We start from the raw sequence: 144,179 nt of genomic DNA, 5'->3' as shown, positions 1-144,179 counted from the left end.
TAGCTAGCAGTCTCTGATCAATATGTGCTTAATCTGTAAGTTCTTCACCATACCTTACTCCACACAATACTGTACTAGCATAATAAGGGGTATAGATTACTTCTGCCTATAATGAGTTTTTTTCTGCCACACTTTCAGTTTTTCCCCAGTTCCAAAATAGGACAAGACTCCAATGTTCTACCCTACCCTCTTTGTGGAAATTGAGTGTGATTGTCAGCATGAATCGACAAAACAAAGATAGCAACCACATAAGAGGGTCTCTGATATGAACTGTACATCTGTTTTTGCATCAGTGACACAGGTAATAAGTCTAACCCAAATCTGGCCACCATTTTTTGTTTGTTTGTTTTTTTGGAAATTGACAATACTAGATGATTGCTGGCTAAGACATAAAGGGAAGTGAATAAGCAGATAAATGCTATAAATTTGAACTGATATATTCCTTTCCTCCATTGTTAGGAAGACAAGGGAATTAGTTGAGGGAAACAAATATTTTGTACTTCATTTCCTTATTTTTGTTTCCCTAAAAAGTAGTTGCTTTTTATTCATGTGCATCTGCTTTGATTTGGCATTCATAGGTTTGGGGTTCAGAATTATGGATCTGAATTTATGAGGGACCCAGAGAGGCACCAAGAACTTAAGTTATCTCTGAAGAGGCTACTAGACTGCCAGTTTCCAAAGAATTGGGATAAAATAAACTAATAAAGCACAAACTAGTAAAAATGCATTTTGTGCTTCAGATAAATTATCGCATTTGACCCTCACAACAGCCCTGTGAAATGAAGAAGGCAGATAAGATTATCACTATTTTACAGATGAAAAAACAAAAGATTAAACAGGTTGGGGATTTTCCCATAGTCCCTCAGCTAATAAAGACCAGAAAAGTGATGCCATTGAATGCAGTGCTTCCTCTTCTACACAAACTTGATTCTGCAAAGGTCTTGCAAGTGAGATGAACTTTCATCAAGCACAGTTTAATCTCATTTCAAGAATTCAAAAGGTACTTTAGGATCTTCTTGCTTAGACCCCAGGGTTTAAGCTCATTTTAAATGTCAGTGTAATAGCAAAACCCAGACCAGGCTTAACAGAAATATCCCGAGAGTCCTTTACTGGAGCCCAGAGCTATAACTAGGAATTCCTGGATATGAGGCAAGAAGTCAGTCAATCATTCAACAAGCTTTATTAAAATTTATTGTATATCAAGCACAATGCTAAGAGCTAAAAATACAAAGAAATAAACACAATTCCTTCTGTCAAAGAGCTCTCATTTTAATAGAAAGAAGAACATGTAATTAATAAATATATAAGATTCTAACATGGAGAACAAATGGGAAGTAATTTTAGAAGAAAGGAATTTATAACAAGGAGGACTTGGGAAGACTCCCTGTAGAGGGTAGGAATTGATGGTTAGAGTTAAACTATGAATTTAAATACTGGGATATGGAAGGGAAAAAGTAAAAGTTTGGGGGGAAACAGAAGTTTGAGGTTGCTATTAGGAAAATCTGGCCACATTAGGATAGGAGGGAACATGTATCTGTTACTTTCTAGCTGGCACAATAAACAGAGTAGTGACTTGAAGTCAAGAAATCCAATGTTCAAATCCTGCATTAGATTCTTACTAGCTCTGTGATTCTTGGTGAGTCACAAAATAACTGGCTCAATTCCCCCAACTGTAAAATGGGGATAATATAGCATTTCTCAGAGTTGTTGTGAGGATCCCATGAGATAACATGTACAGCCTTTTACAAACCCTCAATCATTATATACATGTGAATTATCATCATCATCATTTTTGTTTTGCTTCATTTGACCTTTAACTAGAGATTTACTTAGCCACGGAAAATGAAGGATATTCAACAAGGATAGATAATAAGAGCAAGTAGGAGGTACTGATAGCATTTTCCTAACCCCTACCTCTTCATGGAGAACAGTGGTATCTCACAGCTGAGCCATCCCTACGTGGTTATGATTGTGTATGGGAGGAAATGATGTTTCAGGTCCTATGTACTCCTCATTAATGGACAAATAACTCCTCCCCAGGCCAAAACACTGGGCTGACTTTTGAACTGAGCCCTTCTAAAGTCTATATCCTCTAAATTGAGAAGCTTCTATCTTGAGCAGCACCTGGAGGAAAATCCTGTTTACCCCACCTTAGTTCCTGTTCAGTTGAAGAACTATCAGCTTAGGGAATAATGAATGGGTCACTGTGATTCATGCATTCCCATAAGAGCTCCTAATGAGAATAACAAGGCTATCAGGACAGCATGTAGTTTTTGGCTAAGAAATAACACCCATTCCCTATACCAATAGAAAGGGGGTGTCTTTTGTGAGTATCCAGTCACTGGCAGGTCAAGTTGAGTTATTTTGATTGAGCGATAATGGGATCTGTCATATTTACATTTTATATTCCCTTAGTTTTCCTTTAATGGAAGGCAATGAAATAAGACTTAGTTAAGAAACTAAAAAAGACTATGGAAAGTCAACACCAGTATTCCCATGTCAATAAGAGGCTTCTTGATTGACAGAGAAACCTTGGAATTGGAATACTGGGTCAATGAATTTAGTCAAGAGGTTCAAGGTAGATAAATGCCAAATTCTGCTTGCCTAAATCATAAGGGAAGTAGACTCACCAGAAGACCTGACCCACACTTTAATGAGAAAATAAAAGTCATTCACCTAGAGTTTCTCTCTCCTACATTTCATCTCAAAGTGACTCATGGGTTATTTCTCATATTGTTGTTGTTGTTCAGTCATATCTGACTCTTTGTAATCCTATTTGGCATTTTCTTGGCAAAGATAATGGAATGTTTACCATTTCCTTTTCCAATCTATTTCCAATCTACAGATGAGAAAACAGAGGCAAATAGGATTAAGTGACTATCACATAGTTTGGTAAATGTCTGAGGCTAGATTTAAACTCACAGTCCCCTTGGCTACAGAGTCAGCACTCTATCCACTGCAACACCTAGCAGATCAGGAAGACCAGAGTTCAAATCTGGTCTTAGACCCAGCAGTGGCACTGCTGGCTCAAAAGGTATGCACAGTTTCACAGTTTTATAGACATTTGGGCATAGTTCCAGATTGCTCTCCAGAATGGTTGGATCATTTCACAAGTCCACCAATAATGCATTAGTGTCCCAGTTTTCCCACCTCCCTTCAAACATTTATCATTATCTTTCCTGTCATCTTGGCCAAACTAAGAGGTATGAAGTGGTACCTCAGTGTTGTTTTAATTTTCATTTCTCTAATCAATAGTGATTTGGAGCATTTTTATATATCTATAAATGACTTTAATTTCATCATCTGGAAATTGTTCATATCCTTTGACCATTTATCAACTAGAGAATAATTTGTATTCTATAATTTAAAAATTATTATTTTATTTATTATAAGTTATAAATTCATTATTATTATAATTTTTTTAATTCTATAAATTTGGTACAGTTCTTTATGCATTTTAGAAATGAGACCCTTATCAGAAACACTGGCTGTAAAATTTTTTCTCCAGCTTTGTGCTTCCTTTTTAATCTTGTTGTGTTGGTTTTGTTTGTGCAAAAAAATCTTAATTTAATGTAATCAAAGTTGTCCATTTTCTATTTCATAATGTTCTCTAGTTCTTCTTTGGTCATAAATTTCTCTCCAAAGATCTGATAGGTAAACTAATTTGCTTATGATATCACCCTTTATCCCTAAATCATGTACCCATCTTGATCTTATTTTGGTATGGAGTGTGAGATATAGGTCTGACATATTATTTTCCATTTTTCCCAATAATTTTTGTGACATAGTAATTTCTTATGCTAGAAACTGGAGTTTAGGGGTTTATCAAATACTAGATTACTATAATCACTGATTATTGTGTCATGTGTATCTAACCTATTCCACTGATCTTCCACTCCATTTCTTAGCCAGTACCAAATTATTTTGATGTCTGCTGCTTTATAATAGTTTTAGGTATGATACTGCTAAGCCACTGTCCTTCGGGTTTTTTTTTTTTTTCATTAATTCCCTTGATATTTTTGACCTTTTGTTCTTCCAGATGAATTTTGTCATTATTTTTTCTAGCTAAATAAAATAATTTTTGGCAATTTCATTAGTAGTATGGCACTGAACTATTGAAAGTAGACCCATTTAAATAGAATTGTCATTTTTATTATATTAGCTCAGCCTGTCCATGAGCAATTGATATTTTTCCAGTTGTTTAGATTTGACTTTATTTGTGGGAGGAGTCTTTTGTAATTATGTTTACATAGTTCCTAGGTTTGTCTCAGCAGATAGACAACCAAATATTTTATTTTTGTCTACAGTTATTTTAAAAGAAATTTCTCTTTCTCTCTCTTGCTGCTGGGCTTTGTTAATAGTATATAGAAATGCTGATGATTTGTGTGGATTTATTTTATATCCTGCAACTTTGCTAAAGCAGTTAATTGTTTCAAGTAGGTTTTTGAATGATTTTGTAGAATTAAGTATATCATCATATCATCTGCAAAGAGTTATAGTTTTGTCTCCTTATTGCCTATTCTAATTCCTTTAGTTTATAAATTAATAAAGCTGTTCTTGTCATCTTATTGAATAAGCCTGAATCCCAATATATTTATTCAATTGTATAAAAAAAAACCCAATACTTTATTTACTTGATTGATAGTTCTTTGAACACTAATAAGAAAAAGAATTTTAGCAGGAGAGTGACTTATTACAGAATTATTTCTATATGAGCTACATAAAAAATGAGAAGACATAGGTGGAACAATAATAATAGCTACTGACATTCATGTAGTGGTTTAATGTTTGCAAAGTTGTTTATGCTGACATCTCATTTGAGGTTTATAAGAACCTTGTAAGTTTGACTCCTTTATTATCTCTCTGAACTCAAGTTCTTCTGCTACTTCAAGAAGGAGATCACTATAAAGTACCTGTCTCCTAATAATTCCAGTATTGTCTCTTCATTCCAGACAACCTCTGCTCCCTTCCTCTTGGGATTTATTGGTAACTCTTCTACAGTAATGACTGAGTTTTTTATCACTCAGTCAGCTCTCCCCTGTCATGGACAAATTAGAAGCTCAGTGTCATGCCAGAAAAATCACCAGGATGAGCCCGTGCAGTGCAGAGTCTTGAGAGCATCAGAGCAAGTAAGCTCTCTTCTCCCATCCCTAAAGATCTACAGGACACTAATACTCCTAATTAGTCCTTGGTATGCTGTCCAAAGTCCCAGGTACAGAACAGGAATGGTTTTCTCCAAAGAGTGATGTAATATATGTACAATGGCCCGTGGGAGAATCTATTACTACTTACACATACCCAGTAGAAAGGGATTAACAGTGGACTGAGCCCTAAATGCTCTCTCTCCCTTGTGGTTAATAATCTTGGAATTTTGTAAGGCTGCTAACCCTGACTCAGCAAATTAAGGGTTTTAACTGAAACAATCATAATGAGGGCTCCTTGAGTTCAAGGAATTTTAAAATTAAGATGATACTAGATGAGTTTCTCCTACTTTTTTCAATCCCTTCATTTAGGTCATCTCCAGCCTTCAAATCTTTTCCCTTCTATTGTCTTTCCCCTTGTACAATCAAGTATAGGGTTGGTCTTGAATTCAAGTGGAATTGTTGGTTGTGAATGTAAGTGCCATTATATAAGCTCCTTGATGGCAGGGCTGACTAACTTTCTTTTTATTTATGTCTACAAGGGTTAGCCCAGTGCCTGGCACATGTCTTTGATGAATATTTCATTCACCCATTTTTCTAAAATGTCTCATTCCCAGATTTTTTTCTCTCTGGTTATGAGTTGTGATGGTTTTTATTGTTCAATCATTTTCAGTCTTGTCCAATTCTTCATGACCTCATTTGCGGTTTCCTTGGTAGAAATATTAGAACAGATTACCATTTCCTTCTCTAGACCATTTTATAGATGAAGAAACTGATAGTTTCTGAAAAGTAAATTTTCCCAGATTATAGAGAGAATAAGTGTTTATGGATTCAAACTCAGATCTTCTTGAATCTCAGGGATCTCTCCACTACCCAATCTAATTATTCTATTCTTGGGACATTTTGTCCAGGATCAGATACTTCTCCTGCATTTGTTGGGGACTAGAAATATGAGAGGGGCTAATGAGGGGAAATTGCCTGTGGATCCAGAGCTGAAATATAAGGAAAAATAAAGAAAATGACTTGCCAGTTTAGTATCTAATCAATGATGAATCTAACCTCCTGGCCAGCCTTTATCTTCTTGCTGAAATCATCATCCTATACTTCCTCTGTCTCTGTCTCCCTGTCTCTCTCTTCCTCTCCCTGTCTCTGTCTCTCTGTTTCTCTCTCTGTCCCTCTGTCTCTCTCTATGTCACTGTATCTTTCTATACATATACATACATATATGTGTGTATGTGCATGTCTTGCGTGATAGCTGGAGCTTGACCCCAGAAGTCCCACTTTCTCTTTATATCAATAGCAATGTTCCCACAAAAGCCCAATGTGGCTACTATATCCTAATCCCAGAAGTTGTTGGAAGCGAGTGATAAGTACATGTCTTATTATCACCATTAATAAAGACTATTCATAAATCTTTGTTTAAAATACATGAGTCATGGATGTCTTCCAGGACATGGAACTTACCTTACATGTAGGTCTTTCCTCCAAAGAGAGCAGTGTGATAGAAAAAAATCAAGGGGTTTGGAATCCTTGACCTTTCTTCAGTTCTGCTTCTCTTTCTCCCTGGCTACGTGACTTTGGGTAAGTCTCATCATCTCTCAAGACCTCATTTTCTTTGCCCATAAAATAAGAGCATTGAACAAGAGGACTTTTAAGGGCCCTTCCAGCTGGATGACTGATAAAAATCACTTATTCTTAAGCTGGAATCCATGACGTTATTTATTTACTATTTCAATAACTGTACTTCAACATAATGGATTTCCTTTGAAATCTTACTTTCTTTTATTCACTTAAAATATTGTTTTGAGAAGGAGTTCATAGGCTTCATCAGACAACTAAAAGGATCCATGACACAAAAGAGTTACAGACCTCCATCTAGTTCAGTTTTCTTTTATAGATAAGGAAAGTTAGATTTAGAGAAATGACGGGCCCAAGGTTGTGTAAGAAATTCATTTTTGTTTAGACCTTGAGCCAGTGGGAATTTGACAGCTTTCTCATCAAATCATTGAGATCTGGAGTTAAAAGGGTCATGTTCCATTCTTGTCTCTGACTCTTTACTAGCCATGTCAGTTTAGGAAAATCCCTTCATCTCTCTGCCTCAGTTTCTACCTCTGTAAAACGAAGAAATTGCATTAGATGGCCCCTAAGAATCCTTCCTGTCTTAGATCTATGATCTTCTGACTTGGATTAAATAATTTTTAAACCAAGGATCTTTCCAACTCTAAATCTACTTCATCCCCAGGCCTCTAGGGGGTCCATACTGATTGTATCACAAGTAGACAGTTAATTTACATTTAAATAATTCACCTAAGAAACAAATGCTATAATTTCTCTTTCAATCAAAAGTATTTATTAAGTGCTTACTGTGTGCCAGACACTTTACTACCCTCCATTTCCTTTGGTCACCCTCCAAATACCATTCTCCACTGGGTTGTATCTAATGTTCAGTCACAAAATCCCAAAGGGACATTAGAAGTCATCTGATCCAACCCATACTTGAAGAAGAGGATCTTCTAGACACGCCCAATAACTCCCCATCCAACCTTCATTTCTCTCCCCATTATCGCCCATTTTTGTTCTCGTTGTTGAATAATTTCAATTGTATTCTACTCTTCATAACCCCTTTTGGGGTTTTCTTGGCACTGAAGTGGTGGGCCATTTCCTTCTGCAGCTCATTTTATAGAAGAGGAAACTGAAGCAAGCAGGATTAAATGATTTGCTCAAGGTCTCATAGCTAGTAAGTGTTTGAAACTGGATTTGAACTCAGAAAAAGTCTTCCTGACTTCAGTCCTGGCACTCTATCAACCGAAACACCTAGCTGTCCCAAATTCTACTTTTAGATAGCTCTAATTGCTAGGAAGTCATTCCTTATGTCAAACTGAAATTCACCTCTCTACAACATTCCCCTTGTTTATACTAGTTCTGCCTTGTGTGGCCAAACATACCTAATCTAATTAATCCATCTTCCTAAATCCCTCATTTCTCATTTTTTTAGAAGCTAATAGGACATCAAGGCCCCTAAAGCTTTCCGTGGCTGACCACGTTGCCAGAAATATTGAGAACACTTGTGCCAGGCACAGAGCATTGTGTTTGTGTTACTGGTGGGGCTATGAGATTGGGGGCATCCAGGTCAAGCAAACCTTTCTTCCCCAACTGGCCATGTTATCCTGAACTCCACCCAGGCTTCTGGTGTGTCTAAAGTTAGCCAGTATCAACCAAGGTCAATAAGTTCAAGTTCAACCCCAGCCTGAATTTCCTAAGAATCTCCTCCTTCCCCACCTCAGGCCCTATTTTCCTTTCTCTAGAGAATGCATGGATCAAACCCTTGGCATCCCTACATATCTTCAAAGGCAAGGAGCTGAAAGAAAACTGGAATCCAAAAATCTGAATCCCATCTTGGGCTCTGCATATGTACAAGGAGTTTTCTTACTAATAGTGACCTATGCTGATGAAATTACAAGTTTGATGAAAAAAAATGTGGGAGAGAGAAAATTCATGTCAAAGTCTGCTAACTTTAAATCCATCATTCTTTCTGCTATATTCCACTGACTTCCCATCTCTGGAATTCTAGGAAATCCCAAGCTCTCTTACTTTCTATGCTCTGAGCTGATTTTGTAAAAAGGAAATGTATTTACACATTTAGAAGCAACCTTAGTTGTATTAGGGGTGGGGTATGTTATCCTAAAGCACCTAACTAGATAACACCTAGTAGGATAAGTAATACAGTGGATATGTTATTACCAAGTTGGTAGAAGCTAGATAAGATATATATGATACAGAAATTCAGACTACAAATTATGGCACTTCTGCTGACTGTAAGAAGGCACACACAATGTCAATCCTTATATACCCTTTTCCCATAAATTCATCACATATAGGCAAACATGCACATAGTGACTACCATGTGCTAGGAGCTCTGGGAAATATAAATATGAAAGCCAATTATTTTAACCAAATAGTTCATGATCAAATTAAGTCAAGCCAATAAACATTTATTAAACACTTACTATATGCCTGGTATTAAGTTAAGGACTGGGAATATGATTACAAGCAAAAAGAAAGATAGTCCCTCCCTTGAGGAGTTTACATTTTAATTGGAAAGACAATTCACAGAAGGGAACTGATAATGTGTGTGGTGGTGAAGGAAGAAAATGATTGATCTGGACCTCTTCTTCAAGGTAGAGGCTCCAAAAAGAACTCACCAATATGAGAAGGGAGCTTGTAGAGGTAGCCAGAGAAGTTAATCTAAGTAAGGAGGCCAGGTCAACATATGAAACAATTAGAGAGCACCAGAATTTTAAAGACAGGGAGACTTAGTGGTTAGAATCTATTCCCTGTGACATTGAATTTGGGGCCAGAGATAAATGGCTTAACTTCTCTGAATTTCAAACAACTATCTAATAATTAACTATCTTCAGAAGAATTGTCATCTGCATTGATAGAGGTAGTTCCCATATGGGATCATATATGATTGTATATAGATAGTCAAGTCCTATCTTGCATGCCAAAGGTTCACATGATATTGCAAAAAAAAAAAAAAAAAGCAGCAAGTGAAAACTGAGGAACTACTCATGGAGGGGGGAGGGAGGGGGAGATCTGAAATTTCCAAAGATTCTAGGAGGAATAAAATTCAGTTAGAGACCTTGAGCATAAGCAGATAATACAACAGGGAAGATGCTAATAATAGAAGAGTATATGGCCTCCAGATTAGGTAAAAGAGTCCAGACAGGTTATAAATAAAGTTGCAAGACAAAAGAAAATTAATTAACCTCTAATGAGGCAAAGGAACTTGTGGCTTTCAGGAATTCAATGTAACCATAGCAGTATATTTCTGACTGTTTTTTTAAAAAATAATAATAATAACAAAAATTGTGAAAGCAGAATTTATGGCCTCTAAAGCAAAAATAATAAAGCAGAATAGAAGAAAGTGAAATCTGCAATAACAACCTCACCAAAGAAACAAATGAGAGAATAGTAGATTGGGAATGCAAATCCGCAGAAGGGAAAGGCTATCTAAAAAAGCAAAAAGTAATAACATTAAAAAAAAAAACAAAACCACACACACACACAGAATATGGAGAAATAAAGGAAGCAATCAACTGACTGCTCCCAATAGTCTCCTCCAAAAAACTTTAAAATAATGTCTCAAATACAAATCTGGAGTAGCAGAACCAACAAAAGATCATAGTGAGACATTATTCCAGCCCATTCTTCCATCAATAAAAAAAAGAAAGGATAAGTCAATGAATTGGGAATGAAACTTTTTTTTAAATTATAAAATAAACTAGAATACTAATTAAATTAAATACTAAAATCAAAATACTGACAAATCAAAGGAGAGATTAATAAAAATTTAAATTGCTAGATATAAAATAAACCCAAATAAATCATCAGCATTTATCCAGCAGGAAAAGATAGAAAGGGAAAATCCATTTAAAATAATCACAGACAATGTAAAATACTTGAAAATCTGTCAAGACAAATCCAGGGACTATATGAACACAATTATAAAATTATTTTCATAGAAATAAAGATAGATCTAAACAACTGGAGAAATAGTAATTTCTCTTGGGTAGGTTGAGCCAATGTAATAAAAAGGACAATCAAAACTTCCAGAGAATTATTTTATAGAGCTAGAAAAAATAATAACAAGATCCATCTGGAAGACCAAAAGATCAAGCGTATCAGGGGAATCAATGAAAAATAAAACTGTGAAGGAAGATAGCCTAATAATTATCATCAAAAAAAAAAATCTGGTATTGGTTAAAAAATAGAACAGTGTATCAGTAGACTAACTTAGGGAAGTAGTGGTACTGTACAATATTAAATGACCACAATAAATTAATGCTTGATAAACCCCAAAATTCAAATTTTTGGCATAAAAACTCATTATTTGGCAAAAATTGTTGGAAAAGCAGTTTGGAAGAAAGTAGGCATAGATCAATATGTCACATCATATACTAAGATACCAAAGTATATGATTTTGACAAAAAATGTTATTAAAAACAAATTAGGGAAGCATGGGAAAATGTACCTGTCAGACCAAAAGGGAAGAGTTTATGGCAAACAAGAGAGAATCATATGAAGCAAAAGAGATAATTTTGGTTACGTAAAATTAAATATATTTTGCACATTTACCTAATATAGCCAAAATTATAAGGAAAACAAGAAATTGGGGGAAGGGATGTTTACAGAAAGTCTCTCTGATAAAGACTTCATTTCTCAAATATATAGAGAACTAAGATATAAATTACATAAGTTAGAGAACAAATTTATAAAAATAAGACTCATTCCCTGATTAATAAATTTAGTCAAAAGACATGAATAGTCAATTTTCAAAAGAAATCAAAGCTTTCAATAGTCATATGAAAAAGTGTCTTAAAAGAAGAAATGAACTTTGAAAAAGTTTTTAGACTCAAAGGTTCTGATAAAGGCCTCATTTCTAAAACATATAGAGAATTAGAGAATTGACTCAAATTTATAAGAATTCAAGCCATTCTCCAATTGATAAATGGTCAAAAGATATAAACAGATAATTTTCAGATGAAGAAATCGAAACCATTTCTAGCCACATGAAAAGGTGCTCTAAATCATTATTGATCAGAGAAATACAAATTAAGACAACTCTGAGATACTACTACACACCTCTCAGTTTGGCCAAGATGACAGGAAAAGATAATGACGAATGTTGGAGGGGATGTGGGAAAATTGGCACATTAATACATTGTTGGCAGAGTTGTGAACTGATCCAACCATTCTGGAGAATAATTTAGAACTATACCCAAAAGGCTATCAAACTGTGCATACCCTTTGATCTAGCATGTCTCTACTGGGCTTATGTCATAAAGATCATAAAGATCATAAAGGAGGGAAAGAGATCTACATGTGCAAAAATGTCTGTGGCAGCCCTTTTTGCAAGAAACTGGAAACTGAGTGGATCCCCATCAGTTGGAGAATGGCTAAGTAAGTCATGATACATGAAAGTTATGGAATATCATTATTCTATAAAAAATGACCAACAGGATTATTTCAGAGAGGCCTGAAGAGACTTACATGAACTGCTGCTAAGTGAAATGAGCAGAACCAGGAGATCATTATACACTTCAACAATGAGATTATATGATGAGCAATTCTGATGGACATGGCTCTCTTCAACAATGAGATGATTCAGGCCAGTTCTAATGATCTTGTGATGAAGAGAGCATCTGCACCCAGAGAGAGGACTGTGGGGATTGAGAGTGATCACAACATAGCATTTTCACTTTTCTTGTTGTAGTTTGCTTTGATTTTACTTTCTTTCTCATAATTGTATAAATCTGTATTACTATATTGGACTTAAAATACATTTTACCATGTTTAACATATATTGTATTACATGCCATCTAGGGGAAGGGTGGGAGGAAGGGGAGGAAATTGGAACACAAGGTTTTTCAAAGGTCAATGTTGAAAAATTATCTTTGCATATATTTTGAAAATAAAAAAAACTTCAATAAAAAGAAAAAAAGAAAAAATTATCCATGCACATATTTTGAAAATAAAAATTTTTAATAAAAATTATGAAGTAAAAATACAAATTTGTATTTGTATTTTGGTGAGGCATTAAATTACTTGCCCAGATACATATAACTAGTACATGTTTAGTTTCTGAGGCCACATTTGAACTTAGGTGCTGACTTTGAGGCTAGTGTTCTATGCAATATATCATCTAACTGCCCCTTTCACTTGTTTACTTATTTGTTTGTTTGGAAAAATACAAGTTAAAACAATTCTGAAGTACCACCTAGATGGATCTAAGATGACAAAAAAAAAAAAAAAAAGGAAAATGACAAATGCTGGAAGGGATATGGAAAAATTGAGACACTAATGCACTATTGGTGGATTTGTGAACTAGTACAACCACTCTGGAAAGCAATTTAGAGGTATGTCCCAAGGATTGTAAAACTGCAAATATCCTTTGACCAAGCAATATTCTAGATCTGCATACTAAAAAAGATCAAAGAAAAAGGAAAAGGACTAATATGTACAAACATAGCAACTCTTTTTTTTTTTTTTTTGTGGTGGCAAAGAATTAGAAATCAAGGGGATAAGTTGTGGTATATAATTGTGATAGAATACGATCAAATATGCTATATGAAATGATGAGCAGTATGCTATCAGAAAAGACTTAAATGAATTAATGCAAAGTGAATTTAGCAGAACCAAAAGAACAATCTCTATAACAGCAACATTGTAAATACAAATAACTTGGAAATTTTAAAGAACACTCATCAATGAAACAATTCCAATAGATTTGTAATTTTGATACAGTAGTGATGGATTCAGGATACAAATTTATATGTATATATATATCATGTGTGTATTTATGTATTATACGTTTTTGCTATAGTCAATGTAGGAATTTGTTTTGCATGATTATATGTATTTGTTACTTTGTTTTTCTTTCTTCTATGGTTGTGGAGAGAGAGGAACTCTGAAGGAAAGAAAGTAGATTTTTGTTTGTTTAAAAAAATCTTTTTAAAAAATGAGCATCAGAAGCAGCTAGGTAGCCCAGTGGATAGAGCACCACCCCTGAATTCAGGAGGACCTGAGTTCAAATCTGGCCTCAGACACTTAACACTTCCTAGCTGTGAATCTGGGCAAGTCACTTAACCCCAATTGTCTCAGAGAAAAAAAAAATCATCAGATTTAGTTGGAAGTCCTGGATTTGAATCCTGATCCTACTACTACATGACATTAGTTAGGCATGTTATTGACTTAGTTTTTGACTCAGTTTTTCTTATCTGTCAAATTAAGGGACTGGTTTAGGTGATGTCTCAGTTTCCTTCTATTTCTAGCCCTATGAACTGTTAAGGGGTCCAATCATCACACAACCCAGCCCTGTGGGCTCTGGCATCCTGCCTTTCCTCTGAAGATGTTTGCAGTAGGAATCCTAGCCAATGCATCAAAAGGGAGAGATTAAATTTAAAAAAACTAAGCAGTTTCTGGGGAACAAAGCACCTTCTGTGCCCAGCCCAGGCTGGAACCGGCCCTCAAAGATCTGACAGGAACAATCCTCATTGAATTGTCCCTTAAGATTCCAGAGAACTTCTGAGTACTGTTCCCTGGCCCTGCTCCCTCCTTTCTGTGTCAGGTGAAAGTGAACCTCACACACATGCTCCTACTACCAATTATCTCAGGTTGTTAGGCTTTTTAAAAATTGTTTTCTGAAGCCCAGAACCTCAGAGAGGCTCTGCCTGCATCAATACAAAATCAATCAGCTTTGTGAATAGAGTATTAGAACTAAAGTCAGGAAGATCTGAGTTCAAATTCAGCCTCACACTTAAAAGACCCTAAACACATCATTTTATTTCTGTCTGCCTCAGTTTCTTTAATTGTAAATAATAGTACTTGCCTTTCAGGATTGTTGTGAGAATCTAATGAAGTAATAGTTATAAACCCCTTAGCACAATTCCTGGCACCTGGGAGGAGTCTAATAAACATTATTCTTTTTATGTCCCAATGGAGAGATCCACAGACCAACTTTGAGAAGTCCTGAGGAATTATTTTGACTAAGGTATCCATCGGGCTGGACCCCCCCCGGCTTTCCCATTCTACAATCTTCATATGTTGCTATCTTGTTAATACCCTTTTCCTCAACATTTTCTGTTGTGAAAAGCAGCAGGACAGGACAGGAAAAAAATAACCAAACTAGCCTGGATTTGGAATCAGAGTCCTCACTCTGCCTTTTACTAGCTTAGTAACCTTAAGCAAGCTGATGCTCTAGATTTTAGTTTCCTCACTGAAAAAACAAAAGGGTAGGAATAGATGATCTTTAAGGCTTCATTCAAGTTATAAATCCTGTCATCCAATCATCATCATCTCCAACATTAGTATTAACATTTACATCATCATCTCAATAATAAAAGTTGGCCTTTATATAGCGTCTTAAGATTTGCAAAGCATTTTACATGAATTATCTTATTTGATCCTCAACATAATCTTGTGAGGCAGAAGTACTATTATTAGTCCCATTTTTTGCAGGTGAGGAAATCAAAGCTTTTGTTAGGAAAGTATTTTTCCCATAATTACACAACTGGTAATCTAAGGCAAGATTCAAACTAGTCTCTGACTCCAGAACTCTAGACATTGTACCACTTATTCAAGAAGTTGGATTAGGCTTGAGACTGAGGCTGGAATCATCTAAGGGAGCCTGAATTTAAGAGAGTTTTCATCAATGAAAGCCTGGAACTCTGAGGCCTAGGGGAAAAACATCCCTCTTTCCTTTTTTGCCTTGAGCCCAGCATCTGCCCCAGTACAGTCCCTGCGCAGGATTCTCTCCCCTTAGGAAGTCACAGACTCACAATCATGTTTCTGGCCCTGAAGTGAAAAGTTTAGTTCCTCTAGTAAGAGATCCACAAATTTCGGTAGAGGGAGAACACATCCCAAATGTAGAGACAATCTATCCACAGACCAAACACAGGAGTAGATGAATCATAGGATCCCTTCTTTTTTTTTTTTTTTTTTTTTTTTTTTGTGGTGGCAAAGAATTAGAAATCAAGGGGACAGAATACTATTGTGCTTATTTTCATAAGCACAATAGTATTCTGTCCTGATGCTTCAGGATGCTTCAGAAAAATCTGGGAAGACTTATATGAATTGATGCTTGGGAGAAGGGAAGGAGGAAATAAAGCATCACTTATATGCTCCAGGTATCTACTTTTTTTTTTTTTTTTTGCCGAGGCAATTGAGGTTAAGTGCCTTGCCCAGGGTCACACAGCTAGGAAGTATTAAGTGTCTGAGATCAGATTTGAACTCAGGTCCTCCTGACTTCAGGGCTGGTGCTCTACCCACTACACCAACTAGCTGCCCCCCCCCCCCAGGCTCTCTACTTTTTTCAAGGGAAATAAAACTCTCATTCTTTCCATTCTCATCCTATCCTCTTCCGAAAAATACCCATATTGTCCATTCTGATCCTTCCAGGGATACATCTGCTGCTCCACTTCTGAACTCCTTCCAGAGCAGACTGGCTTGGAGTCCACATCAAGTAAGAGAATTGTTAACATCCAGAGGGGGCCTTGGCTTGGGGGAGGATCAAGTTTAGATAATGTTAGTAAGTTTTCTCACTGCTGAATAAGCTTGGGAGAAGAGGCTTTACAAAGCACTTTTCTGGCCCCTGGGCAGAGTGCCAACTAGGAGAGCCGGAGGAGCAGTCAATAATAGAGATTCGGTTCAGCACGTTTCCAAAGACTTCCCTTGCTCCACATTTAGCGAACCAAGAGTCAGAAGGATCATAAGAACTAGAAGGACTCTCAACGATCATCTAGTCCAACCCCCTCATTTCACAAGTAAGGAAAGTGAGGACCGTAGAAAGTAAATGACTCACCTAAGCTCACATAGGAAGCCTCTGAGCCAGAGTTTGAATCCAATATTCTTTCCATTACACTAACTGTATCTTCTAGCCCTGAAAATTGTCTGGCATGTGACTAGAGGCTCCTCAACTTTGTGTCAGCAACAAAAGAAGTCAGAAAAATTAATTAGGGGGACAAATGAAGACCCCAAAACATGCTTTTTAAAAAGCATCTATTACTTGACCAGTTCTATGCTAGCCATTATGAGCTACATATAGATATATGTAACATGGCCCTTGGAGACAAGTAACTATCTTTAAGTACTAAAATGGGCAATTCAGACTCTTAGATCTTTTAGAAGTCAAGAAAAGGAAGTGGAAAGTTTAGTAGGAGCTAAAGTGGTTAGTATGGTTTATACATGCAGTATAGGTCATAGGTATAGAGCACATACACACACACACATACACACACACACACACACACACACACACACACACACACACACACCTCCTTCAAACTGCCAGACCAAGCAATCAAGAGAACAAGTAGACTCTGATTTTGTGTACCATGTCTGGCAACTCTATAGCCATGAAGAAGATGATTAGGCAAAAGCAACTTGAGGCCAGATTTAACTCTTAGGAAAGTTTCTTAAGATGCTGAAGATACGATTCTGTTTCACCTGTCTAAAGTTCAATATGACCCCTGCTAGCTGGAAAATATTTAAGTACAATTCCTTTTAGATCCCCAAAATCAATTTGTTCCTATAGTAAGATGTTGCTGAAACGATTCCAAAAGCTCTCATAATCTAGTTTTCATATGGAGATTTTTGGTGAAATGTGATGTGATAAGAGTTATGACTACTCAAAGGAAAGAAAATTCTGAAGTCAGTATAAAATCTTAACTATATGAAAATATGCCAAGTTAATCATCCAAATTTCTATTTTTGTCAGACCCTTTCATCTAGTTTTCTAAATGTTCATTGATTCCTGTAGTGTACACTTGTAAGAATACAGCAATAAAAAGTATTCCTTTTATTTAAAAAAAAAAAAATAACTAATAAAAAGGTCAGGGAAAACTCTGGAGAAAAGATGGGACTTGACCCAGCCCCTGAAAGATGGATAGGATTTATAATGGAAGAGTGAAGAGGCAGGGAGAAGAAAAAAGTCTTAGATGCTTTTGAGGATGATGAAATGTGGTATAAGGATATAAACAAGCAGCATCATGGCTATTTCCAGAAGGTCCAGAGAAGAAGGTGTCTGACTTAAGATCACACAATAAGTCAAAAGCTGAAGAAAAATTAGATTTATCCATCTTTTATGGTCTAGATCAGTGGATCTCAAAGTGTAGTCCAGGGAATCCTGGATATCTTTGAAATTCTTTCAGAGGATCTACAAATTCAAAATTCATTTTTGATTCTAATATGATAAATATCTATAAATATAACTTCTATAAGCAAAAACTCCTTGGACAAGTCCTCAGTAATTTTTAATAGTATAAAGGGATACTGAGAACAAAAGTTTAAGAATAGCTGTTCTAGACCATGTAGGTATTGTGTAGACCAAAGAAGAATGATGTTTCAGGATGCCCCAGGGCACTCCTTGGGCCCTCCCATCCCCTTCCCCCCTTAGAAATGGGAGACTCAGATCCCCTTTTTTCCACATAGAAGAAAGTCCCCTATAAGACTCAAGCAAAATTAGAATCTGAGCAAGGAGAAAAGTCATTAATAACCTGTACCTAACCCCCCTCCCTGACCCATATCCCCATTCTTGACATTTTCTAGGCAAGGTACACTGCCACATAGCATCCACACCCATTCCACCAAATTCTGGTTCTGAGCAGAATAGTATTTCCTCTTTCTAGAGATTTCATGTACCCATATACCTCGTGTCTTCCTAGACTCCACGCCTCCCCTGCCTGCACCCCCTTCGTGCCATGTGGTCCCAGAACTGGGCAAAAACAAGAAACCTCATGATCCATGTCACGTCTCTACCTCTAAGAAGCAATGTTTGACCCAGGAAAAAATTAACAATAAACCTTTTTCAAATACCTACTATGTGAAAGGCATTGATGGGGCATGAGAAAATGATGAGAATGGCTCTAAAAGTACACTCTAATAGGGAGATGAGACACACACAATTAGATGAAAAAAAGTTAGGTAAAATATATTGAATGCAAAAGGAATACTTAGATAACATGCTATAAGAAAATCTAAGCCAAGTGATATTAAGATTAAGGAATGATGAATAACTTGCCTTCTTGCCCCCAGGCAGGAACCAGCTGTCATAGTGCTAAAGGAAATGTCAATATTGTTCTGATTAGGATACTTTCCTAGAGACTAAAAACATGCATATGTTCTACATGTTCCTGGGATCCTGGGGCTCTACTCTCCTGGAACCTTTTGCCTCACACATACCCAGAATAGTGACACGGTCCCAGCAGATCCAAATGATTCACTCTGATGTCCAACAACTGCGTTTGATTTCCCACTAAGCCATATCTCCAGACATGAGGATTCTCATCCATAAAATGATGGGTTAGACAAGATCAAAGCTTCTTAAACTGGGGGTCGCTTGTGTTACTGAATATGAGGGTCGTGAAATTGTGATTTAATTTCAGTAAATGTTTGATTTGTATTCCTATTTTATATACCTTTATACAGAGGATTGTGTAAAATTTCTTGAGCAAAAAGGGGCTGCAAGTGGGAAAAGTTTTAAGAAGCCCTGGACTAGATGATTTCTAGAGTCTCTCCCAGCTCTTGACAATTTAGGGGTTGTACAAGATAATCTTGTACTAAACTCTGGGATTCAGACTTTCAGTTCTTTAGAATGTCAGGAAAATGTGTGTGAGGCTGCTTGGGTGGGTGGGGTTTCAATGAAAGCTAAAATGATCAGGAAAAACTCCATGAGGAGCAGACTTGCTCTTGCACATGAAGGATAGGTTGGTTTTGGAAAGGAACAGCATATGCTAAGAAAGTTGAGGATAAGGAGGGCTGATAAGTCTTGAATGCTTCAAGACCAGTGGAACAATAGGAAAGTCACTAAATTTCTCTCAGTCTCAGTTTCTTAATCTGTAAAATGGGGAACATTATGATTATGAAATTGGAGGGAAAGTGTTTTTTTAATCTCAATGCAATTATATCAATATTCATTGTGATTATTTCCCACCCTGACTGCTCTCCTGGACTTTATAATCTCCAAAAATTCATTGTTCTATAGGATGTTATTATTGTTGTTGTTTGTCCTTTGTTCTCAAAGAGGATCAAGACATCTAGGGGGTGATGCTTCAACATGAAAGTGACTTGAATTTAAGTGAGGGAGACTGGGAAAGGTCACCTGCCTCACTTTCCCCTCCAGAGCCATCTGGGACCAACAGATGGTCAGATACAGATCTGGACAACTGGAGATGGCCCTGGATGAAATGGGAGACACTGGCCTTTTTAAGCTAAGGTCTTCAACAGGTCTAGTTTTTCTGAGGCTGCATCCATTCAGTGATTAAGATTATGAAACCTGGGAGATTTCAGCTGTAGAATAAACTGAGACCTGTGGTCACTGGCCAGAAGTTGATCATCTCCATCTCCATAAGATGAAATTACCTTGAAACTCTCATGTCCTCTGAACATTTCCCTCTCTGGCCACAGGACTTCTTCATGAACCCAAGCTGGGTACCCTCCCCCCTTTCAGTTTCTTTTTTATTCATTGACTTCCTCCATTAGACTGTGAGCCCATTGAGGGCTTTCTTTGCCTTTCTTTGTAATTTAGCTAACCCAGAACTTAGCTTAGTGCCTGTTATATAGTAGGTACTTAATATATGGTTTTTTGGTTGTTGTTGTTCTGACTCTGATTATTAACTGAGAAAAAACAAATAACCCCCTGGCAACCAAATCTACTTCTAGGAAACAGTGTTTTTTCTGATTAAATTCTAATTCTTTTTTTTTTTTTTTTTTTTTTTTTTTTTTTTTTTTTAGAATTAAGAATTTCTTTTTTTTTATTTTATTTATAAATTTTTTGACATTATATATGCATGAGTAATTTTTTAATAACATTATCCCTTGTATTCATTTTTCCAAATTACCTCCTCCCTTCCTCTACTTCCTCCCCTTGATGACAGGCAATCCCATATATTTTACATGTGTTACAATATAACCTAGATACAATATATGTGTGTAGATACCATTTTCTTGTTGCACATTAAGTATTAGATTCCGAAGGTATAAGTAACCTGGGTAGATAGACAGTAGTGCTAACAATTTACATTCACTTCCCAATGTTCCTTCTCTGGGTGTAGTTGTTTCTGTCCATCATTGATCAACTGGAAGTAAGTTGGATCTTCTTTATGTTGAAGATTTCCACTTCCATCAGAATACATCTTCATACAGCATTGAAGTGTACAGCGATCTTCTGGTTCTGCTCATTTCACTCAGCATCAGTTGATGTAAGTCTCTCCAAGCCTCTCTGTATTCCTCCTGTTGGTCATTTCTTACAGAGCAATAATATTCCATAACCTTCATATACCATAATTTACCCAACCATTCTCCAACTGATGGACATCTATTCATCTTCCAGTTTCTGGCCATTACGAAAAGAGCTGCTACAAACATTTTGGCCCACACAGGTCCCTTTCCCCTCCTCAGTATTTCTTTGGGTTATAAGCCCAATAACAGCAATGCTGGGTCAAAGGATATGCACAGTTTGACAACTTTTTGGGCATAGTTCCAAATTGCTCTCCAGAATGGTCGGATTCTTTCACAATTCCACCAACAATGCATCAGTGTCCCAGTTTTCCCACATCCCCTCCAACATTCATCATTATTTGTTCCTGTCATCTTAGCCAATGTGACAGGTGTGTAGTGGTATCTCAGAGTTGTCTAAATTTGCATTTCTCTGATCAGTAGTGATTTGGAACACTCTTTCATATGAGTGGATATAATTTCAATATCATCATCTGAGAATTGTCTGTTCATATCCTTTGACCATTTGCTTAAATTCTAATTCAACAGCAAGTGTTCATTAAGTACTCACTCAGAATTTATTTCTATTGCACTGTATTATGTGCATAGTTGTTTGCATGTTGTCTCCTCTATTACAGTACAAATTCTTTGAAGACAAGAACCATGTTTTTGCCTTTTTTATTTTTGATGCTTATATTTCTGTCACACAGTAAGGGCTTAATAAATGCTGTTGTCTATTGACTTACTATGTGCATTAGAGATCATTATGATTGTGACAAGCATTAATTTGTTTTAGTATTTAGTTTTGATGCAAAATATGTTGCAATATCTCCCTTTGGGCAACTGTCTTTTCTAGTACCCCAACTGCATAGAATCACAGTGCCAGGGTATAGAAAGATAAGAAAAAAGTTGGAATCCTACCAGATTCCATCCTATGCCCCTTAGTAGGGCAGAGCTTCCTTGTTGTGCCTTCAGGCACAGTGAAGGCTGAAGGAGCCAACTCTCACAGTTGGCACAGCCTTATAACCACTCTGATCTTCCCCTCCCCAAACGAGGAAGGCAGGAAGCCCACAGCTGGGGCCCCAAGAGACTGAATCTCATGGTAGATAGGGAGTTAGATATCTCGGTTGGCTGTCAACAACAGGTCATTCAGCCAGACTCCTATGCCTTCCTGAAACCCACACCCCCAGGGCCAGTTTGTGTTCTGTTGCCACAAGGCAGAGTGGCAGAGGCCACAATGTCTTCAGCCTGAAGGTGTTTGCCCAAGTCACCAGGCTGCTTAACCTGAGACATGATATCTGCCCAGGCCCACACCCTTGGCATGGGCCCCAGACAAAGGCACATGCAGGAAGCAAACAAGTAATGGTCAAGCCAGAAGGCAGAAGGGGAGCTAGGTAAGTGGCAAGATTAGTCATTTTCTTAGCCATATGTCCCTTCATTTTCCCAGCTTTCTACTTTAAACTTTAATCTCCCCATCAGAAATGGGTCTTTGAGCAGAAATGTGTCATCAGGTTACCTGGAAATGACATGATTTCATCTCTGTGACCTACACAATCCCAAAACCCATTGTCAGGATGGTTTCAGGAGGAATATTATAGGTAGAAAGGGCTTTAGCAATCAACTAGGTGATTTTACATATAGAGAAACTGAGGCTCAGAGAAGATACATAACCTATATAGTTATACAAACCAATTAAAAGCAGGGCTGGGATTCAAATCTCAGCCCTCTGACTCTAAATCCAGTCATCAGTTTTCTGTTATACCAAGCTGGCATTCGAATCATATTGAATTCCTAAGTCATCCTTTCTCTTCTCTGTATAGTCACTTTCAAATCTTTTGGTGGTTGTCATATTCTATGCAATTTGTATGATGAAATGAAAAAACTACTGGCTTTGGAGCCAGAGGAACAATGGTGAAATCCCAGCTCTGTGATTTACTTAAAATCTGTGTGATTCTTGGACAAGTTGCTTACTTCACCTCCCTGATTCAGTTTTCCTCATCTGTAAAATGAGGAGTTTGGATTAAATGATCTTCAATATTCCTTCCAGTCTTCAATGTATGAACTTGTGCTCCCATGACCTCAAAGGTCTTTTCAGACTCTATGGCCAACTTGGTTACTCCCCATCCTACCTTCTTTAAAGGTGCTGTGAGGAATTAACTTTATTACTTTTCCAAGTAATATACTTTCCCAACATTTTGGCTCTAATAATCACTGTGATAAGCAGGCTCCATCTCCTTTGTGGACAGCCACTTTGTCTTGTGTCTACAAGGATCTCAGTTCAAATCCAAATCATAGCAAGTTAAACTCTTTGTTTTGGGGGGCAGTGAGGCATGAGGAAAAGCTGGATTTGAGATCTGAAGATCCAATCTCTTGCCAGCTCTTTCATTTACTAACTTTGGGGGAAGTCAATTAATCTATCTGTTAATTTCTCCATCTATAAAATGAAAGCTTGGGATTAGATCAAAGGTGTCAAACTCTGGACCAATAGGCCCTCCAACGTGAATATAATTGGGAAATATTTAACAAGATAAATAAAAAGTACAATGAAATATAGATAAAATTAATGTGTGTTTTTCTAAATCAATGTACAGCCCACAGGGACCTTTATCTACAATATAGTGGCCCCACCCCTTTCTATTTGAGTTTGAAGTAGTAGGATTAGATGTCACCTAGAGTTCATTTTACCTCTTAAATCTGTGATCTTATGGATCTCTGTGGAGAATCTGGAATCACTGTTTTAAAATAGTTGGGGAATCAAAAAGTTATCAAAATGTGCATACCCTTTGACCCAGCCATACTACTACTGGGCTTATAGCCCAAGGAAATCCTAAAGAAGGGAAAGGGACCTGTATGTGCCAAAATGTTTGTGGCAGCCCTTTTCATAGTGGCTAGAAGCTGGAAGATGAATGGATGTCCATCAAGTGGAGAATGGTTGGGTAAATTATGGTATATGAATGTTATGGAATATTATTGTTCTGTAAGAAATGACCAACAGGAGAAATACAGAGAGGCTTGGAGAGACTTGCATGAACTGATGCTGAGTGAAATGAGCAGAACCAGAAGATCATTATACACTTCAACAATGATACTGTACGAGGATGTATTCTGATGGAAGTGGATTTCTTCAACATAGAGAAGAGATAATCCAATTCCAACTGATCAGTGATGGACAGAATCAGCTACATCCAGAAAAGGAACACTGGGAAATGAGTGTAAACTGTTATTTTTACCTTCTGAGTCCAATTCTTCCTGTGCAACAAGAAATTCGGTTCTACACACATATATTGTATCTAGAATATATTGTAATATATTTAACATGTATAAGACTGCCTGCCATCTGGGGGAGGGGGTTGGGGGAGGAAGGGAAAAAATCTGAACAGAAGTAAGTGCAAGGGATAATGTTATAAAAAAATTACCCATGCATATGTACTGTCAAAAAAAGTTATAATTATAAAATAAAATAAAAATTAAATTAAAAAAATAGTTGGGGAATGGCTAAATAAGTGAATGTAATGGAATGTTACTGTTCAATAAGCAACAATCAGCAGGATGATTTCAGAGATGCCTGGAAAGACTTAAGTGAACTGATGCTAAGTGAAGTGAGTAGAATCAAAAGAATATTGTACATAGTAATAACAAGATTATGTGATGATCAGCTGTGATGGGCATGGTTCTTTTCAACAATGAAGTGATTCAAGCCAATCCAATAGACTTTTGATGGAGAGAGGCATCTTCACTCAGAGAGAGGACTGTGGGAACTGAGCGTGGATCACAACATAGTATTTTCACTTTTTTTTATTGTTTGCTTGCTTGCTTTTTTCTTTCTCATTTGTTTTCCTTTTGATCTGATTTTTCTTGTGCAGCTTGAAAAATGTGGAAATATATTCAGAATTGCATATGTTTAATCTATATTGGATTACTTGCTGTCTAGAGGGGTGCAGGAGGGAGAAAGGAGAAAAATTTGGAACAAAGTTTTGCAAGGGTGAATGTTGAAAACTATTTTTGCATGTCTTTTGAAAAATAAAAAACCTATTACTATAAAATAAAATAAAATATTTCTACATAGCTGAAAGTCAGAGGACAGGTGTGTAGCTTATCCCTTTCCTCCCCTACCCTTCAAAGGGTATGGCTGGATAGGTGACAGAGGAATAAAAGATAAGAAAAAATCCAGGATATAAAGGGAGAGAAAGAAAGCCTAGGAAGAGACTAGACAGAGAAAAGTACCTGGAATAATTCTGAAGGATTAAGTAGAAGTGTCTGGGATTTGTGAATCAAGGTTACTTAGGGAACATAAGGCCTGGAGAGACTTACATGAACTGATGCTGAGTGGAATGAGCAGGACCAGGAGATAATTGTATACTTCAACAGCAATACTATATGATGATCAATTCTGATGGATGTAGCCATTTTCAACAACATAAGCACCCATAGCTTCCCAAATGCTTTTCTGACCTTGGGAAAAAGGAGATTAATCAAATACAGCTTTATTCCCTCCCTCATGAGGCAGGGAAAGAGAGCTCACTCCCATTCACACACTCTCTCTCTCTTTCTCTTTCTTTCTCTTCCCCTTCTCCCCATCCCTCCCCTCTCCCCCCCCCCCCACTGTGTATGTGTGTATCATTCTGTCTCTGGATAGATAATAAAGATGATGATGATGATAGCTGGCAATTAAATAACACTTTTCTTTTAAGACCAGATTTTTTTTTGAAGGCTTCTGTGGGCCCCTAAAATTTAAATTTAAAGCTCACACAGTCAGTATATTTTTAATACCAAATGTTATTCTACTTCTACCTGACTCCTGGGACACTTTTTAAGCCACTAAGCAATGCTACCTTTCACTTTAGAACTTGCAAAAGCTTTACACACATTATCTCATTTGATCAGCCCAACAAAATTATAAAGGTCAGAACTACTGATGTCATTATATTCACTTTACAGATGATGAAACTGAGACTTAAGTCAACTCATGGTCACCCAGGAAATAAATGTCAGGATCAGGATTGGACCCTTTAGACGTCCAAGTTCAGAACTTTCTGGGTTTTGTTTTCTGGATCAATATTGAAAAATGGAAGACAAATCAATTCCTTCATCCTATCTCTACTGGGCACCCACCATGCATAAGGAAACATGCTAATTTGAAAGGAATACAAAGAAAAGTTAGAAAGTCCTTATCCTCAAAAACGAGTGGCACAGTGAATAGAGCATTAGACTTGAAGCAGGAAGATTCATCTTTCCAAAGTCAAATCTGTCCTCAGATACTCACCAGCTGTATGATTCTAGGAAGATCCTTTCACCAGGTTTGCCTCAGTTTTCTCATGTGGAAAATGAGCTGGAGAAGTAAAATGGCCAATTACTCCAGTATCTCTGGGAAAAAAAAAAAAAAAACCCAAACCAAAGGAACTCACAAAGATATGGACATGGCTGAAACAAATGAATATGGAATATGGGTAGTAACTGAAGCCATGAGACATGAAGTAGATCATCAAGGGACGGATTTTGGAAGGAAAAGAAAAGATGGTCAGGGATAGTGATAATTCACATTTAGGGTAGAAGGAGGAAGAGAATGAAAAAAAGTAAAAGGGGGAGAGAGCTATGTTATGGAAACTATGGGTTAAGCTCCCTGGTTATGATGAATTCCATACCTCATATTAGGATCAAAGGGTCATAGATTTGAACCTGGTAGGGAGCTCAGAACCATCAGAGGGCCAGATGCAGCCTGCTGAGGACATATATGCTGCCCGCCAGGTTATGGCAAATGGGCTGAGGGGCGGAGACAGAGTGTGAGTTTTTGTTTTTACTATAGTCCGGCCCTCCCTCAGTCTGAGGGACAGTGAACTGGCCCCCTGTTTAAAAAGTTTGAGGACCACTGATTCTAATCCCTTGTCTTGTAGATGAAAAGGAGGTTAATTGATTTGTCTGGTCAAAGTTGTACAGATAGTAAGTAAGCATCAGAGGTGAGATTTGCACATTAGTCCTCTGACTCCAAACTACTACATTCACTTCTAGTACTTTGCATCTTTCTTTTTTATTATTATTGTTATTTTTATTTTTGTAGCTCTTTATTTTCAAAATATATGCATAGTTTCCAACATTCACTCTTGCAAAAACCTTATTTTCCAAAAATTTCCCCTCCATCCCACTCCCTTCCTTAGACAGCAAATAATCCAATATGTTGTTAAACATGTTTGAATCTTTCTTATAACTTATCATCCTTTAATTTTTAATCAATCTTTTTTATTCTATGGTTACATCTTATCCCCTTTACTGAACTGTTCTTTGAGGATGGTGGTGGTGTTCATTCATTTTAATCATGTTTGAGTCTTCATGATCCCATGTGAGGTTTCCTTGGCAGAGATACTGTTACTTGTTTTTAGCTCTGTAAATAATTTGAGAATTTGATTGGCATGGCACGGAATAAGTAGATTAATTTAGGTAGTATGGTCATTCTTATTATATTAGCTCGGCCTACCATGAGCACTTGCTATTTTTCCATTTGATTAGATCTGACTTTATTTGTATGGAAAGTGTTTTGTAACTGTGTTCATGTAGTACCTGACTTTGCCTTGGCAGGTAGACTCCCAAATATTTTATATTATCTACAGTTATTTTAAATGGAATTTCTCTTTGCACTTGCTACTGGATTTTGTTAGTAACATAAAATGCTGATGGTTTTTGGCAAAGATACTGAAGTGGTTTGCTATTTTCTTCTTTGCTCATTTTCTACATGATAAAACTGAGGCAAAGCTGGTAAAGAGATCTACTCAGAATCATAAGCTAGTAAGTGTCTGAGGCCAGATTTGAACTTGGAAAGATGAATCTTCCTGCTTCAAATCTAATGCTCTATTCACTGTGCTACTCATTTTTGAGGTTAAGGACTTTCTAACTTTTCTTTGTATCCCTTTCAAATTAACATATTTCCTCATGGATGGTGGATGCTCAGTAGGACAGGATGAAGGAATTGATTTATCCTCCATTTTTCAATATCAATCAAGAGAAAAAGCCCAGAAAGTCCTGAACTTGGAAGTCTAAAGACTAAGGGTCTAATCCTGATTCTGATATTTACTTGCTGGTAACCATTAGTTGACTTAAGTCAACCTCAGTTTCATCATCTGTAAAATGGAGAAAATGACATCAGTGGTGACATTAGTAGTTCTGACCTTTACAGATTTGTTGGGCAGATAGATAATGTATATAAAACTTTTGCAAGTTTTAAAGTGAGAGATAGCATTGCGTAGTGGCTTAAAAAGTGACCTAGGAGTCAGGGAGAAGTAAGATAACATTTGGTATTAAAAATATACTGACTGTGTGAGCTTGGGTTGGTCATTTAAATTCTAGGGGCCTGCAAATCTTTAAGTGTATCGGTTACAGGACAGGAGCTACTCTACATTAGAGGAGGAACTTCTCTCACTAGACATTCTTTCCATCAATGAAATCACAGGTCTGGTCTAAAAAAAGTGTTATTTAATTGCCAGCTATCATTATCATCATTATTATCACTACCACTACTTGCCCAAAATTACATAGCTAGTAAGTGTCTGAATCCAATTTTGAACACAGGAAGATGAGTCTTTCTGACTCCAGGCCTGGAGCTTTTTCCATTGTACCACCTAGTTGCCCCAGTGTCAAAGACAGCTTAATGTACATTGAAATTATTGAATTGAATAGGACCAAGGACAGAGCCCTTCACACTCACACCAAGTACCTCTTTCCATATCCCCGCTTTTAAGGTTGTAGCATTTATCAATTTAATACCCCTTTGGTCTCTGTTTTATTTACAAAGATAGCTTCAATCAAAAAGCAAATTTTATTTAGCATTTAATATGGTCCAAGAACTCAGCTTGTCTCTGGGAACAAGAATAACAAAGTGATTTACCTTCAGGGAGTTTATATTCTACTGGAAGGGCACAACAGGCTTACAGAGAAGTAAAAGACAGAGTGATTTTAGGGGGCACAGTACAAATAGCTGTAATATAAGATAAGAAAAAATGGCACTTAAACTGGGTTTTGAAGGTATTCTAAAAGGCAGAAGGAAGAAAAAGACAGGTTCCAGGCATGGGAGACAGTCTATGCAAAGGCACTGAGGTGGCTCATGAAAAATTATATACCAGAGGCAGCAAGGTGATCTATTTGGCTGGAAAGGAGAGTACAAAAAGAAGTAATGTATTATGAACCTGGAAAAAGTAGGCTTTGAAGTGTTTTAAAGGCCAAATAAAAGATTTTTACTTGATCCTAGATGCACTGGAGTTTATTTAGCTGGTAGTGCCATGGTACCCATGCTTTAAGAATTTCACTTTGACAGGTGTGTGGAGGATGTGCTAAAGAAGAAATAAGTTAGATCAGAGAATCTGTCAAATAACTTGCTGAAAACAGATATTCGACATCTTTTGGCATCTCCTTGATGGATCAGTCTTATATTCCTGTCAAGAAGAAAAAGATAATGCCTTTATTCCACATCTATTGCTAGTGAATTTTTTCTCCCTCTTTGGTTCTTCTCTTCTCCCACTCCCATTACCTGAATTTAGACTCCTACCATAGCTTTATCAAAAGCAAACTCTGTGCTCAAATCTGCCCAGTATCTGTTCTCCATCTACCTCTCTCTTCAAACTTCACCCTGACCCCCTCGCTAATAATCAGGCAGTGGGATGAGGTCTACAAGATCCTCCAGTGTTTCAGGACATCCATCAAGAACTTACCTCTTCCATCAATAGCCAGTCTACTTGTAAGAACAAGGTGGAACAAGAGCAGTACCTCACCTGTTGACTAGGAACATCACTTGGGTCTGAGTATCCAATTGTGCATCCCCCACCCAAGAAGCAGGGACAGTATCACCTATTCTCTCTCCTCTTCCCCTCACTGCCTTCCCCTAATCTTCTAAAGCTCCAGAATAGGAACTAATACTAATAAATGATAACTCAAGGCTTGGGGTGTAATGGATAAAATGCTGACTGGAAAATCAGAAAGATCTGAATTCAAATCTTACCTTAATCTCTTACAAAATATGTCACTCTGGGCAAACCAATTAATCTCTCTAAGCCTTTTGTATCTATAAAATGAGGCATTGGACTAAAAAAAACCCTATTGTTCTATATAGCATATTAAAGTTACACAAAGCTTTCCTCACAACTCTCTAAGGTAAGAAAGAATAAGCAACTAACTCTAGCTATATAGTAAGGAAAATATTTCAAGGGAAGAATATGTTCCTCTAATATTGGGACTCGGGAGGGCATTAACTCCTAGCCCCTTTACAGGGACAGCAGAATCCAGAGACATCGCGTTAGAAGATCAGCTTTCCTCAAGAATAATCATTTGTGTTTCTTTAAATCTTTACATCCCAATCCCTTTCTCACTACAATTTCATCTTTCATTTGAAATCTGGGAAAATCAAGTACAAACATCCATTGTACCAAAGGAAAAATTAAGGACCAGATAGTTTAAGAGACTAGAGGTTAAGGTCAGAAACAAAATGGACCCAGAACCCAGGTCTTACCCCTTTTGCAGCCCAGTGTTCTTACCTTACCTCCAAAGCCTCCCCAGGGCTCTCTTGGGGCCTCCTAGAGATTTTTTTTCCCCTTTTCTTCTTGATACTGGGAAACCCAGAGCAAACTTTCTTCCTCTTGGCTTCCTCATCTTCAAAGCAGAATAGCAGAGGGATCCCCTCCCTTACACACGTACAGCCACAGGCCTCAATGGGCTCCATTGTCCAAGAGGCCCTTCTGGCCTGGTGACCCCAGCCCCAGGGCAGGAGGGGGGCTCTCCAAGAAACCTGCCTCAGTCACCCTCCCTCTCTTAGGCCTGCCGCCTTGGGGGAGCCTCCGGGGCGGGCCCCCCAGTTGAATGTGACCTATTGTCTGGGGTAGATTTAGGAAGTGCCAGGCTCTCATCAAACAGGCCTTCTCCCAGGTGAAACAACAACAGGGTTGTTCACTTGGGACCTTCTCTGCTTATCTCATTTTCCTATCTCCTGGAGCTGAGCTGTGGTGTACAGTTCATAATCACTTCCCCTAAGAGCCAATCAGGTACTGAGGTTGGCCCTCCAGACCGGGGGCGAGGTTATTTATAAATCGCCTCTCTGGAATATTTGAGCAGAGCCCTTTCACACACCTCCTGGAACACCTCTCTGCTGCCTGGAGCCCTGCCCCATTCTGCTCTCTCCCTGGTAAGCAGTCCCCATCCCAGCCCACCCCTCTTTAATGGAGGTGGGGAGAATCTCCAAGGGCCGGCACCAGGGATGGGAGGGGGACAGGATACACTGGGAGGGCAGGGGGACTGAGAAAGGCTGGGCACGGACTGGCAAACCGTGCCAACTTGAGCTCAGGTGGGAAGGATAGCAGTGGTTTGTAGTCATTGTCCCAGAGCCAGCTTCCCTCTCCCCTCCCGCCATTCCCAGGGGGTGCTGTGCCCTTCTCTGGCAGTGCTCTCCAGTATAATCAGCACTGTGGTCACTCAGCACAGGTCAGCAATCTATTTCATTGCTGTGGGTTTTGGCCCCTCTTTCTGCACCTCTGCTGGTGTTATTCCTATTTATGCTGGGTTATTAGAGTCGTTTGGGTAAAGGGGATAGGAATGAACCTTCTATGAATGAAGATAGTGTCTGGTAGATAGCAGGTGGTTAATAAATGCTTGTTGACTACTAGATTGATTGATAGAAAGGATGATGGAAAGAAAACCTGAGGTGCAGCCAGGGTTTAGCTCTACCACTACTTATTAAGTGATATTGAATAAGGCATTTTCCTTCTGAAGGGAGAAGTTTCCTTTCCCAGTTTATTTCTCTGTAAAACCATAGGATTATCAATATAGAGAGCTGGAAAGGATTTTAGAAGTCATTCAGTCCAACTCTTCCATTTTTCAGAAAAAGGAACTGAGGATCAGCCATAACAAGGTCACACAGATAGCGAAGGACAGAGCCAGGAAACAATCTCAGATCTTATGACTCTCCTGTTCAATGTTCCAAGTTCCAGTGATCTTTCCACCATACATACTTCAGTAGAATAGACTATATGACTTCTATGATCTCTTTCCAGTCCTGACATTGTAAGAATCTGTGGTTCTGAGTGGGAAAGAAGGTAATGCTTAAGGTAGAAGTGTATCAGGAACTTTATCCCCCAGAGAGAAAGGAGAGCTACCTACTTACTTTCTAAAAGCTTCTTGGAGAGAAGGGAAAAGGAAGAGGAAAAACTATTGGATAGTTTTCTCAGAGATCTCAGCCTCTGTAGCCCAGACTCCATCTCTCCTTTTTTTCTTGGGAGTATTAGACTAGGAATGAGAGAGGTCCAAGTTCAAATCTAGCCACAGGTACTCACTCACTAGCTAAGTCACCTAAACTGTCTGCTTCAGTTTCCTTCTATGTAAAATTGGAGTGATAATAGCTAGCTCTCAGGGCTATTATGAGGAATAAAATGAGATGTTTGTCATATGATTTGTTACCCTTAAAGTGCTATATAAATGCTAGCTATCATTATTATTATTATGAACCTCTAACCAGACCAAATTATCCCAGCATGTTTCCTCTCCAACCACCTCCCCATCCCTAAAACTTTTCTCATACAAGTAGATGGATCTAACATATGCAGATGATTTCTGAGAAGTTAGAACAGGCAAGGAAGCACCACTCTCCCATGAAAAAGAAACACCCTTATGGAGAGGGGCAAAACATCAACTTGTAGCCCACGTCTCAGGAGAAGTCAAGGATTTTGAATTCCAACTGGGAGCCTCAGCAAGGCAGGATCTTCATAAAGGACAATGACTTGAGGCTTCCAAGGACCAGTAAAAATGTGTAATAGAGAGCAGATGGAGAGAAAAAAGGACAGAACTAAAAGACATGAAGAAACTTGGGTTCATATCCCAATTCTTCAGATGTTGATCGAGTCATTTTCTATCTCCTGAATTTTTTCATAGATTGCTAAATGAGATAGTTGTACCACAGATACTGTCCCTTATAGATTTCTGAACAGAGAGTGGCAGAGTAACTATTGTTCCGGGTTACTTTTGGCTGCCCTCAGTGACCTATTGATTAGAAGCTAGAGAGGTAAGACCTTTGAGGTCAGAGGTTAACAGCCAGGAGTTAGCTAGAGCCAAACCTTTGAAGAATGGCTTATCCAAATAAGCAAGGTTTCCTCCCTCCTTAGACACTTCCTTTGCTAAAGCACTGGGGTCCTGTTCACCAAACCTATCCTCAAACTATACTAAAACCCCAATGAGATGGCCAGGAGGAGGACTTCAGTGTTTTTCCAAATCAGGACTACAATTCCTATCCCCTCTTTTTGAGAGAAAGATCTCCAATATCACGTCCATGACCCAGGAAAAGGATGATCTCTGTCCTCTGGCCCTCTGCTTTAGTTTTCTTGAGCTGGAGACTAATTTTCAGGTAGACTAATTACTGGAGACTAATTACTCCAGGTAGATCAGCTTTAAACCATCAAAGGCAGTTGATAGCCTTGCTCACAAAATTCTTCAGGGAACAAGTTGCAGAAATATTTTTGGATGAGTTCAGTGCAGAAATGGGCTCTCCTTGACTATTTAAATGTATTGCAAGGGGGTTTTTCTGTCCTTTCATTCCAGTGGGGAGGGAAATAGAAAGAAGGGGGGGGAAACAGATGTCTGATCATGGAAATAATTTTAATTTAATTTTAAGAGGAAGTCTTCAGGAAAAGAAAATTCTAACAGCATTTTCTTTAATCTCAGGTTGGAGAAGTTGGGGTGGGATTGGGATGAGAGAAAGAATAACTCTTGGAATTCTATAGGTGTAAAGGAGCAAATTCTTAACATTCAAAAATGACAAAGTCAGAAAGCTATGAGGAGTCAAAGGAGGCAGGAGAAATCATTAGTAAAATTCCATGGATAACTAGTTATCTTCAACATCTCACTCATCCTGAAAACTTTATCTCAAATCAACCTCTCTCCTTCTGTCTCCCCTGTCCCAGTCTACCCCTGATAAACTGGATCTCCTAGATCCCTCAGACTATAGAGGAGTTCTCCAGCAGCCAGGACCAAGGGGAAACTTTTAAGTGACTTTTACTCTTAGGATAGTGATTGTCAGAAGAAAAGACTAGTAATAAGAGTTAAAGACTGATAAAGAGAAACCCACCTGCCCGGGTTATGGATGGGGAGGTTATAAGGGCCCAGATTCCATAGTGAGTTTGAGACCTATCCTCCATAACTAATTCTACACACTCCACAAGAGTGCCTCGCTTATCCCTCATTCTGCCTGATTGCTTTGTTACCTATCTCCCCAGTAAATCACATTCTTTCTTCACTAGTCTTGGAAAACTGGGGGGAGAGACTTGGATAAAATAAGGGGAAGTGGACAGCTCTTTCCAAGTTACACATAACGTGGAAGGAGGAGAGGGGAGAGAGATTGGGTAGTTTATCCAAGGTCACACAGCAGTCAGAGACAGAGCCAGGAAGAGAACCTGGGAGTCATATTGTCCCCCAGGGCAAACCAGATAAACCCATGGCTGTGCAAAGCTCCTAATGAGATTCACAGACCACTAAAATCTCCAAAACATGAACAAAAAGTCAAGGCTTTCTTCTCCACTAAAAACAACTTTTTTTTTTTTTTTTTTAGACCAGATGTGATTTCATGCGTTTAAAGAACTTTCACTGTTAAATGTCCTTCCACTGATACAGATGAGCCACTTATCTATAATTTTAGAGAGTTGCCCATGATCAAACTATAGTCTTGCCTCATTCCTGGTCCCTTTCCCCTACCAAATTGTGGCTTATAGAGGTTAAGTGACTTGATTGTTGTCAAAAACTTATTAATGTCAGACTTCTTGATTCTAAAGCTGGCTTCCTATCAATGGTTACTTCTCCATAATGATGTTGGTTTCACAATCACTCTGGGTCTCTGTTTCCTTATCTGCAAAAATTGTTCTAAATTGATGGTCTTATGAATGCTCTGGTTTGATCATGAGGAAGTCAAAAGTCTGAGCGAGAAATCTGGAACTTGAAAAAGGTAGAGGAGGGGGGTGGGGAGGAATGGGAGTGAGTGAAGAGATATTTAGTGAGAAGAGTAGATTCCACAGCCTCTGTCCACTCAATAATAGCCATTTCCCCCATTTCCTCTTTGCTCTATACCAATCCTCTATCTGGTATCTTAAGGAACCTGGAATAGCTTTGTCCCAATCTCAGGCTCCTTCTTTTACCAAGTTTTGCATTCTGATGTCTTCTTCCTATGAATGAAGGGGATGAGGGCATGGGGGACTCCTGTCCCCAGAAGCCCCAATTCCCTAGCCATTGCCACAAGTCCTTGAGTCCTTCTCCCCCCCCCAGTCTCCCAGCTGAAATTCTCCCCCACATCTTTTGTTCCTTAACTCCCACAGTACTGGGGGAGACTCAGTTTCATTCTCCAGGCCATGGGTGGGTGAGGGGATCTCCCCTTTGTTCCTAGTGGTGTCACATGGCACCTGCTATTCATTCCTAGGTGCTGAGGGACCTCAAAGGGACCTGAGACTGTTTGATCTGAGGCAGGTCTCACTGATACACACCAATTGTAATAGAGCACTTGACTTTTTTTCTTTTTTTCAGAGATCCTGACATCAGCTTCCCAGGCTGCATGTTTGTTTAACTAAGGATTGAGTCCTCACGTTCCCTACAGCTCTCTACCTCTCATTTTCTCCCTCCCAAGATTAGCCACCCACAGCTTGACTTTTCAGGGACCTTATCCCAGAGGCCCACGCAGGAACCCTGTACCCACCCCAAGAAGACCCTTTCTAACATCTACATTTCCCAAGAGGCAATGCTTTCCCTCCTATCATGGTCTGAAATAGCCTTCCTTCCTAAGTTCCACCCCATTTCAAACATTATTCTTGTAATTAGGAAGTATGACAGGCTCCTTCTCTACTCAACTCTCAGAGTTGGGGGTTTGGAACTTTTGCAGTCATGAGTCCAGAGAGCCATGATTGGAGGAATGAGGACAGAATTCATGCCCAAGCTCACCCAGGACTCCAGGACCCAGAAGCCAAATCCAGGAAGTCTAATTCTTCCAAGGGATAGAGGTATCACATAGTTCCTATGAACCATAGAAATGCCCTCAGTCAATCAAAAATATTCATTAAGTGTTTATAATGTGCCTTCCTACAAAGGTAGTACTGAACCTCTGTTTTACCAGCAGGCAGGATCATAGCATTATAGAGCTAAAGTGGGAAAGAACCTTACAAACTATAGAATATAACCTCTTTACTTTGCAAACAAGAACGTGAGAGCCAAAGAGGGAGCAAGAAAGAAAGGAAGGAAATGAGTATCTTTGAAGTACCCCCTTGTGCTAGGTACTGTGCTAACTGTTTTAGAATATTATCTCACTTGATCACAACAGTTCTGAGAGGCAAGGGCTCAATTTTACATTTGAGGAAACTGAGGCAGAAATTAAATGACTTGTCCAGCGTCTGAGTTGAACTCAGGTCTTCCGATTCCAGATCCAGTAATCTATACACTACATCACCAGCTGCTGCTAGATAGTAAGTGTTTCACCCAAGTTCACATGGCTTAGACCAAAGCTAAGATTTGAACCCAAATCAAGCATGCTTTCCATCTTACCACATGATCTCTGCATCATCTTCCTTCACTTTGTATTGCAAATTGGATTGTGTAAAAAGGCTGAAATCTTCCTCCCTACACCAACCCGATGGAAGGAGCAGAATTTGGGCAAATTACATGTGGCAAAGGATGGTAGCACATTTTCCAGTCCCCACAAGGCTATAAAAATCTATCCGCTATTGTTCTTTGGGTATATTCTTTCCCTGTGTCCGTCCATCTGTCCTCAAGGAGGCCCCACAGAAGGAGAATTCAACAATGAATTATTCTTTTTTTATAAAAAATAAACTTACTTATATTTAACATTTTTTAAATTTGAGTTCTTAATTATCTCTTTCCCTCCTGCCCCACCCTCACCCATTGAGAAGGCAAGCAATATGATATAATTTATGCAAAACATTTCTATATTAGCCATGCTATCAAAAAAAGTGAAAAAAACTGTATTTTAATCTGTATTCAGAGCTCATCAGTTCACCTCTCTGAGTAAATAACATTTTTCATCATGGATCCTTTGGAATTATCTTAGATTATTATATTGTAGAGTAACATGATTCACAGCTGATCATATCGCTGTTGTCTACAATCTTCTCCCAGTTCTGCTCACTTCTCTTTGTGGATCAGTTTATATAAGTCTTCCCAGATTTTCTGAAATCATCCTGCTCATCATTTCTTATAGCACAGTAGGATTCCATTGAAATAGTACACCACAACTAGAGTGAGTCATTCTACTGCTGCTCTCAGGAAGGTTTTTTCATTAAGAATTTCCCCACCCTTCACTATCCTCCTTTTCACATGCCTAAAACCCACCCAGGAGTCAGAGTGGTAATCAGAAAAGGCTAAAGCCAAAAAGCAGCAACAGCCAAGATTAGAATATGATGCTGAAAAGCCTAATAGCTAGGGAATGGAGCAAAGCTTCATCTGAATCAGTGAACTGAGCTAATAGCGATAATATCAACAGTTAAAATTTATATGACAAGATAATTTCCTCAGGTCAACTCCAGTGAGCTAAGAAATACAACTATTATTGTCCCCATTTTATAGGACTGAAGTCATAGACTTTGGGACTTTGGAACTTTAAAGACCATCTAGTCCAGCTCCACTATTTTACATGAGGAAACTGAGACTTAGAAGTGACTTTCCTAAGCACACACAAGTGGAAAGTCTAGTGCTCATTCCTCTATTACCATCTTGCCTCAGGACTGAAACTAAGCTGTTTACCCGTAGGGAAAATAGCCAAAAAAAACCCCATCTAATTGCTCAATCAACAAGTACATATTAAGCATCTTCTTAGGAAGGCAGAATGGTATTGGGGAAAGAGTCCTAGATTTAAAACCAGAAGACCTAAATTAGAATCCTAGCTCTGCTATTCTTTACCTTGCTTTCCACTTTACCATACTATCTCCACATTATCTTCCTTCACTTCCCATTGAAAATTGGATTGTGTGATAAATGCCTTCCTCTCCACTAACCTGATTCAAGGAACAGAATTTACAGATGGAGAAACTGAGGTTCAGAGATGGCAAAAGACCATCCATCTGTAAAATGAAGGGTTTGGATATAGCTTCTAGGTTTCATTTCAATATCTTATGGTTCTATGTGCAGGCAAGGTAGAAGCCACTGAGGAATCAAATGATAATGAGTTTAAAATGGGAAAGGACCATGAGGGTCATCTAGTCCAATCTCCTATTTTACAGATGAGGAAAATTACTCTCCCAGGGTCATACAGCAAATAAAAACTTAAACTCAGATCTTTGTGGTGAAAAGTCTTTATCTTTATCTACTATATCTTGTTCCCTCTCAAGATAAAATATAATATGACCTCTCCCTTTAAAGAACTTAAAGTTTAGTTAGGGAGATGAGATATACACAGATAAAAAGATAACAATACAACATAACAGAAGGTAAGAACCAAGTGAATGATACAGGGAGAAAGGACTCTTTATGTCTTTCCAGAAGAAACATTACTATGGTCTGGGGAGGTCAGAGGAGGGTTTAAAGAAGGCAAATCTGAGTTGGGTTTTAAAGGTAAGTTTTTGAAGGGCAAGTTCCAAATAGGCAGAGAGGAAAAAGAAAATGACAATTCCATGAGTTCAGAAGAAGGAATATGTTCACAAGCTATTTGGGGACAGTATTAAGTGTGATTAGAATGTAAAGCTCCAGATAGGGAACAGCTTGAGCAGGTAAGTTGGGACTAGACGATGGAGGATTTTGCAAAATTAAAGAGTCCAGATGATTTGATCCTATAGGCAAAAAAAAAAAAAAGGGTATGAAAATATTTTGAGGGGGTGAGTTATGTGTACAAAGCGATGTTTTATGATCAATCTGCCAACAATGAATTGAACCCAGAGAGACTGGAAGCAGAGAGGTCAGTTAGGAGACGATGATAGTAATCTAGGTGAGAGGTGACCAAGACTTGAAGGAAGGTGCTAGTAGGAATGGAAAGAAAGGGACAGATGCATGAAAGGTATTACAAAGGAATTATTGACAGGTCTTGTTGGCTGTTTGGATGTGGGGGTGAGGACAGGGTGGGGACAATGATGACTCTGAGGTTTCGAGGCTGAGTGACAGAGAAGATGATGGTGGTGTCATTAAAATAAATAGGAAGTCTGGAGGAGGAGTTTGATTGGGGAAGAAGATGAGTTTAATTTTCACAATGACTAGAACATCTAGTTTTTAAATAAAGGTTAGTTTTTATTGCAAGCAAAACAAAAAACAAATAAACAACAACAACAACAAAAACCCACAGCAACAGTTTTCTGGCCTTTCAATAAAGACTAGGAAAGTTTCTCCCAAAACACTGCAACCTATTGCACGTCACTAAAGCAAGGTCACCCAGCTTAGCAGGTAACCCCAAATTCCTCTTAATGTTTATATAGCACTTTAAAGTTAGCAAAGATATCCTATCTTATATGAACTTCATAGCAGCCCTGGGAGATAGGGACTTCAGGGACAACTGCCACTGCCTCCATCTCATAGGAAACACACACAGCAAGGTCAAGGGATTTTTCCAATCACAAAGCTGGTGTCAGAGTCAGAATTTAAGTCAAAGCCTTCCTCACTCCAAGTCCAATTCCTAACATTATGTCTCTCAGCTAAGCCATTTTCAGTTCAATGTCAGTGAGTCCTTTTGGAGCTATCACCTTGAGAGGAATTGGTTAGACTTCCCATAGAAATGAGTTTAAAGACCAGTTAGTTACTGTGGGGTCTCTGAGAAACCAGCCTTATTTCTTGTAAACCATACCATTACTCTGGGATCCTAAACAAATCAGTACGTGCTAAGACCTGAGAGGATAGAAAGAAGAAGCTGGGTGGGGAAGCTACCCCCATGTTTTCTCAGAAGGGTTTCAAACAACTCCTAATAGCTTGTCAAGTCACCACTATCCATCACTCAACCAGCCCTTGAAAGACTAAGCCTGTGAAGTCACCCAACCACTCCCCTCCTTTCTTTCAAGTGAATGGACACATATGACATGTGTCCACTTCCATTTTCCCCCTCTCACTTTAATTTCCCCTTACCCTTATTTAGAAGGAAGGCTGCAGCCAAGGAGAGTAGCCAGCTTTATGTGGCTGTAGGCCAAAAAAAAGTCCCTTTTCTGGGCCTCAGTTTCCTCCTCCATAAAGAGGGGGAGTTGGACTATAATGTCCTCTGAGGTCTCTGATCCTAAATCTATGATCCTGAGTGGTTTAGTGGACAGAGTATTAGACTTTGGGTCAGGAAAATCTGAGCCATAATCTCACCTCCCATTCTTACTGTTAGACCCTGGGCCTGTCACTTAAACTCTGCTAGCCTTAGTTTCTTCATCTGTAAAATGGGAATAATAACAGAACCTACCTCCCAAGGATTTGGTGAGGATAAAATGAAATATTTGTAATGTACTTTGCAAACCTTAAAAGAACTCTATGAAAATGTCATTGATGTTTCAATTATGTCCAAATCTTTCTAACCCCCATTAAGGATTTTTCTTGGCAAGTATACTGAAGTAGATGGCTATTTCCTCTCCAGTTTATTTTACAGATGAGGAAACTGAGGCAAACAGGGTTAAATGACTTGCCCAGGATCACACAGCGCACATGAGACTCAAGTCCTTATAACTTCAAGTCCAGTGCTCTATCCATTGTGTTACCTCACTGCTTCTATGAACGTGAACAGGGGACAACTAGATGCACAATGGATTAGAGCATTGACCTAAAATCAGGAGGGCCTGAGTTCAAATGTGGCCTCAGACATTAGTAGCGTGTGACTCTGACAAGTCACTTATCCCAATTCTCTTTCTCTCTCTCTCTCTCTCTCTCTCTCTCTCTCTCTCTCTCTCTCTCTCTCTCTCTCTCTCTCTCTCTCTCACACACACACACACACACACACACATACACACAACACACACCCTATGAAAGTTAGCTATTATTATTGGTATGATCTGGGTTGTCATCCTCCTGTTTCTCCTTTCCTCCAGAAACTTTGGTAGTAAATAACCACTTTGATTAGCTAGCCTGTGGTCAAAAATAAAATAAAACCTTTGGGTTTCACAACCCAAACTGTATCATGGCCTAGCAAAATACTTAATTCTCCATCATCATCTAATATTTTCATTTTTGAAGCTTCAATCAGGATTTGACAAAAAGAAGGGAGGCGGAGGCAAGAAGAGAGGGATGGGTTTTACTTTCTCACCCCACTCCCAAGCCTATGAGATATTTTAAAGTAGGGCAGTTAATAAATTTGAAGACTGGTTTAAAAATATGACCTAGATTGGCAACTAGGAAACATTAATCTAATCAACCTCTTTAGCATAAATACAAGGAAACTGAATCCCAGAAAAGTAAAATGTCTTGGCTGGAGTCATATTGTGAATTAGCACTACAGCTAGAGCTCAGATTTTTTGGACTTCCAGTCTTGTGCTAACCATGTGCCTTCAACTAACTTATTCAAATTTGACAACCATCACCACCGCCTATCTGAAAACTGGTCGTGAACAACAACAACAAAAAAAAAAAACCAGTCTCACCTGGCATTACTTCAGTTTTCACCATGGGTAAATGGACAAGTGGCTCTTAGCCAAAGAAGGAGAGGCAAGCCGCCTTCTATGTAGCTACTCAGTTTCAGACCCAAATCAAATGATTTTCCAAACCAGCCACACCTACTTCCAACTCTTTACTCCCCCTCCCCAACACCCAACTTGTCCCCTCATGGCTTCCTCATAGCATTAACCCACACCTTGCCCTTCCCTTCCCCCATTTGTTCTAGTGTCAAACACCCCCATTACCACCCCCATAGCCATCTGGTCTCTCCCTACCCGAGAGAGGGGAAGCTCACTGTTCCCTATTCTCCCCCCCCCCCCCCAAAGGCACTTCCTCTAGCATGTAGCCACGGAGTGTCAAAAGGCCAAGGTGATAAAAAGATGGTATAGAAGGGAGGGGAAAGGGTTAGGCTCAGGAAACTGTAGGAGTGAGAACTGATGGCATGCCCCATCCAGATTTCCCCAAACAAGCTATTGTCCCAGGAAAACCTGTTAGTGGAGTCCTAGACGCCTAATTCTGACACCTCGCTCTGACACCTTAGGCTGGTAGGGTCCTCCTGAGGTCATGTTGGAAGCTATATTAGAAACTGCCTCCAGGCAGTTTATTTGCACAATTTCTCTCCACTTATCGACTTCTCTCATGAGAGTATGAGAAGGGAAACAATATACAAAGAGGCAGTGACTTGGGAGTTAGTAAGGAGGGAGGAACAGCTGGAAATCAGAGATTGAGGAGGAACTTGAACTCAGAGCTGTCCTGGCTCCCACCCTTCTTCTCTCGTCCTATGCTATGATTTCATAAGTGTGGGGTGCCAGCTATCTCCCAGGGCCCGTGTTTCCTTCATCAGTCACTGGGAGGGAAGGTCGAGCCAAAGAAGTGAGTCCTATGGAAGGGCTTGAAAGAGAAGAGGGAGGCACCTTCCTGGATGGGAGGTAGTCCCAAGTTCAAGGGGTGGGGGAAAGCTAAGGGATAGATCTGCAGCTAAAAAGCAAGAGGCGGGAGAAGGCCTCAGCTGGTACTGAGGAGAGATGCCCGCTCACCATCACCTCCTCTGTCTCCACCAGGGCTCATAGAAGTCCCAGACATGAACCAGCCCAGACCTCGATACGTGATAGACCGAGCTGCATATTCCCTCACCCTTTTTGATGAGGAATTTGAGAAGAAGGACCGGACTTACCCAGTGGGCAAAAAGCTTCGTGATACCTTCAGGTAAGATGCCAAGCTCTGGCCATGTGGAGGGTTGTCCCTTCACTAGTTATTGGGTGAAAATCTCAGAGAGCTGCCTGGAGGAAGAAGAGGAAGACTTGGGATTCTCTGCCACTTGGGGAGTCCAACATCTCCAAACTCTCTTTATGGGGTTCTCATTTCACCTTAGCTCTCTAAGCTCTCCTCTATTACTCCTTTGGGGGATGTTATCAGAAATGCCTTGACTTAGGGTTTGCAGAAGCAATAAGAGGGGACCCTACTTCAATCCCACAACTTCCTCTAGTCCAGGGAAACCTTCACCCACTGAGATCCCATACTCATACTCCCCTCCTCTTACCTGTTAAGGCAAGGAAGGCTGGACAAATAGGACAAAAGCAGGGATCTTACTGCTCCCCATCTGCTTTGTTCTCCTGGTTGCCCCACCCCCATCCTTTCTTTCTCTAACTTGTGGCTGTCAATAAGCAAAGGAGATTCCCGGAGGCAACAAACTGGATGAAACAACCTCATCTAAGCAGCCCCAGGAGTCTCACCTTGGAAGTATTCTAAGGACCCAAGTCCCTGTCCTCTCCTCACCCAGATGGTGGGCAGTCCTCAAAAACCTGTCATGGGTTGGCTGGCTCTACTCTCCCCTCCCCCTAGAGCTAGAGAACAGCTGATTCATTTTCTTGGATTGAGGTCACTGGCAATGACTGGGGCTGTGATGCAGGTGGAACTGGTTCAGGCTGGGAGGATCATCCGCTTGAATCTCTGCCTAAAATCCCTGGCCCAAACCCGCTCTTCAAGGGAGGCTCAGCCACTGTGGTTCTAGGTTCTGATGCCAGTGCCATTCGTGGCCCCAGTTCAGAGTTTCTTTGGTCTGATGAGCGCGGCCAGCTAATGGATCCAAAGAATATAGGAAATATATGCCCTATGCAGTTCTGGACTTGTGCAGAAGGGATAAAAAGAAGGCTATTGTTCTGAAAGGGGAAGAAGTGTGGAGGGTTAAAGTAAAGTGGGCTGATGAACTCAATCCCACTTCTCACACTTTTCCACATGGATGCAGTGAATGGACTTTGGAGAGCACTCCCTGGGCCTCTCCTATGACTACTACCTTCTTTTATCACTTTGTCATTACCCAGTAGGATCTAGATATTTTCTATCTTCAATATTTAACATCCGTTTCTAGCTCTTTTTGAGATTTGTCTATATTAAAACAGACTTGCAAATAAGGTTAGCCATTTACCAGCCCTGGAGTATAGCTTTAGCCAGCAATATGATCTCCAGATTGTCAAATTTTCACTGTGAATATTTACAGGTCAGAAATCAGCAAACATTATAAATGAAAGCTTGATTTATTGTTTTGTAAATCATCTAGGCTTTAAAAGTGCTAGAAAAATATCAGTAATGCAGATTCAACTTTAAAATATGTCCATTTGGGGGGAGAACCAGTTTTTAAAAATCTTCCAGCATACTGGTGGCTTTAGTTCTTCCCAGGAGAAGTCAATGTCTTCTGATACTTGACACTAGACTATTGACACCGTATCTGGGGGCTGAGTTTCCAGAGAAGCTTCAAGGGTTGTTCTGCATTATTTGACCTGTTTCTTTGTCTTAGTACAGAAGGTAGAAGTCAGTGGGCCTATCTGCTTCAGCAGAAGCAGGAGATCCAGGCAGACTTTTTTATTGATCAATGATACCGAGTATCATTGGGGTCCAAGTAGCAATTCCTAGTTCAAAATACAAGGCACAGGGCATATGTGATGAATTCACAAATTTACCAAAAAGTGCCTTTATTTAAGAGAAGTTACAGACAAAATGAAGAAGTAAAATAGTCACCAGATGTGGTAAATAAAAATAGATTTGGGAGAGCAAGGAAATAGAGTTAGCAAGGGGAGGGGTTTGGAAGAAGCCATTAAAGGAATATGCTATGAGCTGGGAGTACACCATTGACTGGCATCCTAAATACATAGAGGAATTTAGTAGATTAATCAGAGTTAGTTATAGGAAAGAGGAAAATGTCATTAAAGGGAAGATGCTCCGAGGAGAGAAAGAGTACTTCATAGTGGGTTTAGTACTGAAAAGGACTTAGCAGAGATCTTCAATATGAGGACATCATATATTGGGGAAATATAACCTCAGGAGTTTCTCAGGGGAGGAGAGGAAGTACCAAGGAAGATTTGGGGAGATAAAAGATGTGTGTTGATATTGAGACTGCCTTAAAGATATTCTGGGAAAGCCTGGTTCCCATCAAGGCTTAACAAAACGGTCTGGGAAGTTCCCATTATAAGTATCCTAAAAGTATCTTAAAGGTTATAATTGGGGCAGCTAGTTGTCCCAGTTGGAGTAGGAGGACCTGAATTCAAATATGGCCTCAGACACTTAACGCTTCCTAGCTGTGTGACCCTGGGCAAGTCACTTAACTCCAATTGCCATAGCAAAAAAATAAATAAATAAATAAGAAAGATTATAATCACAGCAGTCTGGTAATATCATGATAGCCTTAACTATGATAATAAGACAATCTAGGAAACTAAGCTCCCAGGAGGAGCATTTTTAGCAGTTCCTGACAAGGGGAGAGTTTCAGAATTCACATCAATACCATTGGTCTTCCCTACTTCCCTACTTCTGTCAAGGGTATCACCATCCTCCCAATCTCCAAGGCTTATAAATTTGGCATTATCTTTAAGTTTTTACTCTCCCTCATAAATCAAATCCATTTTCAAATCTCACCCTCCATACACCTTGTAATCATCTTCTCCTCTCTAATCATATAGCCACCATCATAATTCAGTCTTTCATTACTGCTTGTCTGGATTACTGTTCTCCCTTCTTCAAGTCTCTTCCCCTAATCCATTTTCCACATTGCTATCAAAATAAATCTGACTATGCCATTCCTCTATTCAACACACTTCAATGACTACTTAAAATTTAAACTCATATATTTGACTTTTAAAACTCTTTGAAACCTGGCCCCAACCTACCTTTCTATTATTTATTAATCTCCTTACCATGATCTATGGTCCAACCAAATTGAGCTTTTGTCCCTCATACACAATTCTCCCATCTCCCTGCAAACTCAGAATGCAGTTTTTCTTCCACTCTATCTCAGAGAATCCTTCCTTCCTTCAGAAGTACACTTTGGTAAAAAGTTTTTCCCAATCTCTCTTCCCTTCTCTCCCTAAACTACCTTATGTTTATTCTGTATACATTAAAAAAAATGTACATACTTTCTGTCTCCAAAGGAGGAAGGGTTTCATTGTGTCCCTTTGTATCCTTAACACCTCGCACAATGCTTGGCACATAGTACATAGTAACCACTTAATAGAGATATATTATTGTGTGCTGAAAAGGGTTTCAGTCTTGGAGTCAGGAAAACTTGGAACCAAATCCTTCTTCTAATATGTGCTTGTTAATTGTGTAGATTTAAATTCTCTGACTTTGATTTCTTCAACTGTAAATTTGAATTAAATTTACAAAATTCTAAGCTCCTATGAATCAATGCTTGTTAATTGCCTGATTGATTACTAGATGGGAAAACTAAATTATAAAAGCCAAAATTCCTGCCAGTTTCTGGGGCTTTAAGAAATTTCCCAGATTTAGTAAGAAATTTCCCATACTTAGTAAGATACAAAGCATTTGCTGTGTTGGTTTAGGTTTTGGGTGACATCCAAGAGACCTAATATCGGGAAAACTGTTGTTAAGCAACACCAAAGAATCAGAGTCGGTGACGGTAAAGAAAGAAGGGCTACTCAAAGAAGGTGGATGAGTCACCAGAATGAGCCTTGATTCCATCCCCAGATACTTGATTGCATTGAACTGGACCATGGAAAGCAAATTATTACCCCTCCAGATGCATACACCTCCACCCCCACCCATCAATCCACCTTCTGACAGCCTCCATTCTCAAGTCCTTGTTCCCTGGCCAAGGGAGTTTCTATGAAAAGGCTTCAAGGCCTTGGACAAACAGGGAAAAGATCAACTCTCCCCACCCTGTGTTGACCAATGAAATGTTCCTCCACCCACCCCCTACCAAATGTAAGTTAGTGTATTAACTAGGGAAAGGACCCAGGTGTCTGTGTGGGTATGTGTGTCCAAGTTTTTACATCTGTTTGATGACTGTTTGAGTCAGCAAGGACATAACACTGAGAAGGCAGTGGAATCTCCTCCAGTGTTGATATCTAAAGAATGAGCCAATGACTAGCTTCAGGATGGTTCAAATATAAATCCTGCCTAGAAATATAAGTCAGAAGTTCCAATTTTTCAGTGATGAAGAGAGCTATCTCCACCCAGAGAAAGGACTGTGAGAGCTGAGCGTGGACCACAACATAGCGTTCTCACTCTTTCTGTTGATGTTTGCTTGCATTTTGTTTCCTTTCTCAGTTTTTTTCTTTCTTCTTGATCTGATTTTTGTGTGTGTGTGCAGCAAGATAACTGTATGGATATGTACATATAGATTGGATTTAATTTATATTTTAACATATTTAACATGTATTGGACTACCTGCCATCTAGGGAGAGGGTAGGGGGAAGGAGGGGATTATTTGGAACAGAAGGCTTTGCAGAGGTCAATGTTGAAAAATTACCCATGCATATGTTTTGTAAATAAAAAGATTTAATAAATTTAAAAAAAAAAAGAAATATAGGCCAGATTACAACAAAACTCAGTTTTAAACCCAATATAGGAATGTTGGCCTAGGTTAAAGAAGTCACTTTCTTTCTACCATGAATCAATTATTTACATAATCAGTGCCTATAGATGAGCATGGATTGTAGGATGCTAGACCTCCTAGCCCAGGGTGTCTAATCCTTGATGCTGTTCTTGATGGATGATCCCCAGTGATCCCTCCTGTGACATGCTCCTCACTTTCCTTCCAGATGTTCCTCTGCCAAAATCAAAACTGTGATATTTGGGCTTCTCCCTGTCCTCTCATGGCTCCCCAAATACAAGATCAAGGACTACATCGTGCCCGATCTGCTTGGGGGATTGAGTGGGGGGTCCATCCAGGTCCCACAAGGTGAGAGATTCCCCTTAGGCTAAATATGATATTTCATATCCCATCTAAAACAAAACAAAATTTGAAAAACCTAAAATCTTGAATCTTAAGATGTGCCTTCCTTAGACTCCAGGGGCCCAAACTGGGGAGCATTGGCTAGGATTCCCCTCAGGGTTGAGGTTGCTTCCTTCATGGTATATTCCCTTGGGTGACCTATTTTCTAAAGATTAGACTATAAGACTTATTCATTGTCAAAAATTATGGTGCAGCCTGTCAAAGTCTAGCCTTAGAGCCAGGCTTCAAATCCTAGATCTTCCACTGACTCCTTGTGGGGGTCTTGCTCCCTTCTCTGGATCTCAGCATCCTCAACTGTAAAGTAAGGAAATGGAATGAGGTAACTCCTGAGGTCTTTTCCAGCTCTAAACTAATGATCTCATAATTTCTTCAGGCATGGCTTTTGCACTGTTGGCCAACCTTCCTGCGGTCAATGGCCTCTACTCATCCTTCTTCCCTCTCCTGACCTACTTCTTCTTGGGTGGCGTGCATCAGATGGTACCAGGTAAAAAGCCTCCTGACCTTCAATTCCCCTTCCCCATCCTCCTTGTTGGTGAGTCCAAGGATCTAAAAGGGGATGCTTTATCCTGAGTCATCCAGAAGAGGGAAACTCACTGAGATGTTAAAGAGATACAACCTTTGTCATTTGAGCACTGATCCAAAAAATTGGGAATCTGAGCCCCAAAAAGATATTCTTAGGATCTTGATTAAGTGTAATGGCTATCATGGGAAATGAGAAGGCCTCTGAAGTTCCTTCTGGCCCTAATTATCTATGTTCTATGATTCCCTGAGGGGAGTTTATGCTTTGTGCTTGATCCTAGTGAACAGAACTGGGGAACAATGGGTGGAAGTTATAGGAAGAGAGATGTAGGGGAAATTCCTGGCAATTAAGAGCAATCTGAAAGTGAAATTGGCTAATTTGCCTTACTCGTGAATAATGAATTAATGAGAAATGAATTCTCTGCTGGGGTAGGGATGAAGCCGGGGAATATTCAAGTAGAAGACAATGCTTTGGGTAGAGACGAGACTAAATGATCTCTGAAGTCTCTTCCAGCTAGATCTTAATTCATTGCATGACCCCAAAGGCTTCTCACTTAGCCTTTCTCCCTGATTCTCATTTCTATAAAATGAAGATTACAATGGTTGTTCCAAGGCTAATGTGTTACAGTATATCTGGAAGTATCTTGTACAAATAGGAATAAATTTTGTTTCATCATAATAAAGAATAAACTGACTCATGGTGAGGTAGAGGGGGAGAATAATATGGAATTATTGGGAGCAGAAGCTCTACCCAAGACTGCTTTTCCCAGTAGAATTACTATTCTCTTGGCCCCCTGAGGGTTGGGGAGACATCCTGGGACCACTGGTGATTGTAGTGAATATTGATCCAAACTTTTTTGCTGGGGTCGGTGGGGCACCACAGGTACCTTTGCTGTTATCAGTATCCTGGTGGGTAACATCTGTCTGCAGCTGGCTCCAGAGTCAAAATTCCAAGTCTTTAATAATGTCACCAACACAAGTCACGTGGATATAGCAGCCATGGAGGCGGAGAGACTCCATATATCAGCAACACTGGCTTGCTTAACAGCTATCATTCAGGTGAGTGGCAAGGGCAGAAGAGCACCATCAAGACCCTGCTCCTTCAGGGAGACAAATCTCAAGGGTTTACAGCCCTTATGGGTGGTAGAATAAATTGCCTTTTCAGTCCAAGAATTGTTAAGCTTTCTAGAAACTATTTCTTCCCTCCTGCACAAAACCAATTCCTATAGATGGAGGGCAGAAGCGGGGGGGGGGGGGGTGTCTAGCCTATTAAAGCAGATATGGCAATTTGCCTTCTCCCACAGAACTGGAATAAGGCTTGAGAAGTCAGCTCGCTCATACCCTATTAGATGAGTGTAAACTTCTGAGATTAGAGCTTAGAATTCTATTTCAAAGAACATTATAAAGTTTGCTTAATCCAACATGTCTCTATATCATTTTCCTCTATAACATTCTCTTTAAGGGGTTGTCCAGAGACCTCTGGAAAAGATCCCCAAATTTCAACCTGTCACTGGAATTCCAGTGTCTGACAACCTTTTCTCCCAAGATATTAATAGTCTCTCTGAAATCCTTCCTAATTCTTTATATACTTAAAGGTTGCTAAGAAATGTTCCTCTTCTCCCATTACTCTCTAAGCTCCTATCATCTACAGCATCAGTAGACCTGAGCCAGGAATAATCTAGAAAGCTCGAAGAACACTTTTTATATGACTTTTTTTTCCCTAAATGCATATTTTTATTGTAGAAAGTCCCACTTCTCACAAATATGTGTTTCTGTGATAAGTGACAATTTAGGACCATAGGATTTTAGAACTAGAAGAACCTAAGAGTTTAGGGATTTTAGAGCTGAAAGTAATTTTGAACATTATCTAGACTGCCTCCTTGATTTATCAGAGAGGGAAAATGAAGCTGAGTAGAAATAATGACCTGCCCAAAGATGATGGGCAAAACCACATTCAAACCCAAGTATTCTAGGTCCAAATCAAACATGCTCTCAGCTGTACTCTACTGACTCCTAGAACAGGAATACAGGGATGCAGCTGGATGGTGTGGTGGATAGGGCACCAGTCCTGAAGTCAGAGGGACTTAATTGGAATCCGGCCTTGGATACTTAACACTTACTAATTGTGTGACCCTGGGCAAGTCACTGAATCCCAATTGCCTCAGCAAAAAGAAAATACAGGAAAAAGGCCCAAAGCTTCTTATAAACAATGATTTATATGAGCATGAGGATAGGGATGGGGAGCAGGTGAAATCTCTTTTTTTATTATAGCTTTTGACAATTACCAAACCTTTTGTTCCATCTTTTCCCCTTCTTCCCCCCACCCCTTCCCCCAGATGGCAGGTTGACCAATACATGTTAAATATGTGAAAGTATAAGTTAAATACAATATATGTATACATGTCCAAACAGTTATTTGAGCAGGTGAAATCTCAAGCCTTACTTAGGATGTATAAAATGCCTCATCCCAGTCCAGGCCTACCCCAGTGCAAAGCACTGTGTTAGAAATCATAATAAATACAAGGTAGTCCTTGTCCTCAAGGAACTTACAGTTTAATTGGGGAGATTGGTTCCGTACAATAAAAGATCACTAATCTCTCAAGGATGCAACATTGTGCTGTTGTCCTTGGCAGTAGGGCTGTGGCAACAGCTCTGGACATGGTCCCAGGTAGGCAACTCCATTTCTCTCTCCTTCACCTTTGCCCCATCCCAGATGGGCCTAGGGTTTGTACAGTTTGGCTTTGTAGCCATCTACCTGTCTGAGTCCTTCATCAGAGGTTTCATGACTGCTGCTGGGCTGCAGATCCTGATCTCTGTGCTCAAGTACATCTTCGGGCTGACCATCCCCTCCTACACCGGCCCAGGAGCCATTGTCTTGGTGAGTCTGGAACCCAACCCTTCCCTGCACTGGGAGAAGATACTTGAGAATATTTCCTGCTCTTTCAAATTTGCTATTTTAAAAAAGTGATGAGTTCCTTTCATGAATTCATTCCTTAAGCATTCATTAAATCCTACACTATATAAGGCACTTTGCTAAAAACTAGGATTATGGAATGCAACAGCCCCTATCCCTGAAAGCACCTGAACTGGTTGATCGCCTATCAGGAAGTCTTGTGCTAGCCGAGTCTTGTACTCAGTGGGAAGTTTGGATGGGATGGCCTCTAAGGTCCCTCCCGTACCTATAATTTTAATTCCTGTTTCCTTCCTTAGTTTCTCATTTGAGTACCAGTCAGAGGAGTTCTTCCTCTGACCTAATCTTCCTAATCTTGTTCCCTTTAGCTGTACCTTAAAATCTGTTTACTCTTGCTCCACTCAGGGACAGAGAAAAAAGAAGTGATCTCCTCTTCTGACGATCTCTCAAATCTGGGTTGAGGAGGGAGGTGGGTATGAGAGACTGAATTTTGTTTCGCTTGGGCCTTTTTCAAGCATTGTTGTGACCTCAGCACCCTGGCACAGATGCCCAGAAGCGGACATATAGAAGGGAAAGGAAGGTAGCCTGTGAAGGCAATGAGCTCTTCTTCCTGATTATTCAACTCTGATGTCCCTGCTCTCCCTCTAGACCTTCATCGACATCTGCAAAAACCTGCCCCATACAAATATTGCCTCGCTTGTCTTTGCCCTGATCAGTGCTGTCTTTCTGGTGCTGGTGAAAGAGCTCAATGTCCGCTACATGCACAAGATCCGAGTCCCCATCCCCACAGAGTTGATTGTGGTGAGGACCTCCATCGGAAATTGGGGTTGGGGTTGGGAACCTGGACTAATGGCCAAGGGGCAAAAGGACGAAGTGAAACTAGTTTCAGAGGAAGCAGATTTGTATGCAAAGGCCTGGCCCTGCTGTTTCCTACTTATGTGAACTGGGAAAAATCATTCTACCTCTCTGGGACTCAGTTTCCTTATTTGTAAAATAAAAGAATTAGGCTAAATTAGCATAAGATCTTTTGTAGCTTTAAACTTTTATGATCCCTGTGAAGTGAAAGTATTAGAGTTAGACTTAAAGAATCTGAATTTAAACCCTGGCTTTGTCATTTATAATATGAATTATCCTGGGAAAATCTCCTCCCTTCTCAAGACCTCAACTATAAAATAAAGGGGGGGGGGTTGTACTAAATCAGAAGTATAAGAAACATGACCCAAAAGCAACTCATGTCCCACCACACTCCTGTATTTGGAAAATCCTTTATAAAATAAATTAAAAACAATATACCAATAATATTGCATATTAAAATCAAATCAATAAATGGCCTACAGAGATCCTCATGTACCCCCCTTTTTTATTTAAATGGCTTTTAAGATTCTTTCTGAGTATATAAGATCTAGTTATAAAAACATTAAAGTCTCCACCCTGCAGTCAGTGAAACAGGAAATCAGGCAGTGAGAATCAATCTTGGTCCATGTCTAGCCCTCCCAGGAGAGTTTCTGTCAAGCAGTTGGAAACAGAAGGGCCTGGGTTCCTTTCATGAAAAAGGAAACCTGGTAGAGACTCAATGCCCTGGCCTTGGCTCAGGTTCCATCTTTCCCTTCCTCAATAGGTGGTGGTGGCAACGGCTATCTCTGGGGGTTGTAAGATGCCCAAGAAGTACCATATGCAGATTGTGGGAGAGATCCAACAGGGGTGAGTGGAAGCTGGCTGGGAGCGTGGCTGTCCCACCCAGGCCCAGGCCCAATCTGAAACCTTGGTTCTACAGCATGAGACAGAACTGGATTCGTGACTCAATTTTAGGGATTCTCATTAGGACATTCCCATCCCCAAGCCTAGCCTTCAGTCTATGTCCCTAGAGAACAATTTTATTGGAATGCAGGCCTAATTTATACACATTTTTGTTAGACAGAAAATCAGATGAAGGCTAGTCTATTCAGAGGAAACATTTCTGCTTTGCCTCCATCCCAAGATTATGCCCTTTAAGCCACTTGGAATATAATTGTTCAGTCAACATATATGCTGAGTGACTACTACAGGCAAGGTATTATATAAAGTTGCGGAAAATTAGAAGTTCATAAGTTACATTCCCATAGTCCTGGAAGATAGAGTGTGAAAGGACAAAAAATGGCTTAGAATCAAAGGATCCGGCTTGTAATCCCACTTCTGCTACTTAATGATGCTACTAGTGAGCAACTCTCTGATCCCCCAGCTTTCTCCTTGTAAATGAGAATAATAATACTACATATATCTCTAATGGATGATAGATATAAAAAAGTTATCATTCTCTTCCCCAAAATGGTGGATTTGGCCCGAATAATCTCTCAAATCCCTATAATTTCTCAAGTTGTATGATTCTGTGATTCTTATTTGACCATACCCTGCCCCACTCCCGATTCCCATACTCCTGCTCCCTTCTCCTTACACATGGACACACAGAGTCCTGATCCTTTTTCCTCTTTGATTCTATGACAGATTCCCCACCCCAGTATCCCCCATGGTCTCCCAGTGGAAGGACATGATCGGCACAGCCTTCTCCCTGGCCATTGTGGGTTATGTCATCAACCTGGCCGTTGGCAGGACCCTGGGAACCAAACATGGCTATGATGTGGATCCTAACCAGGTAATGCAAGGAGAGGTATGGAAATGTGTTGGGAGCAGGGAGGGAAGAAGAGGGGATGGACAATATTACTGGAGAAGCCATGCAAAGACAGCTGTTGGTAAGGGAGTCCCCTGGCGGTAACTGTGTAGATAATGGGGACTAGAACATTGAAATATGGGCTTGTTTAACACCATCATTGCTTGTGGAAACACTGAGATTCCTAAGACTTGATAAAAGGGACCCTAGAGATCTAGACAGAACCTCTCATTTTACAAATCATGGGATCATGGACTTAAAGCTGGAAGGTCAAGTCCAACCCTCTCCACTTTACAGATGAAGAAACTGAAGCTCACAGTTGGTAAATATCTGAGGCAGGATTGGAGTTTCTACTTTTCTGACTCCAAGTCTGACATTCTACCCATTATACCATGCTGCCTCTGAGGAAATTGATGCTCAAATAAGGAACATGTCTTACCCAAGACGTCACTGGTATGCCCGAGTATGCCATAGAACCTAGGGGACAGGAAGATATAGTGGAAAAGACCACATGGCTAAGAATCAGGAGATTTGGGTTCTGGCACATTGTTCTAGGTAAGCCCAAATTTCTATACTTGTCTAGACTTCAGTTTCTTCATCTGTAAAATGAAAATCTTGCACTAGATCAGGGGCTCTTGGCCTTTTTTGTGCCGTAAACCCCTACTGGCCCTTTCTCACATTAATTTTAATTCACAATTTAAATTAAATTTAAATTAATTTTATTTAATTAGAATTAAAATTAAATTAAATTCACAACTGAAGGAAATTTTAAATTTCAGAGGTTAGGGAAATACTAAAGTAATTTTTCCTCATCCAAGTTTACAGACCCCTAAGACCAATCCTTGGGGGTTAATAACTCCTAAACTGCAAGATACCTAGATGAAGCAGTGGATAAAGCATTGATCCTGAAATCAGGAGGATCTGAGTTCAAATTCAGCTTCAGACATTTACTTACTAGCTGTGACACTGGGGAAGTAATTTAACCCTAATTGCTTTTCAAAAAGAAAAAACAAAACAAAACAAAACAAAACTCCTAAACTAGATGATTAGAGTCCCTTCCAGCTTTGAATTCTCTGTAATTTTGTTACTCATAGGGCTTCTCTAGAACTCCACCTCAGTTTATATTCTGGCTCTTTGCAATAGGCAAAGCTCACCTTGGAGCCCTGAAATATCTTCCTCCTAAGGGCCAATCACTTCTATTGATCTTATGCCTAATGATGTTTGTGGCATGTAGGTGGCATAGCAGATAGAGTGCTGAAATAGGAGTAGGAAGTCCTGGGTCCATATCAAGTCACTTATTAGCTTTGTGATCCTTGACAAGTCATTTAACCTGTCTGCCTCAGTTTCCTTACCTGTAAAATGGAGATAATAATTGCAGCTACTCAGTAGAGTTGATGTGAGACTAAAATCAGATAACAAAAATAAAGTGTTTTGCAAATCTCAAAGCAATATCTCAAATCTCAAAAGCTAACTATAATTAGCTACATTATTGATGTCACTGAAATATGACTTGCCATCCCATTTTGTCTGGCTTATCTTCCTGGTGCTGGGATTATGAGATCATTATGCTAGTGTTAGAAGGGACCTCGGGGGTCATCTAGTCCAAACTCATAATTTTACAGATGAGGAGAATGAGTCACAAGGAGATTAAATGATTTTCCCAAAGTCACAGAAATTTTAAGTATCTGAGTGAAGATTTGGACCCATAGACTTTTGAGTCCATTATCTACGCTCTTTCCAATGTCAGGATCTGTTGTGCCATGCTAGATCTCAGAGTTCACAGTTGGGTCTCTCCTACTCCAGGTTTTCACCCCCCACACACAATCATGCTCCCACTCTACCCAGACTGATGTCCATCTGCAGGGGAGATGGGCTCACGATTTCTAAGCATTACTTCTCTCTCTGCAGGAAATGATTGCTCTTGGCTGTAGCAACTTTTTTGGCTCTTTCTTTAAAATCCATGTCATTTGCTGTGCTCTCTCAGTTACTCTCGCTGTGGATGGAGCAGGGGGCAAATCCCAGGTGAGCTGGATTAGGGGGTAGGAGATGTTGGGCAGTACATCTCCCTAAAGTCAGTTGGGAAAACCCCTCCAGAAGGACCAGGCGTCAAGTTGGACTCTTAAGAAGCTCATCACACAACCTCCACACAGATCCCTTACACTACCCTAGCCTAGAAAAATGGAAACAATTAAGGTCCCTAGACACTTTTTTAAATTGTCCTCTATTGGAATTACCCATAACCACCCTTCCTTCCACCATTTCTGGCTGAGGCATTGAGGGACAGGGACAAATTCAGTTTATGCCCTTTCCTCCTCACTCTCACCTTGTCCTCATCTCATATGCCCTGCTCCCTTCCCTTACACTCCCCTCAAGATTTTTTTTTTTACTCTTCATAGATGTCAAGTCTGTGTGTGTCACTGGTGGTGATGATCACCATGTTGGTGTTGGGGGTCTATCTGTACCCCTTACCCAAGGTAAGAGCAAAAGTGGGGCAAGCTGAGTTAAAGAAGGGAAAAATTACATAGAAAATTATAAAGTATTAGAGATTTATAAAGTATTAGAGATAGAAGGGACTATAGCAACAATCCAGATCAAAACTCTGTCTGAAGCGGGAATCAAAGAGATTAATTTCTTGGAGAAGGAGAAAGTTAAAGGACAGGGAAAGAGTCCTACTGATTTGAATCTTTGTTTATTCTGTTTATTCTCCTTACAGTCTGTCCTGGGGGCTCTAATTGCTGTCAACCTCAAGAACTCTCTTAAGCAGCTCACTGACCCCTATTATTTGTGGAAGAAAAGCAAATTGGATTGTGTGAGTATGCATCTTTCTACCTCATCCTTGACCTTCTCAGGCCTCTAAGGCCCATTTCTTCCTGTTCATTCTACCTCTAATACCATTTCTGGTCAAAGTTGAAATCTGCTCCCTACAGAACTTTTCATCTTCCAGACACCCATGGGAGACTCCATTGTTCAGAAAGGGAGTTCTTAGGCAAAATTAGGTGAAGACAGGAAAAATCAGGGGTCCTCCCAAAACTCCCTACTTCCTCCTGGAATAGTTATAGTCTACTTTTATATTTTCCATTCCCTATCTCATTTGATCCTTGAAACAGCTCTAAAAAAACCAAATTCTATGAGTATTATTGTCCTCAATTGTGCATTAAGGTTCAGTGATTTGCTGAAGGTAACACAACTACTAAATAAATGGCAAAGAAACAGGCTTTGTGTCTCCAAATCCAATGCCCTTTCCACCATGTTGTTTTTCATTATTATTTTCAGGTTCATTTCAACTCCTTAAATTTGTCTACCATATTATGCTTTTCAAAATCACAGTTTCATTTATTTTTTGCCCAAAATCCCCCCAAAAGAAATGGGCAAATAGAGACACAATGAGTTTCAAGAATTCTAAAAGTTCTTCAGAGAGGAATCATAGGAATTCATATTCCCAAATCTTTCCCAAATGATCAGTCCTTGGATTTGACAAGAACTGATGAGGCCCCATCAAGGACATATGTGGCCTAGGCTATATACTTAAAATACATAGTCCCTGGAGAGCTTCTTGTCTAATAGAGGAAAAAATTAGTGATAGTTGTGACTACAAAATTGCATCAATTCATTGAAGAAAGGGAATGGATTTGGCTCCAGGAAGCTTCCTGAAAGAAGGGGCTTCTCCCTGGGCAGGTATCAGAGTTCTAGTATTATTCAACTTCCTTCTCTCTCCTCAGTGTGTCTGGGTGATGAGTTTCCTCTCATCATTTTTCCTCGGACTACCCTATGGTGTAGCAGTGGGTGTCTCCTTCTCCATCCTAGTGGTTGTCTTCCAGACCCAATTGTGAGTACTCTACTACCAGACTGGGGCTATTCCTCAAATTCCCCTTTTCTTAAGGTCAGGCTTAGGGTAATTGACGCCAAATTTCTATGGTATCCATCACTAATGTCTTTATTGGACAAACCCTGTTCCTTTTCTCTTATTTAAAAAAAAAAAAAAAAAAAAAAAAAAAGGTTCCTCTATGGCTTAGGACTGGAAGGCCATGGCAAAATCTAATGCAGCAAATGTTAGCAAAAGGCTTTGATACAGGGTGGTTGCATGGGGGGAACCCTGTCTATATCCACTTCTCAGGGAAAAAGTGTTACCACTGCCATCTCAGAGGTCACAGTTAATAGCCTTTGGGTTCCAAAGACACTTGAGAATAAAAGGTTAGAAAGGTAGAAAAAAATATGGCAAGCATCAGAGATAAGAAGAGGGACTCTGAAAAATAGAATAACCTTTCCAAGATACCCTAGGCATATACCAAAGAAGCTAAACCATTTAATGGAGTGCTCAGGGGCTCAGCCTTCTTTCCTACCTCTAGAAAAATTACAAGCACTTGAATTACACATACAGAGCCCCAGAAACTAGATAGGGAAGAGAAGATGTTAAACTTCAAGAAACCTTCCCTTCTCCTCTAAACAATTCAGAACCAGGAAGTCCTGAGCTGGTACCATATATATATATAATCACCATATCTTCAACCCCTCTTTGGTAACTCTCTCTGGAATAAATGGCTCCCTGCCCTCTCCCCCCTAATTACTTTCTTCTCCTAGACTTTAAACCACTATGTAATTCCCCCTTGATAAAACTCCTACCTTTAGACCAGGAAAGAAGTAGTTTCCTCCCTTGCCCTCCTTCTGGTCTTAGCAGCATCCTTTGAATTCTATTGTGATTTTTCTCATTTATTTTTCTTTTTTCCTTACTTATTCAGTCGTAATGGATCAGCCCTGGCCCAAGTCATGGACACAGATATCTATGTGAACCCTAAGACTTACAATAGGGTAAGTAGCAGTCTCCTCCTTCCATTCCCTAATTACTCCCTTTCCTGCTCACACCCTCCTAAGACAAAGAGGTTAAAAATAACAATAAAAAGACACTCTGCCTCCTAAACCCAGTCTCCTTTATGGCAGGTCCAGGAAGTAGAAGGAATTAAAATTCTGACTTACTGCTCTCCACTCTACTTTGCCAACTCAGAAATCTTCAGACAGAAGGTCATTTCCAAGGTAAAGTACAGTTCCCTTCAACTTGAAGGAAGAAGTTCTCTAAATGGCACTGGGTTCAGGAGGGAAATGAGAGAGATAAAGAAGGTGAAGCTCAATGTAGCTACTGGTCCTCTCCTCATAGATAGGTGTGGATCCCCAGAAAGTGTTCCTGGCCAAACAGAAATATCTAAAAAACCAGGAGAAGGGACTCAAGATACCAACAAAACAGAGGAAATCGCTATTCTTGAAAAACAAGGTAAGCCAAACTCAACAGCATTCCATTCACACTCACACATATATCTTCTCTCTGTCTCCTCTCTCTTTCTCTCTCTCTCTCTCTCTCTCTCTCTCTCTCTCTCTCTCTCTCTCTCTCTCTCTCTCTCTCTCTCTCTCTCTCTCTTCCCTCTCTCTCTCTGCCTCTCTGTCTCTCTCCTCTCTGTCTCTGTCTCTCTCTGTCTCTCTCTCTGTCTCCTCTCTCTCTCTCTCTCTCTGTATCCTCTCTCTCTCTCTCTCCCTCCCTCCCTTTTTCCCACCCTCTCTCCTCCAGTTTCTGTCTCTCTGCTGTATAATAACAATAATCCATCTATGTGGAGCTAAAGCAGTTCTTAAACTAGAGTCCATAAACTGGAGGGTTATATTATAATGGATTCATTTTAATATATTTATTTTCTTTGTAATCCTATATATTTAAATACATTATTTTGAGAAGGTGTTCATAAGTTTCACCAAAATGCTGAAAGAACCCAAAAAAGGCTAAGAAAACCCCAATTCTAGAGGAGTTATCTAATTAAGTCAAAATCTGTAAGGGTCCACTCTGAACTATCTTCTTGTCCTTGCCTCCAGACTGTCTCCCTGCAGGAACTCCAGGAAGACTTTGAAGGTGTTTCCCCCACTGATACCAACAACAATCAGACAGCTGCCAATGGAACTGGGATCTCCTATATCACCTTCAGTCTAGAGACCCCAACACCTCCCAAAGATGAGCCACCAGCTTCCTTTACACTATCAAGTGAACCTGAGAATCCCCTAGCCAGTGCCCCACCCTTCATCTCCTTCCACACCATCATCCTGGACATGAGTGGAGTCAGCTTCGTTGATCTTATGGGCATTAAAGCATTGGCAAAGGTAAAGCCTAAATAGAAAGAGAAGAAAGATGCCTTCCCAATTTCCCCTTTTTCCTCCTTACACTTTATTAAGTTCCCTAATTTGGAGAAACCGAACCAAAGCTGAAGTTCCCCTAGGGAAAGGAGCAAAGTAATATAAGCTTGTACTTCTTTAAATTTGCTCTGGGTGGGCAATCTTTCTAGAATATACTGTACTCAGAACACTTGCTCACCTTTTGGCAAGTTACTCAGATCTCTGTACTTGCTTTGCAGAAAAGGGGCACATGGGGTACATGTGTCCCTTACTCCCACTCCTCTAAGCTCCAATATCCATCAGAGAGAATATGGTCACACCTGTTCACTGCTGCCCCATCCCATCTATGGACTAGCAATTGGTGTAGCAAGCAGAATTTAGTCATGAAACTTAGAATAAAGTATATTCTTAATATATATATACACACACACATACACACATATATATGTATGTGTGTATATACTGTATATGTAGTATATACAGCACCTCTCTATATAAATATATAGCTTTACATATATATATATATAGAGAGAGAGAGAGAGCAACAGAGAGACTGAGACAGAAAAACAAAGAGAGAGAGAGGAGAGAGAGAGAGAAAGAGGGAGGGAAAGAGGAGAGAAGCAGGGGTATATAGTAATTCAGTTCCCCCTTCTGAAATCTAAATGGGCAGGTAGAGAATTGCTAGTAAGCTTATCTTCTTCTGACAGCATGTCTAAACTACCTCTTGAAGAACAAAGTCAATGGTGGGCCATAGAGGTGACTGGGAGAAGAGAGGATTTGTGGAGAAGCTTGACTGAGTTAAGAGAGGAGGCAGGAAGGAGGAGAGGTGACCATATAATGAGAGACTTCCTGAAATATATTGGTCCCTTAAGCATTTTGTTCTAGAGAAAGCTTTTCTGCCTGTTCCAGGCCACAGGAACAGAGACTTGAGAACTGGAAGGACCTTTAGAAATCCCTAACTCTACAGGCCCTCTCTATACTTGCAGTGAGTATGATGAAGATCTCGTGGCCAATGCCCCATCTATCCATCTCCTTCATTACATCATCCAGAACATGGAGAGGTCTAGAAAGAGGCTCTAGAGCCCTAACCCCCTTAGTTTACCAGATGAGGAAACTCTTAGTCACATAGGGATCATCCTGCCCTCTAAGTAGAGTGAAAGAATCCAGCCAACCAAGACCCTCCTAATCCCTGTCCCTGTATGACCATGGGGGACAAAGCTTACTTTCTTTGAGTCTCCCCTTCAGTGAGAGCAAGAGAATTGCTGCTTCCATGCTCCCAAGAGTCAGGGAAGAGGAATACCCAAGGAGCTATAATTATCCTGAAGTGCCCATCAAATGGTCAATTCTAAGTTTTCATCCTGCTTTCCAGAGCTCTCAGTCAGCACTTCAAGGAGAAGTAGTATATACCTGCTGCTATTTTTATCCTTGGCTACACCCAGCTCTTGGTGTGGCTGACTTGTTCAGCTCTACTTGAAGTATTTTTTGTGGGTCACCTGTGGGACACACTGAGAACATTCTTCTCCTTTTGTCTCTCTCTCTCCCCCTGCTTCCCACTTCCTTCTCCCGACCCAACACTTCTGGCCCCAGCTCTCCTCCACCTTTGGAAAGATTGGTGTGAAGGTCTTCTTGGTGAATATTCAAGGTAAGAGAAGGGTGACATCCAGGGGTAGTTATAAGAGGCTACTTAGGGAGAGCAGAACTGCCAGGTAGTCTTTAAATTATTACCTACCTGGAAAACGTCAAGAAAAAATCAGAATGAGAACAGATTATGGAAATGTCCCAGGAACAATAATGTTAGTGTAATGGCTAGGTGTGGAACAAAGCCAAAAGTGATCATAGGAACAGTTGCCATCTGCATACAGAGAGAAAATAAGGGGGACAGAGAGAGGAAAATGATAGAGGAAGGGCAAGAGAGAAAAAGGCAATCAGTCTAGAAGCATTTATTAATCACTATGTCCCTACAAAATACGAAGATGCAAAGGAAAAGGCAAAACAGGAATTTAAATTCTAATGGGAGAGATACCTTGTGCAAAAAGTAGATATATTCAAGGAGTAGTTACAAGATTGTTTTTTGTCCTTACTTCTTGAAGAGGATACTGATCTCGGGAAAGAGATATCATGAATGCAAATGAAATGAATTTAAGGAAGACAGGGCTGCAAAGTCATCAGCCTTACTCTTTCCAATTGAGCCATCTAGGTCTGGTGGCAAGTCATCCTAGAGATGCCCCCATATGCAGTGGAAATTCTTAGCTAAGGTCTTTCCCAGATCTCAGTTTTTCTGAGGCAATTCCCTTTCAGTGATTAACTCTAGATAAAAAAAATGAGGTGGAAAAAATGGCTTTTTTTAACCTATTTAACAAATCTGGGAAGAAAAGACCCTCAGAGTTTCTGGACAAAACAGAAACAATTGCTATTTATTTTCACACTGAACTATCAGAACCCAAACAATGACCAAGGTAGGCTTGGGTTGGGACCCATCATTGACCAATCAGTAAGAGTCAGCATGATTTGGATTTAAGGCATGATGGTTAAAAAAGAAATCTAGTCTGTAAACCCCAAGGATTCAGCCATCAAGCAGGGAAGGATATGATTCCCTATGTGGATAGAATGAGAAAAGGAAGGGGAAGAGGGGAGGAAGAAGAGTGAGCAAAGGAAAAGAGAGGGCAAGAAAGAAAGGAGAGGAGAGAACTTCAGCCAGTTGGCTCTCCAGTAAAAAAGGAAGCCAGGGCTTTTCAAAGGCAATAGTAAGAAAAGGCATTAGGAACAACAGGCATTCAATTAGTCAACATTTATTAAGCTTCTGTTATATGCCAGGAACTTTGAAAACTCTGGAAATACAAAAAGAAGCAAAAGACAGACCCCTTCCTCCACGAACTTACAGTCTAATGAATACCATGAGCACTTCTTTAAAGCACAGAAGTAATTCCCCGCAACAAGGAAGTTTTAACATTTTTGAACATAACCACCAAAGATGATGATTCCTCAGAGTTAAATTGTAAAAAAGCTTGACTCTCAGGCTCAAGCTTTTCCATATGTTCATAACGCCCTCTGCTGCTCAAACCAGCATTGCAATATTACAAGATAACTAGTGGGAAGTTTGATTTCCAAGTCTTAAAATGTTAATGATTCCCATTTAATCAGGGCCTTTTTGTAAAAAACCCCTTTCCCCTCTTTTAAGGTAGGCAACACAAAGGTTATGTCACAAATGAGGTAAGAGAGGTTCTTAAACATTAACTTTTCTCTCCTCCCTTTCTCCATCTACTTCTTCCTTCCCTCCTTCTCCTTGCCTCAGCCCACAATGTCACATTTCTTCTCTTTCTCCTTCTCCTCCTCCTTTTCTTTTCCTCCTTCTTCTTCCCTTTAAAAAATTCTCTCGATAGATCTTTTCACTTAATAGTATTTTATTTTTTCCAATTATAATAAAGATAGTTTTCAACATTCATTTTTGTAAGATTTTGAGTTCCAATTTTTTTCTCCCTCCTTCCCTTCCCTCCTTCTTCTCCAAGACAATAAGCAATCTAATATAGGTTTTATGTGTAGACTCATTTTAAAATTATTTCCATATTAATCATTTTGTGAAAGAAAAATCAGAACAGAAAACTACAAAAAAAAATAGTACATTTTAATCTGCTATCTTCTCTGGATATAGATGGTATTGTCCATCTCAAGTCTATTGGAATTGTCTTGGATCACAGGCAGGTATCTTCTTGACAGATAATGTTTTTCTCCTTTCCAGCCCAAGTGTACAATGACATAAATAATGGAGGTGTCTTTGAAGACGGGACCTTAGAACGAAGTCACATCTTTCCCAGCATCCATGACGCTGTCCTTTTTGCCCAAGCCAACAGCAGAGCAGTGGTCACAGGACAAGACTTAGGAATGGTATGACCCCTGATACTAAGGATACCCCATGTGGGAATAGGGGAAGGAAGCAGGGTACCCAAAATAGTGAACAAAAATGAAAAGTGATGCCTTCTCTGTACTCACCAATAACTAAAGTAGTATTGTAGAATATTAGAGCTAAAAAGAAACCTTGGAAGCTATTCAATCCAACTCATTTTACATTTGAAAAAATTGATGTTCAGAGAAAAATGTGCCCTTTTCCTTTCTTTCATTCTCCCCAGGAGGGCCTACCCACCAGAAAAAGGTATTGGGGAAAAGAGTAAAGAGAAAACTCATAGGCAAAAAAAAAAAAAAAAAAAAAAAAAAGCCTTAGAAGCACTCAAGACAGAGAACCCAAACGATTGTTTTATTTTTTCTCTTTTTAATTTTTAATCAACAAAAACTTCTCATTCTCTCTTACCTTCCCCACCTTGATGAGAGAAAGAAAGAAAAAACAATCCCTCCATTATAAACATGTATAGTCAAGTTAAACAGATTCCCTCATTTGACCATGTCCAAAAATAAATAATTACATCTCAATCAGCACTCATTCAGGAATTACATCTCCTCTCAGTTAGTAATGGGCAACATATATTCCTGGAATTAATTTGAACTTTCCCAAGTTGCACCAAACAACTCTGATATAATAATAGCTTATCCTCCTGTAGTCAGTCGATAAATATTAAGTGCCTATTAATACTAGCACAAAGTGCTAGGAAAGAAAGGCAAAGAATAGTCCCTCTTTTCAAGTTGTTTTCAACAATATGCAGGACAAAAATGGAAATAATCAACAGAGGCTGAGCCAACACTTGAAAGTGTACAAAGGATTTTTCTTACAAAAATTCACGAAATAGTACCAGCATTGATTTCTTTACTTCCCATATGAGGAAAGTGAGTTGCAAAAAAGTGGTTTGAATAGACCCATTTTGGAGCAGATGCTCTATCCACTAGAGCTTACATTCTATCAGAAGAGATACTAGTTATTGGCCAACAGGATTTTTTTTAAACTATTAAGATTTATTGATCTCTTTTGTTTATACATTCCAAAAATTTATAGATTATTCTCACTTTATAACAGGTCTCCTTCATTCTTTTTTTATTTATTTATTAAAGCTTTTTATTTTTCAAAATATATGCATGGATAATTCTTCAACAATAATCCTTGCAAAATCTTGTGTTCCAATTTTTCTCCCCCTTCTCTCACCCCTTCCCCCAGATGGCAAGTAGTCCAATATTTTATAATAGGTCTCTTGTAGCAAAGTAAAATGATTAAATAAAGCTAATAATACAGAGACCATCTGAAGTACCAGAACTTAAATTCAAATCTTCACCAAAATTATCCATCTTTCTATTTACTGTCACACAGAGCTCCTAGGTTAAGACACTCTTGCTTACTCATTTTTTTTCAGTTATGTCTGATTCTTCATGACCCCTTTGGGGGATTTCTTGAAAAAGGCGCTGGAGTGATTTGCTATTTTCTTCTCCAGTTCATTTTACAAATGAGGAAACTGAGGCAAACAGAGCAAAATGTGTCCCAGGTCACATAGCTAGTAAATACCTAAGGCTGGATTTGAATTGACTCCAAGCCCGTGTTCTATCCACTGTACCATCTAGCTGCTCCATTGGATCAAGAAAAACATTTTTTCCTTAGATAAAGAAAAACATTCAAATAATTCTGAATTAATTTGTTGGTGCTCTATAGAGAAAAAAAACAAAAACAAAAACAAAAAACTCCACAACAACAAAGAAAGAGGAATAACATGATCGTTTGAGAAAGAGAAAAAGATTTCTCCTGTGGAATTTTAATCTTAAGCAGATCATTCAAAGAATGGTATGCATATGCCTATGAGACATAAACATCCAAAATGTTCCCGAGACAAGGAGGCAGGGCTAGTCTTTCTCAGTATACGAGTCCATGCCCAGGCTCTCTTCCGATTCCCCTCCTCACTCAGTCCTTGCCCTCAGCTCCAAAGTCTCACTTTCACTCCAAATGTCAAGAAAACTTCCCAGGCCTTCGTCACATGTAAGAAAAGGCTAGTCTGGCCATAGAACAACTGTTTGTTCTTTGCCTTAAGAGATGGGTAAAGGTGAAACCCTCTATAATCACACTGAAAATCTGCCTAGGAAAATAAGTAGGCTTTTGGCTGCCATCCTAAAGATGGCAAAAGGAATGGAAAAAAGGGAGGTACAAAGAAACAGGGCTAGCAAGAGCTAGTCTAGCTGTCCTAAAGAAGCCTGCCATCTTTAACCTGGTAAGTTTTGGTCCCGGGTTAGAGGGAGGGAAATTTTCTCCCTAAAAAAAAAAAAAAAAATACCCTCCTGATAGGTGGGTCGATTGTATTAGGGGAAAGAACACTGAACTTTGGGTCAGAAGGCCTGGGTTTAAATTCCTACTCTTCAACTTACTACAGGTATATCCTTGGAAAAGGGAAAGAGAAATAGGATGGATATAGAGCCTACTATGTGCCAGGCACTGTGTATAAATCTTGTCTCACTTGATCCTCACAACTCTGATAGGTAGGGGCTACTATTATCCCCATTTTACAGTTGAAGAAACTGAGGCAAAAAGAGATTTAAATGCTTTGTCCAAGATCATCCAACTAGTTAGTGGCTTTGGAGAGATTTGACTTCAGGTCTTCCTGAGTCCAGACCCAGGGCTTGCTCCACTCTATCCTGTACCTTTGGCTTCTTTGTGTACAAATTAAGTAGGTGCTACTAGATCCATTCATTCATTTAACAAATGTTTCCTAAACCCTTATGATATTCATGTAGATTGAACGTTTCCTGGTAAGAGGTATAGAGAATTGCAAAGCACTGGCACAGAGGGGAAAGGTCATTGCCTACGGAAAGGATTACAGAGTTAAGCCCTAAATCTCTTGATCCTCCTGATCATTTCATGCCAGTAACAGCCCACAGAGGAAGGCAAGCCCGTTGGCATCTGACTGATAATGGGAGGAGGGGAAGGAAGGGTGTGTGTTGCTGTGCAGTTGGGAAGAAGAGCTTGAAGCTCCCTTTAAATGGCAATCATCCCACACTAGCTTCCTTCCTTCCTCACAGGCTCCAGGGAACACTGACCTTTCTCTGTATGATTCAGACGATGGTGGATCTAGCTACCGTGATCTGGAACAGGTAAGCTGGGAGTGGGATTGGGGAGGGAAGAGGATCACACAGATGTCCCTCAGAAATAAGACTCCCACTCAGCAGCCATGGAAGAGTCGGGAGAGAAGGTCAAGGAAAGGGTTTGGTCATTCTCATCTTTTAATGATCTTTATTCTTTTTACCAGTCCCAGCTTTCCATAGCAAACCATCATTATTGATTAAGCACTAATTATATACAGGCACTGGGAGGTGAGGACAAACAGTATAGTACCTACTTTCAAAGAGCTTATATCCTTTTTTTTTATTTTTAAATAGACTATTTTTAAAGTGATTTTTTTTTTTTTTTTGCAAGGCAATTGGGATTAATTGACTTGCTCAGAATCACACAGCTAGCTAAGTATTAAGTCTCTGAGACCACATTTGAACTCAGGATTTCCTGACTTCAGACACTGGACCATCTAGCTACCCCAAAGAGCTTAAGTTCTACAGGAGAGACAACAGTTGTCAGCTAATAGATTTTTTTTTTAACTTCTAATTAAGATTTATTGATCTCTTTGTTTATACATTCCAAAAATTAATAGATTACTCTCATTTTATAACAGGTCTCTTGTAACAAAGTAAAATGATTAAATAAAGCTAATAATACAGAGACTGTCTGAAAGTGTGTATAATATTTTTCTTTTTTCTTTTTTTTTAAATTAATTATAGTTTTTATTTACCAGATATATGCATGGGTAATTTTACAGCATTGACAATTACTAAACCTTTTGTTCCAATTTTTCCCCTCCTTCCCCCCCCCCCAGATGGCAGGTTGACCAAAACATGTTAAATATGTTAGAGTATAAATTAAATACAATATATGTATACATGTCCAAACAGTTGTTTTGCTGTATAAAAATAATCGCACTTTGAAATAGTGTGCATTTAGCCTGTGAAGGAAATCCAAAATGCAGGCAGACAAAAATAGAGGGATTGGGAATTCTATGTAGTGGTTCATCGTCATCTCCCAGAGTTCTTTCGCTGGGTGTAGCTGGTTCAGTTCATTCCTGCTCTATTGAAACTGATTTGGTTCATCTCATTGTTGAAGATGGCCACGTCCATCAGAATTGATCATCATATAGTATTGTTGTTGAAGTGTATAATGATCTCCTGGTCCTGCTCATTTCACTCAGCATCAGTTCATGTAAGTCTCTCCAGGCCTTTGTGAAATTATCCTGTTGGTCATTTCTTACAGAACAATAATATTCCATAATATTCATGTGTGTGTGTGTGTGTGTAATATTTTACATCTGTATCATCTCTTAAATTCTTTTTAAAAGTATATTTTCTAAAGAAAAAAAAGTATATTTTCTTTCCCTTCCATCCCCTACTCATTAAAGTAAAGGAAAACAAATGTCTCATAACAAATGTCAACAAGCATTTTTTTTTTAAATAAAAGCATACTCTGTGCCAAACACTGTGCTAAGTACTGGGGATACAAAGAAAAATAAAAAACAGATCTTCTTCAGGGACAGCATATTCTATTGAAGGAGACAATATGTAAATAACAAGGTGTGCTACAGCTATATACAGAGTATATAAAGGTGATCTGCAAGGATTAGACATTAGCTGACTTGAAAGTACCCAAGTCTAAAATGAAGTTAGGAGTACTAAGATTCCAAAGTAAAAAGAGGAATGAGCAGGGCAAAGGCATGAAGATAAGAAATAGAGAATCATGTATATAAATTTATATATAAATACACATATATTTAATGGGAGGGAAAAAGAAAGAGGAAGACAGAGAGAAAAAGACAGAGACAGAAACAGAGAGAGAAAAAATACACAGTAATCTTGAGAGAAAGGTTCCTGCAGTTCAGGGGTCAGGAAAAATTCCATGTCTACCATTACAGGGTACTTTCAAGTCAGCTTCTTGAAAGAAAACACATACAAAGGCTCCAACAAGGAAAAAAATTATGGTAATGGGCCTAAAAGAAATTATATAGTAGTCCCAGAAGAAATCACATTTCTTCTAAATCCTATTTTTCTTCCCTTTATCCCTGTTTTCTATGGGATTTTGTGGCTAGACAAGGTTTGAGCCTATTTGCGTATGAGCGCAAATTCTAAACTTAGAAATTAAAGAAGAAAGAAATGAAAGGAGCAGAAAGAAATAAAGGGGCAGAAAATGGGTTCTAATCTCCCAAAGTTCCTTAAAAGTCAGAATTGTACAGAGATGATTCTCCCCATTTTATAGATGAAAAAACTGAGATGTGCTCATATCAAATCCAGTAGCCATAAACCCGTGGAAGATGTTACAACATACAGGCTGCTGCTTTCTCAGTTTTTTTTTCTCTCTGTTGTTTCTCAACTCATACGATCTGACCCCAACCATCAGGCTCCACCCTCAGCCTCTGCCCACTCTCATGACCAACAAGCCTAATGCCCTCTCCTTTCTGCCTCCCTCACAGGAGATATTTGGGAGCATGTTCCATTCTGAGACACTGACAGCTCTGTGAGACTGCAGCAGGAACTTCTCGCCATCTCCAGCATTTCCCATTCCCCAGGACCTTCCGCGAAGAAGTGTCTAACTCTCTCAGCCTAGGATTATGCCAGAAACAGACCTCCAGAGTCATGGCTGGACACAAGAAAGCATGTGCACCGGGCTTCCTGTCTTCACCTTCTCCATCCTTTTCCTTTTTCTTCTGCTTGGACTGTTCAGAAGGACCCAACCACTGCAGCAGAGTTCTCAGGCCTGGCAAGAGCAAAGACTTGGAGAGTAACTGACACTAAAAAGACATTCACCCACCTAGGCAACTGGAAAGGTCCCTCAACTTCCTAGAATAATCCAAGACAGAAGGAAAAACACAGAATTCTGACTTTTCCAGAGACTGGAAACCTTGATGCCAACCCTACACCGCCAGTAGGTTGCAGGCTGCCCAAGGATACTTGGGGCTGAGGCCATGGAAGGGGAGGATTTTCTACTGTTTGATTAATACTTTGTGGCTTCCCCTCCTGCTAGGACCAGCTTCCCTGACTGTCCACTGGCCATTTCTGTGCCTCCTCTAGGACCCCTTTTACTGTCTTTCTGGAATTCAGCAGTCTATTTCAGGGATGACATTCATTCCCCCCATTTCCTCCTTTGCCCTTCAGTATATCACTGCCTGCCCATGGGGAATGATCAGGGACCTAAAAATAGTTTCTCTTCCACCCTGGACATGCACTCAAAACTGGACCTCTAGAGACCAAAGTGCCCTTGCTGAGTCCCATCCTGGATGCTGGGTGCCAAGAAGGTGGGTCCTGAGAAGCAACGACTCCAACAACCAATATACACAAAGAACAAGATCTGAATCTGTCCACGAGCCTGGGGGAGGCTGGTACCAACATAACACTACCTAGTATCTGGCTGAATTCCAGCATTGCCACCTGATGGTCCTTCAGATCTCCTGGGCAAGGTGCTTCGTCTGACTAAACTAGCTGCAATATCCCTGTGACGACAGGGAGGACTTATCATTTTAACCCTTTTCATGTTTTCCACAATGATCACCCCCAGCATAGCCACAGCCTGCTCCCCTGTAGGAAGCAAGCCACGTGGCTCAGCTAGGGACCTGAAGCCAAGAGGTCACATTCATCCCTCCTTGGGGGAGAGAATGCCCTTCAAGAACAGGGCACCCTGGCTATGTGACCCGGACAACGTACTTACCTCACAGCTACTCGGGCAATTCCCCAAGATTATAAATTGGAAAGCAGCAACTGATCTTCATGGCTAAAAAGAATTTCCCACGGCATCCTCCCTTCCCTCCCCTCCATCTTCCCCGACACTGAAATATAAATATATAATCACCATCCCTACCCTGTGGGAGTAGCCTAGGGATAGGGCTGAGTGTGATGTAAGCCTGCACCTGGGAATGTGGTGGATCACCGGATCTCAGAAGTTCTAAGCTATAGCCAGCCAAGCTGATGGATGTCAACGCTACCAGGCACCAACATGGTGAGCTCGTGGAAGCAAGAAGTTAAGGATGGGCAAAGTGAACAGGCTAGAAAGGCAGATCAATGATCAGGCCTGTGTGTGGTCACTTTACTTCTAGCCTGGATGGGATAGATATATTTAGATACTAAAAAAAAAAAAAAAGCAAACCAACAAAAAAACGGAGTAGAGATGGAGACATGACCACACTAGAACATTTGGGGTCATTGTCTCATTTGGGGACAATACCCTTTTTCAGGCAGAACCCCCTGTTTCTCATGGTGCCCCATTAACATAGCATTCCTAGCAGAGAATATTGTCAACAAGAGGGCCTATATATCACGGTCTCACAAATGAACAGGCTATCTTTGCTATCATGCACTTTTATAAAGTTTCCATTGATCCCATCCAATCAACACCATGCAGAAGTCCCCTCGCCTCTTGCTCTTGCCCCTCACTACTCCACCCCATCTCCAAAATCTCTCTCCATAGTCGTTTTGCTTCAGTGAATCCCGCTCCAAAAGGTTGGGCTGGCCCAGCCTGGAAAATCCCCCAATTGGACTTGACTGAAGTCTTCTCTCCCCACCAACCTCCACCACATATGTTTCTGCCATTGATTCACTGAAGTGGAAGCCTTTCTGTGTGTCTGTCTATGAGCCAACAAGCTAGAAAATTTACTGTTGAAGGAGGGAATGCTAGAATAGACCCACAGCAACGTTGGGGCAGAGAGACTTGGTAGGAATCAGGTACACCATTATACTGTCCAAGAAATTTAAACTCAGAGAACAAAGGATACTATTGTCTGAAGATTCACCATTTCTCTCACACTCTTGCCAAATTCTCTGAAAATTCATCATACCTCACTTACTCGCCAAATATTCTGGACAGCACCTGCTCATTCCATCTTTTTGAAAGTAAATTTAGGATGAGCCTCTTCCTTCCTAATCCAGAGACCTCCAAGAGATCCAGAGGATTTATCTAGGAATAAAAGTCCAGAACCACCACAGAGTGAATGGAAACTTCAAGAACCAAAATTGATACAGAATAATTCAGGGATAAACCAGGAGGGAACAGGCTTTCCAGATTTCTAGAGAGAGCTGAGCAACCTGCATCCCCAGGTACATCTTAGGGTGCCTCTCCAGCACTTACCACCTTCAGTCAGTAGTGAATGAAGTCAATGAAAAGCCTTCCTGCTCCTGAGAAGAGAGATATGCAGACAATGTGAACATTCCTTGAACTGGAACATTTGTGACAAGAATGTAACCAAGTTTCTACTAACAGCCCTTCTGGGAATGAATCAGAAGGAGAGAAAAGGGAAAGATAGAGAAATAATCCAGAATTTCAATGCTTTTGAATGTTTCTATTGATACTGACCTGTGAGATGCTGCCCCTTCCCCTCCCTAGGTTAGGGGTTTTGAGACCATAGATATTTGTATAATTTATTTAATTTAATCGCCATTCTTCTTTTGTTCTTTTGGTAATAAATTTTCTAAAAATATGAACAAAATGGATACCCACCACACACACACACACACACACACACACACACACACACACACACATATATATTTTACATATATATATTAGATTGATTTCCTTGAGAAGGTTGAATGCATGGACAATATTCAAATGAGATCTATAAAGGGCTTTGAAAATCTTAGTGTTTTATAAATAGTAGCTATTGTAATTATTAAGAAGGGAGTCAAAAAAAAAAAAAACTGAGGCAAGAAGGCAGAATTCCTATATAGGAATCCTGTTACTTGGAGTAAATTCTCTGGAGTATGCAGAAGAAAGGCAGAAATCACAGGAAACCTTCAAGGCTATTTATTCCTGGAGAGACCTGCACCTGCCATCATTGTTGTGTACCATGGAATCGTACATGGTATGGGTCTGCCCCAGTTGTGTGTAATCATACCCACATAGAAGAAGGAAGGCAAACCCTGGGGGAGTAATGTGACACCTGTGATGGATGATGTTTGCCCAGGAGAGGGCAAGGTAAGAAAGAGAATTACCAGTCAATCCAAAGATCATAGGGGACCCACCATGGGGAAGAAGTGTGAAATTCATTTGTCTGTGCATTGGGAATAAGCCCCAATTATCTTGTGCTAGTAACAGCTCAGCATATAAAAGCTGAATTTTCTTCTGTTCTTTCTCTTAAACAATGACAAATGGTGATCCAAATTGAGATGTTTGATCCTGGCTCCAACCCACCTTGTGTGAGATTAGGAAAGTCTCACCATCTCTCTCGGCTTCAAGGGGGATTATGACTAATGATAATCACTTACGTTTATATAATACTTTGGAAATGATGAAGTGGTTTACATGCATTATCTCATTTGGTCTCTATGACTCTGAGATTTTATATATATTATATTATATGTATGTATGTATGTATGTATGTATATAAAACAAGTGCTACTATTTCCATTGCACAGATGAGGAAGCAGACTCAGATACATTAAGAAACTGGCCTCCCACCTAACAAGTTAGTGGCAGATTCTAGGTCTTGTTCTGAGTAAGAATTAAGAGGAATATCTTAAGAGTCAGAATCTTCACCCTTTCCATTCTTGCTCCTTCCCTCTTGGGTTGGTGAGAGTAAATGAATGAGGAACAGAAAAAGTATAGGATAGAGGTGAGAAATCTTGCTACTGTCATGTAGTCAGAGACACACCGTTAATTCCAATCCTGTCCCAAGAGAATAGAAAAAGGTAGTATTACTAGATCAGTATAAAAACCATCCCTTGCAAGTACAGGTGAGGAAAAGGAATTTAGCAAGTTTTGCTTGGCCAAAGGAGACAGAATTAGGAACAAGGCATAAAATTTATAAATTAGATTTCAGCTCCCAATAATCCTTCCTAACAATACGAATAGTCTAAAATTGGATCAGGTTTTTACAGGAATGGGGAATTTCCCTGTCCTTGGAAATGTTCCAGTAGAGGGTGGATGACACCCGTCTTTCTCAAGATTTTTGTTCTGAGACTCTCTGAACTGGATCAAAAATGTCAATCATATGGCCAGAGGCAAAGGCAGACTTCAACATTCCCCAGTGTTGCCAGAACCAAATTAAAATGTAATTGGGAAATATTTAATATAAGTAAAAATACAATAAAGAGGGATTTCCAGGAGCTAAGATGACAGAATAAGCAGGGAATCACTGTAAATCTCCCATGTTCACTTCTGAACAATTATACAATAGTCTCAAAAGACAGAAAATAAATGGAGTAAAACAATCTGTCAATCCAAAAAACTTGGAGGACTAACAGAAAGGATCTGTCTCATTTGGGAAAAAGAGGATGCAGTCCAGGACACAAAACTTCCTAATGAACTAGCAGCAAAGATCTCCTCAGCAAATCATCAGGAAATCATGAGCCCCAACGTGGTATAGTGGGTAAATACCAACACCAGGATCTCTGTGCCCTGGCACATCCAGGGGAGCCATCAGACTCCAATTCTAGGAACCACCATGTGTTTCAGTGTAGCCCCAGGCAAGCAGCATCCTCCAGCAGCCAGGCCACCACATGCATCAGCGCAGCCTGTGCAGGCAGGTTTCCTCCAATGCCAAACCATTATGTACTTTTCTGTAGCCCCGAGAAAATATGGAAATACCTCATCAGGCTTTAGCACATGCGAGACACCACCACTAGGACTCCAGCTCAGCACCAGATAATCTGCCATACCCCTACAGCTTCCAGCACACCAGCTACCCCCAACACCACTTCCTCAGTCTGGCACTAGAAACAAGGATCCCCCATGTATTTAAGGAAAATATCAGTGCAGTACAGGTAAACAGCCAGGACCTGCAGCCCCTGGCACAAGAAGCCTGAGATAGTAGTCCTTCAACCCTGGCAGCTCAAATTTTTTTAAAAAAGAAAAGGCAGAGCGGGGGGGAAGACAAGCAAAAAAACAACAAAAAAAAGGGAGAATCCAAACAAAGAAAATTATTACAGTAACAGGGAAGACAAAGACAAAAGAGAACAAAAATGTCACAACACCTATGGGCAAAACCACAAAGAAAAATGGTAAGTGGTCTCAACCCAGAAAAAAATTCATGTAAGAGCTCAAAAAGGAACCTAAAAAATCATAAGAGAAGTATACACCAAGTGGTATAGCATCCAATTTTGCAGGAGTTTAGTGAGCTATAGGAAGAAATAGATAGCAAAACTATTCTAGAGGGAGACCTCAATCTCCCCCTCTCAGAGCTAGATAAAATCTAACCACAAAAAAAAAAAAAAAAAAAAAAAAAAAAAAACAATAAAAAGGTGGTGAACAGAATTCTAGAAAAGTTAAATATGATAGCCCTGTAGAGAAAATTGAATGGGGAGAGAAAAGAATATATCTTTTTTTTTCCTCAGCAGTACATGGAACCTACACAAAAACTGACCATGTACTAAGGCATCATAAGGCAAACCTCACAATCAAATGCTGAAAGGCGAAAATATTAAATGTATCCTTTTTAGATCAAGATGCAATAAAAATTACATGTAATAAAGAATCATGGAAAGATAAACTAAAAATTAATTGGAAAGTAAATAGTCTAATGTGAAAGAATGAGTTAAATAACATAAAAACAATTAATTATATTATCAAAGATAAAGACAAAATACCAAAACTTGTGGGATGCAACCAAAGCAGTTCCTAGAGGACATTTTATATCTTTAAATGCTTATATTAAGAATCAATGATCTGAGCATACAAGTAAAAAAATTAGGAAAAGGACAAATTAAAAATTCCCAATTAAACACCAAATTAGAAATTCTGAAAATGAAAGGACAAATTAATAAAATTGAAAGAAAATTATCGAACTGGTAAATTAAAAATAAGAGTTGGTTTTATGAAAAAAGCAATAAAATAGATGCACCTTTGGTTAATTTGATTTGATTGAAAAAAAAAGAAGAAAACCAAATTACCAGTATCAAAAATTAAAAGCTAAATATACCATTAATGAAGAGGAAATTAAAACAATAATTAGGAGCCCAACTGTATAATACTAATTTTGACAATCCAAGTGAAAGTATGAATATTTACAAAAATATAAATTTTCCAGGGAAATTGAAAAAAAACAACAACCCCATTTTAGAAAAAAGAATTGAATAAGTCATCAATGAACTCTCTTAAGGAAAAAATCTCCAGTGTCAGATGGATTTTCAAGTGAATTCTACCAAACATTTAAAGAACAATTGATTCTGATACTATGTAAACTATTTGAAAAAAATAGGTGTAGTCCTACCAAATACTTTTTATGACCCAAATATGATGCTGATACTTAATCCAAGAAGAGCCAAAACAGAGAAAGCAAATTACAGACCAATTTTCCTAATGAATATTGATGCAAACATTTTAATAGCTTTTTATTGACAAAACATATGCATGGGTAATTTTTCAACATGGACCCTTGCAAAAACTTCTGTTCCAACTTTTCCCCTCCTTCCCTCCACCCCCTTCCCTAGATGGCAGGTAGTTCCATACATGTTAAATACAATATATGTATACATATTTATACAGTTATCTTGCTGCACAAGAAAAATCATATTTAGAAAGAAGGTAAAAATAACCTGGGAAGAAAAACAAAAATTAAACAAATAATAACAGAAAGAGCGTAAATGCTATGTGGTGATCCACACTCATTTCCCAATGTTCTTTTGCTGGGTGTAGCTGTTTCTATTCATTGCTAGTCAATTGGAACTGATTTGGATCCTCTCTTTGTTGAAGATAGCCACTTCCATCAGAATTGATCCTCATATAGTATTGTTATTGAAGTGTATAATGATCTCTTGGTTCTGATCATTTCACTTATGATGCAAACATTTTAAATAAAATATTAGCAAAGAGATTATAACATTTTATCACCAGGATAATACACTATGATTGGTGGGATTTATATGAGTAATACAGGACTCATTCAATATTTAAAAAGCTATTCATATAATTGAGTATATTAATAATAAAACTAAATGAAATCATATGATTATTTCAATAGATCAAAAAAAAAGTTTGACAAAATACAGCACCCATTCCTATGAAAAATTCTAGAGGGCATAGTAATAAATGGAGTCTATAACCATCAGTAAGCATTATATGTAATGGCCTTCCCAATAAGATCAAGGACCATCATTATTTAATATTGTACTAGAAATGTTAGATTTAACAATAAGAGAAGAAAAACAAATTGAATGAATTAAAATACCAACGAGAAAACAAAACTATCACTCTTTGCAAATGATATGATGGTATATTTAAAGAATCCTAGAGAATCAACTACTAAAAAAAAAACTATTTGAAATACTAACAACTTTAGCAAATTCACAGGATATATCATAAATCATTGCCATTTTATATTACTAACAAAGCCCAATTCTACAATATGTTTTTTACAAGAAACACAGTTAAAGTAAAGAGAGACATACAGAGAAAAATGGTAAGGAGATGGAGATAAATCTATTATACTTCAACCAAAGTAAAAAAAAAAAAAAAAAAAAAGTGAGGATAACAATCCTGATTTCAGACAAAGTAAAAGCAAAAATAGACCTAGTTAAAAGAAATAAGGAAACTGCATTTTTCTTAAAGACACCACAGACAATCAAGCAATATCAATACTAAACATATACATATCAAGTATTATGGCATCCAAATTCTTATAGGAGAAGTTAAGTGAGATATAGGAAAAAAGCAAAATTATACTAGTGGAGGACCTCAACAATCCTCTCTCAGAACTTGATAAATCCAACCAAAAAACTAAACAAGAAAGAAACTAAGAAGTTAAATAGAATATTAGACACCATAAGCAAAATAGAAGACCATAGAATAATGTACCTATCAGATCTATGGGAAGGGGAAAAATTCATGACCAATCAAGAGATAACAATCATCACAAAATGAAAAATAAATTGTCTTTATTATATTAAATTTAAAAGCTTTTGTACAAACAAAACAAGACAACCAAGATTAGAAGAAAAGTAGAAAGCTGAGAAACATTACCTTATTGCAAGTTTTTTAACAAAGGCCTCATTTCTCAAATATGTAGAGAACTGAGTCAAATTTATAAGAATACAAGATATTCTTCAGTTGATAAATGGTCAAAAGATATGAACAGGCATTTTTCAGATAAAGAAATCAAACTGTCTATAAGCATATGAAGAAGTGCTCTAAATCACTTTTGATTAGAAAATTGTAATTTGGGGGCAGCCAGGTGGCTCAGTGGATAGAGCACCAGCCCTGAAGTCAGGAGGACACGAGTTCAAATCTGGTCTCAGACACTTAACACTTCCTGGCTGTGTGACCCTGGGCAAGTCACTTAACCCCAATTGCCTAAAAAAAAAGAAAGAAAGAAAATTGTAATTTAAAACAACTCTAAAATACCAATGTTGGAGTTCAAGCACATAAACTACAGTATCACCTTTGAAAGAATTCAGAAATCAAGCCCTCCCCAAATCAAATAAATGCATTTAATTAAGATTCATTGAGAATCACACACTCAGGGCAGGCTGTGCTCCTTTTATACATTTAGCAAGACAAAGATATTTATGAAATCTGATTTCATTGATAAAGAGTTTAATAACATGAGGAGATCCTAAAGCCTTGATGGAACTGTGCATGTAGTTACCCAGAACGCATACAGAAAGGCCCATTTGGTGAAGAGGATGAGTCTTATGATTAGCGTGGCTTCATCATAAGTTCATGTAAAAGACAGCAAAGGATAGTGTACAGAAGCTATGTCAGGAGAAAGATTTATTGATGTTTGTGGCTCAATGTCCTGGTCTACATCCTGTTGATGCTATTTTCTTATTGTCTAATAACTTGATGTATGATGGACCATACAGACCTGTACCTGTCCACTAGTCATTGAGAATTTCTGTGGGGTTTGGGCTGAGGAGGCAAGTTTGGGCTGGGGGCAAAAATCATAATCTCAGCACCACCTATCAGATTAGTCAATATGACAAAAAAAAAAGTGATAAATGTTGGAGAGAATGTAGAAAAATTGGGACACTAAGGTATGATTGGTAGAGTTGTAAACTGATCCAACCATTCTGGAGAGCAATTTGGAACTATTCCCAAAGAGCAACAAAATCGTGCATATCTAACTCTGACCCACCAATATCTTTACTAGGTCTGTATTTCAAAGAGATCTTCAAAAAGGGAAAAGGAGCTATGCAAAAAATATTTATAGCAGCCCTTTTCATAATGGCAAAATATTGAAAATTGAAGGGATGTCTATCAGTTGAGGAATTACAGAGAAGCTGTGGTATATGAGTGTAATGGAATACTATTGTGCAATAAGAAATGTTGAACAGGCAGATTTCAGAAAAATCTGGAAAGATTTGTAAGAACTGATACCAAATGAAATGAGTCAAACCAGGAAAACACAGGAATACAAAGTATCAACACTATTATATAATGACCAACTGTGACTTACTCAACTCTTCTTAGCAACACAATGATCACACAAAGAACTCATGAAGGAAATGCTATTCATATTCAGATAGAGAACTGATGGACTCTGAATGCAGATTGATGCTTTTTTCATTTATTTTACTCTTTCTCATGTTTTTTTCCCTTTGGTCAGTTTCTTCTCTCACAATTATAATTAATATGGAAATGGTTTTCATGATAGCACATGAATAAATGATATCAAACTGCCTATCATCTTTGGATGCAGGAAGGGGAACAGAGGAAGGAGAAAAATTTGGAACTCAAAATCTTATAAAATGAATGCTAAAAATTTTCTTGAGCAAAACAATAAAATACTATTTGAGCAATCAATAAATGCAGTAATATGTCAATAATATTATGTTTTAAAATTAAATTAATAGACATCCATTAGGGATCTCTACAGACAGATTAGTGTCCCCCTTTTCTACTGAAGTTTGACACCACTTGGCTAGATAATCCCCAAGGTCCCTTGTTCCTTAATTCTACAGGAAAATCAGTTTTTAAAACCTGCCTTATTAATGAAATGGCCCTGTCCAGGTATTGTCCTGGGTTCTTATGTTCAGAGAGATATTGATGATGTCTCCTTAACCCAATACAAAATTCCCTTGACTAAATTGATTCCTATTACTACCTAACGTTAGATGTTAGAGATGTCATTTCACAGTCTCTGGAGATGATCAGTTTCCTCATCCATAAAATGAGGAGGTTAAATTAGATGAACTCTAAAGTTTCTTCGAGGATTAGATAACCTCCTTTTAGGGAACCTACTCTCAACTGCCTCTACTTCTCAGCAATCCTCCAGGCTCTAGTTTCAATGCTTCCTTTTAAAATCCCAAGTTCCAAAGAGACTCAGTCAGTTTGGCTTCAATGGATCACCTAAAGTAAGGAATTTTTACCTTAACAACAAATTAATCCTATTGATGAAATTTCACCTTTGGTTAAAGAACTGTCAGCGCTTACCTAAACAACAGACAATATGGATGGTTGCATAGGCAAGGCTCAATGGGGCAATAATTCAGTTTCAACAAGCATTAAATTGCAAAGACATCAAAATTTCCCTCAAGAAATTTACATTCTATTTGTGAGATTCAAGTTTAAACAAATACAAATATACAATACAATGTGAGGAAGAGAAAATTAACAACTGGAAAAGATCAGGAAAGGCTTCCCATAGGAGGTGCATCACCTAAATTGAACTTTAAATAGAGCTAATGATCCTAAGTGGTTTTATTCTAGGCATGTGTCACAGCCTGTGCCAAGGTTCAGAGGCAAGAAATGGAATCCAAAGGTTAGAATGCAAAAAGTAGGTCACTTCTGCTGGAATGGAAAGTTTTTTAAGGAGATTAAATAAATCTGAAAATGTGAACTAGAGCTAGTCTTTGAGTCTTGAGAAGTTAAGGAACTTGAATCTTTTCCTAGAGGCAATCGAGAAATTTAGAAAAGTAAAAAAGTTAGATCTTTGCTTTAGGAAAATTATTTTGACAAATATATGGAGACTATCCTCCAGCCCATGTTAGATGATAGACTGAAAACTAGAAGTCAAATTAAGAAGTCATTGCAGTAGTCCAGAGAAGAAGTGATTCAGGCCTGAAATAATGCAAATATGGAAGTACAGAAAAGGGAACGTGTGTTGAGTTTTATTGTAAAGAATGAATCACTGTTGGGCAACTTATCAGATATGGAAAATAAAAGTGAATAGAATCAAGGATAACTCTAACATCGCAACAGTGGACAATTGGAAGAACAGTGGAACCCTCAACAGAAATAAGAAAGTTGAAGGAGGGATAGGTTTTTAGGTGAAGATACTTAGTGAGTTCTATTAGGTTTAGAAACAGTCCCATCCATCTATCAAGTTAGTAGCAAATTCAGATCTTGTTTTGATTAAGAACTAAGAGGAATGAATATCTTGGAGGCAGAGTCCTCATGCCCTTCCTTTCCTGCTCCTACCTTCATGGATTAATAACAGTGAATGAATGAGAAACAGGGAAAGGGAGAAGAGGAAATGAAATACTTATGAGATATACAAGTATACATGTCCAAAAGATAATTAGTGATATGAGAATGGAGAGAGAAAAGGATATGGATTTGAAAGTCATATGTTTGGAAGTAATAATTTAATCAATAGGAGTTGATGAGATTATCAAGAAAAATGGCATAATGGGAGAAAAGAAGAAGGCCCAGGGCAGAATCTTTAGGTGTACCCATTGCTGGAGGGAATCACTGAATGACAACCTAGAAAAGGAGACAGAAAAGGAGTGGTCAGAGATAGAAAAAGAATCAGAAGAGAATGGGGATATGAAAACTTAGATTCAAAGCAAAGGGGATTAGCAGTACCAGATATGAAATTATACTTCAAAGCAGTAATCATCAAAATGACTTGGTTGAAAAACAGAGGGATTGATCAGTGAAACACATTAGCTTTTTTAAGAAAACAGAAACAAACAAACCAAATAGCCAACTGTTCAATAAAACCCAAGATTCCAATTACTGAAGTAATGGCTCACTATATGATAAAAACTTACAGGGTGACTAGAAACCAGTCTGATAGAAAGTAGGCATAGCAGCATTTTACACCATAGATTAAGATAAAATTCAAATGGATGCGTGACTTAAACATAAAAAGTCATGTCATAAATGAATTAGAGGAACAAGGAAGAAATATATTTTCAGAATTATGAATAAGGAGATGAGTTCATGACCAAACAAAGAATAGAGGGGATTATAGAGGATAAAGTAGACAGTTTGTAATACATAAAATCAAAGACCTTTGCACAAATAAAATCAAGCAGAAATTAGGAGAAGAGGTATTTAAAAAATTCTTGGAGCAACTAAATGGATAAGTGGATAGAGTACCGATCCTAGAGTCAAGAGAACCTGAGTTTAAATCAGCCTCAGACACTTAACATTTTCTAGCTGTGTGACTCTGGGCAAGTCACTTAACCCTAATTGCCTCACCAAAAAAAAAAAAAAAAAAAAAAAAAAAAAATATATATATATATATATATATATATATATATATATATATATATTTACATATATATATATATATTTATAAGTTTTTCTGATAAAGTTCTAATTTCCAAAATATATAGATAATTGATTCAAATTTATTAAAATGGTAAATTTCCCCAAATGATAAATAGCTAAAGGATACGAACAGGAAGTTGTCAAAGGAAGAAATCCAGACTATTAATAGCAATCTGTGAGCTATCAATAAACATATGAAAAAAACTTTTCAAATTACTAACAATTAAATTAAAACAACTGAGGTTCCAACTTACATCCATTGAACAGGCAAAATTGATAGAAAAGGAAGATGACAAACACTGAAGAGAAAGGAAAACAGGTTTGTTTGGTTTTTTTAAATGCACTCTAGATAGTACTATAAACTGCTCCCAAACATTCCAAAAATTAATTGGAATTATGCCCCCAAAGTTATTAAATTGTGCATATTCTTTGACCTTTGAATATCTTAAAGTGACCAGAGAATAAGGAAAAGAATCCAAATATACAGAAACATGAGAGTTTATGTATGGGGTGGGGGTAGGGGAGAGTTGTCAAGGAACTAGTTATAAAAGAGCTATGCATCAACTGGCTAAACAAATCATGGTATATGAATAAAGTGAAGTAGTATTGTGATAAAGGGAGAAATCTAGACATACTTGTAAGAACTGATAGTGAAGTGAAAAGAAATGAGAATAATTTATACGATAACAATCATATTGTTGAAACAAATCATTTTGAAAAAATAAAAAACGCTGATAATGTAATAGCCAACCATGATTCCAATTCCCCAGTGAGAGTATATACTATTTGCTTCCAAAAAGAGAGCAAATAGACTCAAAGTGAGATATACTTTGAACATAGATAATGGACAAGTTAATTATGGATATTTGTTACAAGGGTTTGTTTGTTTGAGATGAAAGTAGAAGGAAGATAAATACTTGTTAATTGAAAAATAAAAATTAAAAAAAAAAAAAAAACAGAGAGAATATCCAAGAGAAGCAAGTGGTTAAATGTCATAAGATTTAGAAAGGATCATAAAAGATGACTGACATAAAAGGCCATTAGTCAATATGCATCAATACTCCATGCAGATTTGGCAACTAAAAGATCATTTGTAAAGTAGAAGAGAATAGTTCCATGAAAATAGAGGTAAAGATGTAAAAGTGGTAGAGAGGCAAGTTTTTCCTAGAAGATCTGCTACAAGAGGAAGAGAAATATAAAATGATAGCTTTTGGAAGTGCAAGGTTTTAAGTGGAGGTTTTTAAGGGATTAAGTGAGACTTGCAACATATTTATAGGAATCATAGCAGGGAAAAGAGTCACTAGATGGAGATTGAAGGTGAAAGAAAGAACTAATTGTAGGGACAAGAGACTGATGAACAGAGTTGACCTTTTTCAACAAGTACAAGTGCAAAGGAAGAGACAATAAGGAATAGAGTAGAAAGATTTTGAGCTATAGATGAGAAGAAAAGAGGGACCCTGGATGCAAGCATAGCCATGGGACTAGTCTTTTCTTTGTAGAAAAAGAACAGCACATACCTAGAACCAACCACAGAAATAACACTCTATCCAAGTCCTAGACCTGAATGGTAGGTAGTAAGATAGGATCAGCATAGAGATGCTAGAACAGGATTTATTTCCTAGAATTCATAATGTAGAAGTCAGCTTGATTGAAGCATATCTATTTTCAAAATAGTCTTTTCCCTACTGCCTCAATATCCTTACTCTCGGTCTTTTCCTATAAAACATATATTCTTCTATCCAGTCATGAAAACCAATCTAATTTAAGTGACACTTATAAAAATATGCTAGAATCAGCTCACAGCACCAAGAGCCAATTGTTATATTTTATATATGAACATTTATTCCATAACTCAGAAATTGGCAAATGCTACAGATAATGGCTTGATTTATTGTTTTGTTGATTGCTTAGATTTAAGAGATATAGAAAATGTCATTAATGCTGATTAAACTTGAAAGTGTATACTGTAGATGTTGGAGAGTCAGTTATTAAAACATTTGCCACCATGCCCCTGCCCTTAGTTAATACTTAATTTTATGTTTTTCCTCACTCTCTCCATAACTTCCTCAGTTATATGACAAGATATTTTTATTCAAATGTTATGGAAAATTTAGGAATGAATATCCTAAACCCTTCTGGGTTTTTCCCCCCTATTCTCTGATGTACATAAGGCACTTTAGCACTTTGCTAGGGATCATTTCTTATATAAGAAATGTGCCTCTCCCTCAGTTTAGCCAGCTGTCTTTTTAATTTTAAAAACTGAGCAAATCTTACATGGAGAAAAGTGGTTTTATTCCACAATTATTAAGTTTTCAGAGAATTTAGAGTTGGAAATGGAGCCAACTATCTCACCTTCAGTAAAAAAAAATGAGAAAACAGAAATCCAGTAAGGACTTAATCCCAGGTGTTCTAATTCCAAATCAGTATCCTTTCTTCTAAGCCTCATTTAAACATGGTTCATTAAAATATAACTCAGCTAGGCCGAATACTTGTAAAGAATGGGAAGTATCACAGAAACCCAAACAACTAATGGAAAGGGAGTTGAAATGAACCTATCTGAAGTAGGGAAGGCCAAATATAGAGCTTTTACTACAAATGGAAAGCATTGCTTCAGTCTCCTAGGCAAAGAGAGCAGCAGAAATCCCAGAGTAGCAGCATTCAGCCCAGAATGTGGCTGTTTGTTCAGAGCAAAGGCTCCCAGCATTTGGCAAATCAAAGCACATTTCTCAGTACAAGTCCTACAAAAGTAATGGCTGCAACCCAAAGCAAAGAGTAATTCTCATACAGGCAGTCACAGACTGATCTTGTCAGCCATAATAAAACACACAGGAATCATATACACTGTCACTCCGTGTTCAAGAAGACCATTGTATTGTGAAAATGTGCAGTTGACATGAACCATGAGAAAGTGTACTATTTGGGAGGAGAAGGAGAGGGAGAAGTTATGGAACATTTTTCTCTGTACAAGAAAAGAAAGAGGGTAAGGGAAGGAAAGGATCAATCCAGGACCTTGAATAAACAAGAGGCAACTTAATTTAACTTGTTCTTAGGGACCTATAAAATATTAATATCCTAATTTTTACTTTAAAAAGAGAAAATGGGAAACATTAAATAAGTACATTCTTGAGGATAATTTCAGAAAATAATATATAACAATGCAAATAGAAAGAACAACATTAAAACAGTAAAATCCGGATGCTGCAAAATTATGACTAAGCTTAGCCCTAAAGAGGAGTTGTGAAAAGGCACCTCCTACTTCATTATAGTGAAAGGGTATCATGGATGTGAATGATGCCTATAATGTCATGTTTTTTTCAATGTCTTGGATTTTTTGAAAATGAGGTTTTTTTCTTTTTCATTCTTATTATATAGGATGGCTCTCTTGAAGGGAGAAGCTAAAAAAAATAAATCATATGAAAACAAAGGTTATTAATAAGATAAAATAAAATTCTATTTTAAAGTATTTTTTAAATCTAGTTTCATAATATCATCCCTTATAGGTAGGTGAAAGACAATCATGGCAGGGAGGGAGAACAAAAAAAGGAAATGGAGAAAAATAGAAATAAAATGGAAGAGAAAAGAAACAGAAGGGAGCACATAAAGATAAGGGAGGGTGAAAAGAAACCAATGAGATGGAATAGGAGGAAGAAAGGGATAAAGAAGGGGAAATACTCACAAGTGAGACACAGAGGAAGAGAAACTCAATAGAGAGTGGGATTCCAAGATGATTATTAATCAAGAGAAATGGTTCTTATCCTTCCCTGTTGTTGCTCATTTGGATTATAATCCTCACAATAAACTGAATAAGTTATCCTCTAGTATCATTGCCCTTTGAAATCAGGTGTCTTTAAATTAATGATTTACATAATTTATAAATTTCATATAACCCATTTACTTACAGTTTATATATTTATCTAATTTTAGTATCTATTTATATTTTTTATAGAGAATATAATGTGGCTTTTATTCACACCCTATAATTATGCAGGCTTGCATCCCTGATTTTAGAAAACATTTTAAATATTTACACACTAGAATGAAGTTCATGGAAATCAGCTAGATCAGCAAATTCATAGTCCTTGCCTAGGTTGATGATTTCTTAGTTCTCTCTATATGTGGGTCCTTTTCCTTTTTTTTAATGATCCCTTTGAAAAATACAAACTCAGTTGAGACAACCGCTGGATCAAAAAATATCCACAGTTTGATAGCCCTTTGGGCATAATTCCAAATTGCTCTCCAGAAGTCATAACTTCACCAACAATGTAATTAGTGTCCCAGTTTTCCCATAACTCCTCCAGCATTTATTATTATAATTTCCTATTATTTTAACCAATCTGAGAGGTATGTAATGATACCTCAGAGTTGTCTTGATTTGCATTTCTCTGATAAATAGTGATTTAGAGCATTTTTTCATATGACTAGAAATGGTTTTCAATTTCTTCTTTTGAAAATTGTTTGGTCATATCCTTGGACCATTTATCAACTGGAGAATGGCTTGTATTCTTACAAATGTGAATCAATTCTTTATCAGAACCCTTGGATATAAAAATTCCCCCATACACACTTTTCTATTTGCCTTCTAATCTTGACTACATTGGTTTTGTTTGTACAAAACCTTTTTAATTTAATATAATCATAATTATTCATTTCACATTTCATAATGTTCTCTAGTTCTTCTTTAGCAAAAATTCCTTCATTCATCATACTTCTGAGAATAGACTATCCCTTGTTTTCCTAAATTGCTTATAGTACCATCCTTAATATCTAAATCAAGAATGCATCTCGACCTCATCTTGGTATAAGGTGTTAATGCCTACTTTATGCCATATTATTTTTCAATTTTCCCAACAATTTTTGTCAAATAGTGAGTTCTTAAACCAGAAGCTGGGGTTAAACCAAGGCTCCTTAAACTTTTTCCACTTGCAACTCCATTTTGCCCAAGAAATTTTTATGCTAATTTACTAATAATAAAATTAGTAAATCAAACAATTACTGATAGTAAATGACAAAGAAATTTATTTTAAAACAATTCTTTGGTATACACATAATTTTCATACTAGTGAAATTAATATGCTTATTTATTTTTATATGAAGAATTAAATCTTGGTGAAATATTTGATACTGTAGGACATAGAGCACCTTTTCAGGGTTGGTTGATATGCAATACAAAATAGCAAAGCATGCTTGGGGCCATTTCAAAAATTGCTGGAAATTCTGTCCTAATCCCAAGTCAAAAATTCTTTAGGGATTTTTTAGGAAACTCAAGTTTTAAACCTGCATCACTTGTTAACTCAGCAAATTCTTCTAGAACTTTTAATGGCAGATGACTTTTTTTATTTCAATTGAGTATGGTGAATGAACCCAACTTAGCTTTTTAGAATCAAAATTTTGAGGGAAATATTTCTGAATCTATGTCTTCAGGTACTAAGATGATAAATTATAACTTACAATTAAATTTTTAAGAAGGTTATTTTCAATTATAAAATCTTTGTAACTGTAAACATTTCTAAAGAACCATTTTCCATCCTATTTTTCCATATGTTAATTTTTAGTAAAACTTTTCATTTTGTCTTTTAACATAAATATGTTACATTTTTTACTTCTTAGTTCTTCAAAAATATCTGACAAATAGCATAGTTTTAAAAACCATAAGTCATTAAGAAAAAAATTAATAAAATCGGATTTCTGCTCATCAAAAGTGTAACTTCATCTTTCAATTTCAATAATTTATTTAAATTCACCCTCTTGAGAGCTACCTTACCTCTGCATGTAGTAATAAGCTTTTGTAATCAGAATTCATGTCTTTGCAAAGGTTTGAAAACAAATGACTGTTAAGGGCATGTCTTTTAATGAAGTTAATGATTTTAATAGCATCAATAAGCACAATATCTAACTCTGAAGATAATTCTTTTTTGCTAGAAGAATCTTCAAATGGATCATTCAGTGAGCAAAAGTGATTCTATTCATGGCCACCAGCTTTAATTTTTGTTACAAATGCAACATTTCTTTCTATCATTGCTCCAGCACCACCTGTACAGATTCCAATGCAATTTTTCCATCTTCATTTTTGAAAAATTCATCACCTTTCAGACATATATCTTCCCTTGTGTGTACTTCCAAAGGGTGAAAAAAGAATGATTCTTCATTTATGCTTCCTTTATAAACTTATCTTACATAAAGTAACAACTGTGCCATGTTAGAAATATCAGTTGTTTCATCTAATTGAATTGCCAACTTTAAGCTGCCCCTAAGCCTGGTAAGCCTGGTAAGAAGCTTCTAGAATTAATAATTTCAGAAATTCTTTTGAAACCAGTATCATTTGATAAAGGAATTTAGTAATTTCATATCATGAGCTATTTCTAACAGTTTATTTTTTATTCCTAACATTTTAATAACAGCAGGTAACAAGATTTATCACATAGGACTTTTTAGTTTTTGCAATTAAATAAGAAGTTCCATAACATGCAAGTAAATACTTTTTGTTGGCAATAACAAATTTTTCAAAACATTGTTTTTCTTTATTTCAAGATTTTAATAGTCATTCAAAATATTTCTTTAGTTTATTGCAGAAGGCTGCATACTTGGTATTAAGATGTCATTTTAGTTGAGTTGGTTTCATGCTCTCTGCAACCAAAACTTCATTACAAATTAAGCACAAGAGATTTTTTCATGCCATCATCATTAGAAGGAAATTCATATTACACAAAAATGATTTGACATATTTTCTTTTTCTTGTCAATTTAAGTGTACCTACAACATGTTAGTGAAGACTCTGCCACATTGTCATCAGTATTTACCTCTTCTGTCTAAATATAACCATCTATCCATAACCAAAAATATTTTTGTCCTAAAATATAAGTAAATATTGCTAATAATTTGTCAAATAAATAATAATTTATTTTATGATTACAATATATATATTATATTATATTATATTATATTATATTATATTATATTATATTATATTATATTATATTATATTATATTATATTATATTATATTATATTATATTATATTATATTATATTATATTATATTATATTATATTATATTATATTATATTATATTATATTATATTATATTACAATTTAAGAAGCTGTAGGTCATCCACTGCATCCAGAGACATCATTGGCCATCTTGATCTTTGTCTTACCACTGCATTCCAATGACTAAAAGAGAGAGTGTGGCTGATGACTTCATGAAACTCTGTCTCACCTATATCTAATTTATGTATACAAGTTAAAAGACATAACCCATTCAATTACACCTACCTCAAAATTCTATGATAACAGGCAAGTGACAAAGCAACAGGTGAAAACATTTTGGATACAAATTTTTCTGGAAGAATCACAGCGATGGGGAATCCTGTGAAGCTAATGAAGGTTCTGCTATCAAAACTTATCTGGTCAACAAGCATATATTTCTTCCCAAAGAAGTAAACAACAGGCTCATGACAACCTGATTGCTACCATAATTGATGCATATACTCCCATCATGATAAATTCTGATAAGGTCAAAGAAAAATTTTATAAAGACCTGGAGCCCTTCATGATCAATATGCTGAAAGAAGACAAGCTTATCATTCTGGGTGACTTTAGCTCCAGAGGAGGCACAGACTATTAGACTATCAGAGTCTTTGGGAGGAATGGAATCAGTGGTCACTTACTACTGAAGATTTGTCTCATCACATTCTCATCACCAACACTGTCTTCTGTCCATCCAAACACAATAAAATTTCATAGCTGCACCTTCACAGCAAATGTTGACATTTAACAGATTTTGTCATTGTAAAGAGAAGAGATGGACAGAATGTGAGAATGATGAAGTTCAGAATGCTGGACCAATCATAAACTTATCCTCTCTAAGCTAAACATTCACATTCAACAAAAGTACCAGAACCAAGGCAAGACCAGAATACTTAATGTCAACAGATTAGAGTATTCTTCCTATACTTCATCTCTAATTTGGAGTGAAAAACTGATCAAAACATGATTGGCAACAGTGGAGCAGAAAAGGAGTGGACAGCATCATGAAGACTCACAAACATCAAGATTAGTTTAACCAAAATGATGGGGAAATTCAGAAGCCGCTAAATGATTGAGAATTCCTCAGGGTTTACCAGCAAGATAGTTTGTATCTATGAAGGCAACATTTAACTACATCAAATGTAAGTGCAAGCGAAGTTTAGAGAGATACAGGATTTTTGGCTCAGTAAGAAAGCTGATGAAATTCAGTTTTATACTGTCAGGAATAAACCAAAGCACTGGCTCTGAGCAGTGGAGATACACCATAGATATAGCCAAATAGAGGTACACTTATCAGTGATAAGGACATGAGCCTAGAGAGGTGGGCTGAACATTTGCATGGTGTTCTCAATAGAACATCATCAATCAATGTTGAAGCCATTGACCATTTACCTCAGATTAAAGTCAATCCCTCTCTAGCCAAATTTCCAATTTAATAAGAGGTGTTAAATGTGATTAGGCTCCTCTCACAATGGCAAAGTGCCTGGTGCTCATTCTATTCCAGATGAGATTTAAAAGGCAAAGTTCATAGAAAAGCTGACTGAAATTTTGCAGGTTATATGGCAAAAGGAGGTTATTCTTCAGGAGTTCATAGATGCCTCTCTTGTTTATCTCTATAAAGGAATTAAGTTATCCTGTAAAAATCACAGGGGGTGATAGGAGGGGGTGTTGTTGATTTCTAACTCATTGCTGACAGGATTCTTGCCAGAATCCTTCTTAATAGGTTGATCCTTCACCTGGAATATGGTCATCTACCCAAGAACCAATATGGCTTCAGAAAGGGTTGATCTGGTGTTTGCTACTCAATAACTCCAGGCAGAATGCCAGGAGCAGAAGGGAGGTCTATATTCAATATGTACCAATCTTACCTTGGCCTTTGATACTGTCAGTCATGAGGAATTGTGGAAAATCATAGCAAAATTTGATTGTCTCTTCAGTATAGATTCTTGATAATGGATGATGTTCTCAAACTTTTCTAGTCACCAATAGAATGAAGTAGGGCTATGTGCTTGTTCCCATGCTTTTAGCACGATGTTTGCTGTGATGTTGTTAGATGCCTTCAAAAAGCATGAAAATGGCATCAAGATCAGTTGGAACACTAACAGTAAATTATTTAACTTGAAAAGGCTATAATCCAAGACTAACATGGAGAAATACTTGTTACATGACTTTTTCTTTACAGATAATTGTGCCCTCAGCCTCTGAGGTTGAGATACAACAAAGTATGGATTGATTTTCTTCTCTATGAGTTAATTTTACCTTAAAATTTAATATCAAAAAACCCCGAAGTTCTCCATCTCCTCCAAGACCACACCATTCATGGAACCATGGATTGCAGTATATGGAGAAATTGTGAATGCTTTAGATAAGTTCACTTACACTGACAGCATAGTTCCAGGGATGCTCATGTAATACTCAGAGTTAGCTCAATGTTGGGGAGACTTCAGATTAAAGGTCTACAGAATCACTGTGCTGACTTCATTGATGTATATCTCCAAAACCTAGATGATACACAGGCACAATGCCAAGAAATTTAATCTTTTCTATTTGAATTGTCTTAGAAATATTCTGAAGATCACCTGGCAGAATAAGGTAATGGACATTGAGGTCCTTTCTAAAAGTGAACTGCCAAGTATTCAAACTCTGCTGCAGAGAACACAATTCCAATGGGTTCACCGCATCGTTCAAATGCCAAACATACATTAGCCCAAAAGACTATTTTATAGAGAACTCACACAAGAGAAGAGCTCATACAGAGGTCAGAAGTGATACAGGGACACTCTTGAGGTCTTTTTGAAGTATTTTGGAATTGATTAGGAGACATGGAAAACATTGGCTGGCACAGGATCACCTAGAATGGTGTGCTCACATCAAAGAAGACATTGTGCTCCATGAGCAAAGTAAAATTTCCATAGCTGTAAAATATATGAGATGTACAAATTTAGCGACATCTCCACTCCAAATGTTCATATGGACTTTTTGTGTCCAACTTATGATATATAGTTTTCTGAGCTCTTATTGGTCTGATCAGCCACAGTCAGCCTTAACACCAATACAGTGATGTCATTTTGGTCCTCTTCAATACCATCTCCCATTATAGGGAAGGACTGGTTTTACTTTTCCTTTCCCAGAGCCAGTAGAATGTAGTAGACACTTAATAAACATTAATTGAATTGAATCTAGTTTCTACAATTTTTTAAATCTCCAGGGTTACTGGTTTTTGTTATTTATTAAGACTAAGTGAAAGAGGAGATTCTTTGCTTCAATTGCTACCTCTCTTTTTGAATGCATGTGGCTTCAGTGAAACTATTGAAGGCCTTAGTTTAAAAATGCCATGGTATTCCATTGTATCCAGGGCCATCCCCTGTGGTCCTGATCTATATCTGGCTCCTGGACACAGATGGCTCTGGAGGGGAGAGTGAGGCAGGTGAATCTGCACAGCCCTTCCTCACTTAAATCCAACTCACTTGCATATCCTGGCTCATTTTTCTGATGTCATGGTTGTCTTTGAGAATGAAGAATTAACGGAAGCAACAACAACCTTCAGGTAGTCATCAGTGAATTTTTTTTCCATTTCTACTTTCCCCTATTGTTTTAACACTTAAGGACACTTTTCTTTAATTATTTCTTATATTATTGTATCAAGATTCTTTTTTTGATCATAGCTTTCAGATAGTCCAATTATTCTTATGTTTTCTTGATCTATTCTTCATATCTATTGTTTTTATGAGCTATTTAACATTGTTTTTTTATTTCTTTCATTCTTTCTATTTTTTCTTATAATTTTTCTAACTTCCCTTTACTCAATTCTAATTTTCAAGTAATGTTTTTTTTTCAAATCAAATGAAGGTGGCCTAGCTGTACCTGATCTAAAACTACATTATAAAGCAGCAGTCATCAAAACCATTTGGTATTGGCTAAGTAATAGATTAGTTGATCAGTGGAACAGGACAAAATAGTCATTAACTATAGCAATCTAGTGTTTGACAAACCCAAAGATCCCAACTTTTGGGATAAGAATTTATTATCTGACAAAAACTGCTAGGAAAACTGGAAATTAGTATGGTAGAAATTAGGCATGGACACACACTTAACACCATACAACAAGATAAAATCAAAATGGATCCATGATTTAGGCATAAAGAACGAGATTATAAATAAATTAGAGGAACATAGGATAGTTTACCTCTCAGACCTGTGGAGGAGAAAGGAATTTGTGACCAAAGAAGAACTAGAAATCATTATTGATCACAAAATAGAAAATTTTGATTATATCAAATTTAAAAACCTTTGTACAAGCAAAACTAATGCAAACAAGATTAGAAGAGAAGCAAAAAACTGGGAAAACATTTTTACAGTTAAAGGTTCTGATAAAGGTCTCATTTCCAAAATATATAGAGAACTGACTCTAATTTACAAGAAATCAAGCCATTCTCCAATTGATAAAAGGGTCAAAGGATATGAACAGACAATTTTCAGATGATGAAATTGAAACTATTTCCACTCATATGAAAGAGTGTTCCAAATCACTACTGATCAGAGAAATGCAAATTAAGACAACTCTGAGATACCACTACATACCTGTCAGATTGGCTAAGATGACCGGAACAAATAATGATGAATGTTGGAGGGGATGCGGGAAAACTGGGACACTGATATATTGTTGGTGGAGTTGTGAAAGATCCAGCCATTCTGGAGAGCAATTTGGAACTATACCCAAAAAGTTATCAAACTGTGCATACCCTTTGACCCAGCAGTGCTACTACTGGGCTTATATCCCAAAGAGATACTAAAGAAGGGAAAGGGACCCGTATGTGCAAGTATGTGGCAGCCCTTTTTGTAGTGGCTAGAAATGGAAAATTAATGGATGCCCATCAATTGGAGAATGGTTGGGTAAATTGTGGTATATTAATGTTATGGAATATTATTGTTCTGTAAGAAATGACCAGCAGGATGAATGCAGAGAGAACTGGAGAGACTTACATGAACTGATGCTGAGTGAAATGAGCACGACCAGGAGATCATTATACATTTCAACAGCAATACTGTATTGAAGATGTGTTCTGATGGAAGTGGATATCTTTGACAAAGAGAAGATCTAATTCAGTTCCAATTGATCAATGATGGACAGAATCAGCTACACCCAGAGAAGGAAATAAGTGTGAACTGTTTGCATTTTTGTTTTTCTTCCCAGGTTATTTTTACCTTCTGAATCCAATTCTTCCTGTGCAACAAGAGAACTGTTCGGTTCTGCACACATATATTGCGGCTGGGATATACTATAACATAATCAACATGTACAAGAATGCTTGCGATCTAGGGGAGGGGGTAGAAGGAGAGAAGGGAAAAGTCAGAACAGAAGTGAGTATAAGCAATAATGTTGTAAAAAATTACCCATGCATATATTCTGTCAATAAAAAGTTATAATAAATAAATAAATAAATAAGCAGATAAATAAATAAATGAATGAATGAATGAATGGTTAGATAGATAGATAAGCAGATAAATAAATAAATGAATGAATGAATAAATAAACAAATAAATAAATAAATGTATGAATAAATGAATGAATGAATGAACGAATAAATGAATGAATGAATGAATGAATGAATGGATGGATGGATGGATGAATGAATAAATAAATAAATAAATGATGTTTTTTCCCTTAAGATTCTGGATCACTGGGGGATAATTCTGGGAAGATAATGGAGTAGGTTAGAAAATTTCAAGCTCTCCAGACTTCCCCCACAAATAAAACAAAATGACACTTCAGGGTAAACATAGATGGTTGGATGAAAAATAAACAAGACTGGGGCAGAATCAGAGTCCTTCCAGGATAATCAGAGAAGAACAGAAGATCTTAACTGGTATGGAATGTAAATATCTGCGGGTTAGCTCAATTGAAACAATAATGGAGAGCTCTGGGGCTAGCTGGTTTCTGAGGTAGGCTAAGCATTTTCTGCAGGAACTTTTACCTCCTGGTAGGAAGTCAGGGTACTGAGTCCAAGAAGATTGAAAACCTCAACTGATTATGAATGCCAGGCACAGTTGTGCTGCTGAGACTTAGCCCTGGTGAGAAGGAACCAGCACAATCACAAGTGCAGAAGCAGCTGGCTGCAGGCACTTAAGGTGGAACTCTTGGTTTTGAGTTCCAGGTCAAAAAGGAGAATTAAGTGAAGCCAGAGGCACCATGCTCCCTTTCTCCTTGCCTCTCAGCATTAAAGGTGGTTCACCTTAAGTTCACCTCTGGCAAAGAAAAAAAATTCAACCATAGAAACTTACTATGGAAACAGGAAAGACAGGTATTCATCTGTAAAAGAGGATGGTGAAATAAAAGCCTATCCTATCCCAAAAAGTAACATTAAATGGCTAGCTGCTCAGAAAACTTTAAAAATCAAATGAGATTGAAGAAAAACTTTTTTTTTTAAAGGGGAGGGAGAGAAAAACAAGAAAATTATGAAAAGAAAGTCATCCAACTAGAAAAGAAGATCCAGAGTCTTAAAGAAAAAAATGAGTCAAAAATTAGAATTGGGGAATAGGAAGCCAATGAAGCTATAAGAGATAAATAAATAACAAAAACAAAATATAAAGAATGAAAAAATAGAAGAGAATGTGAAGTATCTTATAAGAAAAACAATAGATCTGGAGAACAAATCAAGAAAAGAAAACAAAAGAATAATTGAACTACTTGAAAGCTATGACCAAAAAAGATGATTAATATGATAATGCAAGAAATAAACAAAGAAAATTGTCCTGAAGTGATAGAACAAACGGGGAAAGTACAAATTAAAAAAAAAAATCCACCAATCACCACCTCAAAGAGATCCTACAAGGAAAAATACATAGGAAGAATAATACTCAATTTCAAAACTCCCAGATCAAAGAGAAAAGTTTACAAAATACAAATAAACAACAACAAAATAATTGAATTATATAGGATTTGCCTGCAGCCACAATAAAAGACCACAGATTCTGGAATATTAAATATCAACAATCAAAAGGACCAGACCTGCAACTAAAAATATTATATCTAGCAAAATTAAATATAACATTTAATAGGGAAAAATGAATATCCAATGAACTCAGATTTTTCAGGATTCTGAACTCAATAGAAAACCTAACATGTAAGATTCTGGATCATCTTTTCCAATTGGTTAACTTTCTTTTCATAATCTTGCTTTTTAAGAAATGATCATCAGGATTATTTCAGAGAGGCCTGGAGAGACTTACATGAACTGATGCTAAGGGAAATGAGCAAAATCAGGAGATCATTGTATGTGACAAGGAGAAGATTATAGAAGATGATCAATTCTTATGGATGTGACTCTTTTCAACAATGAAATGATTGAAGCAACTTTCAATAATCTTGTGATAAAGAGAACCATCTACACCCAGAGAGAGGACTGTGAGAACTGATCACAACACAGCATTTTCACTCTTTTTGTTGTGGTTTGCTTGAATTTTATTTTCTTTCTTCTTTTTTTTTTTTTTTTTTACTTTTTGATCTGACTTTTCTTGTGCAGCAAGATAATTGTATAAATATGTATGCATATATTGGATTTAACATATTTTTATCATGTTTAACATATATTGGATTACATGCCATTAAGGGGAGGGAATGAGGGAAAGGGTGAAAATTGGAACATAAGGTTTTTTAAAGGTCAATGTTGAAAAATTATCCTTGCATAAGTTTTGAAAATAAAAAAACTTCAATTAAAAAAAAGATTTGAGTCCCAAAAACAGAAAAATAAATGATTTCAATAATGAAAAAAAGAATCTCCTTTATTTAAGAAAATGGAAATGGAACAAGAGATATAAATCTTCCTCTGTATGTCATGCTGTAAAGCGAGGGACATGTTTGGTGAAATTGTTAGGGATGAAGGATGGAAAGGCAGGGAATATATCATGTGAAATTATTCCTATTTTCAGTGATAGGGAAAGTTGTATGGCTGTGATGAGGTCTAGAATTGCGGTACCTAAATGAAATTAAGGTTTAATTGAGGTCTAGTGGCAGGTTCGGGGCACAGGGAGTCAAATGGAGCTCCCCTGCAACCCCTTTGGATTTGGTGCAAGGATATGGAATTAAATGAGATCTAGTAACAGCATGATCCCCTGTAAAGGAATTTACAGACCCAAAAACCTAGATTGATAAAAGAATTTATTATGGGGTTTGGAAGTAAAGTTAAAATCTAGTTAGTAAAGTTGAAGGTAGAGAAGGGAACCAGAACCAGTGTTCCAGTGGGCAGAGATCCTTGGCATGCCTTAACCATGTTTGGAACCTCAGTAAAGAGAGGGTTTTTTTTATAATAGGGAGCTTTGGCTACAAGCTGAAGGGGGCTTGTGGGTGGAGTCCCAGATTGGCCCCTCAATGGGTTTCAGCCAGGGTTAGAATTTGTTGAATTCAATGAGTTTTGGGACTGAGCCGTCCCCACCCAGATAACAAAAATGAAACTGTTTGTGCTTGGGGTGGAGTTCCCTCACTGAGGTAAGAGTTGAAGGAGGTTTTCTCCTTTAAGGATTTTTCAGAGGTTTGGGGTTTCCTCTTCAGCTGTACTTTTGATGTGGGTGGTAGCCCCTTTAAGATTCCTTTATGATCCCCAGCCCCCATGGCTGACCTTTGATTTCCAAGACCTGGTGAAAAGCACTCTTTTGTATTCCAAAGGGAGATATCTGGATCTGAGCTAACTAATGATCTGCTCAGGTTTCCCAACCCCCACCTGGCGGGGTCTGGCCCTCGCTGAGGAACCAATCTGGAACTCCACCCATGGGCCCCTGTAACCAAATAAAAGAGCCAAGCTGGAATCATCTCTTTGCAGAGGGTCAAAACATGCTAGCAACATGCTTTCCATCATAGACTCTCTGTCCACCAGACAGGTGTATTCCTTTCTTTATCTAATACCTTTTACTAACCAGACTTTAACCTTACTTCCAAGCCCTACAATAAACCTTTTTTATCAATCTAGATTTTCGGGCCTGTAAATTCCTTTACAAGGGACTCTGCACCACCATTAGAACTCATTTAACTCTGTATCCTTGCGCCGAATCCAAAGGGGTTGCCGGGGAGCTCCATTTGACTCCCTGTACCCCGAACCTGCCACTAGACCTCAATTAAAACTAGTTTTATTTAGGTTTCCCTTGTCTAGATGTCATCACTTTCAATTCCCTCTCCTACTTTTGATAGGGAACAAAATGATGAGGTTTAGATTTAGGGAACCAAAATGAGATTAGGGTTTCTGGTGGTCAGGGAGTTAAATGATAAAGTCTAGTGGTAGGTTTGGGGTTCAGGGAACCAAATGGAGAGCCTTGGCTCTCCTACACCCCCTTGGGATTCGGCACAAGGGTAGGGAGTTTTGGGGAACCCCCTTCTGGCAGCGCAATCTTCTTAGATTCTCTGTAAAGGAATTTACACCCGAAAACCTAGATTGATACAAGAGGTTTATTATAGGGATTGGGAGGGAAGGTTAGAAATCCTGACAGAGAGGCATAAAGTCTCATTAGGGAAATAAGCGAGGATAAAGAAGGCAGCACTAGAAAAGAGTATTATTCCAGTGGGCAGAGGCTTCCTTGGCATCGCCTGGCATGTTAGGACCTCTGCAAAGAGAGGATTTTAGATTGGTTCTTTTATAATAGGAGCTTTGGCTGCAAGCTGGGTTTCAGCTTGAGCTGAATTTGAATAGAATTGAATGAGTTTCTTTAATTGAACAGGGTTGGAACTCTATTAGCTCAGGACTGAACCAACCCCACCTAGATAACAGAAGGCAGCTGTTTATCTTGTTTCCCTAGGGTGGCGTCCCTCACTGAGGCAGAGTCCAAGGAGAATTTCTCCTTCACAGTTTTACAGTTTTGGGGTCCCTTCTAGTGACTGGAGTCAGCCAGTTTGCTCAGGTTAGACCTCCAAGGTCGTTTGTTGACTAGCAGAAATTGAGTCTGAAATTGGAAAAAAATAAACCACCGATGATAGGATGGAGGATCATTTTAAAAGGGAAGAGACAATTTTTGTGTGAGATCAAGAAGAAACCAGACATTTGCAGTAAGGGGGGGGGGGGGGGGGGAACATGGCCTATTGGCAAGGTTCCACTTTTGTATAAAGGAGCCCTCTTTAACTCAGGAGAAGAGTTATTCCTTCTTTAGTATGCATATGCTCTCCAGATCACAATCCCTCTGCAGCACAATAGTCTTTGAGAAATATACGAAATCTTTTTTAAATTTAATTTTTTATTTTATTTTATAATTATAACTTTTTTTTGACAGTACATATGCATGGGTAATTTTTTACAACATTATCCCTTGCACTTACTTCTATTCAGATTTTTTCCCTTCCTCCCCCAACCCCCTCCCCCAGATGGCAAGCAGTCTTATACATGTTAAATATATTACAGTATATTCTAGATACAATATATGTGTGTAGAACCGAATTTCTTGTTGCACAGGAAGAATTGGATTCAGAAGGTAAAAATAACAGTTTACACTCATTTCCCAGTGTTCCTTTTCTGGGTGTAGCTGATTCTGTCCATCATTAATCAATTGGAATTGGATTAGCTCTTCTCTATGTTGAAGATATCCACTTCCATCAGCACACATCCTCGTACAGTATCATTGTTGAAGTGAATATACGAAATCTTAAAATTTTTTTTAAAATTTAAAATTCGCCCTGCAGCTATCTCACTCGGCAGTAGTCCTGGAATAACCACAAGACAAGCCTTTCTTAGTCTCCGCTGACTACCTTCACTGAGCGACCTTTATTTGGCTTTTATGTCGGGATGAAGCCAGGGAGGAGGACCACACCCTTCACCTCTACACTAGATCTGTCTTTCCACCGAGACTAAAAAACTACCATTCCCCAAAAGCCCTTCAAGCCTGAGGGCGTGGCTGCGGCCCTAACTGGCTGCACCGATACACCCCCTTCTCTTCTATTGGTCAGAGTCAGGAGTGGGGACGGAGCCAGGATAGTTCGAGGAGGCTAGAGTTTGGAGTCCGGACGCCCGAGTCCCCGGTCAGCGGACCGTTTGGTGCTGGAGCCGCGCGGAGATGGCCGAGCCCGGCGCCGCCGCCACCGCTGGCCGACTGCTGGCCATGGGCGCGCGACGGGGACGCTGCTAGCCCTGGTGGCTGTGCTGCTGCTCCGGACCGCCACTTTCCCGGGTCCGGACGAGCTGCGAGGCTGGGGGCGCCCAGGGGCGGCCAGGATCCCTGCCCAGCTCAGCGAGACGGAGCGTACTGCAATGAAAGAGGCTTTGAAAGGTGACCGCGATCTTCCCTCCCGTCCCCTGCGGGCACTCATCTCCCGAGAGCGGGGGTGCTCTCGGTTTTATAACCCAAGGTACCCCTGGACTTGCCACCTGGAGACAGATCCCAGCCCCCTTCTCTGACCCCCAGACCGGCTTCCCTTGGGTTTTCAACTATTTTTCACCGATTCCCCGGAAATCTTTTCCTTTATCCCTTCCACCCCATTTACCCTTCTTCCTTTAGAGCTGCAGTAGGGTTAGTATTATTAATTCCATTTAATAACCTCTATTTGTGTATTGGGGTATTTCAGACTCCAAATTAAACCTGAATACAAATCTGGCCTCAGACACTTTACTTATCCCTAATAGTTTTTCCCCACTCCCATCCCCACCTCTAAAAGATTCAAAAAAAAAAATTTTTTTTAACTACCAATTATACAAGGAAGTTGTCCCAAATATCCAATTATCATTTATCTCTATTTTATACAAAAAGGTAATTAGCCCAGGACTACAGAAAACCAGAACTTGAACTCCTATCTCATCTCAGAACTTTTTTTTCATCAGCCAGTACTACACTCACAACTCCACTTTTTTCTCATGCCCAGACAACTCCTTGCATCAGTGAAATAAGCCACCCTAGCCAAAGAACTTCTGGTTCTTTTTTGACCAGCTCTTCCCTACTGGACTCCAACTTCCATGTTGCTTTCTCAACCTTAGTACCATGCTTCTCCCCAGAGTACCTAGACATTCTGTCTCTGGCCACATGGGAGGGCCCCATGTCATCTTAAATATCACCCTTTGTTATTAAGGAGCGGAGCAGGGATCTGGGATGCCCATGGTTCATGGCTCCTTTTTTTTCTGCTCCAAAGACATCAAATTCTCATAGTGTGCCATGATTTGGCATGACACTCATAGGAAAATGTCAGGCAACTGGTTGGGGTAAGAAGGGAATGACATCAGTGGGAAGAAGAAGCAGTATTTGCTCCCATAACAACTGCTACATTCTCTTCTCTTGAAAAGGGTCCTAGACTGCTTAGACCACTAGAAACTAGCTATAAAGAACATATTTGGCAGGGAGAAGCTAAATCCCAGTCACCCTGCTCCCTGGGGAATTATTAAAGATACTCTCTGAGCTCCCTGATCATGCTCTAAAAATTCCTAATCTCAAAGTTGGATGAGACTTCAAAGGTCAACTCAGTTCAATGGGTATTTCAGCAAAAATCAGTTTTGTCACATATTCAGCAAGTAGTTATCCGGTCGTTTCATGAAGATCTTAATCGGGAAGGATTGTTACCTCTCAAGAGTCCATTCCACCTTTAGATATCACTTATTATTAGAAAATGTTTTGTATGAAGCCTAAATTTGTCTTTTGGCAATTTCCAATTCCAATTCCAATTTGCTTCTCATTTTATCCTTGGTTTTGCCTTCACAGAAGAACTCCTTATCCCGAGAATTATAAGGAGATATATGGTTCTAGAACCATTCAACTTCATTCTGAAAAATGTATTGAAATTTAAAAAAAAAAAAAAAAAAGGAGGGGGGGATATCCTTGGCTACAACTAAGGCTGTATCCTTCCATTCTAACTAAAGATGCTCAGAGAGAGAAATGGAAAACAGGATTGTACCTGCTGTAGAATTAAGATAGAATTCTAGGATTTCTTTCTTCTTTCTTTCTTTCTTTCTTTCTTTCTTTCTTTCTTTCTTTCTTTCTTTCTTTCTTTCTTTCTTTCTTTCTTTCTTTCTTTCTTTCTTTCTTTCTTTCTTTCTTTCTTTCTTTCTTTCTTTCTTTCTTTCTTTCTTTCTTTCTTTCTTTCTTTCTTTCTTTCTTTCTTTCTTTCTTTCTTTCTTTCTTTCTTTCTTTCTTTCTTTCTTCCTTTTTTAAGTTTGTCAAGAAAAGCTCTCTAGGCTATCCTCAAAAAGTTTAAACCAAACAGTGGCAGGAAGACATGTTTTAAAAAATCTTCAACCAGGGAATAACTGAACTGGGCACAGAAATAGCAAACATTTCTATAATGTTTTTAAGATATAATCAAGAAGATTCCTTACAACAATCCTGGGAAGCAAATAACATAGGTATTATTATTCTTTTTGTTGTTGTTTTGCTGAGGCAGTTAGGGTTAAGTGACTTGCTCAGGGTCACACAGAAAGAAAGTGTTAAGTATCTGAGGCCATATTTGAACTCAAGTCCTCCTGAATTCCGTGCTGATGTTCTTATCCACTATACCAACTAGCTGCTTTGGTATCTAGTATGATTATTATTATAAATTATTATAAATAATGATGAATCTAAGGGCTCAGAGAACCAAAGTAACTTGGCCAGGATCACATAGTTAATATCAGAGCTTGCATCTGATTTCAAATGTCAACACAGACACTAGTGAGTTTTCTACTGTAGGATAGGCAGCTTGGTATAGTGCAAAATACACTAATTGAAGAACCAAAAGACCTGTTCAAATCCCACCTCTAACATTTACCAACAGTATGAATTTGCCTAGATTACTTAATTTCCTTGACGTCAGTTTCCTCATCCATAAAATGAGAGAGTGGCACTAACTGGTCTCAACTCTGGATTTGTGATCTACTATGTTGTTGTTCAGTAATTTCAGTTAAATTGGACAGTTTGGGGTATTCTCTTGACAAAGAGAGTGGAGTGGTTTGACATTTCCTTCTCCAACTTATTTTATTGAAGCAAACCAAGGCAAGGTGTACTTGCCTAAGATCACCCAACCAGGAAGTGACTGAGGACAGATTTGAACTCATGAAGATGAGGCTTCTTGACTCTAAGTACACTGTTCAGTGCTCTATCTAATGATCTATATATAATATCACTATATGTGTGTATATATATATATCATATATATGTATATATCTCTGTATATGTGTACATATACATGTGTGTGTGTGGAGAAAGAGAGAAAGGCGATGAGGAAGAGGAAGGGAGAGGGAGAGAGAGAGAGAGAAGGAGGAAAGGAGGGAGAGAGAGGGAAGTGAGGGAGGGAGACAGAGACAGAGAATAACACATTGCTAATAGTATTGAAAGACATTTTCCTGATTTGTACATCTGCCAAGTTTTGGGTTAACAAGCAGTCTGATGGGTCTTAGATTATCTCATTGGAATGCTAAATTAATAGTGAAGTAGGAAAAATAAGGTTAGCTCTTCCTCCTTGGATGTGGTCAATGGATTATGAGGGTAGGGTAGAAAGAATATGAAGAAGGCATAGATGGAAGGATCGAATATTCCTATGATGATGGCCACTTACTGGATATGTGGTAGATCTGATTTTTGCAAAAATGGGTTGAAAAAAAATATGGGTTGAATGAGGTGGTATTTGAGGTTCCTTCCTTCTAGGTTTTTGAGAGGGACCATTTAAGTAAATGATTGCTCCTGGGCAGAAAGTACTTCCTTGGAAGAAGGAATGCTTCATACATGGCTGAACAGCTTCTTTCCTGTCAAATAGCCCCTCTAACAGATAATTCTGCTAATTCAGTACAACCAAACTTTGTGATAAATTGGCAGTCTGGGTGGGGATTGAAAGATGAACAGATAACTAGGGGTCAGGACCTAAAGATCATGAGCTTGCCTTTTGCAGTCTACCATGACAAAGCTTAATAAAATAAAATGGCTTCAAAATCAAAGGACATTAATCCAGCCTTCCAGTTTATGAATGACAGAGAAAAGAGATTAGATAGAAGAAGAGGGAGGAGTCTGATTGATTTGAACTTTGGATTTTTCTATAAAGGAGTAAAGGATACTGCCAATGTAAACACATTTAGTGCAGCTTTGTACTTGACTCCTGGTTTGAGTAGAGACACAGATCAGCTAGCCATCATAATCGAATATGAAAGTTTAATGAATTTATTAAGCAATTGCCTGGGGAGGTAGAACAGGGTATCTACTTCAAATCATTTCTTCTAAACTATGTGCCTAGAGCAGATGCAATGGAAAGGACACTAAATCTAGAGAGAGAAGATTCAGTTTTATATCCCAGCCCTGCCATTTACTACTTCCTCTGTGATCTTGGACAAGTTATCTAACTTTTCTTTGCCTCAGTTATCTCTCCTATAAAATAGCTTTGGGCTAGACAACCTTTGAAGTCCCTTCCAACTGATAATTTATGATTCTTTGATTCTGAGCAGAAAGAAGTAAAGGACTAGACCACAATCAAATATTAGCATTCTGGATCTTTTTCATGCCCCTCATAGGCCATGTAATTAGAGACAGATCAAGTTATCCCATTTCTGAAGTGGGCGGTTTGATTAGAATGTAATACTAGAAAATAAGGAGCAAATAGCAAGGTGTTTAACTGTAAGTACTCACTACCTATGATACTTTTACAAAGTTCCAATTTGGCTAGATTAGAAAGAAAACCTGGCCATTGACCAGCAAATGGCTAAACCGTGCCCCTAGACAGCCCTTAAAAGACAAAACCTTTCTAGTGGGATCACATTGAGTCAATTCAGATGAATATTTATTGGGAACTCTTTCGTGGAGTATAACCCCTGTGCCAGCAGGACAGCAAAAGGGGAAAGAAATGATTTTTCCCTTCTCCTCAACTCATGAACTATGTGGTATTTTTTTTTCCCCTGGGGCTGGGGTTAAGTGATTTGCCCAGGGTCACATAGCTAGGAAGTGTTAAGTGTCTGAGACCAGATTTTGAACTCAGGTCCTCCTGAATTCAGGGCTGGTGCTCTATCCACTGTGCCACCTAGCTGCCCCCTATGTGGTAATTAATAGTTGACATAGTCATCCAACAGGAAACACCCCATCCAGAAGTTCAAGAGTTTATTGGTTCAAGATAGTCTAAGGTACAGTTGAATGTACAGAGAATGTACATTGTCCTGCCACATTTTGTTATGATTCACCCAGTCAAAGGCTCTTAGTCAGTGAAGCAGAAATTGATGTTTTTCTAGTACTCCCTGGCTTTCTTCATAATGCAGAGAATGTTGGCAATTTGGTCTCTAGGTTTTTTGTCTCTTCAAAAACCATCCTGCTCTTCTGGCAGTTCTAAGGTGACATTGCTGATACCTAGCTTGCAGAATCTTAAGCATAAACTTGCTGACATGTGAAATGAACACAATTATTCAATAATTTGAAAATTCTTTGACGTTGCCCTACTTTAGAATTGGGACATAAACTGATCTTTTCCAGGTCACTGTTGAATTTTCCAAATTTGCTGGTGAAGAGGGAACCCCAAAACTCTGAAAAATCCTTAAAGGAGAAAACCTTCTTCAACTCTGCCTCAGGGAGGAGACTCCACCCCAAGCCCAAACAGTTTCCCCTTTGTTATCTGGGTGGGGACTGCTCAGTCCCGAAACCCATTGAATTCAATTCAAATTCTAATCCTAGCTGAAACCCAGCCTGGTGCCAACCCTGGGACTCCACCCATGAGCCCCCTTCAGCTTGTAGCCAGAACCCCCTCTTATAAAAGAGCCAAACTAAAACCCTCTCTTTGCAGAGGTTCCAAACATGCCAGCACCATGCCTGGCACCAAGGACTTTCTGCCCACTGAAATACTGTTTCCAGTGCCCTCTTCTCTTAACACCTTTTACTAACTAGACTTTAACCTTACTTCCAAATCCCATAATAAATCTCTTATCAATCTAGGTTTTGGGGTCTGTAAATTCCTTTATAGGGGACTCTTGCGCCACCAGAAGGGAATCCCAGAACTCCCTACCTTGCACCGCCACTAGACCTCATTTAGACCTTATTTAACTCCCTGACCACCAGTAACCCTAATTTCATTTGGGTACCCCAAATCTAAATCTCATCACTGGCATATTAAGTACAGCAGTTTAATAATATCATCTTTAGGATTTTAAATAGTTTTGCTTTAATTCCAACATTTCCACTAACCAAGACCCATTTGACTTATTTCTTGGTATAGTTCTGTATATTCCTGAATAGAACAATAAAGCAATTCATTTTTCCCTTTCTGGAGGCAATGATAATGTTGATAATGTGAGCCTAAGAAGGAAAGGGGGCATGCCTATGTTGGCAAGAAAATAAATAATGGAGGTGGTGGATGAAGAGATTAAAGAGGCTTGGGCCAATCGAGTGCTGCCCCACCAATCTTAACTGCTCCAAGCCAGTAGTGGTCCTGTTTGTTCAAATGAAGGTGAAGACCCATGGGTCTAGGAAATGAAGAACTAAGAGGCTTAGCTCTTCTTCCTAGGCGTACAATAAATATATAAACTCTAGAAACAGTTTAGTGCTTTAGAATTAGTTTTGTGGATGTTTTGTATTAGAAATGGATTTTTCCCAACTGTAAAATAATACTTACTAGAGGAAAAATGTAATTAAATGTTATTTCTTGATTGATGTTAAACTAAGTTACTTAAATTGAAATCATTTTCCTTTTTTGTAAATATATGAAAATTTACAAAAAAGAAATGTACTGTTCCTTCAGACATAAAACCAAAGTCACAGACTCAGGAAGGAAGTAATTTCAAGGAACATGATCCCTGACTGCAGAGAAAAATAGTTTACCGAGATATAAGGGAGAACATACTTAGAAGATGAAAACTGATCTTTTTGAAGGAACATGATTGAGTGACCTGCCCAACAAAAATAAAGTACCTCAAGAGGAATTAGAAAATACATTAGGATCTTCAGAAATAGAGGCTTGAGATATCTTGACCCCATATGTTTTCACATGTGTACTTCATCACCATTGCTATCCAGATTTGTGTGTCTATTCTTCCAATAGATGATTCTATATATTCCATATATTTAATATATTTATATATTTATTCTATATATTTAATATATTTATATACTTATATTTAATATTTATATTTAATTTAATATATTTAATATAAATTTAGAATAGATTCTATATATTTAAGGAAGACTACATCTCATATTTAGGGAAGAATGTTGTATAGCTACTGTTCTTACAAAATTATCTTAGTAAATGCCTTTGCTTTAAGCCAGTTGTGTCTAGTAAGAGATTATTAAAGGGAAGTTCATGGGTTGGGGCTCATGAACCTCATAATGGTAGGAGCCCAGATGCATAATAAATATTCCTTGGAACTTATGAGAATTGTCACATACACCCCTCCCTGAGACCTAACCTTTAAAATCAAAAGAGAGATCAAGATAAAGTTCTATAATAAACTATGGGGTAAAAAATCTCAGGGATTTTTTCAGGAATCAGGGAATATATAATACATGGGTTTGCATTTAAGCTAGACTTTGATGGAAGGAAAGCAGGAAGGGAAAACGCATTTATAAAGTATTTATTATGTGTCAGGCATTGTGATAAGCAATTTACAAATTTCTCATTTGATTTGAAGGGGAAAATGCATTTCAATGATTAGAGACTAAGATGGAATGGATTCTAGGTATGGAAAGCAGCCTTCGAGAATGCTCAGAGGACACAAAAAACAGAGACCAGGATCCAGTCTAGGTTATAGAATACATGAAAAGGAGTAATGTGAAATAAAATTGAGAAGGTATATTGGAATTAGATTGCAGGGAATCTTGAAAGTACTGTATTTTGACATTCAGGACTTGAATTCAAATGCTACCTTGTGGCTTTAATTTCTCTGTGCCTCTGTATCCTCATCTGTAAAATGTAGATAATACTATCTGTATCACCTATCTCACAGGAATGCTATGAAATTTAAATAAGAGTTGATATAAAGAATTTTGCTAACCATAAAGTAGTACAGAAGAATCAGCTGATGTTGGGATTATAAAACAATAAAGAAGTAGAAGTAATTTTTAGTAACTACTGTAATTGAAATTTGAATCCAAATAATCCAGTTCCCAATGAATTGTTCTTTCTGCTACATCCAGCCACAGAAATTAGTATTGCTGTAAACTGCCTAGCAGATTAAAAATACTCAGCTGATACTTAAGCACATTAGTTGGTTGAAAAGTGATAGAATTAAAGAGTTTATCATAGCTTTTAAAACTAGGAGGAACAATAAAGGTCATATAATCCAATTCCCCTCATCTATGGAAAAAATAATAGCAGCTCAGATAAAGGACTTACCCACAGTTACACAAATAGTAGCAAGGTTGAGACCTGAACCTATGTCCTGTGACACAAAATCTACTGCCATTTCCACCTTACCAACATCTGATGATGCTGAGAAGTCTTGAGTGGAGTGAGGAATTAGAATTGAAAGAGCTTCTATCATAAAATTTTATAGCCAAATACTCCTCAGGGAACAAGGAGGACAAATTATCCCCTTTGTGTCTGGGAATTGGGAATAAATAGCTTTGAGGGACTTAATGAGAGAGGAAAGAGTTTAGTACAATTACTGTGGAAAAGAGAAAGTGGTTATAGCAATAAAAACCTTTAGTTATCTATTTCTTGTACTCAATAAGGTGTTTGCTGGAGTCAAAATTCTTGTCACATTCATTGATTTGGGTTTAAAGATAGGGATTAATGTGAAGTTCTACACTCAATTCAAAACAATCAATTTCAAAAATTCCAGTAAAGGGATAGCTAAACAAACAATTCCTGAGAGCTTTGATGGTTTATAAGCTCAGTGTGAGTCAATGATATTAATATGGAAGCTGAAAAAGCTATTGTTATCCTCAGCTGCATTAGAATGTCTAGAATCAGGTCCACTATATTCTGTCCTAGTCAGACCCCATGCAGAAAACAATTCTAGATACTTCATTTTAGGACAAATATAAACAAACTAGGGCACATCCAATAGAGGATGATGACAAGGATAGTTCAAGTTTTTGAAGGATAATAATGAAAATCCCAGTGGACTAGAAGAGTTCCAACTCTACCCTATCCTGAATCAAGACAAGTGGTCTTCTCAAACACCAAATCCCCACGAACAGCACCTGCACAAGGAATACTTAAAAGGACAAACAATAACAACAACAAAAATAGACCCTGTTTTCAAGAAATTCATAGTCTAATAGAGGAGACAATATGCAAGCAAATATATGCAGACAAGATTGAGATAAAATAAGTAACTTCCTTACATGGAAATTACAAAGATTAAGGCCTAAAACTTTTTACAAAAAGGTAAACTTTATCTGAGTCTTCAAAAAAGTCAGGGAAACACAGAGGAAGAACAAGGAGGGAGTGTTCCAGGCAAGGGGGCAGTCAGTGAAAATACCCAGAATTAGGAGATGGAGAGCAAAGAGGCCAGTGTCACTGGATCATGGAGCAGGTGAAGAACAATAAGGTATAAGAAAATTAGAATGGTAAGAAGGGGTCAGGTTTGGCTCTGAAAGCTAGGGGATTTTATATTTGATCCTTGAGATCAGAAGAAGCCACTGGAGTTTACTAATTGGAAAGAGGAGGCATGTACTTAGTCAAGTCTGTGCTTTTAGGAGGATCAGTTTGACAGCTAAGTGGAGGATAGATTAGAGACGAGACACTTGAGGCAGGGAGACCAAGTAGGAGGCTACTGCAGTATTCCAGGCTTGAGGTAATGAGAACTTGTTTTGTCAGGAAGGTTGCAATATTAGAGAAAAGAAGAAAGTATATATGGGAGAAATGTTATTAAGGTTAAAATGACAGGATTTAGCCACTGATTGTGTATGGAGAGGGAGAGAGAATGAAGAATTAAGGATGTCACCTAGGATGTGAACTTGGGTTTTTGGGAGAATAACAGTGTCCTAGACAGGAACAAGAAAGTTAGAAAGAACATAAGGGTCTAGAGGTGAGGAGAGAAGTTAAGAGCTAGACAAGTAGATTTGGTATTCATCAGTGTAAGAATGATAATGGAGTCTATGGGAATTAATGACATCACCAAATGAAGTAGGATAAAGGAAGAAGAGAAGAAGGCTCAGAGCATAGGACACCTACAATTGGTGGGCCATGACCTAATAAAGATCTTGCAAAGGAGACTGGAAAGTGGTCTGAGAGGTAGTAGGAGAACCAGGAAAGAGCCTTGTCCCAAAAACCTAGAGAGAAGAGAGTAGAAGAGCATAATTAATGGTGTCTAAAACTGCAGAGGCGATTGAAGATTAAGAAAAGGCCTTGGGAAGGCCAATGTAGTAGCCATTGTAGTAGCATGGAACTGGAAATTGAGTGAGTGTTCATCTTTTGGGAAATTGCTGAATAAGTGATGGTATATGAATGTAATGGAATATTATTGTTCTATAAGAAATGATGAATAGGCCGATTTCAGAAAATTCTGGAAAAGACTTACCTGAACTGATGATGTTCTGCATCATCAGAGCAGAACCAAGAGAACATTGTACACAAGATTATGTGATGATCAACTGTGATGGACTTTTCACCTTTATTTGTTTTCTTTCTGTTTTTTTTCCTTTTACTCTGATTTTTCTTGCACAACATGACAAATGTGGAAATATATTTAAAAGAATTGCATGTATTTTACTTATATCATTGCTTATTGTTTGAGGGTGGGGGGAGGTAAAGGAGAGAGGGAGAAAAATTTGGAAAACAAAGTCTTACAAAATGAATGTTGAAAATTATATTAACATGTATTTGGAAGATAAAATACTATTGAAAATATAAGAAAAGAAAAGAAAAAGCCAATTGGATTTGGCAATTGAGAATCATTGATGACTTTGGAGAGAGCAGTTTGATTGAAGCCAGACTACAGTGAGTTAAAAAGAAGAGTGAAAGGAAAAGAAGTGGAGGTAACTTTTGCAGACAACTTTCTTAAGGGGTTTAGCCAAAAGAGAGAAGTTCTATGGAATAATAGCTCAGGGAAATAAACAGATCAAAGAAGGGAGTTTTGAAGATGGGAGAGGCAAAGACATGTTTGTAGCAGCAAGGAAATAGCCAGTAGACAAGGAGAAATCAAATATAAATGAAAGGGTAAGATTGATGAAGGGGACAATCGCCTAAAGAAGAGGGAATAGAATGGGAAAATTGGTTTGTCTTTGTGAGAAGGGCCTCCTCTTCATGAGAGACAGAATTGAAGGAGGAAATGGTGGCAGAAGCATGTGAATGATATGAGATAAGGAACAGTAATAGAGAAGGAATTTTCTTTTAACGGCCTAGTATTTTCAGTGAAATATAAGGTTAGGTTCTCAGCTGAAAAAGTGGGGAGAGGAGGCCATGGGAGGCTCCAGGAAAGATGAAAAAGTTTGGAAGAGCTGCTTTGGAGAAGAGGATAGTGAGTTAATTAGGAAGCTATATAAGGCTTGACTTACTTCATTGAGGACCTGATTAAGATGAAATGTAAATTGGTAATGGATCCAGTCAGCATGGTTTCATGATTGATTACACATACCAAGAAGCCCTTCTGTGATGCAGAAGCATATAGAAAACCTCTGGGTTTTTTTTGTTTTTTTTTTAATTTCAAGAATATTTCATTTTTCTAAATACATGTAAAGAGAGTTTTCAATATTTGTTTTTGAAAATTTTAAGTTCCAAAAATTTCTCCCTTCTTCCTTACTCCCCTCCCTAAGATAGCAAGTTTGTGATATTGATTATACATGTACAATCACTTTTAAAATATTACTATATATGTCATGTTGTGAAAGAAAAATCAGGACAAAAGGGAAAAACATAAGAAAGAAAAAGCAAACAAGCCAAAAAGGTGAAAATAGTGTGCTTTGATCTATATTCAGCCTCCATAGTTTTCACTCTGGATGTGGATGGCATTTTCCATCACAGATCTATTGGAATTATATTGAATCACCACATTACTGAGAAGAGCTAGGTCTATCATAGCTGATCATCACATAATCTTGATACTATGTATATAATGTTCTCTGAAAACCTCTACTTTAACAAAACAAAAAATGTTTTTAAAAAATATTATCTCTGATCTAAAACCTTTTCCAGATTTGCCCTCCTTGAAAAGGAAAATGACAAGGATAAAATATTCTTTTCACAAGGAAATAGATTAAGTATGGATGCTATAATTTGTCTTATATAGACTCTTACCTTCTCCAACTCATCCTAGGGAATTCTTCTTTATTCCGTTCAAAGGGAAAGAGATTCTACGTTCTTTGCTATTCCACAGATAAAGTTTTCCATTTACTCACTCTAAACCTTTTCACTAGCTAGTGAAAAAGATTTTCACTAGTATTTCAGATTTGAGGTAATGAGAATTTGTTTTATCAGTAAGGTTGCAGTATCAGAGAAAAGAAGAAAGTATATATGGGAGAGATGTCATTAAGGTTAAAATGACAGGAGTTAGCCACTGATTGTATATGGAAAGGGAGAGAGAATGAAGAATTAAGGATGTCACCTAGGATGTGAACTTGGATTTCTGGGAGAATAACAGTGTCCTAGACAGGAAGAAGAAAGTTAGAAAGAACATAAGGTTTGGGGGAGTTCAATTTTAGCTATGTCTAGAGGTGAGGAGAGAAGTTAAGAGCTAGACAAGTGGATTTGGTATTCATCAATGTAAAAATGATAATTGAGTCTGTGGGAATTAATGACATCACCAAATGAAATAGGATAAAAGAAGAAGAGAAAAGGGCTCAGAACATAGCCCTGTAGGACACCTACAATTGGTGGGCCATGATTTAATACAGATCTTGCAAAGGAGACTTTTCTCTACCCCAGAATGTTTTCCCTCCTCATTTCCACCTCCCAACTTCCCTGGCTTTCTTCAAAACCCTACTTTCTAAAGGAAGTCTTTTCTGATCCTCATTTACTCCACTTCCTCCTTCTGCTTATTATTTCCAACTATATCCTATATACAGTTTATTTGTACATACTTATTTAAAGGTTGTTTCTCTTATTAGATTGTGAACTCCCCCAAAAGAGTCTATCTTTTAACTTTTTTGGTGTCCCCATCACTTGCATGTGATATATATTAGGCATCTGATAAATGTTTATTGACTGGCTATTAAATTCTGAATAGGTATATTGAGCTGAGGGGTAGAGTTCCTTAGAAGGGGATGCTTTAGGAAAGAATTCCTGACTTTTGTTATTCAACTCTTCTAGAATATTAACCCCAAACTTCCCCATCCTCCTTCTCCTCTTTCTCCCTTTCCTCCTTTTCGTCCTCCTCCTCCTCCTTCTTCTTCTAGATTTCTTTACCTCAGATCATCTTGGGGTAGAAACATGTTAGAGAGTATTAGGGGAAAGGGGAAATTACATCAGTTTAGACATCTCTCTCGAAGCTAGTAATCCTTGGATATTAGATTAATATTAAATTAAACAAAATTGTTTCTAATCAATTTGTGCCTAAAACAAAGAATAGAGTCCTAATATTGTTTTCATGCTGCTTTCATAGGCAGTGCCCAAAGTTCATTAATTCCCCAGTCTTCTATTTCATAGGATCACAGAGTCAGAAGGAACTTTGAGATCATTAGTCCAACCTCCTCGTTTCTCAGAGGAGAATATTGAGGCCTGATAATTTGAAGAGATTTGCCCAGTATTTCACACGTTATAAATGTCAGAGCCAGTATTTGAAAATAGCTCTTAAGACTCCAAATCTAGCTGCCTTTGCACTATATCACACTGTTCTTAATATTTAAGACAGAGTTCTTTGTATCACATGGGAGATCAGGGACAAGAGTAAAATGACTAATCATTAACTTGGAAGTGTATCCACAGAAGCTCTATTAAGTGTTTATAAAGAAGAAACTACATGGTTTAATAGCGTTTCAAGTTCTTGAACAAATCACTTCTACTCTTCCTCATCTTTGAAATGAAGGAGCTAGGGGCAGCTAGGTGGCGCAGTGGATGGAGCACCAGCCTTGAATTCAGGAGGACCCGAGTTCAAATCTGGTCTCAGACACTTAACACTTCCCAGCTGTGTGACCCTGGGCAAGTCACTTAACCCCAGTCTCAGAAAAAAAAAAAAAAAAAAGGAACTAGATAAAAATTACTGTTTTTCAGCCCAAAAGTAAACCTTTTAGCTTGATATCCTATGAGTAGGTTTTAACCTTTGGTTTTCTTCATTCAATCCCCAACAGAAGCGATTCAGATGCCCACAGTGGCCTTCAGCTCTGAAAATATCAACACCACGGCTCTGGCTGAATTCGGGGAACATATTCGGAAAGGTAACAGCACAATTCTAGATGTGGGAATACGAGGAACATGGTAATTGCTCTTGAGATGCTGCCCCCTTTTCAGAGATGATTGCCCAAGGTCCCTGGTCCAGGATGAATCATGACCTTGGGGTTTTGATTAAGACAAAACATCCATTTTCTTTGGATTTTTTTCTTCTTAAAGATAGAGAGAGTCTGAGGTGGTGAGAGTTATTCCTGTACATCATGGAGGAGATGAGAATGATCTGAAGTTGGTTCTTTGGGTCTTTGAAGGATTATCACATATTTGGTCTTTTTTCCATTCTTTGCCCTGGTTGTCAGGTAGCCAACTAGAACAACTCAAAGGCATTTCTTCTGCCTATGTAAATTTCTTGATAGTGAGTTTCCTCAAAGGCATACCTCATTCTAAGAGTACATATCCTCTTCTTCTCCAGATTTACAAGGCCAGTTGATGGAACTAGTCCTCCTCATTTACCCCAGAGACAGTTTCCTGCTTCTAATCTGGGCACAAAGATTGGGGGAAAGAACAAGGGAAAGAAACAGAAGTCCTGTTTTCTTCCTCTTTGGAAGATTAAGGAAGACTGGAAGGTCAAATGCAGGAATTTATTTTGTTTGGCTATGGTTAGCTATCAGAAGGGTTTTTTTCTCCTTTATTTTTTTATTTAATAGAGGGAAGACAGAGAAAATAAAAACTGAAAAATAAAATAAGAGTAGGGAATGAAAAGGAAAAGATTAAGAGAAAAAGACCAGCAGGCCATTAATTCAACAGATCCTCATTGAGTAGATCCCGTGTCTCTTTTATGAGAGGTGATGAGCAAGGTGAACAGAATGGGTAGGAATGTAGGATTGTAAAAGCCACTGTTGGAGGGGTGTTCGTAACATTGAGATCATAAAGCATTGATGGTTTCTATATGACCTGCCTTACAAAATCGTCCTTTAAGATTTCTTTTTTCTTAATGAATTGCTTTAATTAGAGCTCAGGAAAGATGCTGAAACAACACTCTGAACTCTTTGAATGTGTATATACTGGGATCAAAACTACTTCCAGGGGTACTGAATATAGTAATAGATATTCTTATTTATTTTCCAGCTACAAGTCAGTCAATAAGTATTAAGCTCCTACTGTGTATTGTCCCTTTGCCTATGCACACTACCATTTGCCTGTGATACATCAGGTATGGTAGAAAGACCGTGGAATTTAGAGGCAAAGTGCCTAAGTTTGAATTCTAGACCAGCTTTCACTGATCCTGTTTCCTCATTTATAAATTGAGCATGACTAGATAATCTTCAGGGTTCTTTCCAAATATAAAATCCTAGACCTTTATATTAAAAATAATAATAAGTTGTTTTCCAGCAAGTGTAGAGACATAATAGGAAAACTCTGACAGTCATTCTTTATCAGCAATATTATTACACACTTAAAAAGGAGAAGATATAAAATCACAGAGTATGCTAGCAGGTTGGAAAATGAACTTGAAGATGATACATGTAACTCTTCAGGATGGATTGTACCAAGGGTCTTGGATTCTAATCAGATAGAGAAACTACATGTGAGTCTGGTGTGTTTGTAAGATCTCAAAAGAAGAATGCTGGGAAGAGAGAGAAAGAAAGTGGGGAAAATTAGTTCATATAAATAGAACTTGAAAGGAAGAATTTATTCAATGAAGGCAGCAGTGGGAAAAGGAGGATTGAGCAACATTTGAATCTCACTCTCATCTGAACTGATTAAAAGAGGAAGGATACATACACATAGAATTCAGTACAGAAATTCAGTTTATGAAATGGTTGGAAAAGATACATTTAATATCTTAACTTTTCTGCTTTTGAAATAGAAAGATATATATAAAATAAGAATCTGAAGTAGAATCTATTATGCTTTAGCTGACATAAAAGAAGGAAGGGTAGAACTCAAGATCTCAGACAAAGCAAAAGCAAAAATAAACTTAATTAAAAGAGACAAACAGGAAAATTATATTTTATTAAAAGGTTCCATAGATGATGAAATAATGTTAATACTGAACACATATATATCAAATAGATAACATTTAAATTCTTAAAGGAAAAATGAGTTACAGGAAGAAATAGTAAAATTATAATAGTTGAAAGGGAGGGGGGGGCAATTTACCCTTCTCAGACCTAGATGAATCTAATCATAAAATAAACAAGAAAGTTAAGAAGAAGAGAATTTTAGAAAAGTTACATATGATTTTTTAAAGAAAGAGGAAAACCAAATTATTAATATCAAAAATGAAAAAGTGAATTTACAAGTATCAATAAAGATGAAATAAAGCAATTACTTGGAACTATTTTGCCAAAAATATACCAATAAAACTGACAATCTTAATGAAAAGAGATAAATTTTACAAAAATATAATTTTCCCAGACTAACAGGAAGTAAAATACTTAAATAATTTTACTTAGAAAAAAGAAATTGAATAAACCATAAATAAGTTTCCTAAAGGGGAAAAATCCAGGATCAACTTGATTTACAAGTAAATTCTGCCAGACTTAAAGAATAATTAATCCTAATGCTTCACAAACTGTTTGAAAAGATAGGTAAAAAATAGGAATCCTAGTCAATCTTAATCAAATTCCTTTTATAAGACAAGAAGATACCTCCCTTAACTAGGGAAAGCCAAAAAAGAAAAAGAAAACTAAAGATCAATTTTCCTAATGAGTATTGATGGAAAAAAATTAAATAAAATGCTAGCAAGGAGATTACAGAAACTGATGGAAAGTGAAATTGTCAGAACCAGGAGAACAATTTGTGCAATAACAATAATATTGTAAAGATAATCAGTTTTTAAAGACTTGGTATCTCTGATCAACACAATGACCAATCATAACTCCAAAGGAGTCATAATGAAACATATTGTCTGCAAATAGATAACTGATGGACTCAGTACAGATTGAAGCATGTTGTTTTCTATTTCTTTTTTCTTTATTTCTTTTTTGGAATGTGGCTAATACAGAAAAATTTTAATATCTATACATATTTTAATAAGTTTTATTTTTCTCACCTTCTTAGCAAATGAGGGTGGTGGAAAGGGAGGAGTAAGAATTTTGAATTGAAAATAAAATAAAATTGTATTTTAAGAAAAAAAATGGATTTGATCAGTCCAGGAAGCCTTCCTGGAGATAATTGCCTTAAGCTATAGTTTAAATTTGGTTATAAGTATGGTATAGGTAAGTATGGAGTATGGTAGCTGAAAAGAAAGAAGCTATTCTTTCTCTCTTGCTTGCTCCATCTCTCTCACTCTCATTCTCTAACTGTCTCTTCTCTTCCCCCTCCTCTCTGTCTGTCATTCTCTCTACTCCCAACCCCACTCCCATTTCTCTCTTTCTCTCCTTTCCCCCCAGTCTTCCCTTTCTTGTTCTCCACTAGCTTCATCCAGCATGAGGTTGTGGAAAAATACAGCCATCTGTTCACCATCCGTGGGTCGGATCCCAAGTTGGAGCCCTACATGCTACTTGCTCACATTGATGTTGTACCTGCTTCTGATGATGGCTGGGAAGTGCCACCCTTCTCTGGGCTGGAGCGTGATGGCTTCATCTATGGACGAGGCACAATCGACAACAAAAACTCCGCTATGGTTTGCCTCACAATACTTCAACAGGGATAGAGGGGAGGGGGCATTCAGGCCTTTTTTCAATGTTGAGAATCCTCTACTTTTCAAGAGACAAGAGAAAGTCAATGGGTTTTCTCTTCTTCTGGAAGTCTAATTCTCTAGAAACTACCCCCAAAAGCTTTGATGTGAATTTGCCCATCCTGTTGAGTCTTTTTCTAATTTCCAAATCCTAATCCTGGGAAAATCTGACCTGGGATTCTTAATAGCATTACTTTCTTGGGTTCACTTTTCCTAGTGGCCCCTGCTCACAGCTTCCTTGTCCTTCTTCTGTGCTTATGTTCTTCAGGCAATCCTGCAGGCCATGGAACTGCTGCTGAGAAGAAACTATGTCCCTCAAAGGTCTTTCTACATCTCCTTAGGACATGATGAGGAGGTAATTCCTTAAGGATTCAATTTGGCTCACCAAAGAATTGAGTTCCTTAGGGCCTTACATCTTAAGCCTATTAGTTTTGTCCTTAAGATGTAAGAAAATCATGCTTGTTTTCCAGTCAGATCTCCTATATTCTGAAAGATAAAAAAAGTGAAGGATTTATATTTGCCAAGCTAGGATGTGTGTACTCTCATTTTCTTTTACACACACACACACACACACACACACACACACACACACACACACACACACACACACACAATCTCTGGAGACCAGATTGAGAAAGGAAATGGGTTTGGGTCTTTAATATGTACAGGTATCTGGGACACATGGAGCACAGAAGATTGCAGCCCTACTGGAGTCACGAGGTATCCAGCTGTCCTTCATCATAGATGAGGGAGGCTATATCATGAATGATTTTATCCCTGGCTTTGAGAAGCCTTTTGCATGGTGAGTACAGTTACCCCAGCTTCTTGCTCTTCCCACTGGGCTAGTCCTTCAGAACCTTGTCTTGGAGCAGTTGTATTTGTCTTCTTCTGTTCTTAGAGATCAATGGCTTTAGGTCATGATGGCATATCATCTTTTAGACCCCTCTCCAATCAGGTACTACCCTATCTTTTCAACTTTATCTCATTCCACTCCTCCTTATGTACATGATGTTTTAGCCAGACTAAACTACAATCTGTAGCCTGCACCTACCTTATGCATTCCCATTTCCAGAATTTTGTTGATGCTGATTTTGCATTTTAGAATGTTCCTCACAATTAATCTACTCTACTGCCTTCATTGCCTGTTGGCTTCCAACCCATTCTTTATTAGAAGTTTTAATTTGGTTCTAATTTCCATCGATACTTTTGTTTTTACAATCCATCAAGCCATCCATTATGAGAAAGAATAAAAAAGAGTGAAAAAAGGAGCAACAAAACCAATACATCAACTAAGTTGAATAATCTATGCCCTTTTCAAGACCCATTGACCCCATCAGTAAAGAAAGGAGAGAAATGCATTTTCTCAGCTCTTCTCCTGGTCCAAATTTGGTCTTTATATACAACTTCAATTTGTTTTTTGTTTTTTTTTCATTCTTTCCATTTACATTTTTTCCTTCCATTCTTTAAAGCCCAACTCAACAAATGAATGAGTAAAGTATTATTAAATGTTTACCATATGCAAAACACAAATAGAAAGGTAAAGTAGTTCCTGCTTTCAAAGAACTTACATTTTAATGTAGGACATAATATGTGGAAGGTTTCAGCTGCAAGTCAAGAGGAAAAGTCCCAAGATTTTTAGGGTGCATTGGCAAAGTAGACCTTAAAGGCATTTACCACTGATAACATCAGCCCACTTTCTGATGTTGAATCATTTGATAGTGCTAAAGATTTTGGTGCAAAGATCTTTCTTTTCTGGGTGTTCAGAAGCTGTAGTTGTGTCCCCTGCAGGAGCAGTTACTAGAATGCATCTCCACAGAATTAGATTCCCTAAATCCAGTCACTAGACTGAATGCATTTCTATTCCCAAGGCTCTTGTCTTCAAGGTCCTGGGCTGTCTTCATTAGTGTTTGAAGAGAAATGGTGGCCAAAAGGACGGTAAGACTTTGACTTGCCACTTCCCTGAGGAAGCCTACCCTGATCTTCCTCCTCAATTAGCAGCAATCTTCCACACCCTCCATATGGACTTCACCATAGTGTTTTGCTTGAATCTCTCTTTTGCCTGCATGTGTTATTTTATAATTGTAGTTATATGTCACATGCCCCTACTAGATCAAAATCTCCTCAATGTTAGGGCTTGTATCTTATAGTTCCCCAGAGCCTAATACAGTGCCCTATATACCTCAGCTATCGTAGTTACCAAATTTCCTTCTGTCCTGCCAGGATTTCAGTGTCAGAGAAAGGCGGTATGAACCTCATGCTACAGGTAGATTCTGATCCAGGACATTCATCGATACCCCCAAAGGAAACAAGCATTGGCATCCTTGCAGCAGCAGTCAGCCGGTGAGTGGCCCTTTCCTGCCTTGTACCTTCAGCAAGGGTTTCCTCTGGAAGCCCAGGATTTCCCCATTTCAGATCCAAGAAGACTGAGCCATAGGTCATGCCAGGTGATAGAGAACTGGGAATCAAGAGTAGAATGATCAGTCTATTTGGAGTCATTCATGGGTTCAACTAGGGAAAGCCGAGTAGAAAGAGTTCATTAGAGCAGGTTTTCCAAAGCAGATAATCAGAAACCAGATGAGAGAAAAAAACAAAAATAAATAGAGAAGCAAGTTTCATATCAGAACCAAGGGAATTTTGATGGCGATGAAAGCTGTTTGCTATGCAAGTCGTTTTTATGTCTTTGTTCTTGTGCTATATCCAAGCACTTGAGAACTTTATTTTATTTGATCCCTGAATCACTCCTGTGAGACAAGTACCATTATTATTTCCACTTTACAGATAAGAAAAATGAGGCTGAAAGCAGTTAAGTGACTTACCCATAGTCACATAAATAGTGTCTGAGGCAGGAGTGGGGAAGAGTTCCCAACTTCTAGTCCAGCATCCTGTCCGTGCCCCCACTGCTGCTCTGAGTATATCTAAGAGAATCATGTCTTTTTTTTTCAGGCTGGAGAAAACACCAATGCCTAACATGTTTGGATATGGGACTGAAAAGAGCCTATTGGAGCAACTTGCAGGACAGGTGTGGGCCCAGGGAGGCTCCAGAAAATAGGGGAGGGGGAGGAACTCTCTGCTGAGGGAAGAATGATTATATCATCTGGGACTGTGGAATTCTCTGTCCTCCTTTCATTATTGCCTAGGATTAATCCATGGCTGAGAGGACCTACTGTCCACCCTCACCTCCCACATCGATACCATAATGTTGGGTTGATCCAGAATCCTCTCCTCCTCCACACTCAACCATCCAAGCTTACTGTGTATCCCTTGGGAGGTTGGTCTGATTGTATCTTTTAACCAGATATACAAACCCAAATGGGTAATCACAGCCTCACTTATTATTCCCCAGTGTTCACACAGCCAACAAAGCCCATCCAGGTCCTGATCACAAGGTCTCCAATAAGCATTGTTGCTATAGACCTAGATTACTGGGCGATCCTGACTCAGACATACTGACCCTCACGTGTCAAACCCTTTGCACTAAACTCTGGAAATTCTGCTAACCTGGCTCTTTCCCCTCTTAGTTTGGTTTCCCACTGAATATCATCCTGACCAACCTGTGGATATTTGGGCCCATTATGAGCAGGTAAAGATTTATTGTCCCTTTACTCCTCATCCTTATATAAGCAGGCCTTGTCCAAACAACCCCAAGTTGATCAGCAACCTTTCTTTTCAAAAGGATATTGCCTACAGTGCATGTGTATAGTAATTTTTCAGTTTTTAAGATTTCCCTAGTTCAGAGAGGAATTATTCCTTGCATTCCATTTCAACACTTCCTATATGTCTCTTCCCTATTGGGCAGTTCTTCCTTATGTCTGACCTTGATCCCTTGTATTTCAGAATACTTGAGAAAAATCCTGTCACTAATGCAATGGTCCGAACTACTGTGGCACTCACCATGTTCAATGCAGGGATAAAGGTAACTCCTCCACGAAGTTCCCAATCCTTGTCTCCACTCTGCATCTGAAATACTGAAGAAATTCTCTCCTCAGTCCCACGCGGGTCCCTTTCCCTTCTCTGGCACACTCCAGACAAACATAGAACAAGGTCAACACCATTCCCATATGCTCTTGGGCTAATCCATCAATGCACCTCCAGTTTCTCTGGAAATGTTGTCCCGCCCTGAGTTCCCAGAATGTGATTCACTGTGATTCTTACTTTGTCCATCCCAATAAATGTGCCTTATGCGTCACCCAGGCAGAGTCAGCCTATGTGCCTTGGAAGGAAATACAGTTTTCTCATCTCCTTTGAGAAAGTATGTTGTCCAGTCCCAAGCTTTTTACAAAGCAGGATAATCTGTCTGTGATAATCCCTCAGAATAAAAACATCTTTGATTCTAGACCCTCCACACACTCCTACATCCATCTCTAAGGCTCTTTCCTGTTCTACTTCAGTAAGCCTACCGATAAGCCTGTCTCATCCTATGAGGCCGTAAAGGCAACTGAAGCAGGTATTGTGGAGTACCTAGAGCTTGGAAGACACCATAGTCATCAGTAGCATTTCAAGCCATCACCAGTCATCTCAACTCTGTTCTGCCACCAGACAGTGGTGCCTTTAGAAGAAAGAATGAGGCTGAAGACTTCATGCAACTCTTCCTTAAATTCAGTTTACCCACAAATCAAAAGGCAATACCCATACCATTTTATCATTTCTACTTATCTCAGAGCCCTGTGGTGATAGGTAAGCGATGAAGCAGCAAGTACAGATACACTGGAAATTGTAATCACAATCCTACGCCCAGACAATCCAGGCCATAGGGTTGTCTTCTCCCTGGAAGCAATGGTGAAATTCAGCAGCCTCCTGGGGGTCTGAGCTGCCTTTTAAAGATCATACTGCTCATCGCCTGGTTTGAAGCAGAGTCTAGAAAAGATACCCTAAAAATTGTCTGCTCACCCAATCTTGCCCTGATTACAACAGCAGATGGGGATCACACTCTGTAGTCAAAACACACCCCCAAAAAGGTGCAGAAACTTCTGTGAAGATAATTTCATTCATCATTGATACATGGAATGTGTGCACACTTATAGACAACACAAAATTAAGTAGCTCTTATTGCAAAAGAACTCAGCAAGTATCACATTCATATAGTAGCCCTGACAAGGCTGTCAAAGAAGGACAACTTACTGAAGTCTGAGTGAGATGGATACATATTTTTCTGTAGTGGATATAGTAAAGGTGAGTGCCATAAAATTGGTGTAGATTTTATAATCAAAACTAATCTAGTCAACAAGCTTGTATGCCTACCAAAAGAAGTGAATGACAGGCTTATCCCAATGCAATTACCATTTGCAGGAAAACACCCTCCCATCATCATCACTGCCTATGCTCCCACCATGACAACCCAGATGAAGATAGAGAAAAAATGTTATGAAGGCCTGGAGACCCTTATTATCAATGTGAAAAAAGAGGATAAATTTATAATTCTGGGTTCTTTAATGCAACAGTAGGCTCAGAATAGCAGATATGGCAGAGAGTCCTTGAGAGAAATGGAGTCAGAAATAACAACAGCCTGGTCACTTACTATTGACAAATCATCATCTTCACATCACCAATACTGTGTTCCATTTCCCTAAATGCAATAAAATTTTGTGCATCAATCTTGTAGCAAACATTGATTATATGATTATATAGGGAGAAGACACGGGATGTGAAAGAAAGAAAGACAATGTGTGAAGCAGAGAGCTCTACCATTCATAGACTTATCTTCTCCAAACTAAATATAAGCATTCAATAAAAGCAATAGCCCCAAGACAAAAAAAAGATTAACAGAAGAATTAATATCAACAAATTTGAGCACTTCTCTGAGTGAGAACAGTTTGTTGCTAAATTGGAGGGAATGCTAACAGAGAGTTGGAAACACTGGAGCAGAACGGGTGTAGGCAGCTTTCAGAGATTTGCTATACAGCATTGCATTTGTTAATCTGGATCAGCACATTCACAAGCATTAAGACTGGTTTGACAAAAATGATGGAGAAATGCAAAAGCTACCAAATGAAAAAACCAAGAACTCTACAGGATATACCAGCAGGATACCTTCTCTAAGAAGAGAACACAATTCCATCAAAAGTGAAGGACAAGTGAAGATTAGAGAGTGATTCTTGGCTCAGTAAGAAAGCAGATGAAATTCATTTTTATACCGACAACATTCCAAAGTGCTTTTATAATGCCCTTGTTATTTAGAGGTCAAATAGTTTTTCAACTATTCAGTGTTGATGAAGACACTTTGATTAATGATAAGGACATGATCCTAGAGAGAAGGGCTGAACACCTCTGTAGCGTGCTCATCAAATCAATGCTGAAGCCACCAACCATTTATCTCAGGTTGAAGTCAATACCTCCAAGTAAAGAAGGGGTTTTGAGGGCCATTAAATTACTTTTGTGTGGTAAAGCAGCTGGAGCTGATTCCATTCCAGCTGAGGTTTGCAGGTTGGGGGTTTATGGAAAACTATGTCAAAATTTGGCTACTTGGAAAAGTTCATCCACACATCAATTTCATGGCATGCTTGTCCAGGTTCTGGATAATGGATAATATTCTCACCCTTTCCCAATCATCAGTGTAGTGAAACAAGGCTGCTGCTTGCTCCCATGTTTTTTAGCATGATGCTTTCAGTCATGCTATCAAAAGCCTTCAATGAGGATAAATATGGTATCAAGGTCAGCCAGCACACTGATGGTAAATTCTTCAATTTGGAAAGGCTATAAGTCAAGACTCAAGTGGAGAGAGTGTTGGTGCTTCATATTTTGTTTGCAGGTGATTACACAATCATCTTTGCATCATTCAGTGCAGTTTCTGAAGCCAAGACACAGAAAAATATGGATTGATTCTCTGCTCCTTGTGCTAAGTTTGACCTAGAAATTAACATCAGGAGAACATGGGAAAACAACCAGCAAAACACCATCCATATGTGGAACCAGCGGTTACAGTAAATGGAGAAGATTTGAATGCTGTGAATAAATTCACTTACCTTGGCAGAATACTTTGTCCACATTCATAATGAGGTTGACACACATATTGCCAAATCTAGCTCAGTGTCTGGGAGGCTCTGAAGGAGGAAAGAAGAGTATTAGACTTACAACCGAACTAAAGGTCTACAGATCCATTGTGCTAACTTTATTGTTGTATAGGAAACCTGGATAGTATACAGGATGCAGGAAACTGAATGACTTTCATGTGAATTTACTTAGGAAGATCCTGAAGATCACCTGACCCAGAAACTGAGATCCTTTCTCGAACTAAACTGCCAAACATCCAGACTCTACTGCAAACAATACACCTACTTTGCACTGGTCACATTGTTTGAATGCCAAATGTTTGCTTGATTAAAAAGATTTATTTTATAGAGAATTCCCAGTAGGGTAAGCACTCACAAGTAGGTCTCTCTTAAGAAATATGGAATTGATTGTGCAACACAAGAAACAATGGCATACAATCATCCAGCTTGACACCCTCATCAGGTACTGTGCTATATGAGCAAATCAGAATTGAAGTACTTCAAAAGAAACTCAAAATACACAAATTTAAAGAATCCACCCCAAATGTCCACAGAAACTACTTGTACCCAACCTGTGGCAGAGCATTCCGAGCTCATATTGGTCTGATCAACTATCGTTGGACACACTGTAACTTGACTCCAATATAGTGATGTCATTTTGATCTTCTTCAAGAACCAGTTTATTATCCAGAAGGAACATTGAGCAAGCATTTGACAGTGGAAGGAATTTGGCTGATTTCTGTAACTTGCCCAGATAATTCAGCTAGTTCAAGACAGATAGAGGTTTAGAATCCAATCTTCTAATGCCCATTCTAGGACTTTTCCCATTACAAAGATGCAGAAGGTTTGGGGGTCATTCCCAGACATCCTGCCTAGGAAATACAGTGGTATTGTGGAATCACCATCACTAGGCTAGGAGTTAGGAGACCTGGGTTGCCTTAGTTCTGCCACAGACTTGCTACATGATCTCAGTTCCAAGCTTGGCTTTCCGATCATGGAAGGAAATATGTGATGGACATATTTTATTTTATTTTTTTTATTTATTTTTAATTAATTTTTATAATTATAACATTTTCTTTGACAGTACATATGCATAAGTAATTTTTTTTACAACATTATCCCTTGTATTACCTGCTGTTCCAAATTTTTCCCCTCCTTCCCTCCACCCCCTCCCCTAGATGGCAGGCATTCCCATACATATTAAATATCTTATAGTATATCCTAGGTACAATATATATGTGCAGAACTGAATTTTGTTGTTGTTGTTGTTGTTGTTGCAAAAGAAGAATTGTATTCAGAGGGTAAAAATAATCTGGCAAGAAAAACAAAAACAAAAAAAAATGCTCACAGTTTACACTCATTTCCCAGTGTTCCTTTTCTGGATGTAGCTGATTCTGTCCATCATTGATCAATTGGAATTGGATTAGCTCTTCTCTATGTTGAAGATATCCACCTGATGGACATATTTTAAAACTGAAAATGATAGACATCCAAATGCAGAGGTCCCAAGGACCAAGTGTTAGATAATCTCAAAAGCTGGACAGAGGTGCTGATTGCTGCCTTTCAAGAGACTTCCAGAGTATTCAGCACACCAAGAGTGCTACTCAATGGCTAGAATAGAAACAGCCTCTGAATTTCCAAAGAACAGGGCTTTTTAATGTTCTGTTGGCCTGTTGCAGTAAACTGGATTAAGCAATGCTCACAAAAGGCCATCAGCAACCTCCCTCTGATGTAGACATCACCAGAGTAGAATTATAGCATGGGAAAACACCTTAAAGGTCATCTTATCCATCCCCCTGCTATACAAAAGATGACCTCTCCTCTCATATATTCAGAATAAGAAAAAAGGACTGGAAGGGGTCTTAGAGCTGATCTAGTCCAATCTCCTTACTTTACAGAAATGGAACTGTGGCTCAAAATTGGCTAAATAGCTTTTCCAGATTTCACACAGGGAAGTGGCAGACATGAGATTTGAAACCAGATTCTTTGAGGTTTTCTACACTTAGGCCACGAGATGGCAGAGTGGATAGAGCCCTAGGTCTGTACATGAGTTCCATTATGCCTTTGTTCATTTTTTGTTTTAGAAAGGACTAACCATTTGCACATGAATTGTACTGAAGTAAGGTAGAGTTTAATCTGAGTCACGTACTAGCTGTGTGAGTCTGGGCAGATCCCTTAATCCTGGCCAACCTCAGTTTCCTCATTTGTAAAATGAGGGTGATAATAATAGCACCTACCTCATAAGGTTGCTTGGAAGATCAAATGACTTAATAGATGTTAACAAAATAAAAAGTTCTCTATAATGCTATTTATTATTACTGTCATTGCCCTCATTCTTTTTGTCATTTTCTTTGTACTGTATTAGAATCAGCTTGACTCTTGAAATAAGTAATCTCAGAAGCCATCTAGCCCCATTCCCCACCTCTACACCATATTTGACTTAAATATCTCCAATAACAGAGTGCTCATTACCCCCTTTCAGTATTTAGACAGCTCAAATTAATAGGAAATTCCTTTATATTGAACTGAAAACAATTTCCTCTTTATGAGCTGTGGTTCCTTCCTTTTGTGCCAAGCAGAATTAGTCTACAGAAGTGGTTCTATTAGTTTGTGATTAATATACATCTGTAAAATCAGGCCAGAGAAAACCCTGTTCCCTCCCCATCTCCAGCTTCAATAAAGCTCCAGAGCTTTCCAAACTTTCCTTTGCCATCTGCTCTTTTATATCCCATGTCCACTTCCCCCACGTAAGATTGGCAGATGTGTCAACATGCCAATGGGTTACTCTATTACTCTCTTCTAGGAAACACATTGGCATTTTATTTAAGGTTTTGTTGAAATGAAATACTTCTGAAATACCCAAAAGTCTCCTTGAGGTAAAGTGGAAAGGGCCCGGGGCAGGTGGGTAGTGCAGTGAATAGAGCACTGGGCTTGGAATCAGGAAAGTATGAGTTCAAATCTGGCCCCAGACACTTAACTAGCTGTGTGAACTTGGGTAAGTTATTTAACTCAGTTTCTTCATCTGCAAATGAGCTAGAGAAAGAAGTAGCAAACCAGTCCAAGATCTTTGCCACAAAAACCCCAAAAAGGATCACAAGAGTTGACTAAACAAATTAGTCAGAAAGAGCCCAAGACTCAGGAACTTGAGACTTGAACACAATTCTTCACTCTGTCTAGTTGGACTACCTCATACTTCTCTCTGGATCTGAGCTAGATGATCTCTGAGGTTTATTTTAGCTTTAACAGATAGAGATCTTATGAAAGAGCCATTCATTAGGGGTCAAGAGATATGTGTTTTGTCTTTGTCTTTAACTTACCCAGTGATCTTGGATAAGGCACTTCCATTCCTGAATCTTAGGGGGTTTTATGTAAAATGTAGGGGTTGAGCTTGTTGATCTATAAAGGCCCATGAAGAACCTAGAAGGGGGAAAAAACTCAGATGAAGGAAAACAGAACCAAAGCATAAAAGTTAATATCCTCTACCTTCTATAACTTGATTTTCCCAGGAAGTTGACCAATGAAAAAAGATTTCCTTTATCTAGACTCTGACTTCTCAACAATCATTCTCTGTTAAGCCAGAAAGGGGAGCCTATCAGGGTCTGTAGGGATCAGGAGTTGATTGATATGTATCATACACATACCGTTCTTTTTTCTTCTCAGGTGAATGTCATCCCTCCAACCGCCCAGGCAACAATCAATCTTCGAATCCATCCTGCCCAGACTGTCCCTGAGGTAAGACCCAGAAGTTTATTGGGGAATAGCAAAGGCTTGTGATCCTCATAACCCAATGTTTGACACTCTCCTCTCAGGGAGTGTTTAATCAGAAATAAGGTGGTTTACACAACAGGTCTCAAATAACCTTGTTTGAGAGCTATGGGATGACGTAATATTAGTGTTCCCCTTATGCCCTTAATAAGCAAGACAACTCTCAGGAGAATATGTAACTCAGAATGGTATAATAGAAAAAACATGAAATAATTAGCAGAGGCTTGCATTAGAGCTTTAGCTTATCTCTTAGCAGCTCTACATCTCTTTTTCCTCATCAATAAAAATAGAGGGTTATACTAGATCAGGACTTTTTAAATTTTTTCCACTCAAGATTTCTTTTGCCCAGGAAATTTTTACATAACCCCAGACATATGGATATATAAAATAGATATACAAATTAACATTTGCTGATAATAAATTATAATTTTGAAGCCCTCACATTCAGATATGAAACCCACATATAAGGTCATGACCCATAGGTGAAGAAGCTGAGTACAAGGAGATACTATATGAACTCCAAACTCAATGATCTTGGGACTTTACTTTTCTAAGCTGCAAACTTAGGTTTTTTATCTCTAAAATAGCAATAATACTTTCATTTATAAATTTAAAAGATTTTGGTGAGGAAAGAATTTTATAAGTCTTAAAACATTATAGAAATATGAGTTGTTATGTGATTTGACTCGGATACCTTTGGGATTCCAAGCTAGTGTTGACTATTTTCCCAATTTGGGTTTACATAATAGCAATCATTTCTTTCTGGACTTTAATTTTCTTATCTGTAAAAGGAATGAGATTCACCTCGATGACTTCCAACATCCTTTCCAAATTGAAGATCCTTGAGTCAGCTTTGATTAGCCCAGACATATATTAAAGTCAGCTTCTCCAGTGCCATCCCTGAGTCTTTTTTGGACTGCCTCACCCTGGAGTAGGGCTGCTGAAGCTCAGAAAATACAGCCTTCATTGATGATTCAACAATAAGGCCTTGTTTTAATATCAGCCTGAGGAAGACTATACTCAGGAAAAAAATACTGTTTTTAAAAAGGCAACATAATAATTGTATTATAATACATTCTAAAGCTAGATATGATTTGAAGTAGGAGAGTATCTAAACCTATGGAAGAAATGGAAGCTGGATATATAGATTTGAGAGTCATCTGAATAGAGGTGATTATTAAAGCTGATGACATTACAAAAGAAAATAATGTAGAGAGAAGAAAAAAATGATTCAAGACAGAGCTTTACAGGATATCTCACTCCTAAACAGAGATTCGAGTTAAAGCCAAAAGCATTTATAAAGGATTTAAATCAGCAATGGCGTTCAAGGTGGAGCAACCAGGAGAACTAGTAAAAAGCCCAGGCACAGGAGCCAAGAAAGGATATGGTATCAAGAAGAAAGGGAGATTAACGGTGTAGAAAGGTCAAGGAAGATGAGGGCTGAGAATAGGTCATTGCATTTGACAATTACGAGGTCAATGGTTGTCTTTTATAGGGCAGTCTCATTTGGATGGTGCAGTCAGAAATCAGATGACTTGCAGATTAGGAGGCAAGAATGGGAAGTATAGGTCTTTTAAAAAATTATAATTATGTTTATAATTATCATAATTTTCATTTATTTTTTTATTTTATAATTATATTTATATATTTTATACATTTGCATTATATATAATTATAAGATATTATAGTATATATTAGAATTCTAGTTTAAGTAACTACTATTAAACAAACACAACGAGGCGGCTAAGAATGCAGTAGATAGAGGGCTGACCCTAGAATCAGGAAGACCTAAGTTCAGATCTGACCTCAGACACTTAATAGCTGTGTGTGATCCTGGGTAAGTCATTTAACCCTTTTTGCCTCAGTTTCCCCATCTGAAAAAGAAGTGGAGAAGAAAATGGCAAACCACTTCAGTATCTCTGCCTAGAAAACCCAAATAGGGATCACAAAGAATCTGACACAAAAGTAAAAGGTTTTAAAGTTGGGTATACAAATAAAGTAAAGCAGAGGTATTTAAGCCCAATACTAACCTGGATAGAAAGGCAGCACAGCTTAGCAGAAAGGGAGTCAGTAAGAGCTGAAATCAAGTCCTGCTTCTGTCATATAATTATCTGTGCAACCCTAACCAGGGCACTCAGTGTCTCTGTATCCCCAGGAAACACTCCAAAATCATGTCCAATGAAACACAAAAAAAACACAACCCCAGGAAACACTCCAAAATCATGGCCAATGAAACACAAAAAAAATACAACCTCCTGCCTCCAAGGAGTCTAGAGGAAGGAGCAACATGTAAATTTTATTTATTTATACCTATATATGTGTGTGTGTACATATATATTATGCACACATGTATATTATACATATAAATGTAACACATGTATATGCATATCATATATTGTTTAAAATAATATTTTAATGTAATATTCTATATAATGTATAATATATGTATACAGTATTATGTAATATACATATATTATATATAGATATATACACATATGTGTATGTGTGAGTTATTGTGTGTATATACAGAATTGGACATGACTGAAATAACGTATGTGTATTGTATGTATATTGTACAGTGTCCTAATATATGTGTGTATGTGTTTAAATGAACTAATACATGTATATGTAACACTGTAATTTTTATACACACTACATATAAAATAACCATTATATAATAATATAAATAATGATTACTATTATATATAGGTGTGTATATGTAACACTACATAGATTATACACATACTATATATAACTATTATGTAAAAATAGAAATAATAGTAATAATAATTATTGTTTCATAAGTGTATATGTAACAACACTATAGTGTACATACACTATATATAATAGTTACTGTTTACATATAATAACTATCATATAATGATAGAAATAATAGTGATACAGTAGATAAAGTATTAAGCCTGGAGTCAGGAAGACCAGAGTTAAAATGTGGCCTTAGACACTTTCTAGCTATGTGACTCTGGACAAGTCACTTAATCCTGTTTGCCTCAGTTTCCTCAACTGTAAAAAGCTGGAGAAGGAAATGGTGAACCACTTCAGTCTCTGCCAAGAACTATGTATGTGTGTATCTGTATCTGTATATATGTATGTGTATACATTACATATGTATACTTGTGTATATATAAATATATATATATATGATATATACCTACATTACATCATATGTTCTGTGTGTCATGTACATCCATGCCTACAGACAGACAGAAGGTTTAATCTGAAAGTTTCAGAGCAGCTGCCATTCTCCGAGGCAGAGGAAGTTTTCTATCATTTCCCTAAGCCGGTAAAATCACAAATCAAGCCAAACAAAAACAAAATAAATCAGAACTACCCACATTGTATCTGTGAAGGAAGACAAATGGTGACTACAGGAGAGACATCACCACACATTGCAAAGTTTCCTAAATTTGGAATTAGATGATACAATTTCATTCAGATCTTGTCTCAGCTACTTACTATTGCTGTAACCCTAGGCAAGGCACACTTACCTGGGTTTTAATTTTCTAATCTGTAAAATGATGAAATTGGGCTTGAAGTTTGAGATCTCTTTCAGATCTAAAACTATGATCCTTGAGTCTGCATGGTATAGCAAGGAGTACATGTAATCAAAATTCCAGAATTCTAGTGCTGACTTTGCCATTTACCAGGTGTGTGACTGGAGAATTTGCTTAATCTGAGCCTCAGTTTTTCTACCTGTAAAAAGGGAATAAAGATATTATGGTGTAAAATTGTTATGAGTCAAATGAAAAGAGAAAGTAAAGTGTTCTGTAGCCACAAAGCATTGTCTACAACTATGAACTGTGTTTTTAACCCCATGTGAATTTCTCCAGCATCCTTCCTCCTAAATCTAGCCAAAACTACAACAACATATAGATAGAAATATAGGTATTATCTTCTGTGTGGGAGGCACTGTATTAAGTATTGGTGATATAAAGGAAGGCAAAAACAACAACAACAACACAATAGCATCTGCCTTCAAGGCACTCACATTCTCACATTTTCCTTTTTGATTTTTGTTTATTTTGGTCTCACTGTTTAGTAGAACTAATTATCCCCATTGCACAAATGGGAAAATTTGTTCAGCTTTTTTGCCTAGACTCTCACCTAGAGAGCAGTTTAGCTGGAGCTAGAACCCCAGTCTCCTGACTTCTCCCTAAAGAGTAACCATTATCTCAGGAAATCCCAGCATTCCCCTAACTTAGGTTCTTTCCACTAGTTTTGTCCCACCCCAATATCATTCCAGCTCTTTCCAAGGGCATGTTTTCCACCCAGCTGGGGTCCTTCCCTCATGACCATGGAAATATCTCTCTGGATTTGGCTCTCTTCCCTCTCCTCCATACCTAGACAACAGAGACCTTCCTTCCTAAGCTCATCTGTATGAAACTCTGGAATCCTCCCATGAGCTCTTCCTCAGCAGTACACTCCCACCCACACACACACACACAACACAACACACAGCACAATAATACACATGGAGGCATCTGTGGAAAGCCCTCATCGTCCGAAAAGCCCTCAGCCAATACCGAAGCCCATTGATTAGTCACATTCTTTCCCCTCAGCAGCACCTCATATAGAATACTCGTATATATGTATGTATGGGGATTGGTATTACAAAACTGACTAATTAGGAAGCACAGTGAAGTGGACACTGTATTTAGCATCAGGAGTTCATATCCTGCTTCAAATGTTTATTAGCTGTTTTGTCCTTTTCCAGGCTTGATTTTCTTCTCTGTAAGAGGTGCTATTATTAAGCACCTGTCTCAAAAGTATTATTGTGAGGATTGAATGTGATAGCATAGTCTTTAGCCATACATAAATGCTTTTGAAGACTTCTAGTGAAATGGGTTGATGAGAACAGTCTGTTCTAATGGCCCTGAAGGCAGCTGAAGCAGGCATTGTAGGTGCTTGGAACTTAGACATCAGAGAAGCCAAGGTCATCTGATGCTTGCTGGGCCATTGCCAACCATCTTGGCTTTTGTCCTGCCCCTGGACTTCAATGAATCTTGGAAGAGAGAGGGAGGCTGATGACTTTTTACAACTCTGCCTCATTTAAATCCAATTCATGCACAAGTCAAGACATCATCTGTGATATCACTGGTTCTTTTAAAAAATGAAAGATGAACAGCAGCAAAAATGTAGCAACAGAGGAAATCCACGATGGGTACTATCATAGCTGATAGATTTGGAACTTGAAGGTGCCTCCAAAATCATTTGTTCCAACTCCCACATTTTGATGATGAAGATATTAAGACCTAGAGAGTTAAAATGTTTTCCCCTATGTCACACACTTAGCCAGTAGCAGAGCTCAGATTCATCATAAGGTTCCCAGACTTGAAACCAGCTCTTCTCATTGCATATCCCTTATTCTCACAAAGTAAGTTAGTAGGAAGAGGGAAGAAAGGCAGCTGGAATCCAAAGCTCCTGAGTCCCAGTCCATTCCTTTTCTCCTTGTTCTCTGTTCAAGGGAAAGAGATTATGACATGTATATTATGTAATTAGAGATCAAGACAAAGCTCCAGGGCTTTGTATCACACTCTAGGAAAGCTGCAGCAGTTCTGGAGAAGAAAAGCCCAAGACTCTTCCTTTACCTAGACCTTACCTTTACCTGTACTGAGGCTGAAATATTAAGTGACTTATCCAAGTTCACATAAATGCTAAGGAGAAGCTAAACTGAAAAGAGGGAACTGGCAAACGTGTTTTAAGTTTTGAGCCAAAGCATCTGGACTGAACTTCTGGCTGCTTGCTGCCTTGTGTTGACTGACTGGGGCAAGTCACTTAATCCCTAGGAGTCTTATGAAAGGATTAACCAGATGACATCCAAGACCCTTTCTACATCTAGAATGATGGCCCCTGAGGGTAAAAGGTAGCTAGGTTTGGAGTCAATGAGGACATCTCCATGGGCCCAGCTACCAATCATGGTACAGGAGTTGGCCATGACATCTGCCTTCTATGGGGGAGAGTGATGGGCTTATGTCCTTAGATTCCTTTTCAGTGGAAAGAATACAAGCTGTCCTGGTGACCCCCAGGTATACAGCAATTCCTCTCTTCTCAAAGGCAGTCTTGAGTTAGGAATATAACCATAACCACAGTGTACCAGTCCTAGTACAGCCCCTAAAAGAATGAGATGCTGCTCACCCCTTCCTGATCTATCCCAAGATAATTCTAATGGGATGCCCAACAGAGCTCACTCAGAACGTAGCTGACTTGGGTTACAAACTCTGATAAGTCCAGATCAAGTTATATTAGTTACAGGGAGAGGAAGCAAAGAAAGTCTGCTTAGTCTGAGATCATTTTCCTGGTTCTATATGTAGCTGATTACAAACAGGAAGCAAGGGTCCTCAGGGAAGGGAAAAAGGACTGTGTAACCCTTTCATCACTAACATGAGACACCCATGAACTGGACAGTTTCTTCAGAAATCATCATGTCCATCCCTCTTCCTCAATGTGAGACCATACCACCACTACCCCTTGTAATCCAGAGAGGTGAGAATTTCTACTCTCTCTCCTTTCCCCCTCCGAAGAAAGAGAATGTCTCAATCACCTAGTCGGATGCAAAACCATTAGAGCTTTCTGGATCTCTAATTCAAATTCTCCTCTTTCCTTCATACTCCACTCTCATCTTTGTCCCATTACTTCTCATTCTACCCTCAAGAGGAATCAAGAACAATTGTTTGCCCTCATCTGCAAATTACTCTACTTGTAATTCATAGAATGTTTAAATTGAAAAGGACCTCAGGCATTCTGTAGTCTAACCAAATCTGAATAAGAATTCCCTATACAATGTCCTAATAAGTCTAACCTGAAAGACAACAATAATCATTTAAATCAAGTAATAGGGAATCCTCTCATCCTTCAAAGAACATTGTTCCTCGCATTGTGTCCAAATTTACTCTGATAATTTCTACCCATTTCCCTTAATTGTTAGATGCTCATTGTGATCCCCATTTTGGCCAAAGTAGTCTAGATCAGAGGATTATAGATTTAGAGGGATATAAGAACCTCAGAGGTCTTATCATGATCATTCTGCAATTGCAAAAAAAATTGAGTCCCAGAGATGTTAAGACTTGCAGAATCTTGCAGAATCATCTTGCAGAAAACAAAGGTCTCCCTCATGACCTCATGGGTTAACATAGGATGAGGTCAAGAATAGCTGCTAAAGAAGAGGAGTTTCTATACTAGGATGCAGTAGAGAGATGTTTTTCAAGTTACTAGGCATAAAGGGACTAGATTTGTGGATCAAAGATGGGAAAGGGGAAGGAAGGGACAAGCATTCATTTAGTATCTGCTATGTGCTAAGCACTTCATAAAAAAAAAAATTCTCATTTAATCAACTGGACAACAAGGATGCCACAATGGATAGAACTCAGGATTTTAAATTAGGATAAACCTGAGTTTAAATTCAGCCTCAGCTTACTAGCTCAACCCCTGATTGCTTCAGTTTCCTTATCTGTAAAATGGGGATAATAATAGCACCTACCTCAGGGTTATTGTGAAGATCAAATGGGATGATAATTATAAAGCACTTAGCATATTGCTTGGCATATAACAATGATAGTTATTTAACAAGTCAACCAGGATGTCCAGGTGCTATATATGAGCATACAGTTCCTTGTTACAAGACATCTACAAGCAGAAGCTGAATAAATAGTGGTAAAAGATCTTATAAAAGTGGAGGCAATGAGATACCCAGTGGATGAGCACTGTCCCTAGAGTCAGGAACACTTGAGTTCAAGTCTGGGTTCAAGTACAACCTCAAGCACTAACTGTATGTCTTGGGCAAGTCACATCAGTACCTAACAATGTTTCTATCCCCTAGAACTAATCAGCTGGTGCTATGCTAGATATTTTCACTGACTACCTTCCCATAGCTGGAATTCTCTCCTTCTTCACTTCTGCCTCCTAGCTTTTCCTAGTGTCTTCAAGTCCTCCTTCAAAGGAGCCTTTCCATTGCCATCCTCCTTAATGCTGGTGCCTTCCTTCCAAGACTACCCCAGGTTGATACTGTATATATCTTGTTTGTACATAGTTGCTTGTTTGTTGTCTCCTTTGTTAGATTATAAGTGTCTTGAGGGCAACAGTTGTCTTACTGGATCTGCAACCCTTAGTACAGTGCCTACCACATAATGGGCACTTACTGAGTCATGCCCCTTTGGTTAATCTTTTCTATCTACCTCCCAAGGTTCCAAATGCTGTTAAAAGGTAAGCTCTTTTAGAACGTAGTCCTTTATATCACCAAAGTCTAGCAAAGTGCCTGGTGAAGTTGACACTTCATTTTTTTTTTAAATAAATGGTTACAGATTGAATTATTGACTCAGTCCTAGAAGCTAAAAGACCAATACTGTTTAAATTCCAGGGTGCTTGAGTGGAAGTCCTAATTCCATGATGTTTCCTTCAAAAGGTTCTAGAAATTATTATTTTAAAATAAATGGTTACTGACTGAATTATTGACTTAGTCTTAGAAACTAAAAGACCAATATTGTTTAGATTCCAAAGTGCTTGGGTGGAAGTCTAATTCTATGATGTTTCCTTCAAAAGGTTCTAGAAATTATCCGGAACGTTGTGGCTGATGATCGAGTCCGGTATCATGTGCTCAATGCCTTTAACCCCCTCCCCCTGAGTCCCCATGACAATGAGGCCTTTGGCTACCAGCTTCTCAAAAGAACCATAAGAGATGTCTTCCCAGAGGTCACTGCTGTTGTCCCAGGTAATGACTTCACAAGGGGTGACACTTGGAAAGATGGCCAGAAATGGTTTCCTATGTGACTTCCCTTTCCCCTCACCCTCACTCCAGCTGTTCATGCCTGGAAACAGCTGTCTGCCTTCCTCCCTTCCTCCCCTGGCCCAGCTGGATCCTTCAACTATAACTGTAACAGAGTGGAAGGAAGAAAGCAAACAGGAAAGAGGCAGAAACAATAAATCCCACCAGCCCCTCTGAAGGTGAGAGAAGAGGGAGAGCTGGTTTTGCTGGCACTGTGGAACAGTACCTTCTCTGCCTGAGCTTCAGTCCCCCCAAAGTTAACTTGTCATCTAGGTTTGAAATTCTCTAGCCAGGCAGAAGGCTCCCTAACCTATCTCACTTATATTGATCAAAACCTTAAATCTCCCACCTATATTTCCATCTTCCTCCTCCTTTAACTCATACCAAAGACCCTTGGGACACAAAGTGCCATCAGAATTTTACATGAAAGTAGGGCTTCTTTAGTAAGCAGTGACTGTGATAGAGTTCTGTGCTTGATGCTAGGAAAAGTACAAAATTTAGATCAGATCTGCTAGGGAGCAGGGGCCACCATGGAGTTTGACAGCTACTAGAGAGGACACAAACACAGATAATTCTAATAGGAAAAAATCTCACATCTAATACTGCTTATATGACTTCAACTTTCTGGGCTTTGGTTTCTTCATTTGTAAAATGAGCATAAGAATATCTATATTATTCACTATAAAGGGTTATTATGACATATCACACACTTGGAAGACTAAAGCATTTTCTACCTGAAATATAGTGGATTAAGAGCAGATTGAGTCTCACCTCTGGCACAATTGGTTCACTTCATGAACCTGGCAAGTCACTTAATCTCTCATTGCTCCAGGAAACTTTCGGAGACATTGAGTTGCCAAATATGTGAAAATCTGCCATAATAAAGAGAGCGTCCTCACTAAGAATTCCACATGCTAGTGAAATCCTTAGTACAACAACTTATTAAAATATAACATTATATTCAGAATGAAATGCTACGTGACCAATGAGAATGAGGGAAAGTTTCAAGGAGGAAGCCACATTTGAGTTGGACTTCCTTTCCAGGGGGATGCCAAGAATGAGACTACCAGGAAATTCCCCATCCCTTTTTCAGGTTGATTTTGCAACTCAGCAATAGTGGTCTTCAAAAAGAGTTTTGGGGGGAAAGATTTTTGAGGGGAGGTCCACACAAACTACTACAACTGAGATGGCAAGTGCTTGTCCTTAATCTGAGATGTTCAAGAGCATGTCAGCCCTTCTTTCTTCCCCTCCTCCCACACCCCAACATCTAGGAAGAATGAAGTCTACTTAGCTTTTCCCAGACAGCTGTGACTAAGAATGAGACTTCAGAATTGGGAGTGGGGAATAGGATACTGTGTTCGTTATTTTGTAATAGTGTTTATATAACTTTAAAGTTTGTTTGTTTGTTTTTTTAAGGTTATAAATAAAACCCTAAGGTTTGCAAAGCACTTTACAAGTTAAATCTTCACTACATCCCTGGGAGGAGGTGCTGTTATTATCTATATTTTATAGATAAGAAAACTGAGATAGACTGAGGTTAAGTGATTTAGTCATACAGCAGTAAAACTCAGACTTTCCCAACTCCAGATCCAGCACTGTATCCACTTTGCAGCTATCCACTCTTTCCACTTTAATGATCTTAAAGAAAACCTACAGTTCTATTAGTCAAAACATTTCCTAAATAGGTACCATGTACAGAGCACCATGGCTAGTCCCAAGAGAGATATAAAATTTATGAAGACAAGGTCCTATCCTCACAGAGTTTATAATTCAGTAGTTGGAGGCAAGCATAATTTTTAAATGGCACATGATAAGTGCATAAGATAGAGGTGATTGTATAACCTGTATCAAGTTGCTTACCATTTCAGGGATGGGGAAAGGAGAGGGGGAGAAAGATAATTTTTTAATGCTAGCAATTGGGGGGGGGAGAGGGAGAGAATATTATTAATTGTAGAAAAAAAGAAAAAATGTGAACAAGATGAATGTAAGGGAAAAGAGGTCATTGTCTCTTAAGGTATCAGAATAGACTCCCTTACAAAGTTTCTATCCAAATTGAGCTTTAGAAGATGGAAAATAATTCAGTAGCTGAGAAATTGCAAATAGTAGAGTTTAGACTTAGGAAAGAGCAAAGATTTAAGATGGAAATATGTAATAAAAGTGGGGAGAGAGGAGAAAGTTGTTCACTTTGGCTCAAATCTAGAGTGGGAATTTTTAATTTTTTTTTTATTGTAGCAGATCTTTTTGACAAGCTGGTGATATCTAGGAATCCTTTGTCAAAATAATGTTTTTAAATGCATTATTTAAAATAAAGAGGATTGCAAAGAAGACCAATTATGTTGAAATAGAGCTCAAAACAGATATGTGTATATATGTGTGTATATATGCACATGTGCATGTACATATATATAGAGATATTCATATATATGTATATAAACATTCACAGCCTCCTATTTGGAGAGAAAATTTATGAAAGAAATGTGAAAATTGGAATGCGCGAGTGGTTAAGGAATCTGGAATTTCTAGGCATAGCCCTACAGCAAGTCCCTGCCGGGCCTTGTCCCTTTTGTTTCCCTCCTCTAGGAATTTGTGTTGGGAACACTGATGCACGACACTATGCCAACATCTCAAAAGGCCTCTATCGATTTAATCCTATCGCTCTTAATCCACAGACCTTCAAAAGGTGAGTGCAGCAAGATGAGGCAGTGGGAAAATGGACAATGTTTCCCCTGACCTCCTCGTCCTCATTATGAAATAAAAGAGCAAAAAGTCTTATAAAGTAAACCTGAGATCCCAAATAAACCTGGCTAAGAGCTCTCTGCCAAAGGCTTCCCCCTTCCAGCGTTTTCTATCATTGATACCTAAATTCTCTAGGAAAGGAAATCGTTTAGGATCCATTTATTTAGCAAATATTCATTGAGTACTGTGGGAAAGTGTGAAGAATATACTACCTTTTGAGATAGAAAAAAATCAAATCACTGATTAGCCACTGGATAACCTTAGGCAAAACATTCTTTTCAGATCTAAATTGTGATTCCCTAATGTCAATAATATTCAGAAAAGTGAATCATTTTACATAGAATTCATGATTTTTCTACATGTTACTTGCTATTGAGAATATTAAAATGAACAAAAACTGTTCCCTGTAATAAAGTGTCTTACTCATGTAAAAGTATAAGTTGAAGAGAAAGATCTAGAGAATCAAAACTCTTGATATCTAATATCAATCTTGGTTTTAATCTAAGAGTTAGATTATATAAAAGTTCTGCATTTCAGTCTCTGTATCACCAAAATGGGGAGGTGTTTTTTTTTTTTTCTTTCTCACTTCCCTGGAGAGATAAATGCATTGAACTTTTAGGAGAAAATATATTATGAATTCTAGAGATTGACAACTCTCAGTTAATTATAAGTTATTCAGAAAATTATTCCCAGGATGATGGACCCTGCTGACTCCCAGCACACCTCTGGCAAGGCTCTTCCATCAGTCAGTGTATAGTCAGATCATGCAAATTCATTTGAATGTTTGTCTAAAACAGACATCTCTAGGCTTTTTGAGAAACTATTTTCCTCAAGGCTTAAGATCTTTGAAAAGAGAGGAATTTTGAGCCTGAGTAATTAATATCTACTTCCTAAGGAATGCAGGGAAGTCTCCCACTGGAGGGCAAACTGCAGAGAGGGACAGGGCAGCAAGGATCACCTTGAAGTTCTGTAGGATCACTTCTGAACTCTAGCACAGGATGAACATTAAAAAATATTTTTTTCTTCTGGCTTTTGGGGATCATTACTATAGTATCTCATCTTTGTATGGCTGACTTTATACTGTTTATACTGTGGAAATTGCATATTTGTGAAAGTTTGGACACCAGTATTCATAGAATATTGTTTATGTGACTTTTCTGTAATTGATTAAATAATACAAATTGTAAATAGTTTTCAATCAGATTCCTATAAAATGTTTCCTTTGATGGAAAATTTTAATATTACAAATGAACATGTCTTCTAAATATAACTTAAAAGTTAAAAAGAAAAATCTGGGAGCAGAATCATTGAGAAGAGATTATAATCTCAAGCATACTGAGGTACTCCTAAGAGCTCCTTCCTGGTCCCGGCTCTGTTTCTGCAAGGACAGGGACCAATAGCTCCCAGGGGGCCATCCCAGCAGATACTCTAGTATATGACCCTTCTCCTCATATCTCTTTCCCAGTTTCCACGGCTTAAATGAGAAGATCTCCATCCAAGCCTATGAAACCCAGGTGATGTTCCTGTTTGAACTGATCCAGAATGCAGATAATGAGAAGATTCCCAAACCTCATTCTGCTGAACATGAACTGTGAGAGTATGGTGGCTCTCTCCAGCTGAGCCCTGGGAGATGTTAAGCCCTCCTCCAAGTAGTCAACCTCTGGGTGAGGGTGGAGATGGAAAATGCACATTGTTTTGCAGTAGAGGCGGGAACCTTTACTCTGCCAAAGGCCATTTGGAGATTTGTAACATCATTTGCAGGTTGTACAGAATAGTCAACTTAAAGAATTCACTCATTGGGAGGCTGTCATTGCCTGCCGTTGCCTTGGCAGGGCCAGACTAAATGATTTTGTGGGCCTTACAAAGCCACAGGCCAGATGTTCCTTACCACTGTTTTACAGAAAATTTTGGACAAACACACGAAGCAGCCCCCTGCTCACCTTCCAGTCTTAACTCCAGGCCTGTCCATAAGCAGGGATTCAGTGATGGGGAGAGGAGGGAATTTAGGCCACTTTAGCCTGATCCCAAGATGCTTTTGTTCCCTTCTCACCACTTTGGAGCATACTTCTCCCAGGTTCCATGGCTCACTTTCAGGCTTGGAGCATCAGGTTTTTCCTAGTGACGATTTTCATTTGTAGGCATTATTACTTCTATTTCAATTATGTCCTTTCCTCTGTTCTGACCCTAGGACCTCCAGTTTCTGGCCTGGTGTACTTTCCTTCTCCTCCTTTTTTCCCTCTCTCTCCATCCCTTTCCCTCTTCCTCTCCCTTTTGTGCTGGGAGGAACCTAAGCATGAAACAAGCCAAACTAACATGAGATGAAATAAAGGGATCAGTACTCAGCAACTCGGTCCTTGTTAATGAGGGCTCTAGGGAAACACAGACCTGGCTCTAGCCAGGGGACGTCCAGAGTGGGGAGGGTCAGTAGGAGCAAGAACAGCCCCGGGAGGGAGCAATGGCATTGAGATGAGAACCTGAGGGAGGCCTGATTCTTGGGGCAGGGAGGGAGAAGGGCCTCCTGTCCTTGAGCTGCCCCCAGCTCTCCTGGGTTGTTCCCCTCCCACTTGGCCTGGAGTTTTGCTCCCTCCTGCAGGCCTGTTCCTTCCACTGCTGCCCCTGCTCTTTGCACCCCTGCCAGTGCTAATCTGCGGAAACATTCCCCTGGCACAGCCTTACATTCCCCCCCACTTTGTACTCCTAAAGGGGAGGGTCCAAGTGCCCTCCTGGCCCCAGCCTCTCTGCCGAGTGGCTAGCCAGCAGGGCCCTGGCCTCGGCCCAGCCCCATGGCCTGATTGAGTCTGATCAAAGGCAGGGGGAGGGGTGCTCTGGGGTCTAGAAGAAGAAAAAATGGGATTTAGACTGTTCTAATTTGGATGATGAGATATAGAGGGAAGTGGAATATTGGCCTTTGCCAGCAGAAGGGATGAAGTTCCTAACTTTACCTTTCTAAGCAAACTTGAATCTGTTTCCATAACAACCAGGTGGGGGGCCTGCAAGTGCTGGGCCTGTTTGTCCAGATTTGGGAGCTGCTCTCTGTGGATCACTGGGTCGTTAGGGTAATGGAGAGAAGTGGGGGGGAGGGGGCTACGGGAAGTATTCTTTACTTTGAGCCAAGCACAGACCTTCCCTGGGTCAGTGGATAGGACTGCCAGAAACTCCTCATGATACCGACATAGCCTTTCTCTACTCTCGTCAGTCCTCTGCACTCAGTCCTTCCATCCTGACACAATCCCCCTCCCCAACCTTTGGACCATTTCTCTGGAGTTCTCTAAAGGGAATAGAGGTGAAAATGCAACTCACTCAGGAGTCAGGAACAATCCAGACTCAGTCACTCACTCCCAATGTGGTATTAGTCAAGCCATCGGACCTTCTGGTCCTCAATATTTCCATCTGTGAAATGGGACAGTTGAACTAGATCAGGGGTTGTTATTATGTCATAAAAGCTCCTAGCAAACTGGTAAAGCCTATAAAACCACCTCTCAGAATAATCTCTTTAAATAATTGAAGTGTTTAATTTCAATTAATATTTTCAATATTACAGAAAATAAAGAAAATAAAGGTGTCATTTTTTTTTTTCCATCCAAGTTCTCAGACCTCTGGAAATCTAAGGGATACACAGTTCCCAAGTTAATACTTCCTGAAATAGATGATCTCTAAAACCCAGTTTCAGAGTAGGTAGCAAAGATGAAGAAGATATTGGTATGACTCTGCAATCTTTTTCTAAATTATCTGGATTTCATTTATCTAGGGGCATATCATACAGGGGCAAACTTGGTTCTTCTAGAACTGAAATTGGGTCCCAGGCAGCC

The 144,179-nt window shown here is 38.3% G+C and overlaps 2 protein-coding genes across 5 annotated transcripts; both read left to right on the top strand.

Moving 5' to 3' along the window:
* Positions 1-31,005: 31,005 nt before the first annotated feature.
* On the top strand, positions 31,006-70,565 carry SLC26A9 (solute carrier family 26 member 9). Of its 4 annotated transcripts, none has more exons than XM_074308974.1 (21): positions 31,006-31,071; positions 42,521-42,665; positions 47,513-47,652; positions 48,080-48,190; positions 49,109-49,284; positions 50,939-51,103; positions 51,785-51,937; positions 52,755-52,837; positions 53,618-53,765; positions 55,689-55,802; positions 56,177-56,254; positions 56,494-56,589; positions 57,500-57,606; positions 58,517-58,586; positions 58,716-58,808; positions 58,930-59,043; positions 59,631-59,912; positions 61,512-61,566; positions 63,661-63,806; positions 66,864-66,935; positions 69,350-70,565. In XM_074308974.1, exons 2-21 carry the CDS (start codon positions 42,541-42,543, stop codon positions 69,395-69,397), a joined length of 2,376 nt encoding a protein of 791 aa, XP_074165075.1. In that variant the 5' UTR covers positions 31,006-31,071; positions 42,521-42,540; the 3' UTR covers positions 69,398-70,565. The 4 variants fall into 4 exon arrangements, 3 of the variants coding, with proteins under 3 accessions (XP_074165075.1, XP_074165076.1, XP_074165077.1); XM_074308975.1 differs by lacking the exon at positions 31,006-31,071 and adding an exon at positions 42,314-42,332 and having other exon boundaries at positions 69,350-69,530; XM_074308976.1 differs by lacking the exons at positions 31,006-31,071; positions 51,785-51,937 and having other exon boundaries at positions 69,350-69,530.
* Positions 70,566-100,286: 29,721 nt separating this feature from the next.
* On the top strand, positions 100,287-143,930 carry PM20D1 (peptidase M20 domain containing 1). The gene is given in 14 exon segments (XM_074308973.1): positions 100,287-100,402; positions 100,405-100,564; positions 114,386-114,472; positions 117,821-118,053; positions 118,376-118,462; positions 118,776-118,909; positions 120,328-120,447; positions 121,051-121,126; positions 121,626-121,687; positions 121,942-122,020; positions 128,754-128,825; positions 137,412-137,580; positions 140,215-140,314; positions 141,836-143,930. Coding segments are annotated over 14 exon segments (1,560 nt in total). The 5' UTR covers positions 100,287-100,351; the 3' UTR covers positions 141,966-143,930.
* The last annotated feature ends 249 nt before the right edge of the window (positions 143,931-144,179 follow it).

Source organism: Sminthopsis crassicaudata, chromosome 4 (genome assembly GCF_048593235.1).
Source record: "Sminthopsis crassicaudata isolate SCR6 chromosome 4, ASM4859323v1, whole genome shotgun sequence".
Taxonomy (NCBI): domain Eukaryota; kingdom Metazoa; phylum Chordata; class Mammalia; order Dasyuromorphia; family Dasyuridae; genus Sminthopsis; species Sminthopsis crassicaudata.
This window is presented reverse-complemented; position numbering and strand designations above follow the sequence as displayed.

Bases quoted from the DNA above. Each gene is read 5' to 3' on its own strand.
- SLC26A9 (XM_074308974.1), top strand. From the start codon at position 42,541: ATGAACCAGCCCAGACCTCGATACGTGATAGACCGAGCTGCATATTCC. The intron at 47,653-48,079 runs GTGAGAGATTCC...TAATTTCTTCAG, and splicing joins GTCCATCCAGGTCCCACAAG to GCATGGCTTTTGCACTGTTG. The intron at 58,809-58,929 runs GTAAAGTACAGT...CTCTCCTCATAG, and splicing joins GACAGAAGGTCATTTCCAAG to ATAGGTGTGGATCCCCAGAA.